The sequence below is a fragment of the Muscardinus avellanarius genome, assembly GCF_963383645.1.
Source record: "Muscardinus avellanarius genome assembly, chromosome: 16".
In the NCBI taxonomy this organism is placed as follows: domain Eukaryota; kingdom Metazoa; phylum Chordata; class Mammalia; order Rodentia; family Gliridae; genus Muscardinus; species Muscardinus avellanarius.
The window spans coordinates 62,018,455-62,162,633 of NC_137802.1; the positions used below are offsets into that span (position 1 = coordinate 62,018,455).

The following is a 144,179-nucleotide window of genomic DNA, read 5'->3' on the forward strand; positions in this document are numbered from 1 at the left end:
GACGCAGGATAGAAGCTGGGGCTTTGGCTCAAGGGTATACGGATTGGCCTCTTGGGTAAGAAGTTTGTTGTGCTCTGGAACAGGTGGTCGTGTTTCCCCGCTGGTTGAAATACGCTCACTCTCTCTTCATCCCCAGTCAAGTACCAACTCCTGGACTTCCAGGAACTGGATCCCAGAAGGAACTGTCAGCTCCTTCCAGATTTTTATCCGTCTCCATCCTGCGCCTTCTTATTTCATGGGCATACTATCTCAACATTATTTTGCATTTTATTGAGGGCTAAGTGTTCTGAGATTATTTTCTTACGTTTCTGGCTATCTCTACCAAATATTCCTCGGAGAAACTGAAGCATCTGTCCCACGACTCCAATAAACACACACAGCTACATTCTAGGGCTCGCGACTTTCTCGAGGCTCCTCCCGCTTTAATGCCACTGTATACGTTAGGAAAGCAAATATTTATCCAGCATTCGCCAGGTCCCAGGCAACAGTCTGAGCTTTTTATATTAAATTAGCTCACAGTCTTCATACCGCGGGGGGGTATCTTCATAGGAGGGAGTATCGCTCTGAGCCCAAGTTTATGGATGAAAGAACGGAGGCGGAGAGTGTCACTAGGATGCTCGAGGTCACTCAGCGGGACAGAGGAGAACCGGAGTCTGTCCTGAGACGGCGCTGGCCGGAGCATTGGTCTCCACGGTTATGCTTCTTCCTGGGTACAGGAATTCTTTCTGGGCACTATAGTCATTGGTTTGAAAGTATGTTCTCCATCTAAAGGAGGCAATCTTGAGGGCAGGGCCTGATTGTGCTCATGAAGGTATAACAAATGCCTGGTTGGTCTTTTGTGAAACTTAGATGGATGGGTGGATGGCTGGGTAGGTGGGTGGGTGGATGAATGGATGGATGAACGGATACTTTGAGAAAGAAAAATATCATTTTCCTCTACCCATTTTATTTCAAATGAATCAACCATTTCATTGCAAATTAACCGACAAAGACAGAACCAAATAGACATGGAATAATATGGTGTCTGCCCTTTTGTGACTGGTTTCTTTAACATAATGTCTTGTTAATGTTAATTAACATAACGTCTTCAAGGCTCAACAATGTTGTGGCATGTGTCAGACTTTTCTTTTTAAGGCTGAAGAGCATTTTATTGGGTCACTTATTTTATTCTTTAATTTTATTTATTTGTGTGGTACTGAGGATAGAACCCAGGGACATTCTAACCCCAATCTACACCCCCAGTCCTTTTTATTTTTCTGTTTTGAAACAGGGTCTCTCTAGGTTATGGAGAGCCTTGTTATGTTTCTGAGGCTGGTCTTGAACCTGTGAGCCTCCTGTCTCAGCTTCCATAGTACGGGTTTGTGCTGCTTTTAAAAAATGTCATCCCTTGCTGGGCGCGGTGGCGCACGCTTATAATCCCAGTACTTGGAAGACTAAGACAAGAGGATCACACAGGTTCGAAGCCAGCCTCAGCTACTTGGTGAGACTCTGTTTCTAAATAAAATATTTAAAAAATAGGTCTGGCCTAGAGGTGGAAAGCCCCTGGGTTCCATTCCCAGTACCACACACACAAAAAAAGTCATTCCTCTAACAATGGATGTTTGGCTTTTTTTCATTTGGGGGCTAAGTTGAGTACTGCTGTATGAAACTGCTGTTCTAGCCTCAGCCTTCAGTTCTTTGGGGAATATATACAGAAATGAAATTACTGGGTCATTTGATAATTTTGGCTTTTTTTTTTGATAATTCATTTTTCGAATCAACCACACCATTTTTACATCCCCAGAAGGGCTCCCATTTCTCCAAATCCTTACCAACACTATTCATTTTCTGTGTTGTTTCCATAACTGCCGCCGTAATTGGTGCCAAGTGGCATCTCTGTGGCTCTGACATGCATTTCCTCAGTGATCAGCGATGCTGAACACCTTTCCACATGCTTGTTGGAGATTTGTGAAAATGGCCATTCAAGTCCTTGGCCTATTTTTCCAGTCAGGTCATCTGTTTTTATTGCTGTTGATTTAGAGAAATCCTTATGTATTCTAGGTATTAACCCCTTATCATATATATGATAGCTTCTATGTTTTTTTTTTTTTTAATGTCTGGAAAGGGGGAATCAGGGAGCTACAGGGAGAGAAATATCAAATATGTTTTGGAAAATCTAAAATATTTACCAACTGGCCATCGATTGAAAAAAATATGCTGATATGGGAGGTATGCTGATATGGGAGATAGAGGAAGGGAGGAAAATAGAGATTATTGCTTTATTTTAATTTTAAGTATTAGAAACAATTAAAGCAAACTATTAATGTTAGCCCATTTTCAGTGATGTGACTATGGGTGTTTGTTATATCGCTCTTTATATTTTCCTATACTTTTAAATTCCAAAATTTAAAGAGAGAGAGAAAAAAAATAAAGATTATTAGACTTCAATGGAAGAATTTCTACCACCAAGTGGGGAAATCACATCTGTAAAAAGAGGGGGTGATGCTGTTGTCATGGGCACTGGGGTGAGGGTAAACTATGAACAGGAACTCACAAGGGGCTCTTTAATGAGAGCCCGTAAGCTATGGATGTCCAAAGCCCCAATGCCCTGAGAGCAAGTCCTTCAGGACAAAGACTACTTGGTCAACCTCTGGACTGAGGTGGGGGAACAGAAGTTAGCAGATGGATACGTTTCTTTTCTAAGTCTCTCTGTGGAGAGACCTGCTGTCATCTGCAGGAGACTGGCCCAGAGCTCGAGACCTTGGCTCACCGGCTGAACCCCAGGGCGCCCCGAGGGTCTCTTTCAACACTATGCTTCCCTTTCCCTAAACATTGTGTCGGGAGACAGAGATACTTCAGCAACACTGAGCTTCGCAGATGCCTCCTGGTGATGCCCCCTTCATGCACCACGATTCCCAACCTCACCACTGATTACTGGCATCTTGGGGTTGGAGCAGTGTCCCCATGGAGACCAAATCAGGTTTATGCCCACGGGCCCCGGGCATGTGCCACACAGACACTCCACACACCCATGACCATGTGTTCACATGGGACCCTGGGCGAGCGAGTTTAACGTACCACTCCCTACTTGGGCTCCGAATGCTCCTATTCTTCCCAGGAGAAAAGGAGTCTGCTCCTCCCTCAATCCTACCATACAGGAAGTCCTTCCCATCAACAGAGAAGGTGAGAACCTGTTTATTCTCCATCTTCCCCCCTATGCTGGCCTGGCGGCTCTGGATGCCCCAGCCCTCCAAGTCTCCCCCCTCCATAGAGGAGCTGATATCCCTGGGGCTGGGGACTTAAGGATGAACGGGGACTCAGCCTGATCCAGGCAGTCCTGGTTATCAGAGATTGACACAAAGAAATGATTCCCAAGAAGGGGCTATACAGGTAGGTGGAAAGCATCCTTTCTGCAAAGTCAGCCCTCACCCAAAGCCATCTGGAACAAATTCTCATCCTCTGGTCCCCACCTGTGCAGAGAGGCCAGCGGAGCCCTATGGGGGCCCAGAGTCACTGGGGACCACACAGGGAGCACCAAGGGCCAGCAAGAGGCTTCCCTTCTGTGGGTCCCCTCCTGGGGGGCCGAGGATAGGAGGACACAGTACGCAGAAGGGGCCAGTTTCTCTTGGTGCCACCCACTCCCTGACCCACCTGGCTTTCCAAGGGGTAAAGCTCCTCCCCCAGTCTCCGAGGCTTGCCCTTCTTTTCCAAAGCAGCTCTCTGAATCCTTAAGGAGAACTCAGCTCCTCTCCTTGGGATCTGTGCGCCTCGGACTCCCTCTTCTGGTGAAGCGTGAGGAGGAGACAGAGCCCAGCATGCGGGGCTGTGCCTAGGAGGCAGAGGCTTTCAGGGTCCCTTGTCCCTCATCCTCCACAGCCCACCTTCTGGGGACCCAGAGACTCCTACTCCTTGAGCTTGGCCAGCGCAGACTCCTACATGAGCTGGCTTTTTCTTTTTTTCTTTTTTGTGGCATTGGGAATGGAAGCCAGGAGCATTCTACCTCCGGGCTATACCCCCAGCCCTATTATTTATTTATTTATTTATTTATTTATTTATTTATTTATTGGTACTAGGGGTGGAACCCAGGGGCTTTCTACCTCCAGGCTACACTCCCAGACCTATTTTATATTTTATTTGGAAACAAGGTCTCACTAAGTTGCCAAGAGCCTCATTAAGTAGCTAAGGCTGTCTTCGAACCTGTGTAATCCTCCTGTCTCAGCCTCCCAAGCATGGGGATTACAAGCATGTGCCACCACGCCCGGCTTATTTTTTATTTTGAAATGGGGTCTCACTGAGTTGCAAAGAGCCTCACTAAGTAGCTGAGGCTGTCCACGAACCTTGATCCTTCTGTCTTGGCCTCCCAAATGCTGGGATTTCAAGAGTGCTCCACCACGCCGAGTTTAGCAAATAAGGAAAAAGGAGCAAGGGTGCTTCTCGGTCTGGGTGAATTCACAGTCTCACAGAGGCCACCATGCCTCCCCTCCCTGGAGGGTAAAGGACAACCACCTTGGGCCCCCAGAAACACTTGCTCTGCTTGTAGACTCTCAAGAGAAGGAAAATAAGCATGTACCTTGGACTCTGATGAGTGGAATGGAGGTTGAAATTGGATCCCTCTGCCTCCGTTTCTGTTCTAATCCCAAAGCTGAGCATAAAGAGTAGGTGCTAACTATCTGCACCTGCTGAAGTGAGGTGCTGGGTCACGTGGGCAGGCCCAGACCTGGCAGAGGGCCAGTCTCTTAAACCCACCCACCAAGCCAGGCGTGGTTGGCGCACTTATAATCCCAGTACTTAGGAAGCTGAGACAGGAGGATCACGGGTTTGCAACCAGCCTCAGCTACTTAGTAAGGCCCTCTGCAACTTAGTGAGACCCTGTTTCAAAATAAAGAATAAAATGTAGGGCTGGGGGGTATAGCTCAGAGGTAGATTGCCCCTGGGTTCAATCTTCAGTACAAAAAAAAAAAAAAAAAAACCCACCACCAGAGATGGGTGCTTTGCTTTCTCTTATGCTAAGCAAAGGGTTTCCTGGAGCCACGTGTGCATCACCTCACCCTATATGCTTCCAGATAACCCCAGGCAGGACCGACACATCCCATACCCTACATTCACCAGAGACTCACAGATCCAAGTCCCCCAGCTTACTTCAAAGCAAGAATAGAGCTCCGTGGGAGGGAATGGGCCTTACCCCTGGCTTAGCAAGTAAGAGAAAGCAAACAAGAAATAAGGCTTGGGGTCTGACATCCAGCAGGTACGTGTTCAGTCTGAATAAGTGAAAAGCCACCCAGCCATGGTAGAGATCATAGCTGCATTGGAGGGAAACTCTCAAACATTTGACCAAACAAATGCCTCCCCCTTCATGCCCCATCTCCTATGTTTTCCCTGCCTCCATCATACTCAGTCCTCCGAGACCAAGCAGTGGGAGAGAACAACTGTCCACCAATATCCAGTCTCCCCATCTTCTATTCTAGTATTTGGACCTCCAGAAGTGAAGCTTTTCATACGTTGGGATCACTAAAGACTACAAGTCCCAGCCTCCTTTGCAGCTAGGCAAGTCCATGTGACCAAGTGCTGACCAATGGGATGTGAGTGGAAATGCTTCAAGCTACTTCCTGGTTGTGAACTTAAGCAGCAGCTGCCTTCTTTCTACTTCTTCCTGGGCAGGGACGTGGGGCATCACCAGCTTCAATTCCTAATCCAGAGCAGTTCTTAATCTCCTTTGAACATTAAAATCACCTGGAAGAGGCTTTTGGACCAGGTGTGGCCCGGGAATCTGATCTTGTGTGCTTCCACAGTGGATTCTGATGCTGGATAAGATGGGGAATCCTCCTGTCACTAAGGGATGGATGGGTGGAGCAACAAGAATATATATATATAGTAAATATAAAAATAAATCCTATAAATATTATATATACATATATATGCATATATACAACCACCCTGGACTAATCTGTCTTTGGGCAACTGTATCACAGAGACAGAAGCTCGCCATATTTGAGTCACCCTCTTCCTCCTGGAGCCCCTCTATTACTGAATTTTAGCCTAGACTTTACCTCCAGCAATCCACGGACCCTGGAGCCTTCTACCATTGATGCTGAGTTCCTAGGAGAGCTTAGTTCTCTTTAGCACCTTGGTGCTTAGGTGTAGAGCCCCATAAACACTAGTATCCAAATCCAGAGTTGCATTACACTTATTTCTTGAAACATTGCTGGTAGTAGACTAAGGGTATGGATTGTCTGACCTTTATCTCACTTTAGAACAGCTTTGTAAATAAAAACAGCCAACTAGCCAGCCCACTCTCCTTCCAAGAAAGAGCCAAAGGATACCACTTACTTTGAGGAGGAAAGTTTTCTCAGCTCTTGATGAATGACTCCGGGGTGAGCCAGTCACATAGATGGGCAGGATCTGAACTGAGCATGCCCTGGCGGGAAGGAAGCACCTGCAGTCGCCCTGCGGGGATGGGCTAGTCTGGGTTTTGGCCACTCTCCTGCCCAACATTCACTTTTAGAAGTGTGCAGAGGTGATTCAGTAGCCCCAGGTGTGGTTTTTTGTTGTTGTTGTTTGTTTGTTTGTTTGGTTGGTTGGTTGTTTGGTTGTTTCTATGTAGGTACTAGGGATTTAACCCAGGGGCATCCTATCTCTGAGTTGCACCCCAACCCTTTCATTTTTTTTTTTTTATTTTGAAACAGGGTCTTGATAATTAGCCAAAGCTGACCGTGAACCTGAGATCCTCTAGTCTCAGCCTCCCAAGTACTGGGATTACAGATGCGTGCCACTGTACCAGGCTCCTGGCATTTATGGCTTAAATATGATAAACTGCCAGAGGTTAAAAGCAAGCCAGGGGCTCTTATCTACTAACTGAATTCTGATGCAGCTGGGGGTCAAAGGGGAAGGACACGAGCAATTTGGCAGATCAGTGGAATTTCTTCTTCTTCAGGGACTTACCATTGCGTGTGTGTGTGTGTGTGTGTGTGTGTGTGTGTGTGTGTGTTACTAGAGATTGAGCTAAATCCAGGGTCTTCCTACCTTCGAGCTATACTCTAGCCCTTTTCATTTTAAAACAGGGTCTTGCCAGCCGTGGTGGCGCACACTTTTAATCCCAGCATTTGGGAGGCTGAGACAGGAGGATGGTGGTTCATGGACAGCCTCAGCTACTTAGTGAGGCCCTTTGCAACTGAATGAGACCTTGTTTCAAAATAAAGAATAAAAAATAGGGCTAGGGGTGTAGCTTGGAGGTTCCTGGGTTCCATCCCCAGTACTGCAAAAAATTAAAATTAAAATTAAAAAATAAAAACGCAGGGTCTCACTAAGTAGCTGAGACTGGACCTCAAGTGTGTGATCCCCCTGTCTCAGCCTCCCATGTACTGGGATTATAGACGTGTGCCACCGTGCCCAGCTCGATTCAACTTTGAAGAATTGTTTTATTCGCTTTGTAGCTCTTAATCTGAACCAACTGTCCCATCCAGTTATGATCCCTGAAGCATTCCTCAGGGCAATACTTCAGGGATGGGAAGAAACCGAAGACCCAGGGAAATCTGGAAGCTCCAGTCTGGGTGTGACAGCAGCACCACTGATAGTTTGTGCTGCTAAGCTTTGGCTGTGGGGGTCTGTGTGCTGTGGGCTCTTCAGCAGCGTCCTGACCTTTAGCTACTAGATGCCAGGAGCAGCTCCCTCTCCCAACCCAGTCTTGACAACCCAAACTGTCTCCAGACAGTCTGCAGTGTTCCCTGGGGGCAGACCAACTGGTTTAGAACAGGGTGATGAATCCCTGGGACCAGGAGTCCTACTCACAGCAATATCACCAGGCTTAGCACAGCGCTGGACACACAGTAGGAACTCAACTAAGAAACCCTTGTTGGGTGGGCACTGGGACAAGAGGTAGGAGGGGGACATCCAGCCCACACCTCCACAGTACCTACAGACCTGGTGCAGCTGACAGGGAAAGACCCTTCCAGAGCCTGCTGCGGGGTGGACGGCCAGTGTCTGCTTGCTGCAGCTCGGGTCCACAGCAGGTCAGCTTCCTACAGGATCTCCCAGCCAGTGCCCTGCAGCACAGCAGGGGTACCAATGCATGAGCATTCCCAGGACCTGCAGGAGCCCTCTGAGGATGACTTCAACTCAAAGATGGCCCCACAGCAGCCTGGCCAGAGCTGTCTAGTTACTGCACTGCCCTCTGAGACTCTTCCCGACCCTGTCTCCTTCCCCAGAGGTCAGACGTGCACCATGCTCTCAGAGCCCCCAGCCTCTTCTCCAGCTCCTTCCCTGTGTCCCACACAAGCGTTCCCCCAGCAAACTCCATTTGACATCAGTCTTTTGGAGGATTTGTACCCTAGGAGTGTGACTGTCTCAGCCATCCCCCCCTTCTCGCAGGACGCCGCCCTCCGGGGCACCCCAACTCCTGGGGCTCCGTTGGTGAAAGCATCGCGTCCAAACCAACTCAGACAGGGAGGGAGGGAGCTCCTGGCAGAGACTCAATGTCCCTTTGTCCACAAAACTGAAGACATGAGTTTCACTCATAAGCAATGGCTCGTGAATAACTCATAAATGCAGGCGCACGCTCACATTTCAACCCAAGAACTTCTTCCAAGTTTCCCTTTTATTGGTTTTAAGGCAGCAAGGGAATTTTCTGGGCCCCATGCCTTTCCGGCCAAGCGAGGGAAGTCAGGGGAAGGGAAGGGGTGAGCCACTGGGGGCCAGCTGGAGTGCTCTTCCCCGCACTCTGCGCTGTCTGGTCTCTCCAGCCCTCAAATACCATAAACACTACTCGAGAACAATTTGGTAGAGAGCAAGCACGCCCCGTGGCCCCCGCAGCGGCATCTGCAGAGACCCCAGCCCAGCTCAGCCCGCCTTCCCCTCCGCCAGGCTCTCCCAGGGACAGATGACTTCCTTGTCCGTGGCCCGGTCACCAGACTCTCCGGTGTCATCCGAGTCCATCAGGCAGGGCCCACTCTCCGTAGGCACGTCCATTTTGATCTGGAAAAAGCTGCAAGCACAAAAGGAAAACGCGCGTTGAAAGGGCCAGAGGGCAGGGAACCCCTACGTGCTCCTGACAGCCCCGGAGGAGACAGCGCAGCGGGTGGGGGCGTTGACCACGAGTTGCCTGTGCAGCCCTTAGCTCAGGGGTCCCTTCTTGGGGATTCCTACTTTTCTGCTGTATTAAAGATAATACCGAACAGGCTTTATGGCCCTTGTCAAGAATCTTGGTTTTGTATGGTTTGATGCGTTCAGGATGTCCCTGTAGAACTTACAGTTACTTAATTCTCAACCACTTTAAAGGGCTTCTGAGGACATGGCGACCCCAGAGAAGAGCCTATTAAAAGCCCAGACCCACATGTGAGTCATAACCGTGGCAGCTGTGTGAGGACACTCCCTGAGAAGACTGAGCGCACACACTCACCCCGTCCGGATCCCCTCCCAGGGCAACAGGGGAACCCTCCCCTTCCGCTCCCCCAAGCGACACAGGCAGAGGAGTGGCAGCCTCTGCCCCCTGCAGGACCATGCACACTGCGGGCCAGAGGCCAGGCTTCTCAGGTATCCATGGCAACCTAAGACCTCTGGGCTGTCACTTCCTTCCCCAAGCCCAGGCAGGACCCAACACAGGAACACGTTGGCTGTTTCCGGGTGACCCTGATTGTCTCCCCTGAAACTCAGTAAGGATGCAAGCCACACAGCCGCCGGTGGGCACGCCGCGGCCCAAGCCCCTGCTTACTTGGTCACTTTCTTGGGCTTCAGCCGTGGCAGCTGCGGGCCCACGTCCCCCAGGGGCTGCACCTTCCCGTGGGCCACAGCCGGGCACTTGGGTGAGAGCCTGGCAAAGACGGGCGAGGCCCAGCAGCCTCGTCTCAGAAACCTGCTGAAGGTCAGGGCGGCGCGGGCCTTGGCCGGGGCGCGGGACTGGCGGTCAGCAGAGGCCTCGCTGCTGTCAACAACCAGGGGCTCGCGGTGTGCGCTGGACCAGCTGGCCTCCGCCTTGGGTTCCTGGCCCGAGGAGCTCTCTAGGGCCACTTGGATGGGCGAGGGGCAGATGGCGATGCTGGGCCTCCGGATGAAGCGGCTGGGCGAGGGGAAGGGCCTCCTGGGGGAGCGGCAGGATGGGGAGAAGGGGCCCGAAGGAGAGGGGGGCACACAGGTCCCGGTGTACACGGCCAGGTGGGGGCTGGGGGCCAGTTGCTGGCCGGGCTGTAGAGAGCAAAGGGAGAGGATTCAGTGCAGCCCATCACCAGGCCCCAGAGGTGCCCTCTGCTAACTGAGCCCCCTTCCAAGAGTGTAGGCTTGCCCCCAGGGACTTGGGAAGGTCCCAAAGCCAATAGTGACAGTGGCCATACAGCCATCTAGAGGCCTCCTGCTCAGGGTCAATGCACCCCTGAGCCTTGGCCATAGTCCCCAGGGTGAGCAGATGCACCCCAGACAGGTGTATCCACAAACCCACCTTCCTCCACACTTGGGATGCAGGGCTGTGGCCAGGCTGATTCTCCATCCCTTCTCAACACCAGCCCCTAATGAGCAGCACCCCTCAGCCACCATACCCCGAGTCACCCCTTCACCGTCCTTGGCTCTGATCTCAGAGGCGTGTGACACTAGGTGGCAGAGGTCGAGGAGGTGGCAGAGGTCGTCCCAGCTCAGGTCTCGCAGCCTGAGGTTACCCTGTCCCAGGCTCCCGCCACACCCGCCCTGACAACCTTTGGGGTATCCAGCCCCCAAAACTTTGCAGTCCCTGCTCCTTGGACAGGCAGGACTGGGGAGGCCCAGAAGAAAGGCTGAATGTAGAGGCTGGGTGCTGATGAGTACGGGCCGAGGAGGTGGCTCAGAGGACAAAGGGGGAGTCGCTCAGCCTCCCTGGACCACCGTGGCCCCGGCATCCTGCGTGTTTGAGCAGCGGTGGGGTGGACTTGTGACATGTTTGCAGAGAGCTTGGTCCAGGCTGATGAAGGAAATTAAAATTGGGACTTCCAGTGACACTCTTGGCTTTGACCCCTCTTCCCTCCGCAGTTTGCTGGGCTTCCCCAAAAGGCCCACTGGGGTCACGCGCCACATCAAAGCACATGGACAGAAGTCTTGGAGCAGGGCAGGCCCGGTCTGTGGGACAGTTGGACCAATGCCACCTCAAGAGAGAATTCTAAGGGACTGCAGCGAGGAACAGGTCCTCTTGGGAGCAGCCCCATGGACATCTTGTTCAGAGGTCTCCTCCTGTCCCCAGGCCGCACACTGAGGCTGCCGGCTTCTGCAGGGCCAGGCCCCCCTTTAGGGCTATCTGAGTGGACCGGGCCCTACCTGAAGAAGGAGGCCGGTGGCCTAAGAACAGCCATTGGAGGGAGAGTCAGGCCAGTGGGTCACAGAGGCTAAGGGGCTGGGCTGGGCGGGCTGGGTGTCTCCCATCCTCTTGCACGAGACCCATCAAGTTCCAACAAGCCCCTGTTCTGAGCAGTATTTGGGGCTGCTGCTCCACTGCCCAGGATCCCACAGACCAGCCAGGCACCGGAGCCCAGGCCAGGCCCCAGCCCAGCCCAGAGACCTGAATTGATATACTGATAAGAACGGTATCGTTGGGACACAGGGAGAGCTTCGCAAATGCGAGGGAGGGCCCAGGCTGAGCACGTCACTCACAACCATTTGCTCCTAAGAACCGTGAGGTCCCCGTTGTTACCCTGTGTTACAAAGATGAGGAACCCCAGGGACGGTGGAGCAGGCCTTGAAACCTGGCCGTTGACTCCAGAGTGCGCAGGAGTGTGGGTGTCTAATGGCTGGCAGTTATATCAGCAGGACCCAGGGAACAAGTTATCAGTGCAGACCCCGGCCCCACCCAGGCCCACGAAGGAGACCATGGGGAGGGACGGGAGCACCGTCTCCCCAGGCTCGTACACTCCAGGCTCTTCTGCCCAGCGTGTGCGGGAAGCTCTTCCCTGTTCCCAACAACCCTTCCCTGCTATATGGAGGCTCATCTATACTTGGGACTCAGTCTGCTAAGATTCATAATAGCAGTGGGAAAAATCTGGGCCCTGATTAAGGGTTTAGCAGACAACTGTTAGGATAAACAGTATGGCTGGCTGAAGTGTGTGTGTGTGTGTGTGTGTGTGTGTGTGTGTGTGTGCGTGTGTGTGTGTGTTACTGGGGAAGTAACCCTGGGTGTTCTACCTCTAAGCTATTCTTTCAGCCCTATTTTAATTTTGAAACAGGATCTAGCTAAGTTGCTGAAGATTATCTCAAACCTGCCATCCTCCTGTCTCAGCCTTCCCTGTGCTGGGATTACAGGTATGCGCCACTGCACCCAAGATGGCCGAATAACTGATTAAACATTGTCTTGCTGTGATAGCTACGCTAGGAATCTATAACCACTTTATTTAATAGAACAGAAAATTGAAGCCCAAAAGGGCTTGTTACCTTCCCCAGGCCCTCATGACTGGTTAGTGACCATCGCATATAGAATTCTAAGGTGGTCCCCAAGATTCCCACCCCAGCCCTTGAGTGTGGGTGTAAACTGTGGATGTCACAGGATAGCGACTCCAGAGGTCAGGCTGTAGGATAAGGCACAATCAACTTTTTCCAAGGGAGAGTATCCAGTGAACTTGACCTCATCACACAAGCCCTTTAAATCTCAGGGACAGAAATCAGAGACCAAAGCAGAACAGGGACTGAAAGGGGGAGAGATTCTGCAAGATGGACACCCACCGCAAGGAACGTGACAACTCACAGGGCCAAGAGCGGTCCCCACCAACAGCCAGCAGCCTGAATGTGCTGGGAAGGGTCTGCCAAGGGGCTCCAGACAAGAGCACACTCAGCCTGGCTGAATGCCTGTGAACCCTGAGCAGGGAACCCGGCTGCCATGTATGGTCTGAAAATACCTACATCGAACTTCTCACCCCCCCAAGGTATTAAGAGATGGGACCTTTGGAGGTGGTCAGGAATGGGATGCGTGTCCTTATAAGAGACCCCAGAGAGCTAACTCAGCTCCTTACCACATGAGGTAATGGTGAGAAGACACACCTATGAGTCAGAAAGCTGGCCCTTGGACTCAGCCCATCCATGCCTTGATTGCGACTTTCCAAGCCTTCAGAACTATGGGAGACTTCTGTTGGTTATAAACTACCTGGTTTGTGGCATTTTGTTACAGCGACCTCAATGGATGAAGACAATGGGCTCATCCAGACAGCTGTAAGTTAAAAACTGATTGTTCCAGATCACTTATTAGGCAGTAAGAGAAAACAAAAGCCAAGACACAGAAATCAGCTGAGCCCAGGCCTGTGTGGCCCAAAAGCCCTGTTCTTCCTGACCCATGCTGTTATCCTACTGCTTGTGGGGTTCAGATAGAATTGGGGGTTCTACAGAGTGTGGGAAAAATACCCAAACTAAGAAGCAGGCTTTGACAAAAGAGATAGAGACATTAAAGCAGTCCCCCCACCCTGGGTTTATGAACTTGAATCTTAGAATTTGTGATAGGGTGTATTCATTCGAGTCACCCCTCCATGCCAGTCTGGTATGGAGCTGTACCTATCTTCTGTATTTCTATCTTTTTAATAAACTTTTTTAAATCTTAAAAAAAAAGAATTAGTGATAAACGTCTGCCATCATCCCACTTTATAGATCAGAAAATGGAGGCTCATGGAGATGATATAAGTTGACCAAGAGCAGACAACTTAAGACAGGATTGACCTCCACACATAACCTCTCCCAATTTAGTGTCCTCTCCCACCTCCTCCTTTCCTCTCCCTCTTTTGCCCAGCCCATTCCTCTAGCACCTCCTGTTGGCCGGGATGACTGACAAGACAGGAAAGGAAGGTGGCCACTACCTTTTTCACTTACCTGGCCTAAGATGGTCCTTTCTTCTGGGCAAATGGCCATTAGCCCAGGGGGCCTGGGTCACTCTAGGCAGGCTGCCTTTTCTAGCTCCTCCCATCAAGGATTCATGAATTCCCACTTTGGCCCCTCCACAGAGACCAGGGCTTGCACTTGGAGACCCAGTCCCTCTAACCCACGCCCCATACAGCAAAGCAACGGCATGCAAGACACATGGCAATGAAATGTGATAGGGCGCAGACAAAGTGAAGGAGAGCTGGGTTTTGTTTTGTTGCTGCTTTTTTATTGTGCAAAGGAACCAGAGAGGGAGAAAAGGAGCATGGAATGGAACAGATACATTGACATGAGAACATAGTCACAGACTTCTTAATGGAAGGCAAAGCAGGCAGTGCAGAGAGGTGCAGGGCATGTTTCTGTCCTCAGAAACTGGCTGGCAATTTGAAGAGGGCCTTGTGGCCCCCTGGACTCCTTTCCTAGGAGCAGGATGGTGAGCAGAGGGCCACACTCAGGTTCAGCATGCAGGGTATTCAGTTCTGCCTCAGTATTTTCCCATCTTCCCCACCTCCCCAAAAGCAGACAAGTTTGTTCCTTGGGGAAAAAATCCACTTGGGTGTCTATGTCAATTCTACCTGGGTAATAAGTCACCTCACTTGATGCAGTCTACCAGTCTACCATAAGGCCTTCCCAGCTGGGACTAACTCTTATCTCAGTCATGAAATTCAGGAGCACAGGACTGACCAGTCACTATGCTGTTGCTGGCCCATTTTCTCCTAAAAGCTACAGACAGGGGACATAACATCAGTTCTCCCCACCTTGAATGCACCCTATTATTCCCCAGAGAGTTCAGAGGGCTACACTGTAAGATTCTGAGAGAGAAGTAAGGTGGTGGTTTGGGGCAATACTGTTTTAACTGTTCTTAAGAAAGGCCTTAAACAATAAAGAATAATGAACCACTATACTGGACAACACTGATGGGTGGAAGAAAGCATAAGCTTACTCTAAGGCTATAAAATGATAAATATGAGGTGGTCTGAAAGCAAAAGTGATGGTGATGACAGTGATGGTGGTAGTGATGGTAGAAGTGATGATGTGGGGATAGTGATGATGGTGCTGATGGTGGTGATGATGATGGTGATGGTGGTGATGATGATGATGATGGTAATGATGGAGGTGGTGATGGTGATAATGATGGTAATGATGTTGATGGTAATGATGATGAGGTGATAGTCAGTTGTGATGATGATGGTAATGATATTGTTGGTGATGGTGGCAGTGATGATAATTGTCATGGTGATGATGATGTTGATGGTAATGATTGATGATGCTGCTGATGACACTGATGGTGATGATGATGATAATGGTGACGATGATGATGATATTGATGGTGATAATGATGCAGTGATAGTAAGAGTGGTAATGATGATGGTAATGATGTTGATGGTGATGGTGGCAGTGATGATAACTGTCATGGTGATGATGATGTTGATGGTAATGACTGATGATGATGATGATGACATTGATGGTGATGATGCTGCTGCTGATGATGTTGATGGTGATGATGATGATAATGGTGGTGATGATGCGGTGATAGTAAGAGTGGTAATGATGATGGTAATGATGTTGATGGTGATGGTGGCAGTGATGATAACTGTCATGGTGATGATGTAGATGGTGATGATGATGGTAGTGGTGGGGATGGGAATGGTAATGATGATGGTGGTGATAATAAGAGTGATGGTGATGATAATGATGTTGATGGTGGTGATAACAACAGCAACACGCATTTATTAAGCACTTATGATATGCCAGGCATGCCTCTAAGAACTTTACTCTTTTTTTGTCCCTGATCCTTGTATTTCTACTTACCATTTCTAATGAAGCAGTCTTTTCTCTAAAATCCATCTGGAAAATGAAATTCTACAAAGAATTCTGGTATCTCATGGAATAACATAGCCTAGCATAAGCTGTATACTTTGGGTAAAGAGACTTATTATGTGGTTAAAACTATGTCACTAAGAAATTAAGATACATGGTATAATAGAAACTAACATAATGATTTAAACATATTGGTAAAATTTTCCAAGTAAATACTGTTGATGATGACACTTGAGATCCACATGGGCCCTATGGTATTATTTTTAGGTTGAACTCATAGTAACAAAGTTAGCAGGAGCAGCTGCCACCTGCTAGAGCTCTAAGACCTCAGAATTAGGTAGGGACCCATGGCCCCATTGCTATCACATGTAAGAATTTCCTGGTGGAGTCCAGGATCAGAGAGTAGAGCACTAGTGAGCTCTTAAGTAGGGAAGAAGGCAGAAATAAGAATAGAAAATAGCTGGGATTGAAATTAGCAAAGCCATACAAAGGTACAAAGTCCTGCATCCCTAGGAGCCACATAGAGCTTTCAGGATGGATGGTCCAGGATGATCACTGCTTCCATTCACATCACCATCTAACTGTGCTATGGCCCTTCTGGTCTCCCCCAGTTTCCACTATGCCCTCCCAAAGCATCATGAGGTTTCCTTAGAACTCCACTGACTATGTTCTTTACTTAACTAGTTTTCCTGTTAACTGTAAGTGTCCCTGGGAAGGTGCCCCCCTCTCCCTCTCTCTCATATCTCTCTGAGGATGCTGAGCATTAACAGATGCTGAACGTCTTTAATGAATGTTGAGTAGTTGGGATACATAGAGGAAAACCGGTGGAGCCTGATCCCTCTATTCACCGAAGATAGAACTCTAGATCCCAGTCTTGGCAGACTACAAAAAAGCAAAACAAATCAAGCAAGAAAGTGATACAATGAGGTAAAGGGGAGACAGAGGGAGATAGATTTCTCAGCATTCACTTTGAACCAAACAATAACTCAAAGAAAAATTACAACTTCAGATAAGCTGAAGGTCAAAGCACACAGCTAAGAAAGACCAAAACCAGGTCTGCCTGAGTCTGAAATCTACATTCCTACCATTTAAGCCTGGATCTAGAAATAAAGTGTTCTCATATCACCTAGCTTTGAGAACCAAAAATCCAAGAACCACAATGCAGAGATTTGTTCATTCAGTGATGTTTAGAGACCAATCCCAAGCAGGACACTGGTCTGATCAGGAGCTGATAGCGTCTGGTTTTCTTAAAGTAGCCAGTGCTTTATGGAAGCCTTCTCTCATTTCTGTGGACATTCCCTAGTATTTTCTACTGAAAAAGTTCTGGGAATTTCAAAGGTTTCTCAAATATGCTGCCCAGCTGACCAAATGACCAAAGAGCATCAAAAAATCAATCTCTCCCTCTCCCTCTCCCTCTCCCTCTCCCTCTCCCTCTCCCTCTCCCTCTCCCTCTCCCTCTCCCTCTCCCTCTCCCCCTCTCTCTCTCTCTCTCTCTCTCTCTCTCTCTCTCTCTCTCTCTCTCTCTCTCTTTCTGTCTTGTCTGTCTGCCTTCTACCTTTAAAAACACAGAAGGTCCTGGATAAAGAAACTGGACACTTCCTCCCTCTCCTAGCTTGACACCTTTGTATACACTTCTCTTTGGACCTATGTCACATCTCCATCAGCTGACAGGAAGTACCAAGAGCTTCCTGCAGCCACCTGGCCCTCTCTGGACCATTATCTCACCAAAGACCACAAATCCTATTAAATCTCAAAACCTGGCCTCACCCTAAATGAATACCTCAAGCTCCCCTATTTTCCACTTCACAAACTCTGAACTGCAGCAACAAGAAATGAACTGTTCTCCTTTGAGACCAACCTGGACTGTGGTCTAATCCCCTCCAGACTCATTTGGGCTTTTCCTTATCAATGATTCCTTTTCTTACCTCTTCATCCCACTACACCCTTGTCCTTTAAAATACGTCTCCCTTACTCTACATCTCCCAGTTACCACTGCATTCCTCACCTTCACCCCAAATTCCATGAAATAGTAATCTATGCTCGCCACCTACTCTCTTTTCCCCCAATATATTCTTCCATAAAATCTGGCTTCTGCCCTTACAATTCCACTAAAATTTGCCCCCTCAAATATTCCAGCTGCTAAATCCAGTGGGTTCTTCCACTTCAACATACTCAACTCCTTGACTGGCTAGAACAGGAAGGGTAATGCTGCAGTTAACTTCAATCCCTCAGTAACTTCTTATAATAAAAGTTCGTTTTTTGGGGGGTTCACATAAGGTCCAACCTGGAACAAGTGGTTGCCTGTATCTCATGGCTGTGCTACTTGGAAGATAATGTAGACTCCAAGTCCACAGTAGCATGTGAGGTGGATGTGGAACATCAGGCTCTTAACTTCAGCACAGCCCATTGGCCAGTACTGGTCATGTGACCCCCATCTAGCTGCAAGGGAAGCCAGGAAGTGTAAGGGCACATGGAGACTATTTTAATGAGCACTAACTTCACACAATAATTCTACTGTGTTATAATTGTTGATAATTCGCTCATATCTTCTCATCTTCTCTATGATACATCTAACACCTCTCTGATTGCATTCCTAACTTTCTTCTCTGGTACCATTAGAAGTGACTTCCACTAAAATTCCCTCATAACCTTCTTTTCTCTCCCTGCCCCCCCCCCATTTCCTTGCATTCTTGACCACTTTCACATCTTCAACAATCACTTCCTGGTGAATGAATTCATCTAAAACTACTCCCCTTCTGTAATTCAGAATTACTCAAACCAGCTTGATTTTTCTTCAGAGCACATATCTCCACTAAAATGTAAATTTGATGAAATTGAACCTGACTGTTCTGCATCCTTCATGCTTTAAATAGGAATGGTTTAGAAATCAGAAGTACATTGTCATCTTCCTGTGGGGACCTAGGGGTTAGGGGAGAATCTAGGTTAACAGGACTTGAATGCCTCATCTCATGATACAATAGAGTTCTAAAACTAACTCTCTCTCTCTCTCTCTCTCTCTCTCTCTCTCTCTCTCTCTCTCTCTCTCTCTCTCTCTCTCTCTCTCTCTCTCTCTCTTTGCTTGGTATTTGTCAAAAACCTCAGAGCAAATATTCATGTTAAAAACATTTAAAAATGTACTGTTCAATTGTGATAACTCAAGTCTGCTGACGTACATTGTGCCCAGCCTTACTAGTTAAAATTTGTTTTCTATTTATCATTACAGAAAGATAATATGATATGATATGCTTATAAGTTCCCTTAACTGCTTCCTGGAAGGTGGGAGACTATAATTATTAACCATAGGTCTCTGCTTTCCACCTGGAAAATTCTATTCCATCTTTGAGGTCTAATTTCTTTAACAGCTCCAGATAAGATCAATCACTTCCTCCCAGACATGCTCCTTCCTTCTGTCAGTGCCACCAGGAGAGTTCTGTGTCCTCCATCTGTGAGTTCCACAGTGTATCTGCCACTCTTCTAGGCTGGGTCCTGCAACCTCACAGTGTCTGCTAAAAAAGGGCTTGGCAAATGTTTCTCACATGAATGGTGCACACATTTTCATCTGAGACTCCAGAACTTTCCCCACACATCCCTAACCATCACCACAAAATCCAGCCTTCCTTCCATCATCTACATCATCTTGACGGTCACTTCTGTCTTGGGACAGAAGTCCAAGCCTTTGTGTCTTCTTCAACTCCTCTCATATCCACCTGTTGTTGACTGGATCTTATACTCTCTACCTCCTCATCTCTCTGATCCCATAACTTCACAGCTAATCCAGACCTTCATTTGAGGGAGACCTGAGCAACAGCTTCTCAACCCATCCTCTCTCCTCAACTCCATCCTCTCTCCTCAACTCCTCCTCTTCCAGTTTGCTGAAGCCCATCAGACATGAGGAGAACCAACCACATGACCATACTGTATCAGTCTGAGGGCACAGTAAACAAGATATGGTCTTTCCTCTTTAGAAATGCTACAGAAGCAGAGTGTGGTGACACATGCTTATAATCCTAGTACTTGGGTGGCTGAGAGTGGAGGATCACAAGTTTGAAGCCAGCCTCAGCAACTTAGCAAGACCATATCTCAAATATAGAAAATATAAAGGACTAGGAGTATAACTGAGAGGTAGAATGCGCCTGAATTCAATCTCTAGTACCAATAAGTAGATACATAAATAAGTAAATAAGTAAGTAAATAAGTAAATAAGAAAGTTCTATATGCCAGTAGGGGGAAAAATACATCTAAACTGAGCCAGGCGTGGTAGCATGCACTTGTATTCCCAGCATTTGGGAGGCTGAGACAGGAGGATCACAGTTCTCAGACAGCTTCAGCTACTTAGTGAGGATCTTTGCAACTCAGTGAGACCCTGTTTTAAAATAAAGAATGAAAGGTGCTGGGGCCTCCAAGGCCGGAATTGGAGCCTGCCGAGGGGTTGGGCTGGTGCCAGGGACAGTGGCCGGCATCGGAGCCTTCCATGAGGCAAGGCAGCTACTGAGGCCTCTGAAGCTGGGATCGGAGCCTGCCGAGGGGTTAGGCCGGTGCTGGGGCCAGCAAGGCCAGCATCGGAGCCTACCATGAGGCAAGGCCAGTGCTGGGGCTTCCGAGGCTGGGATCGGAGCCTGACGAAGGGTTAGGCCAGTGCTGAGGCCAGCGAGGTCGGGATCGGAGCCTGCCATGAGGCAAGGCCGGTGATGGGGCCTCCGAGGCCGGGATCGGAGCCTGCTGAGGGGTTAGGCTGGTGCCGGGGCCAGTGAGGCCGGGATCGGAGCCTGCTGTGAGGCAAGGCCAGAGCTGGGGCCTCCAAGGCCAGGATCGAAGCCTGCTGAGAGGTTAGGCCGGGGCCGGGGCCAGCAGCTGACATCGGAGCCTGCCGTGAGGCAAGGCCGCTACTGAGGCCTCCGAAGCTGGGATTGGAGCCTTCCTTGAGGCTAGGCCGGTGCTGGGGCCACCGAGGCTGGGATCGGAGTCAGCCGAGGGGTTAGGCCAGTGTCTGGACCAGCGAGACCAGAATCGGGGCCTCCCATGAGGCAAGGCCACTGCTTGAGCCAGCGAGGTCTGGATCAGTCCACCGGGTAGCGAGGCCACTACTGGGGCCATCAAGAGTGGGATCGGTACTTGCAACGCGGCATGCACAGAAAAATATCGCAGAAAATAAAAACCAGAAGCTTCCCCTAATCAGCAATAACTAGGAGGAAAGGGGCAACAAGAAGAGGTTGAGCTATAGAAAGGGCCCTGTAGTGAAGCAACTAAGGTGACCAATCAGAGGGTACGGAATAGGGGAGGATGGAGCCTCTTTAAAAAGCAGGAGGTACATAAACAAATGTATCAAAGTTAATCACCAAACAAGCATGGGATCGAGGGAGGGGGAGGGAATGGGATGGGGGCTGGATGAGGGCTAATTGGATGATGTGTGCTTGTATATCCTCTCAAGTCTTGTATTCCAATGTGATGTATGATTACAATGCACCAATAAAAATAAATTAAAAAAATAAAAATAAAGAATGAAAAATAGGACTGGGGGTATAGTTCAGAGGTAGAATGCCCCTGGGTTCCATTCCCAATACCACAAAAAAAAGAATGAAAAATATATCTAAACTGATTTTTTCAATATGGTATAGTCACAGGCAGAGAAGGGGCGTTTAAACCAGCCAGGGTTGAGATGGTGTCTGCCGTGCTGCCAGGACCCACTTCCTAAAGCCCAGCTTTGGTCTCAAAACCAAGAACCTCCTCAGCTCATAGGCAACAGAAAAGAATCCACGTTCCAGCAGGTGGCCTTCCATTGTACAATATCACCAGCTATTCCAGACCTGCTGTTCATAGACCCTGTGCTCTGAGCCACCAGTTATATCAACTTGGCCTGCTCAGGGGCACTGGCTGAGGCACAAGCCAGGGTCAAATCTAGCCAGGTACTTAGTGAATGTGTCTGTCTGGAGGGAGCCCCCTTTGCCTAATCCCATGTGCTACGTCTGGGTCAGCAATAGGTCTGCCAGAGTCTGCTCCCCAGTAAATATATAAGGACACCCCTCTCTTCTTCCAGATGCACTAGAGAAAGAGACTCCTCCACAAACCTCTCAATCTCCCATGTCAATTCTCTCCCAACTCTGGGCTCCTCTCATGGGCTGTGCACCGCCCAGTTTCCACTACGCTCTGCTTCTTACAGTCAGACACTACCTGGCCCATTTTTGTATCCACCTCAGCACCCTCCACTGATTCTCACACAAAATTGGTCTTTCAGATACACTTATGGCACAATATTCCAGGAATGAAGCCACACATCCCATACCTCCCGTCAGATGGACAGTGACTAGACTCTTACTTATCCATCCATTCAGTAAAGAATGATTGCCAACTTTGTCTTCATGACTGTGCCTCTCAAGATTGTAGGATGTGTGTGTCTGATGTACAGTAGGTCTCTGCCGATAGGTAGGCAGAATCTAGCACATCCGTGACACAGAGCACCTGGTAATCTATTGAAGAACCAGAGATACACAAAGCACAAACCATGGAGAGTAAGATGGTATAAAGTGAACCAGAGATGCCCAGGACAGAGTCAGTGTCCCAGAGAATTCATGATACATTTTATATCCACCACCCTGACCACCATTTTGCTAGGTGCGTGATGTCAGCACATATGGAGTCACTAGAAGGGACAAAAAAATATTCTCTGGTTTCATGATTCTCAAACCTTCCCACTAAAGTAGGCCAATGGCAGTAGATCGGGGTAACCGTGCTCCCCCAGGAGTCTGAGGGCAGAGCCTGAAACTGCCACAGCCAAGCACAAGATGTCTTTGATGTCTCCGGGTTTTGCTCTTTAAAAATTCATGGACATTCTGCATTCTATTTCATAATATATTCATGATTGTCTTCATGTAAAATTTTCAAAATTATCTAACTTTCCTCCTATCCCAAATCTTCAATTAAAACTGATGTACCCCCTAACTGCCCCATCCTGATAGTTCTTTGGAATTCAAAAAGTCTGTTTTAAGAATAAATCTTGTCTAGTCCCCACCCCCGCACCCCTTTTTTTTTTTTTCACAAGTAAGGAAGAGGCAGAGACGTTCACTACTTAAAACCTCCACTGAAGGAATTCTCTGGAGCCAGGAGAAGACACCAACATTCTTCAAGAGAGATATGGGCAAAGCATATCCTTTGGTTTTCTTCCAGAGTGTGAAGCTAGTCTGTGACCAGTGAGATCAGGAAATGTAAGCTCTCCTCTTTGCAACTGAAATCATCTTGCCAACATGGGGACAATCATCACCAACATCTTAATCATCTTTGGCCAACTGTTTCTATCATTGCCTCAAAGAGAGTCTGCACACAGCCCATTTTATGCATCACGACACTCTATCCACTTTCTCTATAACACACTCCACGGATTTTACCATATGTTTGTTGGTGTTACTGCTTACAGTGATGGCCTCGATTATTTACACTTCCCTGAGTCCATGTCTTTTGCCATGAGACTTTGATTTTTCTAAACAGGTAGATTCACGTCTCCCCACCCCTTAAATCTAGGCTGGCTTTGAGAGTTGGTCTGGCCAATACAGAGAGATGGAAGGAGCCCTGCAAAGCCTAATTTCTACTAGTTTCCTTATAGTTCTACCCTCATCAGGGGCTCATGAGTGGTCCAGCCTGTTAGCCAATGAGAGACAAGTGAAGCGGGATGAGAAGACTCATTCTACTCATCCCAGCCTAGACCACAGGAGACCAACTCCCACACATGTGAGAGGACCTCGCCAACACAGAGCTGCGGAGATGACCCACATGCATGAACAGTAAACACTGTCGCGTGCCACTCTCGTGGTGTGGTTGGTAGTTATACGGCAATAGCGACTGTGTTCGCCAATGCCTGGCACATGACAGATGCTCAATAAACGTGGTGAGTGAGTGAGTGAGTGAGTGAGTGAGTGAGTGAGTGAGTGAGGAGGACCCCTGCTTTGTGAAGCTGGTCTCTTGCTCATGTCCCTGTTCTCTCTTTGCATAGAGACATATAGGCTCTAACATCCAAGAATGACCTTAGTAACCTTACAAGGTCAGGGTGTAAACTGTCTTTTCTCTCCATCCCTGACCACAGAGTTGGCCTCGTATAGAGCTATAAAGGAGGGAAGAGCCAACAACTAGAAATATCCTTGATCCTAAGTCATCTTGAAAATATCACAATGTCCACCGTTCTTCTTCCTATGAATGCAGACATCAGTGCCTCTGTTCTTTAGCCGAAAAGGTGTACCTCAGAGGGCCATTTCATCCTGACCCCTCTGCCCTGGCTCCTTCATTCCTACAAGCTGTTTATCCATACCATATATATAAGAAAATGGGGAACAAAAGGAAAAAAAAAGAGAGCTCACTAACCCTGAAGCAACTGTGGCTAAGAACAAACCAGCAGGCAGGTATAACAGAAGGGAGAGGCACTGCAGGGGAACCCTGGAACTGGCCCCTTGGTGAGATCTCCCTCTGTTTACAATCAGAATCTGAGTTAGAGAGGCGGAATGAGAATTTTCGTAAAGCTATTTTAAACAAATGCATCTTCAAGAACTAAGCCCTGGGGTGAGAAGAAGCCTTCTCTCCCATTTTCCAGACCTAATGGTGGTACGCAAAGCCACTGGCTTTCCTTGTGGTTCTCGCCACGAGAACTCGCTGAGGTCAGACAGGTGGCATGAAGCAACTAGGTCAGGTGACTCCTCATCACAGCCGTGTCCCTTGGTGAGTGGAGCAGGGACACGGGCACTGGTGTTGGAATGTCCACCACAGGGGAAGTTAGAGGAGTCTGGGATTAGCCCATAGATCCTATCACCCCACTAATGGGAAACGGAATCTTCTAGACTTCGATCCTACCTTTCTTTGCTAGCGTCTCCCCAGTGCACCTCCCTCCCCACCCCGGAATCACAGATCTATTTAGGAGGCAGCTCCTTTCTGAGTTGGCTTCTCCGGTCCAGCTTGCTCATGACCTGGGTGATGTCCACCGTGTTGGCGGCTTCCCGAGCCTTGGCTTCTTCTTCCAGCTGCCGCAGGATGACAGGGCTCGGGCTGGAGCGCAGGTGACGCCGCATAAATGGGAGGCTGGAGCTGGAGGGGAAGACAGGATGGCGGTTGGTGGAGAGAGAACCACGGTGCTGGCCCGGGGATGCTGCCGTGCCTGCGGGGGCCTGGGCTAGAAGACCAGAATCCGTGCCTGTTCCCTTGTTCTCCCAGTGAGCACCAAGTAGTGTCCTCAGCTATTTCCTTCATTCCTACAAGCTGAGGTGACACTTTCCTTCCCCCTTGGAGGACAGGCCCACCTGCCTGTCGGATTTTAGGTGAGGCACGGGCCAGGTCAGCCTCTTTGGATGGTAAAGATGACAGGCATGCCTTCTTGGACAGCAATCTGTTATCTCAACATCCTGTAAGAGCTTTATGAAAGTAAAGCAGGCTCGAATAGTGGAAGCCTGAGGGTTCCAGCCTCAGGGCAGAGTTGGGCATTCATTGGTTCTCAAAATCTAAGGCTCTGGGAAGGAATAAAGGGCCAGACGGTCCAACAGGGCTGAGCCCCAGTGGGTGGAGAAAGTGAGAGGCACAGACAGACGGCAGGCTAGTGGTCCCCACGCATGCACAGTTATCTTGGAGTAAAGGAGAACCTTCTTCAGAAGCCAAACATGGATTCCTGGCACAGAACTGTCCCCGACATTCCCAAGAGCCAGGGCAAAGCTCCCGGTTTCCTGGTAATGCAGGGGAGGCTGAGCAGATGATACCACCACCTATGTGGGCCCCGGCTTGGGGAACAAGCATTCCAGCAGCAATGACCGACTGAAGGCTCAGGACATACCCCAAATTTCTGGACCGCATCTCTTGTATCTATCGTAAGGGGGTAGAGACTCCCCTACTTCCTGGAACATTGGGTATCGCACTAGCCCTGCAGTTCTAAAGGCTTGGAGTTTACAATTGCCTTGTCCTGAGAAGATTCACCTGCACAGTATTTTATACTTGCGATTTAGAGCCACCGCAACACCTGCCCGGGGACAGGCATGAAAGCAGGCACACGTGGCTTTCACTCTTGACAGTGGTGACAATATTCCCAGGCTACCATACCCCAGACCGAAGCCAGGCATGGCCCCAGCGGTCTTGCCACCCCAGGCCCATGAAGTTGTGGCTGTGCCAGGCAGGACGGAAGCCAGATGTGCACATCTGCTCCAACTGATCGAATATTTGGAGAGAGACATAGGAGAGTCCTCTCTCCTACCCACGCTGCTTTTTGGCAGAACTTCTGGAGCTGCTGCAGCTCCTTTTTTGTGGCTTAAAGGCGAAACTCTCAAGCCCTCCTGCAGTTCTGAACTCTCATCCTTACTCGGTAGACCTAGAACCAGTCACAAAGAACCCCTTTCTCTCCTGTCCATAACGGGACCCATTGTGCTCAAGAATGGAACGAATTTGGGGCTTTTTTATTTTTTACCCCCTTAAGCCCCTTTGATTAAAGACTCTGGTCCAACTGCACCCCTTTTGAATTGACTGAAGATGTTGGAAAAAAGCCCAGTGTGAGGGAATGGACAAACAGGAGCATTTACCAATCATGGGGGACGGGACACATGGCTGGCGGCGTTTTGGAAACCTCTGCCAGGGTCCCACGACTGTGTTCAAGCCATCATTTGGTTCCTCTTTTGAATCTCCAATCCGTATAGAGTACCCCTCCCCCAATAAAGAGTTCAGTCTGCCCCTTGGAACATTATGTCACCCAGTATCCCGACGGCTCTACGGGATGAAGCCGTCCACATTCCCAGGGCAGATGAATGAGCTAATGGACCTCTAAGAAGTCTTCCCTGGAGGCAGCAGGCACTCTGGGGATGTTTCCTGTCCATTTCCCCTAATAATCAAGCATTTTCTTTTGTGGTGTGATCTGCTATCCTCTCAAAAGTCTCGGAACGATGCAGACACAAGGGTACAGCTACGTGAATTTCTGTGTATCTACTTAGAGAATTCCCAGGCCTTACTTTGCAGATAGAGATATGCAGTGATATACAAAAAATAAAACCACCGGGATGTTTTTATTTGTGATCAGGGTAATTTGGGGGCTGATCATCAGAACACTTTTGCACCAGCATTCAGGGAAATAAAACTTTCCTGGAGATGATTACTATTGTATTCTACCTTGCTGGTGTGATTTCAGGGCATCATAAAGGAGACGAGGGACTGATTGGCTGAACAAGACATCCTGTACCCCAATATTTCCATCAAAGCAAGTATCCTGAGAGGAGCCGACTGGCTGAGTGAGAACCCACTGCTCTGCCAACCCAAGAGCAGGCAACCCGCCCTCACACGCACCCCACTTGCCTTCTCTTGGAGGTCTCCTGAGGTTCAATAGCTTTGGCCAGCATTTCCTTATAGATGGGAGATTTTAAATAACGAGCGTAAGAATCCTAGTAGGGTCAAGAGCAGAAGGGCAGGTATGTGAGGGAACAAGTCAAATGAACACGCTGGCCTCTTCTGAACCCTCCTTTGGTGGGAGAAGGGCAGAGCGAACAGAATCGGTCTCTCTGGGGACAAGTCGTTCAGGAAGGTTTGAAGACAGTTGCTCTCAAGCGTGGGCCCCAAACCAGTAGCATCAATTTTACCCTGGAACTCAAGAGAGATGCCCGATCTCAGACCCATCCCAGTCCTACCTCCTAGAAAATTCCTAGGTGGGAAAACCTGTATTTAGGACACAGTCTAACCCCCACAGTATTGAAAAGCCAGCGAGAGACAAGAGGATAGTGACCGGCTCCCTCCGACGCCTTCTTCCAGGGAAAGCAAGGAGCCACGGGCAGGGGCCCACTTCTAAGCCCGCTAGGGTCCCTTTCTGCTCTGAGTTTTTGGTATAAGGACAAATGAATAACAAGGAAAAGATTAAGACTTAGATGATTTCGTGGGGATGTTTCCTGGGCCCCGGGGCAGGTTCAGGGAAATGGCTTCACGAACACTTGCTGTGTCTAAGCCAGCTGAAAATTCTGGTCAGAAGAAAAAGAGGACAAAGCCCAGCACAACAGCCCAGGGCTTGAGAACAATCTAAAAGAGTTACTGAAGCAGTATGGTCCTCAAGGTTAAAGGACTTCAGGGACAGTTCTGAGAGGTAGGCGAGTCTGAGAACAGGGACACTGGGGCCATTGGGTCATGTCGAGCTTGTCTCCATAGATGCAGCTTCCAGGGACATGGAGTCCAGGAAGAACATCCATCACGACAGGCGCACGCCTGTAATCCCAACACGTGGGAGGCTGAGACAAGAGGAACCCAGTTCGTGGCCAGCCTCAGCTACTTAGTGAGGCCCTCTGCAACTCAGTGAGACCCTGTTTCAAAATAAAGAATAAAAAAATAGGGCTGGGAGTGGAGCTCAGAGGTTAGAATGCCCCTGGGTTCCATCCCCAGTACTGAAAAAGAAAAAAGAAAAAAATTTAAAGAAAAACAAACAAACTACCTGGCTGTAGGTGTAGCTCAGAGGTAGAATGCCCTAGGTTCAATTCCCAGTAAACACACACACACACACACACACACACACACACACACACACACACACGCCATTGTTGGTCATCCTAAATTACTCTTGATTCTGTTCCATTCTGCCTACTGGGCGGCCTCCCTTGGGTATCTCCTCAAAGGCTGTATGATAACTCCATTTTTAAGAATCAAAACGTTAAGGAGGACTATGATTAAAGAAACCATGCTGTGAATCTTCCAGAAAAGAAAACACAGAGAAACCCCACAGATAGAAAAAAAAAATGGTGCGAAATGGCTAATGTTGCTTGCTAAAAAAATTCTAAAACAATTACCTGTGTTGAAGATAAAAAGGGTCCCTTATAGCACAATACAAGACTAAATAGAAAATAAAAACATACATATGGCAAACTGACACAGATTTGCCTTTAGCAGCAGGCTACATCACACCACAAAGTTTATAAAGCTACTTTGCTATTCAAGGAATAATTGCCATCCTGGGGCAGAAAAAAAAAGCCTTGTCAAGGATTCTAGATTGTTCTGGGGAAGGCTGTCATGGGACCTTCCTGGACCCACCCCCAAGAAGGGGCAAAATAGACAACTTCTCTTAGGATGGCCCAGAGTCTTCAATTCTAATTTCTTTTCTTTTCTTTTTGTGTTCCTGGGCATTGAGCCAGGGGCATTCTAGCTCTGAACCAAACCCCCAGGCCTGTATAATTTTTATTTTGAAAAAGGGTCTTATTAAGTTTCAAAGGCCAGCCTCAAACCTGCAATCCTCCTGTCTCAGCCTCCCAGGTACTAGCATTACTGGCACAGACCACTATGACTGGCTTCCAATACTAATTTCTGAAGAAAGTGACTGATTTCCTTGCAGGGTCTCTTTATTATAGTTTTGATAATCTTCTAAAATTCCCACTATGCTCATATTTCATTAATAGCCCAGAAAGCTATCTGAATTCTCAGAGTTTTACTATAATCAGAGTTTTACCTAATATTTGCCCAGGGTGGTAAGAGTACACTCACCATTTTTTTTTTTTTTGCTTTTGTTTTGGGTACTGGGAACTGAACCCAGGGGTATTCTGCCTCCACACTATACCCGTAGCCCTATTTATTTGGCTTTTTTTTAGTACTAGGGATTGAACACTAGGGCATTTTACCTTCCAGCTACACCCCCATCCCTTCCTATTTTTTTTTTATTTTGAAACAGGATCTCACTAAATTGCTGAAGGTCTTGCTAAGTTGCTAAGGCTGGCCTCGAACCTGTGGTCCTCTTGTCTCAGCCTCCCAAGTACCAGGATGACAGGCACGCACCACCAGGCCCAGCCCCACCTACCTTCTTCATGAGCATATAAATGTGGGTCTGCGCTGCATCCAGCACATAGCGGTGGGGGTGTCTCAGCCCCTTCACCGTGATATCCATGGTTTTGCCGTCGATGTTTATCCACCGTCTCGCACCTGGGGCCAGGAACAGTCTGAGGAAGAAGGAACGTGGTCACCGGTGTAGCTAAAGCAAGTTTTCAGCTGTGTTGTGTGGGACAGGGTTGACGTGACAGGCTTCACCAGAAAGGTCTGTCCTCTTCCTAAAGGTCTGAACTTCAAAGGAGTCATCAAATAGCACTTCCTAGAAACAAGAAAGCGGCCAGGCGGGCACTGGCGATGACGAGATGTAGCCTCCACCTTCCCAGCCTCTCTGCGAGTGAGCCCAAAGCAAGAGGAGTTGGGCCCAGGTGGGGAGGCCTTAGCCACGGGCTGAAGAATCCACCTCCAATTTAACACACTCACCCACTCAGCCGGATTCCAGGGCCAGCCTGGAACCAGGCCGAGCCACCTCCAAATGGGTATTCTGAGGGTCTCTGCTCTCCCTTATCCCAGTCTAAGGGGGCTTGGCGACGAGTTTTCAGGGCCCGGTTGGGAGACAGCCCTTAATCCCAGAGGTGTGACCACCTGGGTATCCTGGCCAAAGGCCCGGGGTTGGCCACACTTTCTGAGTCCTGTAGCTCTGTCTGGGGTTTGGAGGGAAGGAACGTTCTCCCTGCTTCTGTTTCTTGGTTGTTGCATGTTACAAATACTCACATGGATATTTCCCCACTTCCTAGCATGTACATGACAATTTTGGAATTCAGACTAAGATTTATAGAAGTGGGAAGCCTGGAGGCCAGCATGGAGGGGCAGCAAGTCATGCCCTGATGGCAAACTCTGGGCATGAGCTGTCTCTGTGTTGTGAACGAGGCAGTCAGGCACCCACCGTGTAGGTCCCACGGACCTTCTTAGACCCACAGCCCTCCCACCCAGCCCCAGCCCCATTTCTCTCAGTGCACAGAAGCCCTGAGTTGCTGGTGGCATTTACACCTCTCTGAACATTGATGGCCATGGTCTAGACATGGAGCAGCCCCAGAAAGCACAGGTGCTAACAATGCAGCGAGGCTCCCAGGCAAAATAACTGATCGAGGAATCTAACCTCGTCAGTGGATAAATCCATTTGAGGGATCGATAACTTGAATGGGCTTGTGGGTGGTCATTAGAGGCAGGTGGGGCATGCTGGAGGAGTAAGTCACTGGAGTTATGGCCTTGGACTATATCTATCCCCAGACACACACACACACACACACACACACACACACACACACACACACACACACACTTTCTCTCTCTCTCTCTCTCTCTCTCTCCCTCTCTCTCCTCTCTTCTCTTTCTCTCTCCTCTTTCTCTCTTTCTTTCTCTCTCTCTTTCTTTCTTTCTCTCTCTCCCTCTCTCTCCTCTCCTCTCTCTTTTCTCTCTCTCCTCTTTCTTTTTTTCTCTCTTTCTTTCTCTCTTTCTCTCTCTCCCTCTACCTCTCCCTCTCTCCTCTCTCTCTTTCTTTCTCCCTCTCTCTCCTCTCTCTCCTCTCTCTTTTTCTTTCTCTCTCTTTCTCTCTCTCTTTTTCTTTCTCTCTTTCTTTCTTTCTTTCTCTCTCTCCTCTCTCTCCCTTCCCTCTCTCCCTCCCTCTCTCGCTCTCTCTCTCTCTCTCTCTCTCTCTCCATTTTCAGGCTTCCGTAAGCCAAGCAGCTCTCCTCTGCCGCCATCACATTCCTGCCTTGGTGCCAGCCAACCATGGACTGAACTATAAAACCCTGAGCCAAAATACACTTTTCTTGCACTAAGTTGTTCTCGGGTATTTTAGTCACGGTGATGAAAAAAGCTAACACAACTGAGATGGTCCAACCTGAGTCCAGGTGAAGAAGGACCACAGAGGTACAAAGGCTGATTCCCTGGAGGAGAGAGGCTAACTAGCCAGCAGCCCAAAGCTCAGCACTACAGTCAGGGGCTGCCGAGGGCTGGCTCCAGCCAACCGGTGCCTGGGCCTTGGGAACCACGGTGGATCATGTGAGTGGGAACTAAAAGTGCTGGACCTTCAGAGTCCAAGATTTGTGGCCAGTGGAGAAGGCCCAGAAGAGGTGTGGTCCTTATAGGACAAGGTTGCCACCAAGCTGAGGGGAAGAGTAGGCAGGGGCTGGGGTGGCTTGCTGGCCTCATCTCCCCTCCCTGGCCCTCTTCACTGGGCCACGAGGAGCAAGTCTGACACTTCTGACCCAGCCCCTCGGCTCTTGGGGAACTTGGAGGAGAGGCAGTCCTGGAGAGGGGCAGAATTATTGCCCAGTGAGCAAAGAAAATGAGGGCTAGAGACATAAAGCGAGAAATAAGAGACCTGGCCCATGTGTGAACCCCTGGCTGGCTCACTGTCCCAGACACAGGGGTACGCAGCTTCCTCTCAGTCTTCACATCTGTAAGACTCCCTATAGAACAGGTCCCCTCCTCCTCCTCCTCCTCCTCCTCCTCCTCCTCCTCCTCCTCCTCCTCTTCTTCTTCTTTTTCTCTTTCTCTTTCGTGTGTACACACACACACACACACACACACACACACACACACACACTCACTCACTGAGGAGACCTAATGAGGGTTAGTCAAAGAACTTCATGCTGGAAATCCAGGCAGCTTGCTTCATTCCCTTCCAGACACGTTCCCATAGGAAGAGGGGCATCCCCATCTCACCAGGCTGTCTTCAGAGGGACCCCAAACTTTCCAGAGCAGTTGGGAAGGTGTCTATGGCATGACAGGTGCAGCGACTCAGTTGACAAGGGCCCCCCAGCCTGCAGGGTGTGGGCCCTGGGTACCGGCCCCTGCCCTACCCAGGGAAGGCTGACCCACCAGCCCTGCTAATCCTCACTTGTAAATCTCCTCTGCTTTCTCCTTGACCTTGGACTGATCTCCATACTTCAGATCCTCGCAGGCTTCCCAGAATCCTAGGTTCTCTCCTGCATGGGAGGAGGGCACCAGGCAGACAAAAGCCAGGCAGGAAACAAGTGGAGAGAAGAAAATATAAAAGAAATTAATATATCACGGTCAATCTGGGCACTTGGTACTGGGGGGGGGAATGGGGAAGCGGCGAGGGGGTCACCAAGCGCTGTGTGCATGTATGCCAGTGTTAACATGATTCACATTACAATAGGAGACTATAATGCACCAATTAATGCAAAAGCAAAAAAAGAGATCAGTCGGATCCGTTCACTTCTGCAGGGGGAAGAGCATCCTTCCTGTACCATGGCGATGTTGGACTAAAGACCCCTTGATAGAAGAAGCTGTTCTCACTTCCAGGACCTGGCAGAGCAGCTGGAACCCAGAAACGGCCCCCATTGCCAGTATTCTTTGAAATTAACTGGACAGGCGGCCACCACATTTGGGCCAATGCATGGACACTGTGGGTGCTCTCCTTTCCGTCAATGATGTGCAGATTGGAGCTTCATACATAGCCCTGCAGAGGCTGCCATATTCTTTTTGTCTGTAGCAAACGCAGCCTGACGAGCTCACACACAATGAAACTCCTGAGCAGACATTCACACACCCCCAGGTTTCCTTCCTAAAGACCCCTGTGTACTTGGCTAGGGCCATGACTTTAGCACTCCCCTCTCCTTTGTGTGGCTGTGTGCAAGGACCCCATCTTCTGTGGCCCCTTCAGGGCATCTGCCAGCCTGAAGTCCTCACAGAGGCCTCCTCACTGGCTAACAAGGGTCGGTCAACCAGATGTCTTCCCCATGCTCCTCCCCCCCACACACCGTGGGGTCGACCAGTTGTCCAAAGCCACAGAAAGGTCGACCAGTTGTCTAAAGCATGGGTTCAAGCATGCCTGATGGATGGACCCTCAGGATATGCTTGTACACCAGGAGGACTCAACTGGAGTCACTGGAGCCAGGGGACTCTGCTCCTCTGGCCCAGAAGAAAAATCAGACCCCCTGAAATCCTTAATCTCCTTCCAACTCCAAGTTGTCCACAGCATCTGGAAGCATTGGGAATATGTTGGTACAGGGATGCTCAGGTGGCTAGGAAAATACAGACGATCATACCAACAGGAGGGCAAGAGCCTGTGTGAACATGAATGCGTGTGTGTAAATGGTGAAAAATGAAAAAAATAAATCCCCTCTCTTCTTTCACAGTATTTCTTCAAGCTCCTAAATATCTCATCGGAAAAGGCTGCATAACTCTAAACTAGTTGACATTTGTCCTGTAACCCTCCACCGGTCCTTCCTCACCTGCATGAACTTCAGGACGCTCTTTGGACCACCTGTGTGACATCGAGTGCAATGTGGACCATCTTGTCCACAGCAAAGACCATGAATCGCTTAGGGTTAAAATTAAATGTGAATTAAATCCTCGTGAGCCAACAAGTGAGAACAACTCAACATGTGCGTGGATGAAGGGATGGATAAACCAAGTGGGCTACACATACTGTGGGATATTATTCAGTCTTAAAAAGGAAGGAGATCCTGGCAAATGGATGGACCTAAGCAAAACAAGCCAGATACAAAGGGACAGATACTGAATGGTTCCGTTTATATACGAGGCACATAGAGAACTCAGATTCATGGGGACAGAAAGAATGGTGGTTTCCAGAAACTGGGGATGATGGGAAATTAGTGTTCGCTGGGTACACAGTTTCAGGATGATGAAGAAAGTTCTGGAGGCAGATGGTGATGATGGTTATACAACAATGTGAATGTACTCATTGCCACTCAAACTGTATACTTAAAATGGTTAAAATGGTAGCTTTTGTATTATATATGTTTTATACCAAAAAATTAAATGAGCACACAAAAATAAACATATACACCAGTGTTCACAGGAGCATTATTCATAGTAGTTCAAAAAAAGTCAGAACAATCCAAATGTCTATTGACTGATGGATGGATACACAAAATGCTGTATATCCATACAATGGGATATGTTGTAGTCATAAAAAGAAGGAAGTATGCCAGGCGTGGTGGCGCACGCTTCTAATCCCTGCGCTTGGGAGACGGAGACAGGAGGATCACGCAGGTTCAAAGCCAGTCATGCTGGCTTAAGAGATCCTGTTCCCAAATAAAAAAATATAAAATAGGTCTGGGAGTGCAGCCCGGAAGTAGAAGGGTTTCAAGGAACCCCAGTACCACCAAAGAAGAAGAAGAAGAAGAAGGAGAAGAAGAAGAAGGAGGAAGAGGAGGAGGAGGAGGAGGAGGAGGAGGAGGAGGAGGAGCTGTTACATGCTACAATGTGGATGAATCTTGAAAGCCACATGCTAAGCAAAAAAAGAACAAAAAGCCACATATTTTATGATTCTATTTATAAGAAATTTTCAAACCAAGAAGATCCATAGAGATTGAAAGTAAGTTTGTGTAAAGAGTAAAGGGAGGAAGAAATGCAAAATGACTTCTACTGAGTAAGGGGTTTCTTGGGGGGGTGGTTAAGTTGTTTGGAAACTAGACAGTGTTGATGATTGCACAACCTAGTGAATATAGTAAAAATCACTGGATGGTATACTTTAAAAGGATAAACTGCAGGCTATGTAGATCATATCTCAGTTTAAGCTCTTTAAAATTAAATGATCAAATTGATGATTCATCTGCACATACATGGCTCCACAGGAATCTCATGCTATTCAGTGTCAGTCATACGGGTTTAATAATGCAGGGAAATCTTTCCTGGATTCTCATCCTTACTAAGGAATGGGATATGTTCAGGTGTGGTCTGCCAATTTGCCACTAGATGGCACCATTTCCACTTATTCACCAGCCGGCCCAAAGAGCCCTCTCCTTTTTCATCCACTTTTTCTGGGCTCTATTATATTACAACAATTAGGCCTGATTAAGAGGGTTAGGAGGAAAGATTCGCAGTAACCTAGGTTATAATGTAATGCTCGGCACAAGGAATTCAGACAGACCTGAGACATGTTCTGTGGGATTTGTTTCTGGAGCAAACACAGAGACCAGCAGGTCTTGAGGTAAACATCTGAGTCTTAATACACGTAGCTTTCCAAGGTTGGGGACTCCATAAGTAGGTAAATAAATCCCACAAAAGTGCCAGGCGTGGTTGCGCACGCTTGTAATTCCAGCATTCGGGAGGCTGAGACCCAGAGGACTGCAGTTCGCGGAGAGCCTCAACTACTTAGTGAGGCCCTCTGCAACTTAATGAGACCCGGTTTCAAAATAAAGAATAAAAAATAGGGCTGGGGGTGTATTATCTCAGAGTTCGAATGCCCCTGGGTTCCATCCTCAGACCCCCCCCCCAAAAAAAAAAAGAAAAAAAATCCCACGAAAGCAAATATTTCAGCAAAGGTGGGGAAAGTCAATTGAACATGTAGCCTTGTGAAATTAGTTCTTATCTGGCCTCTCGATTTCCCCAGATGTTTCTGAATGCAATATATTTAAGAAGTCGCAAGGGCCCACCCTGACGAGGTGCCCAGAGATGGGATATAAGATGACCCACCCGTGGTATTAAGGAGTGCTGCCTGCCAGGCCCTGCAGAGAGCCGGCGAGGTGCTAACTTAGCCAGTGGCCCTCAGTCACCGGCACACGCTGTAACCACCTGGGACCTTTCCAAACTCCAGCGATTCCAACCCAAACCAATCAAGAAGCGATCTCTGGGGACAGGTTCCAGGCGAACACATTTTTAAATATCCCCATGTAAATTGAATATAGAGCACCACTGAGCTGAAGAAAAGCAGGCTGAGTGAAGACAGGACAAAGCTTGCTAGGCTTCCATCCCATTCCCGCCATTTTCCTCTGGGCGGCAAACAGATTTCCCGCTAGACTAGACAGCGGACCTCTTCAAGGCCCGGCCTGGACCCAGGTCTGACTTTTTTTTTTTTTTTTGTACTGGAGATTGAACCCAGGGGACTTCTACCTCCAAACTACATCCTACAGCCCTTTTATTTTATTTATTTATTTTTATTTTGAAACAGGTTGCTATGTTAGCAACTATTTTAAGTTGCTAAAGGTCTTCCTAATTTGCCGAAGCTGGCCGAGAACCTGCAATTCTCCTATCTCAGCCTTCCAAATAAATCCTTAGCTAGACATTAAAGAGTATTAACTAAAAGTCTATTTTTGTTATTTAAAAAAAAAAAAAAGAGCTAGGCGTGGTGGTATACACTGTAATTCCAGTACTTGGGAGGTTGAGACAGGAGAATCATAGATTCAAGGACAACCCCAGCAACTAGTGAGACTTATCAACTTAGTGAGATCCTGTTTCAAAATAAAAATAAAACAGGGCTGGGAGTGTAGCCCGGAGGTAGAATGTTCCTGGGTTCCATCTCTGGTGCCACACACACAAAAAAAAAATTTAAAAATTAAATAAAATTTAAAGACCCACCACTGAATTCTTTCTTGAGAAAGTACTGGAAGCTCTGTCGTCCCTTGGGGTCTCGGATCAATTCACTGAAGTTGAAGGCCCAACGTTCCACCCGCATCTTGGTTGGAATTTCCACCCTGCAAAGACAAGGATTTTCACATGCCAGGTGTAAAGCCAGGTGTGGTGGCGCACGCTTATAATCCTAGCATTTGGGAGGCCGAGGCAGGAGGATCCAGGCTCACAGCCAGCCTCAGCTACTACTCTGTGGGCCCTTTGCAACTCAGTGAGACCCTGTTTCAAAATAAAGACAAAAAATAGGGCTGGGTGTGTAGCTCAGAGGTAGAATGCTCCTGGATTCCATCCCCAGTACCGCAAAATACATACATGCATACATACATACATACATACATACACAAACAAATAAATAAATAAATAATAAAAATTAAAATACCGAGTGTGGAGGCACACGCTTATATTCCCAGCATTCAGGAGGCTGAGACAGGAGGATTGCGGTTCACGGACAGCCTCAGCTACTTAGGCCCTTTGCAACTCAGTAACACCCTGTTTCAAAAAAATAAAAAAATAAAAAATAGGGCTGGGGGTGCAGCTTGGAGGTAAAATGTCCCTGGGTCCCATCCCCAATACCTCAAAAATAAAAACATAAATAAAAAATAAAAATACAACACTCCGTGTGGGGCAGGGGCTGTGACTAGTGGTGGCCTGCATGGGGGAGAGGGGTTTCAGCCCCCTCTGACTCCCATGAGTCCTTCATCCCAGGATTCGACCCAATCCTCCTCCTCCTTCCCTCAGTCCCTGCAAAAACACACAGTCCCAGAAGCCACTTGCTAGGAAGATGCACACAGGTCTTCTAGGGCTCACATTCAGGAGGTGAACCTCCCCGGGGGTGAGGAGGTTCCTGCAGTGGGGAGCCCCACACTCAGGCCCTACTCCCATGGCCACCAGATTAAACAGGTTGAAGCCCCCCTCCTAGGCCTGGGGACAGCCTGGAGACCATCTAGTGTTGGTCAGGCTGCCGCCCCAGGCAGCTTTGGGTATGAACCCTCCAGGCACAGCCGCCAGCCAGGCACCCGTCACCCACTCAGCTGCCCTTTCCCCGCGAGCGGCACGGATGTCCACAGAGACATTAGCTACAGGAGCCAAAAGACAGACACGCCCCAAGCCTGTCAGTGGATGAACTGAACTAGGTGTCGTACCACCACACAGGGAATACTACTCAGCCGCCAAGAGAAATGAAGTCCAAGACATGCTACAATGTGCATAAACTTATGCTAAGAAAAAAAAAAAAACTAATGACAAGAGCCCACCCTTTGCAGGATTGTACTTTTGGCAAGTAGCCAGGATCAGGCACTCTCTCAACAGAGAGAGAAGGTAGGTTGATTCGCAGTGGCCTAGGGCTGGAGGGGTCTGGACGATGGGATTTGGGGGGTGTGATAGCTAAAGGGTACGAGACTTACTTTTTAAAATTTGTTGCAGTACTGGGGATTGAACCCAGGGCCAGTCTACCTCCAAGCTACATCCCCAGTCAGTTTTGTTTTTCTTTATTTTGAAGTAGGGTCTCACTAAGTTGCAGAGGGCCTCACTAAGTAGCTGAGGCTGGCCGAGAACCTGCGATCCTCCTGTCCCAGCCTCCCAAGTACTAGGATTTCAAGTGTGCACCACCACACCGGGTCAAGACTTACTTTTTTGATGATGAAAATATTTTAAAATCAATTGTAGTGATGATTGTACTTCACTATGAATGTAATAAAAATCATTGAATAACACGCATTTTTGTGTGGCCCTAGGGATCGAACCCAGGGGTGTTCTATCTCTAAAATACTCCCCCAGCCTTATTTTATTATTTATTTACTTACTTACTTACTTATTTTGTGGTACTGGAGATTGAACCCAGGGGCGTTCTACCTCCAACCTACACCCCCAGCCCTATTTTTTATTTTGAAATGGTCTCACTAAGTTGCAGAAGGCCTAAGTAGCGGAGGCTGGCCACAAACCTGCGATCCTCCTGTCTCAGCCTCCCAAGTCCTAGAATTACAAGCATGCACCAATGCACCACTGTGCCTGGCTATTTTATTCTTTCTTTTTTTTTTTTTTTTTTTTTTTTTTTTTTTTTTGTGGTACTGGGGTTCCTGGAAGCCCTTCTACCTCCAGGCTACACTCCCAGACCTATTTTTTTATATATTTTTATTTCGAAACAGGGTCTCTTAAGCCAGTGCGGTTGGCTTCGAGCCTGCGCGAGCCTCCTGTCTCTGCCTCCCAAGCACAGGGATTACAAGCGTGCGCCACCACGCCCGGCTATTTCATTCTGTTTTGAAACAGAGTCTTGCTAAGTTGCTGAGGCTGGCTTCCAAGCTGCAATCTTCCTCCTGTCTCAGCTTCCCAAATCCTGGGATTGCAGGCCTGCATCTCCACTATCTGAAGGACGAGACACCTTAAATGGGTAAATTGTATGACATGTGAATTACAACTCAAAATCTACTTTTTAAAATCCCCAAATATCAAATACGTACAATTTGGCATTTAAATCCCAGAACTGGGTGTCATCCGTTATCCAAGGATTACTAGGAAGGCAGCCTGACATGATGGCGTCGTTGGATGAAAACTGCTCGCTGTACTTGACGAGACTGAAACGCAAACAGAAAAGACAACTTCCTAGAAGCTCAACGGCAGGAGAGTACATCAAGGGCTGACCAAACAGCCGTCCTCTTTTTCTGTATCAAGTCATTTGCGTATTTATTCCTATCTTCTTAGGAAAATGTTCTGAGAGCTGCTGGGATTGGCAGGTATCTGACAAGCTGTCTCTATTCTACCTGGGAAAACGACTCAGTCCCCTTATCAGGTCTCTGCTTCTAGCTCATGAAAATATGGCCTCTCGCCGGGCGTGGTGGCACACCCTTGTAATCCCAACACTTGGGAGGCTGAGACCGGAGGATCGTGGTTTGAGGACAGCCTCAGCTACTTAGTGAGGCCCTTTGCAACTCCGTGAGACCCTGTTTCAAAATAAAGAATAAAAAATAGGGCTGGGGGTGTAGCTCGGAGGTCGAACGCCCCTGGGTTCCATCCCCAGTACCAATATATAGCATCTCTTCCCCATTGTATCAGGAGACTTTAAAATTCAAAGCTGACTCAGTATGCCCCCATCTTGGCTCCCATCTCAAAAGCTGCTGCAGACTTGCTGGAATTCTGCTGCCCCACTGGGTGCCACTGTTTATTAGGATAATGTCTAGGTTTGAGAATTTAGACCCATTATTTAAAATCTGTGGCCTAAGGCCAGGAGTGGTGGCGCATGCTTGTAATCCCCACGCTTGGAAGGCGGAGACAAGAGGATCGCACAGGTTTGAAGCCAGCTGTGCTGGCTTAAGAGACCATGTTTCCAAATAAAAATATAAAAAATAGGTCTGGGAGTGTAGCCCAGAGGTAGAAGGGTTTCCAGGAACCCCAGTACCACCAACAAGAAAACAAACAAAAAAAAAAAAACAGCCTCTTTGCTCCCATAATCCAAGTCTCACACAGTCAGAATAAATGATCACAGAAATAAGCCAAATTTATTTTCATGTGTGCTGGGGAAAAAAAAAAAACAATCTCAGAGTTAGCAAGGTGTTTCTAAAATGAATCTTATATTTCAAAAGGATGACTGCTTGCATGGGGGAGGTACTTTATCCCTTTTTTGTCTCCAAGAGAGACCCTATGAAGGACTATATTAAGAAGACAGGAAGATCAAGGAAGCAAACATAAATTTCCAATGTATCCAAACTAGATTCTGTGTGTGTGTGTGTGTGTGTGTATGTGTGTATGTGTGTGTATGTGTATGTGTGTATGTGTGTATGTGTGTGTATGTGTGTATGTGTGTGTATGTGTGTATGTGTGTTTATGTGTGTATGTGTATGTGTGTGTGTGTGTGTGTGTGTGTGTGTGTGTGGTACTGGGGGGTGGAACCCAGGGGCTTTCTACCTCCAGGCTATACTCCCAGACCTAGTTTATATTTTATGTGGAAACAGGGTCTCACTAAGTTGCTGAGAGCCTCACTAAGTAGCTGAGGCTGGCTTCGAACCCGTGCGATCCTCCTGTCTCAGCCTCCCAAGCGCTGGGATTGCAAGCGTGCGCCACCACGCCTGGCTCCAAACTAGATTTTAAAATCAACAATTAGCAATAGACACTTGGCAGCACGTTGGACCAGTGAACACATCCCACACATCCCTATAAACTTGAGTGGGTGGTGACCAGAATGCAGGTTGAGACCACCATAGGGCCATTCCATAGACGCAGCAACACACAAGTGGAACCCAACAAACACAGCGGGCTTTTTATAGATCCTCCCGACCCCTAATATTGCCCAGCCCAAGATGAGACCGGGAGACTTTTCTGAGTGAAGAACTATGAGCTAAACCCCCTCGAGAGACCGGGTTTGTAGCTCACGGTTCTTTAGCATCTCAGGTTCATCAAGTCTGTGGCTTGGCAAATTTGCCTTCAAACAGAAGTTCTCCTCTCACCCACCTATTGCAAGATCAAGTTTAGCATGACCAACAAGTCAGGAACATACCCTCCCAGGGACACTGAAGACTTCACCGTGGACCTCATCAAGGCTTGTTGGTAATACATGATCTGGAAGAAAAACAGTTGTGAGAAGATGTCCAGCCCCTACCCCTGAGTGTCCTCAACACTGACATTGCCTAGGGCTCCAGACCCAGAAGCCATTTATTCATACTAACAGCCCAAAGCCACCCCTCTGTTGGCCTGTTGGCTCAGGTCCACAGTAGATAGATGACCCCCAACTCTAAGGTAGTGACCTCCTTATCCCATCTTGTGTTGGTCTGGGAAAAGGCACCAGCTGGGGGAAAAATGTCCTAAGGGGCATTAACTCAAGACATGGGAAAAGATGCTTGGCTATTCCTACACAGGCCCCTGGCAGACAGAAGCAGAGAGGTCCTCATCACTGGGGACATCCTCATTCTTTCTGTTTCTCCAGCTTCAGCAGAAGCAAGCCAAACCTTTCCTCAACCTCCTCTTCCCCATTCAGATTGTCAGTTTACACATCCCAACTCAATGGTCAGTGCTTTCTGGGTCCCTGTTTTCAGACCCTGAATAAAAAATAGACCAAAATAGTTTACCACCCTGGGTAGATCATGAATGGTCCTGTAGTTTTAAGGCCAGAAGCCAGGAAGTGGATGCTGTGTAGCATTCCCTCCGTAGGTCCTCGCTGGCCATCCACTGGATGTGTACCTTTAAGGAGTGTTTCCTATCCTGAGCCTCCCCATCAGCCTCATTCAGGTCTTACAAAAGAGCCTGGGTCATTCTGTGCCATCCATTAATTGGGAAGCAATTGTTTGAACACTGCACACAGTTCTCATCTCATTACTGAGTGCACAGCATAAAGCCAAAGTACATATAATTTATTAGAGGACTTTAAGTCAAACTTCACTGGAACCAGGAGACTAATTACCTCTTTTCTGACAGCAGTGATTGTTTGTTTCTGTAAAACAAAGAAACAAAGCCATTAAGCCGATGTTGTTAAATCATTACAGTTCGAATACCCATTTGAAAAATAGAAACCCTTCACCAGGAGAGAACCATCCATCTTTTCTTACTTAAAATGTAGGGTTTTCCCACCGCCACAATTTCTACCCTGTTCTATGAAAACACTGGAGAATAATATCAGTGAAGAAGAGATGTGTAAGAGAAGGAATACAGTTTACCAACATAACTTTATGCTGATCTCCTAAAAACCAAGAGGAATTAAAGACTAAGAGTTGGGATGGCCCCAGCCTAGTGTCCTACAAAATCATCTGAAGAGTGGGAGATAAAGAAGGGGATCCTCTCCTCTCACTGAGATACAGAAGTAGAAAGAGAAATAATGTATACCTTGAGCATTTGTTTCTTTACTCACAGGAGGAATTCTCAATGAACGGTGAGATTCATTCTCCAACCTCCATAACAATGAAACTTGAGGCAAGAAAAACTACATTTCCCAGAATAAAACATGCAATTAAATGCCCAGCACCCATTGCCAGCTGAGTCTCAGAGTTGAGTTGCGGTGTGGAAATGTCATATCAGGCCCACTGCCTCCTTAAAGCTACCAAAGCAAAGCAAGTTCATGCTGGGGAAAATCTGCAAGTTGCCTCCTCTCTCTCTCTCTCTCTCTCTCTCTCTCTCTCGACTTTTTGTGTCGAGGCAGATTAAGAATGACTTCAAGAAAGGTTCCACATATAAGCTCTTAGGAACTCCTGGAAACCATTCAGCTCTGTCTGCAACTAAAATACGAAGATCTTCTACAATCTGAAATGAACTGGCCTCCTTGGTGCCACTTTTCCCCTCTTACGCACCTCTCTGAGGGTGGATACAGTGGTAATTCCATTCTCAGTTCTTCTAGATTTGGTTGTGTCCAAGGTCTGCCTGGTACTGACTCCTCTACTTCAAGCGAAGCCTCTTATTTCCTAGCTGCTGATATCCATGTTGCAGAACTCAACTATATCTTCACTTAGAACAGTCAGATCCAAGGAGAACATGACATCTCAGCCAGTTGGCAAAATAAGCACTGCTTCAGCAGTTCATGGATGAGGAATAAAGGAGGATTCGCTCTAGAATGTCATTTATTCTCTCCTTTCAATAGATTGTTTTCAAATAATTGTTTTTCACAGGAAATCTATTTCCTGGGTGATACAGTAGGGGGAGGTATCTCAGGCAAAATTCAAGTATGTCTCTTTGTTTTGGACTCACACATCCTTAACTTCTTCTTCTTAACACTGATGACAGTTTTAATTATATATCTATGATCTTTTTTAATGTATCATCATTAAGAAAAGGGAGGCCGTGTCTATCTTCTCTAGCATAATGTCCGTTGCAGGGTAGTTAACAAATATAAATAAATGATGGCTTCAGTGTGATCGGAGGCCTAAAAACGAAGACTTTGTCTAGGCTTAGTAGAATAACGTTCACTTAAAAATTTGAAGACACAGGCCGGGCGTGGTGGCGCACGCTTGTAATCCCCGCGCTTGGGAGGCAGAGACAGGAGGATCGCGCAGGTTCGAAGCCAGCCGCGCTGGCTTAGGAGACCCTGTTTCCAAAAATAAAATAGGTCTGGGAGTGTAGCCCAGAGATAGACGGGCTTCCAGGAACCCCAGTACCACCAAAAAAAAAACAAAAAACAAACAAAAAAAATTTTGAAGACACTTCCCAAATGATCTAAATATTTCAGCAACCATACTTGAATGCTCCCATTCTCTCTCAACATAAAGGCTTGTTTTAGAAAACATGCATTTCAGATGGAAAGCATCCTGAAAATCCAGGCGTGGTGGCGCACACTTGTAATCCCAGTACTTGGGAGGCTGAGACAGGAGGATCGCAGGTCTGTGGCCACCTCGGCTATTTAGTGAGGTCCTCCACAACATAGTGAGACCTTGCTTCAAAATAAGGCTGGTGGTATAGCTTGGAGGTAAGAATGCCCCTGGGTTCCATCCCCAGTGCCAAAAAATAATAATAAAAATTTAAAAATAAACAAATAAAAACAAATCAGGTCCTTCTGTTGGAGTCTTGCTGAAGTGGCTTACTCAGAATGACATCTAAGGATCTATGCCCTCTCAGCAAGGGGGCAGCTGGGCTTTTGCATAATAGCAACAGCCTTGCAAATACTGCAAAGCAATTTATATCTTTTTGAGCTTTTATAAAGCTTATGGGAAGGAGATTTCATTATACTGATTTTCTGCTGAGAAAAAGCAAGGCTTTAAGAGGTTATGGGCAACTTTCTCAGCATCTCCTGGTCAGTTATTGATGAAGCCATTATTCAAACCCAGCTCTGCCCTTTGCAAAGCTGAGGAGTGACCTGTAAGAAGCAGAAAATCATTGAGCCTATTAAGTCTCTCCCACCTAGCCTGTTCTCTCCACCGATTTCTCCCTGCCCTGGAGCTGAGAATGCTACCGAATGGAATGACTGTCCAGCCATTTAATTTAAAATTAAAAGGAAAAGAGCCAGAAGAGCCCCAGCCAGGAGGTGAAGTGCAAACAAAGGAAATACTCTCTAATTAACACTAATGATGGTAAAGATCAATATTGTACTAGGCCCACGCTCTGTAGCCAGCATCTTAAACACCCTCCTGTGAAGCGATCATACATTCCTCTTCTCCTCTCCTGCTCTCCCCACCAGCTGTTCAGTTTGCTTCTGGGGCCATCATCTCAGCTGTAAATGTTTTATATTTCTTTTCACTTTATTTGCTTTTATTATCTTTTGTGGAATCTGCCTCTGGACTGTGGTTTGCTGTTTACTTTCTAGTTCCCAGAAGTAACCAGCCATCTTCTGAGAATCAGTCTCCAATACAGACCGAGTGTCACTTATCCCAAATGCCTGGGACCAGGAGCGTTTCCGATTTCAGGTATTTTTCAGGTATTTCTGATGTTGGAATATGTGCAGGTCCATAATGAGATACCATGGGGATACGACCCGAATTGAAGCACAAAATCCATTTGTGTCTCATAGATACCTTGTGCGCATAGCCTGCGGGTAATTTTATGAGGTTTCTAAAATAATGTGCAGAAATAAAGTGTCATGGCATAAACTTTTCCACCTGTGACATCATGTTGGTGCTCGAAAAGTTTCAGATTTAGGAGCATTTCAGATGTCAGATATTTTTTTTAACTGGGGATTGTTTCACCTGGAATGGGATACAGCTGAATCTGAAGCCTCTTCACCTCTACCTACGATTGTTCATGTAAGTTTTAGCTTTTGTTCCTAGCTTTAAAAATAGCTGTCCATGACTGAGAGACAGAAGGATTGCAGGTTGGAATCCAGCCTCAGCAATTTAGCAAGACCCTCAGAAACTTAGGGAGACTCATTTAAAAGAAAAAAGGCAAGCCGGGCGTGGTGGCGCACGCTTGTAATCCCCGCGCTTGGGAGGCGGAGACAGGAGGATCACGCAGGTTCGAAGCCAGCCGTGCTGGCGTAAGAGACCCTGTTTCAAAAATATAAAATAGGTCTGGGAGTGTAGCCCGGAGGTAGAAGGGCTTCCAGGAACCCCAGTACCACCAAAAAAAAAAAAGAAAAAAGGCAGCCAGGTGTGGTGGTGCATGATTATAATCCCCGTAATCCCCGCGCTTGGGAGGCAGAGACAGGAGGATCGCGCAGGTTCAAAGCCAGCCGCGCGCACTGGCTTAGGAGACCCTGTTTCCAAATAAAAAATGTAAAAATAGGTCTGGGAGTGTATCCCAGAGGTAGAAGGGCTTCCAGGAACCCCAGTACCACCAAAAAAAAAAAAAGGCTGGGAGTGTAGCTCAGAGGTAAAATGAACCCTGAGTTTAATCCCTAGTACCCCGCCCCCGCAAAAAAAAAAAAACAATTTTCTTTCTAAAAATAATATTTATCCATGGGGTCTGTTCCTCTAAGCTAGCATACAAATATCTCGATTCTCTAGGTGGGGGTCGGGCATGTACCCACACAGTGCAGGGAAGGAGTCCTGGACTCTTCTAAAATATGGAGAAATAATTTGGTAAGTGGAATGGAGAATGGTCCAGGAAAGTGTATGGGCTTTGGGGTGAAAGGTTAAACTCCTGGTTCTACTATTTATTGGCTGTATGCTCTTGGATATGTTAGTTAGCATCTCAGAGCCTCTGAATGCTCATTGGTAAAAGGAAGATAGAAAAAAGTAATGGGATCATATACACAGGTGACTGGCATATTTCAGAGACTATATGTGTGTGTGTGTGTGTGTGTGTGTGTGTGTGTGTGTGTATACATATATATATATATACATATACATATATATATATATGGTTATATACATACATATATATGGTTAGGACACTACTGCCCATATGTGACACATGCATGTTGAGATGCCAGCCCTCCTTACAAGGTAAAATAGGATGCCCAGGCAATGACTGGGACATAGTTATACTACAAGGGAATTATCACTGTTTATCTGAAATAAAAATTGAATGAGGAACCCTTTTCTTGTGGTACTGGGGATGGAACCCAGGAGCTCTCTACCTCCGGACTAAACTTTCAAACCTATTTTATATTTTATTTGGAAACAGGGTCTCACTAAGTAGCTAAGGCTGGCTTTGAACCTGAGCGATTCTCCTGTCTCAGCCTCCCCAGTACTGGGATGATAAGCACATGCCACCACCCCCGGCTAGGAACCCTTTGTTTGGGGCTGCTAAATCGTATAAGCTTTCTACCAGTATTATAATTACTTAGCCAAAGGTCATAAGAAACATCCTTTTTTTCAAGTGAAGCTATTTAAACACACACACACACACACACACACACACACACACACACACACACACAGAGTTTGATACAATTCAAAGAAAACCACTGTCCTGATAAAATAGGAAGAAACAACCATGGGTTGTTTTTTGTTTTTTGTTTTTTGTTTTCATTCACCTAGAATTCGCACACCAACCCTTTCATTTTTCAGAAGCTGGCCCTCCTGGGGGAAGCGACTGTGCCTTCCTCATGGAATCCACACTTTGCCACTCCAAAAATATCCTTCCTGAGGGACCTTTGAGGGCTCTACATTCCTGGAATTCTAACAACTTACTATTCTTCACTTGCAAAGTTACCCAAATAGGGACACCCTTAGACGTGTTTACAGGGCTCTGGGGCTGCAGCCTGGGATGGAGGCTGTGGACAATGGTCACAGGGTGAGAGGACAGGCCAGACGCATGCCTGAGAGGCCCCAAGGCCACTGCCAGGCAGGACCTTAGGTCACCCAGGGCAGGGAAGAGGCGGCCAGGCAGGGATCTGCAAAAAAACAGAGGTGGGCCCGGAGGCAAGACAGAGTCCACTAGTACACACCTGTAATCCAAGTACCTGGGAGGCTGATACAGGTCACAGGTTAGAGCACAGCCTCAGCAACCTAGTGAGACCCTGCTTCAAAATATTAATAAGAAGCCGGGTGTAGTGGCGCACACTTGTCATTCCATTACATGGGAGGCTGAGACATGAGGATCGCAGGTTTGAGGCCAACCTCTGCTATTTAGTGAGGCCCTCTGCAACTTAGTGAGACCTTGTTTCAAAATAAAGAATAAAAAACTGGGCTGGGGGTGTGGCTCAGAGGTAGAATGCCGGAGTTCACTTTCCAATAAATAAATAAGCTGGGCGTGGTAGTGTACGCCTATAATCCCAGTACTTGGGAGGCTGAGATGGGAGGATTGCAGGTTCAAAATCAGCCTCAGCAGCAACTCTGTGAGGCTTATTTCAACTTAGTGAGACCCTGTTTCCAAATAAAAAATAAAATGGGATTGGAGGTATAGCTTGGAGGTAGAACATCCTGGATTCAATCCCTCGAACCACAATAAATGAATGAATAAACAAATAAAATAGGGCTGGAGGTGTAGCTCAGAGCAGAATGCTCATGTATTCAATACTCAGTACCATAAAATATATATATATGAACCAGGTGGGCTGGTGCATGCTTGTATTCCCAGCATTTGGGAGGCTGGGATAGGAGTATTGCAGTTCATGGACAGCCTCAGCTATTTAGTGAGGCCCTTTGCAACTCAGTGAGACCCTGTTTCAAAATAAAGCATAAAAAAATAGGGCAGGGCGTGTAGCTCAGAGGTTGAATACCCCTGGGTTCCATCCCCAGACCCCCCCACACACACACACAAACTATAGTGTGTGTGTGTGTGTGTGTGTGTGTGTGTGTGTGTGTGTGTGTATTTTTTCCGGGGGAGGCCTGGGGATGGAACCCAGGGGTATTCTACCTCCGAAATACACCCCCAGCCCTCTTTTTTATTCTTCATTTTGAAAGAAGATCTCACTGAATTGCAATGGGCCTCACTAAGTAGTAGCTTAGGCTGTCCTCAAACTGCAATCCATCTGTTTCAGCCTCCCAAATGCTGGGATTACAAGTGTGCACCACCATGCCCAGATAGGATATATATACACACATATATATATACACACATATATATATGTATGTATGTATGTATGTATGTATGTATGTATTTTTTTTAATAAAGATTGGGAGAATGGGTAGCACCAGCTCAAACTGGAGAGGAACAGAAATCACATACAGGGAAATCCAGAAAGCGAAATCATGAATGCAAAGCAGACAGGAAAAGGGAGGAGAGGCGGCCGTGCGCAGAAATGAAGATCTGAGGTTGATACCATCTGAAGCGAATACCCATCCTGCCAGGCACTTGCTGATCAGGAAGAGGCAACTGCTCATAAATCACAGGGCCCCGTCTCCAGGAAAACAGAATAAAGACTGTTATGACAGCAGCAGCACATTAAGTCACACAAGGCCCTTCTGGGTGTGGGGCCTGGGGCCCTGGTACCCTGACTTGCCTTTGGAGTGGCCCCACGTGCCTGCACTGTTAGCTGGACAGATTTAAATTGGAATCCTGGCTGGAGCCGTCTTGGGCGAAGGGCTAAATCTCTCTGTTTCAGTTTTGGCGTCTGAGAAATGAAACTGATGCTATCGCTCTTAACAGACTTAATGAAATCCAGCACAGTGTCAGAAAGCTGAGTAACGGGCCCGGATCCCATCAGGCAGGAGGCCTGTGGGCTGTGGTGCCCGGCAGCCGGCAGCCAAGGCTTCCATCCCCGCTTCCCCATTTCCAAATTGTCTCTCAGGAGTTCTCCGTTCCCCCTCAGCCTGCTTCCCCAGCTCGGAAATGGGATGCCGGTGCTATTCTGAATCTCCTAAGACAGATGTGGGTCCTCCTGAGCCAGCAGGAAGCACAGACCACTTGGCAAACATCAGCCATTAGGGCAGCCCCTTCCCTGGCCAGCCGTGGTCCCACGAGGGGCCACAGAAGAGAACAGCCTGCCCCTCCTGGTATGAGCACACAGGGGCTTTGCTTACTGAGGGCTCCGGGCTCAGTGCTCCCTGGTATTTAATAATGGAGCCACAGCTCTGGAAAAGCTACACTGTGTTTGGCAGGTGATTATTAGGCTAGGCAGACCTCCCTCCCTCCATCTCCAATCAGTGCAGATGGATGAGAAGGTAAAAAGACAGAAGAAGAAATCGAGTTGGCACAGCCCCCGTGCCCCAAGATGGAATTGAGGGCTAGGGGACCCCATAAGTCATACCCCTCCCAATATGGCGACCATTACAGTAATACTAACAGCTACTGTGTGTGGAGCGTCTCCCGCATTGGACACTCTGCTGACACCTCATGGAAATGATCCTGTTCAATCCTCCGAGGGAGGAACCATGGCTGTTCCCATTTTATAGATGAGAAAGCTGAGACTCGGGTGGCCACAGGGAGCGGCCTGAGTTGCCCCAGCCTCCAGGGCACAGTGCTTCTCTTCAGCACAAGATAACAAAGTAACCCTTCCCTGAGCACTTCCTGGGTGGAGGGGGCAGGAGGCAGGGCCAGCTGGGGGACCTCAATGCCCACCACCAAGCAGGCGCCTGGCCTTCACATAGGCCCCTCCCTACAGGGCCCGGTTCTCTCTGAAAGAGGGAATTGTGCATCTTGGCACTCTATACCCCCCGTCCCAGTACTGAGAGAGGACACATTTCCCAGGCGTGGCCCCGTCCCCTGGCCAGGTCCTCCCAGGGCTGGGCAGCCTTGCTAACCTGCAGCCATCACCCCGAAGGAATGGACCACCTGAAGGAATGGGCCACTTGGGGCCTTGAACACCCCAACTGCCTAATGGCCCCCTTCTCCTTTGCCTCTGTTTCAGGAAAAAGGGATGGTTCTTAAATCTTGAAGAGCCCATTCTCTTCAAACCAGTGCAGGCACTGTGAGTGAGTCCTGCACTCAACCAAGACAGACACAGAATCTCTGGCTCCCAAGGCCTCCGGGAGACCAGGGGTTCTCAGCCACCCTCCCCTCGGAGACCAGGGGTTCTTGGCCACCCTCCCCTTGGAGACCTGGGGTTCTCAGCCACCCTCCCCTCGGAGACCAGGGGTTCTCAGCCACCCTCCCCTCGGAGACCTGGGGTTCTCAGCCACCCTCCCCTCGGAGACCTGGGGTTCTCAGCCACCCTCCCCTCGGAGACCAGGGGTTCTCAGCCACCCTCCCCTCGGAGACCTGGGGTTCTCAGCCACCCTCCCCTCGGAGACCAGGGGTTCTCAGCCACCCTCCCCTCGGAGACCTGGGGTTCTTGGCCACCCTCCCCTCAGAGACCAGAAATTCTTGGCCACCCTCCCCTTGGAGACCTGGGGTTCTTGGCCACCCTCCCCTCGGAGACCTGGGGTTCTCGGCCACCCTCCCCTCGGAGACCTGGGGTTCTCGGCCACCCTCCCCTCGGAGACCTGGGGTTCTCGGCCACCCTCCCCTCGGAGACCTGGGGTTCTCGGCCACCCTCCCCTCGGAGACCTGGGGTTCTCGGCCACCCTCCCCTCGGAGACCTGGGGTTCTCGGCCACCCTCCCCTCGGAGACCTGGGGTTCTCGGCCACCCTCCCCTCGGAGACCTGGGGTTCTCGGCCACCCTCCCCTCGGAGACCAGGGGTTCTCGGCCACCCTCCCCTCGGAGACCTGGGGTTCTCGGCCACCCTCCCCTCGGAGACCTGGGGTTCTCGGCCACCCTCCCCTCGGAGACCAGGGGTTCTCAGCCACCCTCCCCTCGGAGACCTGGGGTTCTTGGCCACCCTCCCCTCAGAGACCAGAAATTCTTGGCCACCCTCCCCTTGGAGACCTGGGGTTCTTGGCCACCCTCCCCTCGGAGACCTGGGGTTCTCGGCCACCCTCCCCTCGGAGACCTGGGGTTCTCGGCCACCCTCCCCTCGGAGACCTGGGGTTCTCGGCCACCCTCCCCTCGGAGACCAGGGGTTCTCGGCCACCCTCCCCTTGGAGACCAGGGGTTCTTGGCCACCTTCCCCTTGAAGACCAGGGGTTCTCAGCCACCCTCCCCTTTCTGGGAATGTGGGGACCCTGGGAGGGCAAGAAATGTGGCCCAAGGCTAGAGCGAAGCACCAGCCCCGCTCCTGCACCACGGCCCCAACAGACATGCTGGAGAACTGGCGCTTCTTCTTACTACTCCAGAGCCGCCCTGCCCACGATCACAGGCAGGAGAAAGAGAGCTGGTGGGAGGGAGAGAGAAAGAGAGAGCTGTGTGAGTGCAGCGGAGAGGGAGCCCTGCAGAACCCGCCCTGGTGAACAAGGCCCAGCCTCACACCCACCCCAAGCTCAGGTCCAGGCTCGACACACCCCCAGAAGCCACGGGAAAGGGGTTCTGAGAGCTAAAGGCTCGCCGGCTGCCTCCCTCCCTCCTGCGTGGCCAGGGAGCCCGAGGAAGCTTCCCCAGTGGGAGAGGACAGCCAGTCTTGCCGCTCAGATGGCGCCCCAACCACAGCACCCCCTGATGGAGCGGCTCAGTCCCCCACCTCCCCACTGCTGAGCCTCAGTCACCGACATGTGCCCCTCTGTCCCACACCCCACCCATGTCACGGCTAGTGACGTACTCTCTGCCTCTGCCCTCCCCCTCCTCCACAGGAAAGAGGTTTCCAGAGCAGCCCATTCTCCAGGAGAAGAGGACCCACCCGGAGGCTGCCTTCAGCTTCGGTGTTTTACTCGATGATTGCGTTTCCATGGCAACCGAGCCTACCCAGCCTCAGCACTGATCTGTTATCTGACTAGGGGGACGGCTGGCTGCCCTGGGAACCTGCCAGCTAAAGGATGGATGACAGCGCCACACATGTGCCAGAGGAAAGTTGCTCTGGCTCCTGGGCAAGGGGCCTGACCGTCCCCCGGAGGGGATGCTCTCTGGGGGCTCCAGGTCCCTCTCTACGTTTCCCTGAGCTGCCCCCTCTCTCCTTTCTCCTGCTCTGTTCTCTTTCCTCTTCCACTTCCTCCTCTCCTGGCACATCCCTCCAGGCTCCCACCCATACCTCAGGGCTCTGCCAAGCCTGCCAGATGAAACCCAACCCTGCAGAGGTGGCTGCCTCTGGCTGTCCAAAGACAACTTTGGACGGACAGAAAATGACAAGTTCAAATGGATTTCAGGCCGGTTTCCTGACCTCAGTGCCTCCCAGCCCCAGCAAGTTTGACTTTCTCCCAGGGTGCACTGAGCTATGTATGGAGCTGGTTTTGATTGTTAGGACTGCAGATATTTGGGGGAAGGAAGAAGAATGAGGATACTGGTACTTGGCGGGTAGGGGCCAGAGATGCTGTTAAACATCTTACAAGGTCCAGGACCTCCTCCTCTCTCTCAAAAAAAAATTATCTGGTCCAAAATGTCAATGGTGACATGGGTTCAACAGTGTATGAACTATATTTCTTTCAATAAAATCATAAGAAATTAGCCACCTATTATGAAAGGTGGCCTCTTTGTAGAAAGGGTCTCTTTAAGACGTGTCTGAGAATCTCTGACAGATTCCCCACTGTGGTGTGGAAGAAAGTGTGACATTTTGGTCCCTTTTGTGTGGATTATGGTGTAAGTCCAAAGTTGATTCAAAGGGTTGAGCCAGCCTGGGGGTCCAGAGGTTTCTCAGGGTTAAGGAACTGTCTGCGTTTGAGTGTACACTGTCTCTGCATCTTTGGACAGGATGGTTCATAAATCTCATGACTTTCAAAGGAGGAAGTGACTCAGAAAAAAGATGGAAAACCAACCATCTAGATGCCATCTGCTCTGATCAGAACTCTAGCCTCTGCTCTCTCTCTACGACCATCCTTTACCCAGGACCCTGGCCATGGTCTCCTCTCTCCCTGGACCCTCATACCACAGGGACATGGCCCTCTTCTCTCAAAGAGAAGATAGCATTGTTCCAACAGACAGGAGCGGACATGTGGCTGCCTTCTCAGCCCCCAATCCTGGCCTAGGCCCTGCCCGGGATGCAGCAGCGACGTACCTGGTTTACCTTGACTTCATTTGGGTTGGTCACTCGGTCCAGGCCGTAGTCCAGCACATTGTTCATTCCTGGCTGGATGGAGTAAAACAATATAAGGATCACTACAGGAAGGCTCCAGTCTCGGAATAACTGTGGGGCTGGGCTGAGCTGCCAACTGTGAGATCCAGGTGAGGAGGGCTTGTGGTCCAGCCCACGGGAAGATATGAGGGTGTTGTGAACCCTCTAGGTGAGCTGGGAAAATTGATGTGGGCTGTCCCACATCTCAGCATCCCCAGCACCCAACACAGTGGGATGGAAGGAAGGACTGGTGGGTGGATAGATGGAGAGATGGATAGACAGATGGCATCTCTGACTCCATAGTGAGATGGATGGGTTGATGAATGGATGGATGATGGATGGATAACAATCATGCTGGGCCATGAATTAATCGCTATTAATAATGGAGCTCATGACTCCTCCACAGTGCTCTTTCCCCACACCCTGCAGCTTCTGTCTCAGGCTGCATAAGAACAAGAAATAACACGGCAGGGCTTTTGGAAAGTCCAGGCTTCAGTCAGACACCTCTGGGTCCAGGCTGGGTTCTGCTGTTTCCCAGGTGCACCAAAAAGTTTGGAACCCACATCTGTCCACACTCACAGGCCCACCTGGGGAACAGAGATGATGCCTCCTCCCTGGCAGGTTCTTGTGAGGATTTAAGAAGATGGGGCATGATGCTGTCCAGAAAGGGTGGCTATCAATGACCAAAGGACTGTACATGTGAATGTGGCCCAAACTGCTTCTGGAATCTTTGTCAGGTCCCTTTTACATCAGTTAGCAAACTCTCCAGCCAATCTTGCTGGGTCTCTCTCTCCTCCTTGAGGCCAGCAATTGAGGTCCTTCACTTCCTTCGGCACAGATGTGGGGTCAGACACCTACCAAGGGCTCAGCACATGTTAACCAGGCTGATCACACAGAAGCAGAGAGCTGGGAAGCACCCAGGCTTTCTCTCTGTCCAATTCAGCCTCATCAGAAGGACTGAAAAGCCAGGTGTGGTGCACACTTGTCATCCCAGTACTTGGGAGACTGAGACAGGAGGATTGTAGGTTTGCGACCGGCCTCAGCTACTTAGTTAGGCCCTCTGCAACTTAGTGAGACCCTGTTTCAAAATAAAGAAAAAAAAATGGGGGTGGGGTTGTAGCTCAGAGGTAGAATGCCCCGGGGTTCAATCCTCAGTAACACACACACACACACACACACACACACACACACCCAAAAAAATTGAAAACACTTTTATCTCAGGGGCCAGGCTGCCAGATTCAAAACTAGGATATCCAGTTAATTTCAAACAAACAGCAATATGATTTAAGTCCCCCCATTTTTACATTTATTTTATCCTTATACTACAAATATCCAACAGTTTAATAGGAAATACATTTTGATGTAAAATATATTTTACAGTGGCTATCTGAAATTCAAATCTAATCAGACACCCTGTATTTAATTCACTAAATCTCAGTGGGCCACCATAGAGGTAAACATTGGGCCTATAGTCCAAGCAAAGAAAAGAAAAATAAAGATAGTGACAGAAAGCAGATGGGGAGGAGGCCAGGGTAGGGAGATGCCAGCTCTGCCCTCACTGTGACCAGGGGGACTCTGTCAACAAATACTCATGAGGCATTTCCCTGTGCTGGATGCTGTGCTCGGCCCTGGAGAGCTGGTAAATGTGGCATGACACCCCTGCTCTTGGGGTACCCAAGAAACCATGTCGAGGCACGTCTAGTCTTGGAGGGGAGGCAGCCACTCAGCAACTAGTCACACAAAAGAGAAATTACAAGTGTGTGGAGGGACGATACAGAGGTGCTCACCAGCTCTTAACGGGAGCTGAGCTGGTGGGGAGCGGAGGCCTGGGGAGTGGGGTCATCAGAATGGAGTCTTGGCCTAAAAGCAAGTTCTAGGGCTCGCCTTCCCTCAGTCTGACAAGGAGAGGCCCCCTCACTGGTGTAACCAAAGTGGCCCAGATAGGACAGTGTAGGACTGTCAGAATACAGCCACCTCTCGGATTCATTGCTTTGCCAGCCTGTTGAGTCCTGGCCTCCCCTCAGGACCCTTCACCAGTTCTAGGAAACAGCCAGACACTTCCTCTGGCTGCCCGGCAGCCCTCGCCCCCTCCCGGTGGGTATTTCTGTGGGCAGCAGCACCCTGAGCCTTGTTGGTTCCACCCACTACCCTGCCTTTAAGATTCCCCCAGAGGGCTGCCTTTCTGCCTCTGCTGGCTAGGGACACTCCGAGGCTCATTTTCTCATTCGTTCGTTCATTCATTCATTCATTCATTCATTCATTCATTCTTCAAGTAACACAGTCTTTGGTTCATTGCAATGGTCGCCAGCATCTGGCACACAGGAGAGCCCCTAAGTGAAAATAAGCCAGAGCCGCCCAGCCATGACTATCAACGCGTGGGAAGTAAGCATGCCCCGCAGTGTGCCGCCAGCATACACAGAGGCAGACAGATGCCTCTGCCCTGGTGCGGCACAGGAAGCCCTGTGGAGCCCTGTGAACCGCCCCTCCCCCATCAATCAGAGGAACTGTGAACGCTGGGGTATGACGCCCCAGTTACATCCCTCAGGCATAAACAAGAGGGAGAGAATTTGTTAAGTGCCCGGTGATGATTCCAGCTAGAGAAGGACCCTGAGTGCATCCAACAACCGCTCTTAGCCAAGAGGTGGCATCCCCAGGAATCAGCATTCCAGAGCCGCGCCAGCAAGGGGGTGGGTGATGTGCACCGCGTGGGGACCCTCTGTTCTCTTGCCACTCCTGTCCTGTGTCTGGTTCTTGTCAGTTTCACTGGTCATCATTCTCTTTCTTAAAACATTAGACCCTTTTGATGCATGGGCCAGAAAAGAGAAATAAAACACTCATCTGTTTTATAAACAGAGGATGAGGCAAGAGGCGATTTTAGGTGGAAGGGTTAGAGAGAGAGTCTGCTCTGAGTGCATCTTGGCTTGAAGGCTGCTTCCGTGGAGAAGTTTTCCCGAACCCCGATCAGATGCAGAGCCCCAGCCTCCTACAGGCGGCCATGACGTTCTGTAGACTACAGCTCATTTGTGTCAGTTTTAGCCTTTGTCTCTCCCCCACACGGCAATAAGCAACTTGAGGTCACAAGCCATGTCTGTCCTGGTTCATGATCCAAATATCCCCGTGGCCTGGTAAGCATCTGGCACAGAACGGACATCCACAAAGGATGTCCAATGTTGTTGTTTTTAATTAGAACCAAATCATATGCTGTATTCCATCCTGGTTTTTTTTTTTTTAATCATAACATCATATGTCAGATTGTTTTTCTAGGTCAATGAATGGCCTTTGAAGCTATCGTTTTAACAGCTTTGCATTGTTGTATTATGTTAATGTATTCTGCCATTCTCTGTTGGGGGGGCATTTAGCCCCAGACTGTCAGGGAATCAGAAGGAGACATCTTCTCTGGCATGAGTCTGGATCTGTGGTTGAAACAAGAGCCATTTAGATTGATACTCAGACCCTTGGCCACTTGATTTAGGGCGCAAACCTCCCACAAAACCAGTCGTGATTGATGGGCGTATGGGTGTACGGGTGATGCCAGGTATGGGTGGCACTGCAAAGCTGCAGAGAAGGCCCCAGATGATGCTGAAGGAGCCACCCATCCTCCTGTGTTCATTCACACTAACTGTGCGCCGTGCTCAGATCCCTACTTGGCTCCATTTGCAACCAAAACAAAAGAGAAACATCATTTCCCTTCAAGGCAGGGTACAGAATCATGGGTGGTGTCTGAGTCCAGATGAGAATTGGAGCCAGACCCCTCAGCTACCAGCACCTACCCGACCTCGTCCTCTGCCAGTGCTGTTGCTCCTGGTGCCATCTGACAGATGTGCCTTCCCCCGTCCCTCACGTCAATCACTGTTCATCAAGCCTCCTCCATGCTAGGTCTCATCTCTGGGAGAGAGCTGCCCCCTCTCCAACCACCTTGAGCTGAGAGAGCAGGACCTGTGGGGGTATTTCTTGCAAGGTGGCAGCCTGTGGGATTTGCAGCCCCGCAGGAGGCAGACTGAACTCTGAGCCATCCCAATGACACAGCTGTCAAGTGTGGGTGAGCAGTCCACGCAGAGGGGCACACATGAGCACAGTAGGCGCTGGGTGACTTTGAGCCATTACTTTATGCCCAGCATCTAGCTCCTTACCTAACACAGAGTCAGGCCCTGGCGAGGGTTTCGTGGATTCACGAATGCACAGGTAAACGAGTAAACAGACCCACTTAGTAACTATGGCTGTGTCATACTCTACATCAAAAGTGATGTTGATGACAGTGGTGGTGGTGGTGATGTGATGGTGATAGTGATGGTGATGGTAATAATTTTGATGATGGCTGTGATGATGGTGATGGTGATGATGGTGATGGTGATGATGGTGATGGTGATGATGTTTATATGATGGTGGTAATGGTGATGGTAATGATGTTGATGGCTGGCTTTTTCCCCACTAATCAATGGTTTGTTTTGTTGAGAGACTGTCTTGACAGTGTACAGTCTCCAGGGCTGCCTGGGCTTGAGAGACAGCTTGCTCTAGTCTCCTTGCTCCTTGGGCTGAGCACTGTTCAACCCACACAAGATGGTGGAGAGTGTTTTGGAAGAGTCAGGCAGAGCAGGCATCTAATGCGCTCCTGCCCCATCCTTGACCACTGGCCCAGCTCCCGCTAAGTGGAGTAGTGCTGAGGGCCATTAGCAGTGAAGAACAGGTGTGTATCCTAGGAGATTTAGAAGTGCTGCAAGTACATCAGAGCCTCGCTCTGAATTTGGGTCCCCTGTGCTATCAAAGAGAAGCCGGGCATATTTGAATCCAGGCATTATGTTTGTTAGAGCAGCAGTGACTCTAGCAATGTTCTAGTGATCAAGGAGGTTACAAAAATACTGAAATGCACTAAGACATCATGTGACATCATCATGAGAAGCAAAAGGGCACAGGGACCAAGAAGGAGGGTTCCCGGTCAGCTACGTGTGGGCTCAGGTCATCCAGCATTTACGAGCTACCTCAAGGTGGGCAATTTAGCAATAACCCTGAGCCTTAGCTTGTCTGTCAGTAAGATAGGAATGATGGTACTACCTTCCAGCCGGGGCTGCAAATACTGAGCAAGACAGCCAGTGCAGAACATTTAGCACAGCGCCTGGCACACTGCGAGTTTTCTACTCAGATCTGCTGTGATGATGACAATGGCCATGATAATGGTGCTGGTGGTAGAAGTGATGGTGATGGTGATAGTGGCAATGAAGGTGGTGGTGATGGTACAGGTGATGATTATGGTGGTGATGTTGATGACGGTGGTGGTGGTGATGGTGATGGTGAGAGTGATGGTGATGGTAATAATTTTGATGATGGCGGTGATGTTGATGATAGTTCTGGTGATAGTGATGATGTTTATGATGGTGGTGGTAATGGTGATGGTAATGATGTTGATGGTGATGGTGATGGTGATGATGGTGGTGGTGATGGTGATTGTGTTGTTGGTGATGACGGTAATAGTGATGGTGATGGTAATAATTTTGATGATGGCTATGTTGATGTTTATGATGGTGGTGGTAATGGTGATGGTAATGATGTTGATGTTGATGTTGATGTTGATGGTGGTGGTGGTGATGGTGATGGTAATAATTTTGATGATGGCTATGGTGATGGTGATGTTGATGATGTTTATGATGGTGGTGGTAATGGTGATGGTAATGATGCTGATGGTGATGTTGATGTTGATGGTGGTGGTGGTGATGATGTTTATGATGGTGGTGGTAATGGTGATGGTAATGATGGTGATGGTGATGTTGATGATAGTGATGTTGATAATGTTTATGATGGTGGTGGTAATGGTGATGGTAATGATGTTGATGTTGATGGTGATGGTGATGTTGATGATGGTGGTGGTGATGGTGGTGGTGATGGTGATTGTGTTGTTGGTGATGATGGTAATAGTGATGGTGATGGTAATAATTTTGATGATGGCTATGGTGATGGTGATGTTGATATTTATGATGGTGGTGGTAATGGTGATGGTAATGATGTTGATGGTGATGTTGATGTTGATGGTGGTGGTGGTGATGGTGATGGTAATAATTTTGATGATGGCTATGGTGATGGTGATGTTGATGTTTATGATGGTGGTGGTAATGGTGATGGTAATGATGTTGATGGTGATGTTGATGATGGTAATGTTGATAATGTTTATGATGGTGGTGGTAATGGTGATGGTAATGATGGTGATGGTGATGTTGATGATGGTAATGTTGATAATGTTTATGATGGTGGTGGTAATGGTGATGGTAATGATGGTGATGTTGATAATGTTTATGATGGTGGTGGTAATGGTGATGGTAATGATGGTGATGGTGATGGTGATGTTGATGATGGTGGTGGTGATGGTGATTGTAATGATGGTGATGATGGTGATCGTGATGGTGATGGTAATAATTTTTTTTTTTTTGGTGGTACTGGGGTTCCTGGAAGCCCTTCTACCTCCGGGCTACACTCCCAGACCTATTTTTACATTTTTATTTGGAAACAGGGTCTCCTAAGCCAGCGTGCGCGGCTGGCTTCGAACCTGCGCGATCCTCCTGTCTCTGCCTCCCAAGCGCGGGGATTACAGGCGTGCGCCACCACGCCCGGCTGATGGTAATAATTTTGATGATGGCTATGGTGATGGTAATGTTGATGATGGTGATGTTGATGATGTTTATGATGGTGGTGGTAATGGTGAGGGTAATGATGGTGATGGTGATATTGATATTGATGATGGTGGTGATGACAGTGATTATGTTGTTGGTGATGATGGTAATAGTGATGGTGATGGTAATAATTTTTTTTTGTTGGTACTGGGGTTCCTAGAAGCCCTTCTACCTCTGGCTACACTCCCAGACCTATTTTATATATTTTTTATTTATTTGAAACAGGGTCTCTTAAGCCAGCGAGGCTGGCTCTGAACCAGCGTGATCCTCCTGTCTCCGCCTCCCAAGCATGGGGATTACAAGCGTGTGCCACCATGCCCGGCTGTGGTAATAATTTTGATGATGGTTATGGTGATGGTGATGTTGATGATGGTGGTGGTAATGATGTTGATGGTGATGGTGGTGGTGATGGTGATAATGGTGATAGAGGAAGTGATGGTAATGATGGTGGTGGTGGTGACTGTGATGATGGTGGTGATACAGGATGAGGCCACCATTTCTAAGTGATGAACTGGGACAAGTTTCACCAGTTATCAGTTTGTCTCTCTGGGTCACTGAAGTCCCAAAGCCAGAGAAGCAATGTGCTCCCTGCAACAAGAAGCTTAGCACACATTTATTCCTTCTCTCCTCCTCCCCTCTCAGTTGCTGGGGCCTGGATCTAGGGGAGGACAAAAGGGAGCCAGAGATGCACAAGATGGCTTCGGCTATGCAGACCTTCCATTCTCAGAGCATTTTATCCTCATGCTTTGGAGCCTGTGTACTAGATTTTTCTTCTTATATCCATTTCCCAAAATATGGCATCCTGAATCTCCCTTTTCCCCCAAAAAATTCCCAGCCCTCATAAAAGACAAACTCATCCAAGTCCCTTGCTACCTCACACCAACAGACTGGCTGTGAGCAGGCCCCACTCATATATGGTGCATTCCTCTTCCAGGTGGGTGGTATGCAAAGGCTCCGTCAACACTGAGCAGCTCCTCCCGATGGTCCAATTCTAACCCCAAAGGGAGAAGAGTTGCCAACAAGCACTGTGAGTACAGGGAGCAAGAAGGAGGGCCTCAGAGGAGATGGGGTCCCATACTCACAGGACACCGGTGCACCAGCCAATATGCCTTCTCCTGGCAATCCAGCGCATATCTGTCTGCTTTGTTCCTTTCCTTTCCAGTCCTGAAACACCAAAAGCCATGTTGAAGGCAGGTAAAACTTTCCATCTTTTGGTCCATGAGGGGCCCTACTCTTGATGACCTAGACTACTTACCCAACCTGCCCACAGCATTCAAGAGTGCTGTACTCATAGTAAACACAGCAAACACCGATATCGTGTCTATGCACCAGGCACCACTCACACCACTTTTACTTGCATTAACTGCTTTCATCTTTGTTAATCCACTCTGTGACCTTTTCTGACTTCACAGTTGAGAAAACTGAAGCAGGGCCACGCTGTCTGTATTCAGCAGAAGTGGGTCTTGAACCAGGGAGTCTGGCTCCAGGTCCAGCTCTTCCTGATGGCCCTAGGCTGCAGAGAGAAGATGGTGCCACCATGCCTAGCCCTAGAATTAAATCAGCTTCCCCAGTCTCACCACTGATGTGAGCAGGGATGGCATTTGTCCTCTGGCTTTTTACTGATTGCTTGTCTTGATAAACAACATAATCAGCATCTGGACATGTAGATAACAACTGACACTAAAAATTTTTTTGTGTGGTACTGGGGTGGAACCCAGGGGCTTTTCTACCTCCGGGCTATACTCCCAGACCTATTTTATACTTTATTTGGAAACAGGGTCTCACTAAGTAGCTGAGGGTGGCTTCAAACCTGTGCGATCCTCCTGTCTCGGCCTCCCAAGCCTGGGGATTACAAGCGTGCGCCACCGCACCTGGCTCACACCAGAAATCAGGATGGGGTAAAGCTGGTCTTAGGGAGTCCTATTTTCTCCCTACTGGTCAGTTCTCTGCCACTCTGTTGGAGTTTGGATATAGAATGTCCCCCAGAAGAGCTCCTGTATTGACAAAAGTGTTCAGGGGTGATATAATTGAATCATAAGGGTTCTAATTTCATCAGTGGATAAATCCATTGATGGATTAATGGATTTACTGGGTGGTAACGTAGGCAGGTGGGGAATAATAGCTGGAGGAGGAAAGTCACTGGGGGCGTGGCATTGGGTACTATATCTATGATCCTCGTCTTCTCTCTCTCTCTCTCTCTCTCTCTCTCTCTCTCTCTCTCTCTCCCCTCTCCACTCCATCTCTTTCTCCCTCTCTCCCTCTCCCTCTCCCTCTCCCTCTCCCTCTCCCTCTCCCTCTCCATCTCTCTCACCCTCTCTCCTTTCCACCAATTTGACCTGACCTCCCAGCCTAACCTGAATTGAAACCCCCATAATAGGGAGCAATAACTCTCCCTTCCTCTAAGTTGTACTCATCAGGTATTTGGGGTTCAGCAGTGAGAATGCTCACTGAAACACATTTCAAAGAGCCAGGGGATTTTTCTTTTTAGCTCAACTTATGATTGTGAAAGGCTATTTATTTCCCCCTTGTTTCTCAGTCCCCTCCTTTTTCATTAGAAATAGGAAATGATGCTCAGCTTTCCTCCTCCAGGAACAAGAGAACTCTAATTATCACACCACGGGCCCTATGCAGTCCCCATTTCCGTGGTGAGGTGCGCTCACATTTATGAATTCTTGTTTTCCCCAGTGACGTGAGATGACGCACATGCCATCTCCACGACAGAGTCGGCGGATTTATTTCCTTGTTAATGTACTGTGAGTAATATGATAACATCCAGAGATCCAGATGGGTAAACAGTGCCATTCCAGTGGTGTGTTTTACCGACCTCTTCTGGAAATTAAATAAAAATACTGTTTCTCCTGCTTTCCCTAGACAACTTGACTGAATTTTTACCAGGTTAACTAGCCCATGTCCTCAGGAGGGTGGGCAGGAACAGCCTGAGGCACTGTGGGGTATCCATACTGCCAGACAGCAGGATGAACAGCCTCTTGTTTACCCTAATGATCCCTTCTGGCTTTACTTGTCTGTGTGACAAATATTAATGGAGGAGAGTAGAGATTAGGTAGATAGATGATAGATGACAGATGATAGATAGATAGATAGATAATATAGATAATAGATATAGGTATGTGCCACAATGCCCAGTTAGACATTTTAAAAATCATGATAGATAGATAGATAGATAGATGATAGATATATAGATAGATATGTACATACATACATACATACATACATACATACATACATACATACATACTGTTGGGGTATATGGGAGCATGACAGCAGGGAATAGGCTTTATTTAGAAATAAAGCCTACAAGGAGGCATCTGACAAGGGAGGGAGCCCACAAGAGTCAGAAAGCCCGCCTCCTTACAGGCAAGGGGTTTTTTATGGGGCAAGGAAGGGGGCACAGGAGTACCCGTGTGAGCCACTGGTTGGTGCGCTAGTGGCCAGGTCATTGCAGAGCAGGACAGTGGTCAGGAGCCGTTTCTCTTTCTTTATTCTTTTGTTCTCCGTCCTCTCCCAGCATGACCTCATGGCTAGATCTTATAGTGCCCACAGATAGAATCCCAGAGAGCCAGTAAACTAGGAATTATTTTAGTTGGCCATGTTGTGATTTTTTTTTTAGCAACAGCCTTTGCTTAATAATCATTCACTCACGCATGCATGCATTTGTTGACCTTCAACTGTGTTTCAAGCACTGGAAGAATACCAGCGAACCAAAGAGACATAGTCTCAGCTTTTGAGTTTGGGGCCTCATCATTATGCAAGCAGTAAAGAAATAAACACAGAATTGCACATCGCATTATGTGCTATAAAAAAACATTAAGGGTAATATAATGTAGACTCAGAGATGGTCTCTATGAGGATTTTTAAATATGTCTAGCTGGGGATTGTGGCACATGCCAATAAGCCCCAGTATTTGGGAAGCTGACACAGGAGGATCATAGATTCAAGGCCAGCCTCAGCAACTTAGTGAGAACCTGTTTCAAAATTGAAAAGAGCCTCTGGGGGTGTAGCTTGAAGATAGCGTGTCCCTGGGTTTGATCCTCAATACATACATATATACACATACATACACATACACACGTGTGTGTGCGTGTACAATTCTTTGACACTCTTTTCCATTTTCAGAGAGGGTCCATATACCCTTCTCTCAAAACCAGGTAGTTTTTGTGATGGTTCAGACCAACACAGTATGTCAGGCACGGCAGTGCATAATTTCTCAGGCTGGACTATCAAAGATGGAATGGCTCCATGTTACACGCTGGCATATGTGCTCCAGAAACCACCACCTAAGCCAGGTGTGGTGGCACACGCTTGTAATCCCCGCGCTTGGGAGGCAGAGACAAGAGGATTGCACAGGTTCAAAGCCAGCCGCGCTGGCTTAAGAAACCCTGTTTCCAAATTTTAAAAAAGTATAAAATAGGTCTGGGAATGTAGCCCAGAGGTAGAAAGGTTTCCAGGAACCCCGGTACCACCAAAAGAAAAAAGAAAGAAAAGAAACCACTACCTGTAAGCAATCTAACTGCCCAATGCCGCCATGTTGTGAGGAAGCGCAAGCTAACCATATGAAAAGCCAGAGGCTACCAGAAAAGAGCAGAGGATGCTACTAGCCCTCAGCTGTGGCAAGACCCCAGCTCAAGCCATCTGACTGCAACCATCTGAGAGACTCTGAGTTGGAACCACCCAGCCATGTCCTTCCTGAATTCCTGCCCCATGGAAATTATGATAGACAAGATAATTATTGCTATTTTAAGCCACTGGGTTCAGGATGATCTAAGTGCAATAACAGCTACTCAGAAAAAGCTAGTGTTCTTTCTGAGAACTGAGAATAAAGGTCAGATGACCTGATCCTGTTTGTGTTTCAACAATTAGAGCAGGGCTGGGGGGCTAGCGTAGTGGTATCATACTTGAAGCCCTAGGTTGCATCTCTAGCGTTACCAAGGGAAAAAAATGGGAGCAAAACTGGAGTAGAAAAAGCAGTTGGAAGAATATTACCATGGCCCAACTGACAGTGAGGTTGGGTCCACCAGGATAGAGGCAGTGAAGGTAGACAGGGGTCATATTTAGCACAAGAAACTCTGCCAGAGTTGGCAACAGGATCAGATTCCTAGACATCCTGAGAAAAGGGTAAGTTGGGGGATGGTCTGCGGCACTAAAAGGTAATATTGGAGGAGGACATCTGGAGAGAGTGAGGGAAAGACACATTCTAACATGGACTAGCTATATTTAAAATACGAAAAACAATTGAGATCTTGAATTGGTAAGTAGATGCAGTTTGGGACTCAGAAGAAAGGGAAGAAGAAGGAGAAGGAGAAGGAGGAGGAGAAGGAGGAGGAAGAGGAAGAGAATGAGGAGGAGGAGGAGGAGGAGGAGGAGGGTAGCAGCTCAACATAACTCAATGACTATCTCATAGGCCAATCCACATGGCCCATGGGGTTCTGTGGTAAGACTCTAAATCTAAAATCAGAAGCAGCTTTTGTGTTAAGCGATAGAATGAGGAAGGAAAAGCCAGCATCTTGGAAAGAAAGAGCCTTTTAAAAATGGCTCATCCAGTGACACCTAGAAATAAATGGAGGAAGAAAACAGTCCTTGAGTCTCTGTGCACAGATTCATCCAGAGTCTGGAGGATGGGTGCGGGGGGGGGAGCACTGAGAATAGCTCTGAGCTGTAAGAGCACCTCCAGCATCCTGATGGGCATTATGCCAGGTCTGTGGTCCTTTGGGTGGCTGGGATTATCCTGCTTAGAGCAGAGAGGAGAAGGACAAGGAGGAACTGGAAGGACAGGCACATCTCCATCTCTGCATCCCTGGAGCCCAGTCCCAGGGACCCATAAGAAATGCAAAACTTGTGCACTAGATAGAATCAAATCATTCTAGCTCAAACTCCACCACTACCTTGCCACGTGACCTTAGCTAAGTAGTTGTAACTTCTTTAAGCCTATCTCCCCACTTGGAGAAGTGAAGGGTAACAGTAATTACTAAGCATTTCCCCCACATCAAATAAGATGAGGCAACACCCAAAAATTACCAAATGAAGCCTTGTCAACAAATACTAGTGATGGCTTAGAAACCTATCCTCATGTTACTTTGCCTCAAATATGCTCAGGTAGAAACACATTAGTGTCGGGAGAGCAGCAGTAAGTCTCTCATTCATGCCCCTTGGGGGTAACAAAGCCATTCTACAATGATGATGGACCAGCACACCCATATGACGATGCTCATCACTGCTCCAACTCCTAGGCTGCTTCCTAAAATCGGGAAATCGGGTCTACAGCATGCGGCCCAGCCATGCATTAGCAAATCTAGACCTTCCAGGACCTGGACTCTCAGAGTGAATGAATCTGAGCCAACCCAAATGACGCATGTTGGTAATCACCAGCTCAGGTCACCAGACATTCCTTAGCTCTGCCACTTCTCAGGACCATGGCAGGACTGTACATCTCCTCGCTGCCCTTTGAAGTCCAGCAACACCACGTGACCTGCTTTGCCTAGCTAATTTTGAGCGCAAGCGACAGGCATCACTTTGATCTGTGCATGTTCTCCTTTCCCTGCCGCAGCAATGGGCAAAGCCCAGGGGGTGCTGCCCTTTCCAAGTGGGTCCCAGACTGAGGGAGAGTGTAGGAGGGCCCCCGCTGAGCCACAACAGACATGAACATGAACAAGAAATGAACCTCATAGCTTCCAGCCCCTGAGAGTCGGGGCTATATGTTATGATGGCCTAACTTCATCCTGACTAATACACTCTCCCTACCACGCACTGTCCCCAACATTTACTCCTGGGTCTCACTGATAAGGTAGAGCCCTCTGGGGGACTTTCAGCTCCATTTCTAATGCAGACCTGTTACCAGCCCTGCCACATAACAATGCTCACCGCTATTCCGTTCCTAGATGGCTGCATGAAAAACAGGTCTCTACCGTGCAGCCTAACTATGCACCAGCAAGTCTAGAGCTCTAAGGATCCAGGGGGTGGATCTAACCTGTCACTCTGATTCTAGCGTGACTCCTGTTTAAAATCTTTCTCGCACGCCCCGTGATCCTCAGCACAAAGCCCTCTCATGATCTGCTCTCGCTAACAACTCCAGAAAGCATCTTGCTAAGTCTGCCCTTTCCACGCTTCACACTCGGCTCCAGCCACAGAAACTGTGTTCAGTGGGCACATCCTACCTCCAGCCTCCAGTTCTGTCTGCATAGAGCATCCTTCCACCCCATCCATGGCTCCTCTCCATCCACCATCACCGTCCCACACCTGGATACGTCCTATGCAGCTGTTGGGTTCTATATCATTTCTGCAGCTCCCTCTGCAAACCCTGCAAAGTCTTCATCTCACAGTAGCATTGTGGCCTGTTCACTTCTCTTCCTGGCCCACTGGAGTGGGTCCTTTTATTTCTATGCTTGGCCCAAGCATATATTCTCTATATTGACACCTAAACGCCCAATAATGCGTGGCCCAAGCAATATTCTCTATATTGGCACCCAAATGCCCAATAATCGTTTGTTACCAGGCATGGTGATGCATGCCTATAATCCCAGTACTTGGGAGACTGAAACAGGAGGATCATAAGTTCAAGGCCAGCCTCTACAACTTTTCAAGCCCCTCAGCAATTAAGCAAGACCCTGTTTCAAAATGAAAAATAAAAGAAGCTTGAAGCGTAGCTCGGAGGTAGAATGGCTCTGGGCTCAGTCCTCAGTACCAATGAATAAATAAGTAAAAATCAATGGAGATTTGTTTTAGTAGAAGGAATCAAAGAGAGGAGGGAGGGAGGGAGGAAGGACAAGCTTAGGACAGATGTGACCTCTCCCACTCACCTGTACTGCTCTTTGGCCTGCATGATGACAAAGTCCCACTTGTAGTTGATTTTTTTATTCAAGAAATTATAATTTTCCTAGAAAAGGAAAACAAAATGAGAACAGTGAGCCCCACACATATGCCACATGCAGACAGCCAAGAAGCCCTGAGCCAAGGAGGGCTGCCCAGCCAGCTCTATGACAGCGCGCTTGGGAGGCTGAGACAGGAGGATCACAGGTTTGAGGACAGTCTCAGCAAGTAGTAAGACTCTCATCAACCTAGCGAGACCCTGTTTCCAAATAAAAAATAAAATAGGCTAGGGATGTAGCTCGGAGGTAGAATGCCACTGGGTTCAGTCCCCAGTGCCACACACATAAATAAAAGATAAATGAATCAATAAACTGTAGACTAAGTCATGTGGGGAGGGAGGAAAGGGGCGTAGGGAGAAATGTGGAGGGAAATATGCAAAAGAGCTGTGTGTTTGTATGTTTTTAACACATGGAATCTTGCTATGATGTATAACTGCAATGGACCAATAAAATATAAAACAAAATAAAAATATATATATTGCCAGGCGTGGTGGTGCACGCTTGTAATCCCCGCGCTTGGGAGGCGGAGACAGGAGGATCACACAGGTTTGAAGCCAGCCGCTCTGGCTTAAGAGACCCTGTTTCAAAAAAAAAAAATGGTCTGGGAGTGTAGCCTGGAGGTAGAAGGGTTTCCAGGAACCCCAGTACCACAAAAATAATAATAATAATAATAATATTAATAAATCAAATCTGATTAGGAAGAGAGAACTGGTGATAGAGAAGACCATGGAGACTCAATGTTTACAGTGGGGCATCAAGAATCTTACAGAGACAAGCCCTAACATAGATGTGATGTGAGCCTTTCTAAAAGCATGTTTCTAAAGAATTATCACACAGTGAGACTGTTGCCCTGTGCCCGAAACGTTAGGCTTTCAAAGGCTAAGCTGCTTCCTTTGTGATATTCAGTTCACCCACCCATCCTAAAGCAAAAGCCCATACCATTGTTTTGCATCAGAAACTCAGGTTCAGCCAGGCATGGTGGTGCATGCTTGTAATCTTAGTGCTTGGGAGGCTGAGACAGGAGGATGGAGAGTTCAAGGCCAGCCTCAGAAACTCAGTGGGGCCTTCTGCAATTTAGTGAGACCCTGTTTCAAAATAAAGAATAAAAATAGAGTTGGGGGTGTAGCTCGGAAGTAAAATGTCCCTGGGTTCCATCCCCAGTACGGGGAAAAAAAAAAAAACCACTCAGGTTCAAATGACTTAATCAAGGATCATCCATTATTATACATAACTAAGTTTAAGGGACAAGTCAAAAGAGTGAGGAAATCACTGTGTGCCCGGGGACACTCAGGCAAGGGCAGAAATTGAAATGGGAGACACTGAAGCTAGACATGGGAAAGCTTTACTTCAGTGAGTTGCTTCTAAATAAACAAGGGGATAGATGGACAGATGGATGGATGGACGGATGGATGGATGGATGAATGGACAGACAGATGAACACAGTAATGTGGAGTGGAGGGAAATGACAGCTCATGACTACATTTCCCTCATTTTTAACAGAGTCTACTTGAAAACATCTCTGTACCTTCTCATATTCTTCTAAGATCCCTTTCTTCTTGATATTGCGCTTGGCCAGATAGATGGCTGGAAAGGAAAGTGATGGCGTCTTGCATCATGACATATTTTCAAATCCCCTGGGCAGCATCTCTGTGCACAAGGCCACCGCACTCGGAGACCTGGAGAAGAGGCTCCGCAGACCCGATCCCTGCCCCCCGGGGAGCACTCCCCACAAATGTGAGCTGGCAGAAAGGTCACCATGACAGCCAGACAAATGTCACAAGGCAGGCAGTGAATACACAGCATGTTAGACACAACCAAACCCAGCGGTGGGGGAGAAGCATTTACCATAATCCGTATCTTCAGCCGGCCACTGCTGGGTGGGCCAGAAATATGGCGTCTATAAAAGACCACAGAGAAACCAGGCTTAACTGATGGGTTGTTCATGGAACTAGATAAAAACACCTCAGCCCATTCCACCCTGACTCAGCCCACTCCACTATCCCTGACGGTGAGGACCCAAGGCCAACCAATTTTCTTTTCAAAGAAGATCAACCCCAAGGTTAACACCCAAGGTTAAATGCCAAACTCACCTGAAATCGGTAGAGGCTGCCGTCAGGCTTGAGAATGAGATTCTTGGGGTCTTGGAGGGGGTAGATGTAGCCGTACTTGACGATGAAGTTGCCCAAGTTCTGTGCCTCTGGGGAGAAGCAGTTCAGACGTGGCTGTTAGGGGCAGGAGCTGAAGGCAGAGGAGCATTGGTGGCTCCCACACAGGGCCTCATGGCCCTGTCTCTAAGCAGCAGGTGCTGCCCCCCAGCCCTGCCTCTAAGCAGCAGGATGGTGGATCCTGAACCCAACCATCGACAGGCATCCTCTAGCCAGCACTTCAAAAGGAGGATTCTTGGGTCCTGTTCCCAGGAAAGCAATATACTTGAATGTTCAGGGGTACCACAGGTGGCCTGAATTGGTGTTGATGGTTGGGGAGTCCTGGAGAAGCATCTGTAGCTCTTTGGCAGTAGAAGAGGCCACAAGAGTGGTTAGAAAATGCCTCTGCTCGACCAAACAGACACTTCCTCAATCGAAGGGAAGAGGGGAAGGGGTCCCTGTGTATCATCAAGCACAGTCCTGACCCTCCTCACTGTAATTCACACCCAGGTTCAGTTTGTTTGCAAATCTTGATTCCAGATTTGCATCAGTTAAAGGAAAACTTTCCGAGTTCTTTCTCAGAAGCACCAGGAGAAGCAGGTAGCTTTCCATTCCTGGGAGGGAATCCAGTCCTCTAGGACCATGCTGCCCAGGGGCCCAACTTGCATCCCATCCCACACATAAGGCCGGGAAGACTTCCTCCCAGCCCTCTCTCTCTCTGCAAGCCCCACCCCCTCCATCACAGACCACGACTTGCTGTGCCAACAGCCTTTTTTCTTGTGTGAAGTCAGTCCCCAGATTCCTTGTGCTCTAATCCAGCCCTCGAGTGGCTGGCTGCCCAGCATCTAACTTAAATACACTTACTGGACACACTACCAGTCTCAAAAGCCACCCTTGGCTTCCTCTCACTTACCTCCAGATAAAACTTGATATCTGCACATATGCTCACCTCGTCTATCCCCTCCAAACCCAGCTCCACGCCCAGCTGGCGCCACCACGCCCCAGCTCACCTCATTAGATCTCCCACTCATTCCATTCCAATACCACTGCCCCTGCTCGGCTCCCCTTCCAGGAAGACCCAATGCACTGCGCTTCACTGACACATAAGCGTCGCTTCTTAAAAGGCCAGACTTACGCAGCATCCCCTCGGGGAAGTCTTTCTTGACTGGATGGTCCCCAGCTTGCCTTGTTATTTATATGCAAAGTTCTATGTGAAATAACTCCTTCATCCTCCAATTGTCACACTCTTGCTTCTGACTCTGTTTTATGCACGAAGATGGAATCTCTCCAGTAAACATGTAAATTTCTTAGAGACATAGACAAAGCCTGCGCTGAGTCCCCCCCCCCCGTCCCCCACCCCGTGGTGCAGTACACTCGGCAGCCTGCAACCCTCACCCAGGTTGGAGATCCACAACCGCTGGATGATCCACTGTAGCACATCACCTCCTGCAAAGCAGATGATTAGCTGGTCACTGTCACAGCCTCCAGACCCATCCCAGGATGGCCATGCCCCCTCAGGGTCAGCAGGCTGGCACACCTGCTCAGCTGTGATCTCCACCCACCTGCATGCCCGGTCCACACTCTGCAGTCTGTAATTCAGGGCCATTGTGATCTGATTGCAGCAGACTCCCAGCTTAACCTCCTCCACCCACGCTCCTTCTTTACCCCTCTGGGCCTTAATCTTTTACCTTACAATAGTCTGTGCGTGGCCCACCACATGTCCACTAGAGAGCGATTCTAGACTAATTCTCAACACTGGAAAAACCACACAAACCCAAGGCTAGCTGTTGGGACTCTGGATAGATCCTAGACTGTGGAAATAGAATATAGAAACAAGAGCCCAGCGCGATGGCGCACACCTGTAATTCCAGTACTTGGGAGACTGAGACAGGAGGATCACAGGTTCAAGGACAGCCTCCGCAACTCAGGGAAACCCTGTTTCAAAACAGAAAATTAAAAGGGCTGGGGATATAGCTCACAGTAGAACACCCCTGGGTTCAATCCCCAACACCACACACACACACACACACACACACACACACACACACACACACACGGCCAAGGATAGGGACTGAGGGCAGGGCTGCTTCTCCTACAGCCCAATTCCCCAGGCAGGATGCTGAGAAGTCCGAGAGCTCTACATTCAGACCTGACCTTCAGGTTGTTGTGAAGGTACTTGTATCAGAGTGAGAAGAGGGTTCCTATTGTAGTAACACAGTGGAGGTTGACTTATATCTCTGGACCATGCATGGAGGGCCCCATTTGTACTCTTGCCTTGGGCTCTGAAAATCTTAGGGGCTGGAAATCGTAGGCCCTGCCGCAGGGCTTCACGGGAACTCTGTGCTTCCTCCTCAGTCTGGACCCTCTGGACTCACAGGCAGAGGATGCTCCTTGGAGAAGGGCATCTCAGAGCAAAGACAAGGCACCCTGGGACCAAGCTCAGATGTCATCTTGCAAATTCCAAGGGCCACATTTTCCAGCCACATCCTTCTGCTCTCCAAAGGCCACACAAGATCCCCGTCTACATGGGAACTGGCCCTCAAAACAGCAAAAAGAGGGCCAGGGCTTGAGACCCCATTGTCTGTGTCCTTGCAACTGAACAGTCATAAAGGATACTTTCCTCTTTGGAGGCAGGGAAGAGACATTTCTTCTGGTACCATCCAGAGAGGGCCCTAGTGGTCCACGGGCACAATCCCTGGGTCTAAGTACCTGCTCACAGGCCAGGCATGGTGGTGCACACATACCTATAATCCTAGTACTTGTGAGGCTGAGAAAGGAGGATCGCAGGTTTGAGGCCAGCCTCAGCAAACTTAGCAAAATCTTTGGTAACTTAGCAAGACCTTGTTTCAAAATTAAAAATTTCAAAAAGAGGAGCCAGAGCCAGAGTGGTGGCGCACGCTTGTAATCTCAGCATAGGGGAGGCTGAGACAGGAGGATCGCAGTTCGTGGGCAGCCTCAGCTACTACTTAATGAGGCCCATTGCAACTCAGTGAGACCCTGTTTCAAAATAAAGAATAAAAAATTAGGGCTAGGGGTGTAGCTCAGAGGGAGAATGCCCCTGGGTTCCATTTCTAGTACAAAAAAAAAAAAAAAAAAAAAGAGCCAGGTGTGATGGTCACGCTTGTAAGTAATTCCCAGTACTTGGGAGGCTGAGACAGGAGTATTGCTGGTTCAAAGACAGCCTCCATAAGTAGTGAGATTTACATCACCCTAGCAAGACCCTATTTCTAAGTAAAAATAAAAATAGGGTTAAGTGCGTAACTCGGAGGTAGAACGCTCCTTGGCTCAAATCCCAGTGCCACAAATAATAAAATAAAATAGGGCTAGGGGTGTAGCTTAGAGGTAGAACACCCCTGGGTTCAATCCCCAGTTCAAAGGAAGGAAAAAAGGAAGGGAGGGGCGGTGGCCAAATACCTGCGCACAGCTATGGCTGGGTGTGAACAACCTGTACTTTACTTCTTCCCTTTGTATCCATAGCCCGAGTCACAATACCTAGTCTCTATCAGTACCCGCAGGCCCACCACTATTGCATGTAGTAATTTTTCCTTTTTCTGTGGCCTCTGGCTTTGATTTGCTCCTGGCTGGCTGTTCACAAGCAAAATTCTTCACTTGAAACTCTACTTAAAAAAAAAAAAATCCCGGGCCTGGGTGAGTTAACATCCTATCCCAAGTCCCTCTTTAAGGGCGCCGTGGTGGTCTGTAGCCTGAGTGGCGAGCCCGGGCAGACGGGGAACTGATTAGCCCTCTCCAGCCCAGAGCCAAGGGCTGGCTCATCCACTTGACTGCTTCCCAAAATAGACCAGATGAGATTATGGCGCCACAGTATCTGCAGCTCGCAGTCTGTGCTGACACATGGTAGGCTCTCCGTGCACCACCTTTCCTCCAGAAAGCCCCATCACCTGCCATCTGAGAAGATGGAAGGAATGGCGCAGGGCCAGGGCTCCTCCCCGTGTCCTGTTTCTACAACAGTTGGAATCACCTAGGCAGGAGGAATAAAGAAGGACACGGCAGGGTGGGCTGTTTCACCAAATCCCAAAACAAAAAAAAGACAAGTGTGCCGCGTAGCCAAGGACGGAAACAGCTAATATGTACTGATGGGAGAAGATGAACTCTGGAGCCCCAGAACTAGGCTCAAATCTGAGTTCACTCGTGAATGAACTTAGTGACCTGGGACAAGTTACCGAGCCTCTCTGTGGCTCCGGAGTCTTCAGCTTCAGAAGGGAGGTGGTCATATCCGCCCCTCACTTTAACTTGGATGTTAACAGATGTGTCATAAAGCACACACAACAGATGTGTGCTAACGGGAAGGCGCTAGCCATTGTTACCCATCAAGTGTCCACCACAGCTAGCCCCTGCTCAGCACGATCTTATTTCATCCCTGCAGTCTTTCTCTCAGACAAGGACTGCTCTTTCTGCTTTAAAATGAGATGACTACCCGGGCGTGGTGGCGCGCACTTGTAATCCCAGCATTTGGGAGGCTGAGACCGGAGGATCACGGTTTGCGGCCAGCCTCAGCTACTTAGTGGGGATCTTTGCAACTCAGTGAGACCCTTTTTCAAAATAAAGAATAAAAAATAGGGCTGGGGGTGTAGCTTGGAGGTAGAATGCCCCTGGGTTCCATCCCCAGTTCCACAAAAATAAATAAATTAAATTATGAGATTAAATGACTAGCCAGACTTGGCGGTGCATGCTTATAATCCCAGCATTTGAGAGGCTGAGATGGGAAAATTCCAGTTTGTGGACAACCTTGGCTATTTAGTGAAGCTCTCTTAGTGAGACCCTGTTTCAAAATAAAGAATAAAATAATCGGCTGGAGTGTAGCTCAGAGGTAGAATGCCCCTGGGTTCCATCCCCAGTATCACAAAAAATAAAAAATAACAATAAAATGAGATGACGGAGACCAGGGCTACCCAGCTAGGAAAATAACACTTGAAAGATTCAAACTCAGGACACCTGACTCCCTTTCAAGTGCTCTTTGCACAAGGCCGCACCAGGACTGATGACCACGTTTGATACACTTTTTTCAATCATCCTTTAGATGGGTCTGTAGCTACGCTAAGCATCGTGGTTACCCACAGGAGCAAGACAAGATCCCTCCCCTTGAAAGGCCCCCCAGTTCAGAATCAATGAACTCAAGCCAGAAATTATTCATGAGAACCAGAGGCAGGTAGCAGCTAGGGTTGGGGATGCCCCCGAAAATAACTGCCACAGCTGCCTCTCTAATGAGGAGGGAGGGCGGGGACACCCCTCAGCGCCTGCCCATTGCTCCCTGTTGATTGGGTGCCCACTCTGGTTCTATTTATCTCCCCTGAGTGTCACTGTTCCATTTCAATCAATTCCCCTTTTGTTCCAAAAAGCCAGATTTCGTGTGTGTGTGTGTGTGTGTGTGTGTGTGTGTGTGTGTGTGTGTTACTAGGGATTAAACCCAAGAGTATTCTACCTCCATGCTATACCCCCAAGACTTACTTTATTTTTATTTTGAAACAGGGTCTCACTAGGTTGATGAGAGTCTCACTGCTTGGTAAAGCTAGCCTTGAACCTACGATCCTCCTGTCCCAGCCTCCCAAGACCTGCGATTACAAGCATGCACCCAAGGAAACCTGAGCCACATGCTGCTGGTGCGGGCTGTGAAAGACTAGGGCACCAGGAGTGTAAAGACAGGGGCAGGTCCTGGGTGGAGTCAAATAAGAGGAAGGGGACAGTGCGCCCCGCGGTGACTAGTCCTGAGCTTGTACTTAGAGAGGTTCCTGCAGGAATGCCTGGCGGTCTGAGATCATAAAGCACAGGTAATAGGGTAACCACACTCAACTCCTGCCCATATCCTCAAGTAATCCTCTACAGACCACACACCAAGAGGAGATGGTGGCTCCATCCCCGGGACTAGTTCAGAAGGGTCTGAATATGAATTAGCAGGTAGGGAAGAGACAAAACAAACGTCATTCCCCCACCACCGCTCCGTACAGCGTTGTCTTCCTGCCAACTGGTTCCACTAAAACAAAACAAGCAATCAAAAAATGAACGGCAGCCGGGCATGGTGGTGCACACTTGTAATCCTAGCATTTGGGAGGCTGAGACAGGAGGATCCGGGTTCACGGACAGCCTCAGCTACTTGGTGAGGCCCTCTGCAACTCCCCAGTACTGCAAAAAAAAAAAAAAAAAAAAAAATGGACAGCAAAGTTTTCTCAGGTGGCCTTCTGAGAGGAATGGTTTTAAGTGACCCATCAGGTCCTCTAAAGGACCTCTAAAGAAGTCTAAAGAAGACTTCTTTCCTGATCCCTTTCAAAAAAAAAAAAAAAACCTATAGTCTAGTATTCAGCAGTTATTTGTAAAGAGCTTTATAGTAAATATTGCAGCTCTATGGATCACAATACAGCCTCTGCACAACTATATATTTTTACTCTACCACCGTGGTGTAAAAGCAGCTGTAGGCATTGGTAGGTGGACGGACATGAATGTGTTCCGATAATACTTTATTTATAGCTGTGGGTTAAATTTGGTGTGTGTGCCCGAGTTTGCCAAGCCCACGAAGGATCCGTTCCAAGCCAAGACTGAGCCACAAGCGCCATCACCTGTCATGGCGTGAGGGACGCTGGTGACCAGGACTCTCTGGTTCTGCATTCTGACCCCCGTCTCCGGGTTCTGCATGTCCTTCACGAGCGCTTCGATCTGCAAGACAAAACAGGAACCATTTTGGAAGCTTTTTCACAGCACTGAGGAGAACTGCAAAGATGCAAAGGGCGACCCAGGGGCTTCTAATCGGCTGCGGGAGGCAGGAGGACTGAGCAGCTAGGACGTGAGCGGAACACATGCATCAGAGCTGCAGACCGCCCTGGCTGGGCTCAGGGACAGTCGCTCCAACTCGGAGATTCAGAACCTTAACGCAGAAGGGTTTTGCTGGGAAGAGATGAGAAAACACCATGTGCAAAGGTGCGGAGGATGATGGTGTGTGAGTAGGAGGGACAGGGGACAGGGGAGATGAGGCTGCCCCCAAGGGCGGAGGCCGCATCACAGGGCTTCCCCATCACTCCCAGGATGGGAGGTTCATTCTAATGGCTGGTGCTGGAGAGCATTTTGAAAACGCACCCGTGACAGAGAGAAGAGCACTGAGGGGCGAAGAGGTTCGCCAAAGTACACAGAAGTGTAGTGATCCATTCCAAGTTACCGCAACAGACATGCTGGGGCTTCTACCGGGGCCACCTCGGTCCTTGATCTATTCTCAGCCAAATGGCCAGATGAGACTTCCATGTCTTTTAGAATCCTTCCTGGACCTGCTCACTGTCAGGGCCTCTGTGCTTGGGAGCGAAAGGCAAGCTTGGGCTACTGGTCTACCTGGTGGGGACCTCTTTCCTCTCTGACTTGTCCCCTACCACTCCCCGCCGGCTCCTCCAAGTCAGCCACGCTGGCCAGCTTGCTGCTCTGGATGATGTCAAGCATGCTCCCAGCCGGCCGCAGGAGCTGTGTCCTGGCTGCTCCGTCTTTCTGTCTTCCCAAGACATCCACTTGGCTGACTCCCTCGCCAACTTCCTCTTTGACTCTTCCCACTCGGGGCCTCTCATCAAAGCTGCAAACCCTGAAATCCGCTGCAGGATCTCAAGCCCCGCTTGCTTCTTCTTTAGTACGCTCTAACTAATTTCCAAAGTACCTGACCCCTTTTTTGAATTGTTTATTGTGTATCTCCCCTCATTCCTGGGAATGAGGACCCGTCTTTGGAATTTTCTTACTGCGGTCCTCCCAGTGCCTGGAGGATCGGCTGGCTCACAGGTGGTACCCAACAAGCAGCTGATGCCTGAGTTCATCAACAAATGAAGGCAGCAGCCGGGAAGAAGGTAGGGAGGTGTGGTCTTCACGGCCCTGCTGGGGTGAGAGGTAGCTGCGCTTGCACGTGACCCGGTCATTTGGTCAAAGTGACAGAGGATGATGCCAAGACCTTCGACTTATTTGACCAGAGTTGACAGGTACCAAAAAGAGAAAATGGAAATGAAGGGCTGGAGTGCAGCTCAGTTGTCAAGCATGCGCAAGTCCCTGGGTTCAATCCCCAGCACTGCAGAGAGAGAGAGAGAGAGAGAGAGAGAGAGAGAGAGAGAGAGAGAGAGGAAAGAAGCAGAAGCAGAAGAAGAAGAAGAAGAAGAAGAAGAAGGAGGAGGAGGAGGAGGAGGAGGAGGAAGACGAGGAGGAGGAAGACGAGGAGGAGGAGGAGAAACAACAAGAACTTTTATTGGGTATTGGGGTGGAGAGCTGGGGATTTGGTCCCAGGGGTATTTTACCTCTGAGCTATGCTCTCAGCCCTATTTTTTTTTTTTTGAAACAGGGTCTCATGAAGTTGCTGAGGGCTTTGCTAAGTGGCTGAGGCTGGCCTCCAACCTACAATCCTCCCATTTCAGCCTCCCAAGTACTGGGATTACACGCATGTACCTCTACACCTAGCCAAAAAAGAAAGAAAGAAAGAAAAATCCAAGAGAAGAAACGTCTTCTGGACACACACGCTCTGCTTTGGCACATAAGCTGCAACAGGCCACTGAGATGCCCACAATGCCTGGCAGGTGACTGAAATGGATGCCCCAAGTCAGAGACATTAATCACAGAGTCACAAACACCCAAGAGCACGGTGAAGCCAAAGAGAATCAATGACCATCCGGGGCAGACTGACCTGCAGGACAGCCACAAGCACTGCTCCGATTATCTTTAGAAGAATTTTTAAATTTTTACTATTAGAAAAATATATTCCACTTGAAAAAAATTAAATGGAAGTAAAACCAACTTCAAGATGCTTTAAAATAAACTGGACATTTTACACTTAATTCAAAAGGGATGACCCGGGTGTTTCTCTTATTTGTGACTGATGCTAACAAAGTCTCAGATACTGAGGTCCCAAAATTCACATTCCCCAGAGAAGGCCCCACTAATGGGGAAAATGTCGGTAGCCCCTGGCCCCAGAAGTACTTGTCAGTGGTCCATAGTAGGGCACAGTCATGACTGATTCTGGGAATCCAAAAAAGAAGTAGCTGTGGTCCCCGGGCCTAAGAGCCCCAGCCTAGTCCAGTTGTCTCCCATCCATGGGGGATGCACGCCAAGGCCCCCAGTGGATGGCTGAAACTGCAGAGAGTACCAAACCCAGCTCCATGAGGGATGCAGCAAGGTATAAGACGTATCCCCAGTCCTCAGAGAGTTGCAGAGAGCAGAAAAATTAAAAGAGCAGGGCCTGATGGCATTCACCTGGGGTTCCAGCACTCAGGAGGCTGATCTGGGAGAATGGCTTAAGCTAAAAAGCTCAAGACCAACCTGCGCAACATATAATGAGAGCTTGTCTTGAAAATAAAAAGTTAACTAAGCCGGGCGTGGTGGCGCACGCTTGTAATCCCCGCGCTTGGGAGGCAGAGACAGGAGGATCGTGCAGGTTCGAAGCCAGCCGCGCGCGCTGGCTTAGGAGACCCTGTTTCCAAATTTTAAAAATATAAAAATAGGTCTGGGAGTGTAGCCCGAAGGTAGAAGGGCTTCCAGGAACCCCAGTACCACACACACACACACACACACACACACACACACACACCAAAAAAAAAAAGTTAACTAGTGCAGAAGTGAGGGATCCAGGTGCAGAGAGAGCTCGGTTCAAATCTCCGTCCCGATTTAAAAGCTAGAGGCCCTGGATAAGTTGCTAAGTTTCACTAAGACTCATTTCTCTGTAAAACAGAGATGGTAAGAGTACGGACATCATTGTAGGGGTGTTGTGAAGATCAAATGAGATTAAGAACTCAAAACACTTGGGACCAAACTCGGCCCAAAGTAAGGAGTTATAAGACAGCAATTCCAGACTGAATTATACACCAAGAAATAAGGAAGGTATAGAAGCCAGAAGAGGAAGATGGCTGAGACGATCCCTGAATGTGTGCACAGAGTTGCGAGCAGAATTTCCCTAGGCTGAGTATTAGGCTGCACTCCAAGGGAGGGATGGTGGGAAAAGGCCTCGGGCTCCTCTCTGCAGCAGAGCCAGGAGCTCGACATCAGAACCCTCGCACAATTGTTGCTGGAGATGCAAAGCAATGCCACCACTGAAGAACAACTCGGATATTCCTTGGAAATAATAATCAAAACAGACCCACCATGGGACTCAACGATCCCGCCTCTCAGCGAATCTCCCAGAGGACGGAAGGCAGGGGCTGGAGGAAATATCCGCACTCCCAGGATCACTGCAATGTTTACCCGCAGTAGCCTGGATGTGGAAACAAACTGGAGGTCCGTCAACAAATGTGCTGTGGTCCATACGCCCAGAAAGAAAATTCTGCAACGTGCAACAACACGCATGAGCTGTGAGGTCATTTCAGTAAGTGAAACAAGCCAGACCCCAAAGATGGATGGAGAATGGTGGTTGCCAGGGGCTGGGGAGAGAGGGAATGAGGAGTTGCCAATCGATGGATAGAAAACTTCCAAGAAGCTGAATAAGCTGCTGTACAATATTGTACTTGATGCTGTACTATACACACCAAAAAAAAAAAAATGTTAAAAGGGTGTATCTCGCCAGGCGGGGTGGCGCACGCTTGTACTCCCCGCGCTTGGGAGGCGGAGACAGGAGGATTGCACAGGTTTGAAGCCAGCCGCGCTGGCTTAAGAGACCCTGTTTCAAAAAATATATATAAAAAAATAGGTCTGGGAGTGTAGCCCAGAGGTAGAAGGGCTTCCAGGAACCCCAGTACCACCAAAAAAAAAAGGGGGGGGGTGTGGCTCAGGTTAAGTGGCCTTACCACAATAAAATATCATTAAAATTTAAAAAGAGAGACCCAACTATATTGAAGTTAAGGGTCATTCAAAGAAGCCCTCTTGATGCCAGAAAGGTCCCACCTTCCCAGAAATAGGGACAGTGAATATCCTAATTCAACACCGGACGGGCGGGGGGGTCTTCTATTTCAATTGTTGTGGCAAAACTAGCATTTGCAGCTGAACCATCATCTCAAGATACAGGCTGAGGGATCAGGTGCATGGTCAAGGCCGCCCTGGGCCTCAAGCTCGGGGCTCAGCCAGAGGCTCCCCCCACCCCCGTGTAATAATGACAGTATGCTTCCTCTGCGTGGACACTCTCCTGGCTTACAGAATTGTTTGGGTCAACTGTGTGCCGAGGCAAGTGCAGGAGGCTGCTGCTGCTGCTGCTGCTGGTGATGGTCAGGAGACCCAGGACCCTTATAAATCTGAGGTGACCCTTTCCAGACTTCTCAGCTAACGCGAGTCTTGGGTTTATATGGTACTCTACAAGTGCCTGATTTTCCTGCATGGAGGTTCCTCAAAAAATATTAGAATGGAAGCACCATACTTCCCAGATACACCGCTCTTCCGTATTTATCCCAAAGAGCTAAAGTCAGCCTACTCTAGTGATGCACGCATACCCGTGTTTATAGCAGCACGATTCGCAACTGCCAAACTAAGGAACAAGTCCAGGTGTTCCTCAGCAGATGAGCGTAAAGAGAAAATGCGGGCCGTGTACACAGTGAGGTTTTATGCAGCTAAAAAGAAGAATGAAAGTATGTCGTTTACAGGCAAATAGATGGATCTGAAGGGCATTATGTTAAGCGAAATAAGCCAAACTCAGAAAGTCAACGTTTGTATATTTTTTCTAGAGAGAAAACAGAACAGAGGGTGGTCTTATGAAAATAGAAGGGAGACCAATAAAGTAGAGGGAGAAAAGGACCAGATGGAGGGAAGAGGAGAGGAAAAGAGGAGGTATGGGGAATGAAACTGACCACACTATATACACACATCAACAAATACATAACAATAAATCCTACTATTACCTATAAAACACAATGCACCAATAATAAAATCCCAAATGTCCAGGGTCAAAGCTCAAGGCTCCCTTTTCCCATATTAGCTGCCAAATAAAAGGCTGCGTTCATTAAAAAAAATGTTATTAGGTGAAATAACACCATCTCATGGAAACAGGGGGCTCGCTCATATACTGGAGAATAGAATCCCACCTTCAAAGAAACCCAAGAGAAACCCAAGAGTTTCCCTGCTAGAAAGTCAGCAGATTTGATTCCTTGTCTTTGCATTAAAAAATTAATTATAAGGAGTTTGAAAATAACCTTCAGAGGAGGAATAATGAGAGTTATTTTAAAAACACAATGAGAAGAGTCGGATTCTTTCTAGCAGGAGTGTCACCCCTCACAGAAAGGAGCGTGTGGGAGGGGGACCTCACATGTCCGTGGAACATTTTGAGGGGGTTCGGCAGGCACACTGAGATCTGGATCCAATTTCCTCAGGCTTTTCTTCATATAAATCCCTCTAAGGGGTCTTCCCAGTCACCTAACCAGAAAATCCCAGGGTTCTACCTCATGGTGCTGTCTCTGAAAGACTCTGTTATAGGCTGACCCGGGTTCCACAAAATTCTTATCAAATCCTTAGCCCTAGGACCTTAGTATGTGACTCTTTGGGGACACGGGATCTTTTGGTTGTTGTGTGTGTCCTTCTACCTCTGAGCTACATCCCCAGACCTATTTTATTCTTTTTGTCGTTGTTGTTTATATTTTGAAACAGGGTCTCATACTAAGTTGCAGAGGGCCTCACTAAATTGCTGAGGTTGGCCATGAACCTGCAATCCTCCTCTTTCAGCCTCCAAGGTATTGGGATTACAGGCGTGGGCCACTAAGCCCGGCGATATAAACTCTTTAAAGAAGAAAGTCAAGTGAAATGAGGTCCCATGGGTGGGCCCTGATCCAACATGACCGGACACAATCACAAAGATGCTGTGAAGACAAAGAGAAGATGGCCATCTACAAACCCTGGAGAGAGGCCTCAGAAGAAACCAGGCCTTCCATACCTCGATCTCAGACTTCCAGACTCCAGCACTGTGAGAAAGTAAGTTTCTGTTGTTTAAGCCACCTAGCCTGAGGTGTTTTGTTATGGTAGCCCAAGCTGACTCATACAGGCTGTTTATTCCATCCTTGATTGGGGGGAAAAAAATCCCTTCCCTCTCACAGAGAGGACTCAGTTATTGCTCCTGTTCTCCAGAGAGTGAGAAACCCTTGAATTTCTGCTCCAAACTGCGGCAAACATTCACATATGCTTCTTTGTGTCCTTAGAAGAACAACCCCTGGACCTGAGAGACAGGCACGGCCATCCTACTCTCCAACACCAGTGCCCGGCTCCTGGCCAGATCAGCTTCCTGGCTCCTCCCGATACAAGGAATCAGGACTTCCGGGAAGATGGCGACCGAGAAGCAGCACATTATCAGTCCTCTGACACCTGATCTCCATTGCTGTAAAAACAACCCTCTTATAAAATAAAGAAAACATGATAAGTAAAAGGTGGCAGTAAAAAAAAAAAATTTAAAAAGCTAGAAGACCAATCAGAGAGCAGAAAAGAACCCCACCCACCTCCAATACAAGCAATCAGCCCCATCTCGTTCCAGGCAACACAACCATGCCACCTAACCAGGTCACCGCTGGACCCTGCGCTGGGGAAGGGGGAAGGGATGTCAGCCCCAGGTTTCCTGTCTCAGATGCCTGGGTGTGGAGGCGTGACTGCAGGTGTACTGGGACCCTGCATATTGAAGAGATCGGAACGATGGCTCTGACAGCCTCCCACCACACCCACGCCACTCCTGGAATTAAAGAGCTGTCACTCACGGCAGAAGATGTCAGGGGCTGGAATTTTCCTTTAAGCTGGAAAAGTTTCCCAAGGGGACGATAAAAATCGTGGCTTTTCTATAATGAGACGGGGTAGTGCTTCTTACAGGAGGATGTTCTCTTGCTCATAAGCCCGACTACACGGAACCCAGCCCACCGGTAGCCAGTCACCCAGCATCTTGAAGAAGCTCACCTGCTCTGGGCCCTAGCCGGCACATGGGGGTCTCATCCCATCCAGCTGCCATCAGAGAGGACTCCAGCCAGGAACCGATTTCTATTGATTCTGCTTTTATATTCAATGCATCTCCTATGAGCCCACTACATCCTGCCTCAGTGGAAGGCCTTCTAACCCCTCCTGGACCATCAGGTTCTATCTGTCCATTGACACCTGTCTCCAGCCTTCCAGCCTCCCCCCCAGCCCTCAACCCCAGCCCCCATCGGGCAAGATCATTCTTTGTTGCGGGGGTCTGTCCTATATATGGTTGAATATTAGCATTCCTGGTGTCTACCCCTGGGATGCCAGCCAAATCCAGTTCTAATGACCCCCAAGCATATCTAGGCATTGTCAAATGTCTCCAGAGCTGTCATGTTAGCTGTGAATTCGAACTATGTAAGAAGATTTTACTTATGGGTACTGGGGATAGAACCCAGGGGCATTCTACCCTCAAGCTACACCCCCATCCCTATTTTGTATCCTTCCTTCCTTCCTTCCTTCTTCTTTCTTTCTTCCTTCCTTCCTTTCTTTCTTTATTTTTGGTGGTACTGGGGTGAAACCCAAGGGCTTTCTACCTCTGGGCTATACTCTCAGACATATTTTATATTTTTTATTTGGAAATAGGGTCTCACTAAGTAGCCGAGGCTGGCTTCAAACCTGTGAGATCCTCCTGTCTCAGTCTCCCAAGCGCGGGGATTACAAGTGTGCACCGCCATGCCTGGCTTATTTATTTATTTATTTACCTATTTATTTTCGTGGCACTGGAGATGGAACCCAGGGCCATTTTACCTCTGAGCTACACTCCCAGCCCTATTTAATTTTTATTTTGAATCGGGGTCTCGCTAGGTTGATGAGCAAGTCTCACTAGTTGCTAGGGCTGTCCTCGAACCTGCGCTCCTCCTCCTCACAGGGTGTGCCACCACGCCCAGTGCCCAGAGAAGGTTTCCTTAAAGACCTGTGCTTGAGTCCCACCCCCAGCCAATCACATAAGAAACTCCAAGGACAAGCACTTGAGCTCACTGCTTTTGAAGGTGAATCCAGACTCAAGATGTACTCATACCTTCTCAACAGAACCACCCTTGAACGCCAGCTCACCCTTTTCATCCCTAGTTTACATCAGACAACTTCTTGTTAGCCACCAGAAGTGTCAAACCATCAGCACATCCTTAGAAGCACTGTGGGTCTGGGCCCTTCTTCCCTATAAGCCTCCCCACCTATCAACCCCAAAGCCAGCTCCCGCTCTCTCTGGGCTGGCAATCATGGCCCCTGCAGAGTTTCCCGAACTACCAGGATATCTTCCTAAAATGTCACTCATCTTCCCACGCCCTGAGGGGAGAGAGGACTCCCTTGTCATTCCCCTACTCAGTCTCAAGCCCCCTTGTGAAGCCCGCCCTGACGCCCCCTCCCCAGGTAGAGCTGACCTCTGCCCCTTGGTCCATTCTCCAGGGACATGGGCACCCACGAGGCACGTTTCTCTCTGTGCTATACACCTCCCTTTCTCTGCAGACTCCAAGCCCCTGGGTGTCCCCAGCACCTGGCACCTCCGTGCTCCATGGTACGTATGGAAGGAAATAATAAAAAAGGAAGAGATGCCACCTCCCATCCAGGTGTCCTCAATATTTCTTCTTCCACAAGTCCCTTTCCAGGGCAAAAGGGAAACACTTAGAAGCCACAGGAGGACTCCATGTGAGCTCTCTCGGCTCAGGGCAAAGAAGACGCCATGCGCTCCTCCTGCTCACACCCATGGTCTTCCTGTGTGTCTGCTGTCCCTTGCCTGTTTCAAATTCTGCAACAGCTCCCTGGGGGATAAAAGCCAACTGCTATTGAAAGGTTCCAAGAGCCTGTTATGACCCCCTCTATCTCTGCATGCCTTCCCCCCTTCCTCCCTGCTCTTAAAACTCCATCCATTACAGAACAACGTGTTCTCAGCCCCAGCAGCATCCTCACACCTCGGTGCCTTGGCACATGCTGTCCCTTCTACCTGGGATATCTCTTTCTTTCTCTCTGCCCCGAACCCCCGATTCTCCCTTCAGCTCTCAGCTTGGCGTTCCCCAGGCACACAGGGCCAGGCTTCCCACGGCCTCCACGCCCTATGTCATAGGAAAGCTCAGAGCATCAGATCGTTTTGAGGACAGATAATGGCACTCCCGGTTCCACCAATTAGTGGCTGTATGACTGGCAAGTGGCTGAACCTCTCCCAGCTTCAAGTTTCTTTATAGAATAGTGACCACATGCACAGTCTGGTGGAACAGATGAATTTGTGAATGGAAGTCTCCCGCGGAGACTCAGCGCACATCACACTGTACTCCCAGGCGCACGACCCTCTGCTGGGGCCCTTGTCTGGAAGGCTGGGCTTCCGGTCCAGCTGGGTAATTGCCAAGGACCCCCTGGCTCAGGCTCTGCAGGCCTTTTTCTGGCTCCCGCTCTAAGGAGCTCTGAGACATGCCCAAGGACATCAGGATTCATGGCAGACATGATTGTTATATGCATGAGGCACAGAATAAAAACCACTGGAAGTGAGGCACCTGCGGAGGCAGAGACCACAGTGGCTCAGCTCAGGGGGTCACAGAATCCACCCTCACAGAGGAGCTGCCAGGGCGCTGGATGCAGGAAGAGAGAGTGGGGGTGGCCGAGGGGACACGGGGCTTTCCTAGTAGAGGCGCGGAAGGGCACGAGGCTCCTAGCGAGTAAAGAAGGCACTGAACCAAGATCCCCTGAGCATCCCTGGCTGCTCTCTTCAGTTTTCTGGACAGCAGGAGGAGGAACAGCCAGGGGCTGGGCTGGAGCTAGGTCAGAGCAGGATCTTGAGTGGGCAGGCTGCGAAGGATGAAGGATGGGCTGGATCCTCTGAGTATAGAAAGCCAATGGGGGCTATCTGGGCATGGTGGCGCATGCTTGTAATCACAGCATTCGGGAGGCTGAGACCTGGAGGATCCCAGTTCTAGGACAGCCTCAGCTACTTAGTGAGGCCCTCTGCAACTCAGTGAGACCCGGTTTCAAAATAAAGAATAAAAAAAAAAGGGCAGGGGGTGTAGCTCGGAGGTCAAATGCCCCTGGGTTCCATCCCCAGACCCGCAAAAAAAAAAAAAAAGAAAAGAAAAGAAAGCCAATGGGGGGTGGAGGGTCAGGTAGAGGAGGCCACCTTTGTTTTGGTAAACAAAACCAGTATATGGTGTGTGTGTGTGTGTGTGTGTGTGTGTGTGTGTGTGTGTGTGTGTGTAGGATGTGATGGTGGAGGGGTGCTTGCAATGCAGAGGAGGAGCTGGGGTGGTGGGAGCAGAGGGAAGGAGGAGAGGCCAGAGTGGAGAGGAGGGAGGCTGGGATGGAAGAGGAGGAGCTGGGGGGATGGGAGGAGGTTGACAAGCAAGACTCCAGTCAAGAGCCCACGGCAAGGAGATGAAAGTCCACCAGGTATCAGTCATGATGGAAAAGAACGTCCAAGACCTAATAAGCAAGCTGAGTAGCTCCAGAAAATTATCCTCTGAAACTCCAATCCAGGGCTGTCCTGGGAGAAAATCTACAAGATAATGTTTAGCTTTTTATTTTTTATTTATTTCTTTATTTTTGGTACAGGGGATGGAACCCAGGGTCATTCTGCCTCCGAGCTGCACCCCCAGCCCTATTTTTTATTCTTTATGTTGAAGCAGGCTCTCACTGAGTTACAAAGGGCCTCACTAAGTAGCTGAGGCTGTCCGCGAACCCGGATCTTCCTGTCTCAGCCTCCCAAATGCTGGGATTACAGGCGTGCGCCACCAGCTTTTTAAACATAGGACTTGTGTGGACTCTTCCTGGGTGTGATGATATTCTGTTTTACAGATGATCCCACACCTCTCCAACCTGCAACCAACACAGGTTTCTCTAGCAGGTGGACTAAGTAGGACCAATTTTCCTGGTGGGCTCAGGACTATCCAGGTTTTAATATTTTAAAAAATCGGGACAGTCGGCCACTGACTACACCAATGTGCTTCGCCCCAGGGACTCGAGGAGGGCCCAGCCTGTCACAAAGCATTCGGCTAATTCCACTCAACAGGATAAGCCAAAGACGAGGCACCACATTGTAAAAGGTGGCCGTGGCCGAAGGAATGACAGCCGAGTGACCTGGGTCCTAATCCCCTCTTGATCTCGTCTCAGGCTCCCTTTCTAGCTCAAGAGCCCAGAACGCGATGAACCCTTTCATCCCCAAACAATCGCCCAGCAAGCGCACCCTGCCTCCCACGTGTCCACCCGGGATGGACACCGTGTGCCTGGCCACTCGGTCTGGGACAGCATTTGCAACACAAGATGAGGTTTTGAGTCTGCAGCCGGTACAGGCAGAGAGGAGCACACAGAAACACATTCACAGACAAGGGATCTCTAGAAACTGTAAACGGGGTGTCTCTCCATCCTACAGAGCACCTCGTTTTCATGGTCTATGTGTACACACAAACACACTTATTTTAAAACACGGCAGTTTCAAACCGGGGAGGGGGGCGAGGGAGGGAGGCAAAATAATGTTAGTTTAGCATCTGGGCGCCTCATAACAATATCAGCAGGCTGTCTCAATCCTCGTACAGCCTCGGCTGAACTGCTTGCTGGCTGGCACCCTCTTCCCCGAGTAACAGGTTGTTTTCAGTCTCCAGCAGGCCATCAGAGCTGGCTTCCGACTCTCAGCTACAGTTTACTCGAGACCCTAATTATTATAGTCTCGAAAAGCGGCACACAAAGCAAATAAGTCATTTAATACAATCCAGCAGCGCGAACCGCTCCAAGGGGGATGCCCCGCTACTCCTGCCCAGCGCTTCCTCGGATGCTCCCCGGAGTTGGTCCACCCACCTGCCAGGGACCAGGTGAGGACCCCCCCAGGTTACCTTTCGGAGAAATGCCATCCTCGGCCTGTACTGCTGGCCTTGGTGTCGGATCGTCATCCTGGACCCTGGATGAATCCACCAGCGGGGCACAAATGGCAGGGAGGAGGGGCAGCGCCAAGTTGGGCCGCCGGCCCGGCCCGCCCCAGCCTGGGCGTCGACCTGCAGGCGCGGGCGGGAGCGCGCAGGGCCCGGGCTGCGCGGCGGCCCCGACTCTCCCTCGCACCCGCCGACTCGCCAAGCAGCTGGAAGCCGCGCCAGCCAATCAGCGAGCGGCGCCGCGGGCTCATTAGCATGCGCTGCGCGGACGCCCACCTGCCACCAGGGGGCGGCGTCGGGCCCTACCTGGCCGGCGCGGAGGCTCAGGTGAGACCCAGGTCGGGGGCACTGGCCGGGTGTCTGGGGCCCGGGGCCAACCTTTTAACCCTGGCGACGTTAACTACAGTAGTGAGACAGAAGGATTTTCTCTAGTAGAGCGCAATGGAAACCCAAGCTTTCCCAGGGCAGCTTTGCCGCTAACCAGCTGAGCAACCTTGGGCATGTTCCTTAAAAGTTTCAAGAATAGATTTCTTTACCTGAAAAGTCGAATGTCCCTGGTTTCAAACTCCAGTGTCACAGGTTATATATTGTAACCTGACATGGTGGCGCACACTTTTAATCCCAGTCCTTGGGAGGCTGAGACAGGAGGATCACAGGTTCCAGCCAGCCTCAACTACTTAGTGAGGCCTCCCACAACTTAATGAGACTTTATTTCAAAATAAAGAATAAAAAAATAGGGCTGGAGGTGTAGCTCAAGGGTAGAATGTCCCTGGTTTCAATCAGTACCACAAATATAAATATATATAGTATATATACTATATAAAATATTATATATATATATATATATATATATATATATATATATATATATTCAGGGAAAGAGGTGTTGAAGCAAAATGCAAGAGAGCGGCAGAAACAGGTGAGCCCAGGAGACAGATGGCGAGGTCCCGGGGGTGAAGCCGGGCCACTCCTTTCCAAGTCCAGGCTATCTTCATGAATCCTCCCACAGATATAAGCCTTTGCTTCTTACAACTAAAAGTCCCTAATGTGATGTCAAAGGTTTAACTCACATCCTGGGGGGAAAAAATGTATGCCATTCACATGTTTAAAAGACAAACATAGCCGGGCGTGGTGGTGCACGCTTGTAATCCCCGTGCTTGGGAAGCTGAGACAGGAGGATCGCACAGGTTGGAAGCCAGCCTCAGCTACTTAGTGAGGCTCTCAGCAACTTAGTGAGACCCTGTTTCCAAATAAAAATATCCAATAGGTCTGGGAGTATAGCCCAGCCAGAGGTAGAAAGTCCCTGAGTTCCACCCCCAATACCACCAAAAATAAAAATTAAAAAATAATAAAACAATAAAAGACAAACATATCGTGTGTCAAGCCTTATATTAGACTGAGACAGGAGGATCGCGGTTCACGGCCAGCCTCAGCTACTTAGTGAGGCCCTTTGCAACTCAGTGAGACCCTGTTTCCAAATAAGGAATAAAAAATAGGGCTGGGGGTGTAGCTCGGAGGTAGAATGCCCCTGGGTTCCATGCCCAGTACAAAAAAAAAAAGAAGAAGAATCTGGAATTCAAAGAAGAATAGGGTCCAGTTCCTGGGATAAGGATCTTGCAGTTTAATTGGGGGGAGGATATAAAAATGATATAAAACAAAATCTAGATATGATGGCAATGCAGACAACATAGTAGAGGGTTTGTGGAAGGGTGCCTTGTCCAGTGGACACAGGATCAAGAACCTTCCTGGAGGAGGGGCTTTTTTTATTATTTTTTTTAATTTATTTTTATTGGTGCATTATAATCATACATCACATTATAATACAAGACTTGGGAGGATATACAAGCACACATCATCCACTTAGCCCTCATCCAGCCCCCATCCCATTCCCTCCCCCTCCCTCGATCCCATGCTTGTTTGGTGATTAACTTTGATACATATGTTTATGTACCTCCTGCTTTTTAAAGAGGCTCCATCCTCCCCTATTCCATACCCTCTGATTGGTCACCTTAATTGCTTCACTATAGGGCCCTTTCTATAGCTCGACCTCTTCCTGTTGCCCCTTTCCTCCTAGTTATTGCTGATTAGGGGAAGCATCTGGTTTTAATTTTCTGCAATATTTCTCTTTGCATGCCACAATGCAAATACCGATCCCACTCTTGACAGCCCCAGTTGTGGCCTGGCTACTCGGTGGACTGATCCAGACCTCGCTGGCTCAAGCAGCGGCCTTGCCTCATGGGAGGCCCCGGTTCTGGCCTCACTGGCCCTGACACCGGCCTAACCAGGAGGGGCTTTTTAAAGGAAGACGGAGTTAACCAAGTGACAGGAGCAATCAAAGACACACCCCCCCCCCCCCAGAATAGAACAAGACAAAGGGTGGAGGCAAGAGTCAGCATGACTGGGGGGCGGCGAGGTTTTGTCGTACACCAGAGTACCATGTGTGTAGTATGGAGGGGCCGCGGAGTGTGGTTTGAATAGGAAAGGGCATAAGGGAACTCGCTGAGGTGATGGAAATGTTCTACATCAGCCAGGCATGGTGGCGCACGCTTGTAACCCCAGACTTGGGAGGCTGAGACGGGAGGATTGCAAGTTACAGGACAGCCTCGGCAAGTGGCTAGAGTCTCATCAACCTAGAGAGACCCTGTTTCTAAATAAAAATAAAAATAAAACAGGGCTGGGGGAGTAGCTCAGAAGTAAAACGCCCCTGGATTCCATCCCCAGTGCCACACACATAAAAAGAAATATTCTACATCTTCTGGTGCACTGTACTTGTACATCTTAATGGGGCACGCGATGGCAGAGGCATGCGTGCACACGGCACTCATTCCGCCCTTCCCCGTCCCTCCCTCCCCCTCCCTCCTTGTCATGTTTGCCTTAGTGATTGACTTTGATACGTTTGTGAACGTACATCATGTACATGAGGGAATTTCCCTCTTCCCCCCTTCCATCACCCCCAAGTTAGCCTCTTCATTTGCTCATCTATGGAATATTCTGCGTTTCAGTGGGAGTGGTGTTTATGCAGGTAGTCATTTTTTCAAAACTCATCCAACTAGTCTCTTAAAATTAGAAGATGTCATTGTATCTGAACTGTACCTCAAAAAGCAATGGACCCCAAAGGCAAATGCTGCCTCGCAACCCAGCGGAGGGGCATATAGTACTAACATTCAATCCTTCTGTGACGGAGTCAGACAAATGGACGTTCCGTCACCACGGTCATCGCCGCTCCTGTCTTCAGTGTCCTCCTCGTCATCAGCAACAAAGATGTGTGACTCAGGGCTTCAAGTGGAGTCACCCTGCCCTGAATATCACATGTGGTCAGTGTGGTCTGACCTTGTTCCTGAAGAATAAAATCGCATGCTGGCACAAGGATGTGTCATACACGCACCAGCAGCCATGCCCTTTAAAACCCAGGTCTCAGAGCATCTCAAGAAAATGTCCCCACACTCTGGTCAACTCGTTGATTTAGTCCAGTCCACTGAGCCAGATGCTGAGGCTATAGCGCCTTAAAAGACATGAACCCTAGCCAGGCATGGTGGTGCCCTCCTGTAATCCCAGTACTTGGGAAGCCAAGACAGAAGGATCACAGGTTCAAGGCCAGCTTCAGCCAATTAGTGACATACTGTTTCAAAATAAAAAGTAAAACAGGGTCAGGAATGGTGGTGCATAGTTGTAATCCCAGTATTTGGGAGGTAGGCAGGAAGATGTCAGGATCGTGGCCAGCCTCAGCTACTTAGTGGGGCCCTCCACAACTTAGTGAGACCCTGCTTCAAAATAAAGAATAAAAAATAGGACTGGGGGTGTAGCTCAAAAGTAGAATGCTCCGGGTTCAATCACTGGTTCCACACACACACACACACAAAAGAAAGTGAATAGGGCTGGGGGTGTAGCTTAGAGGTAGAGCCTTAGGGTTCATTCTCTAGTACAAAAAAAAAAAAAAAGACACTTTCTAACCAGTCCTGGTGGTACCTGCCTGTAATCTTAGTACTTGACAGGTTTCGGGCCAGCCTCAGCAACTTAGTGAGAGTCCCTATTTCAAAATAATAAAAAAAAATTAAAAGGGCTGATGTGTAGCTTGGATGTAGAGTGATCCTCTCAAATAAACATGACCCCTGACCTTAAATAGTTAATTCCAAAGTAATGCAATTATCAGACCAATTCCAGGCTGAGACATCATGAAAGGTTCCTTTGTTTTTCTTTAATTTTTTCATTGTTGTTGTTCTTATACTAGAGATTGAACCTGGGGACATTCTACCTCCAAGCTACATTCCCCCAGCGCCCCCCTTTTTTTTTTTTTTTTTTTTGCGGTTTTGGGACTAGAACCCAGGGGCATTCTACCCTCGAGCCACACCCCCATCCCTATTTTTTATTCTTTATTTTGAAACAGCATCTCACTGAGTTGCAAATGGCCTCACTAAATAGCTAAGGCTGTTCACAAACCTGGATCCTCCTGTCTCAGCCTCCCAAGTACTGGGATTACAAGTGTGTGCCACTACACCCAGCCTTATTTATTTATTTATTTATTTATTTATTTATTTATTTATTTTCAGTACTGGGGGTTGAATTCAGGGGAATTCTACCTCCAAGCTACACCCCTATTTGTTATTATTATCTGTTATTAGCCCTATTTGTTCTTTTTTTTTTTTTTTTTTTTTTGGTGGTGGTACTGGGGGTGGAACCCAGAAGCTTTCTACCTCCGGACTACACTCCCAGACCTTTTTTTAATATATATATTTTATTTGGAAACAGGGTCTCACTAAGTTGCTGAGAGCCTCACTAAGTACCTGAGGCTGGCTTCGAACCCGTGCGATCCTCCTGTCTCAGCCTTCCAAGCGCGGGGATTACAAGCGTGCGCCACCACGCCTGGCTTGTTATTTTTATTTTGAAACAGGTTCTCACTAAGTTGTAGAGGGCCTAAGTAGATGAGTCTAGCTGTGAACCTGCGATCCTCTAGTCTCAGCCTCCCACGTTCTGGGATTCCAAGCATGCGCCACCACACCCTGCTTATTTTATTTTATTATTTTTTTAAACAGAGTTTCACTGAGTTTGCTGAGTTTCACTCTCTTGCCGAAGATGGCCACGAAACTGTGATTCTCCTGTCTCAGCCTCCCAGGTACTGGGATCACAGGCGTGCACCATCATGCCCAGCTCCATGCAAAGGTGTCTTGAAGGTGGGGCAGGCTTAACGGAGCCACGATGGACTACAGCACCTGTGCGAAGCCACTACCAGTACCTAAGTCCAAGGCAGTGCAAGGGCCCAGGCCCTGGCAGAGGCCGTCCTTGGAGGGGCACAGGCACCATCAGAAAGGAAGCTGGGTTATAAGTAGCCATCACTCTCTCCTTCTCCCCCAGGCCCCTGTTGGTGCCCCCCACTGTCCAGTCCTGCCCTGAGTCCAGAAATTAATGGAGTGGGCACGAGCACTGCTGTCTTTTAAGGTCAACCTCGAGAACACAGAGACAGGCAACAAAGCACAAAGGCTTGAGGGGATGAAGGGACGCAGGCAAATTGAAAAGCGGCAGCAAAAAGGTTAGATGTCTATGCTGAGCTGGGCGTGTAATTCCAGTACTTGGGAGGGTGAGACAGGAGGATTGCAGGTTCAAAGTCAGCCTCCGCAATTTAGCAAGACCCTCAGCAATTATTTAGTGAGACTATGTTTCCAAATAAAGAATAAAAAAAGAATAAAATAGCCGGGCGTGGTGGCGCACGCTTGTAATCCCCGCACTTGGGAGGCGGAGACAGGAGGATCGCGCTGGTTCGAAGAAAGCCACGCTGGCTTAGGAGACCCTGTTTCCAAATAAAAATATAAAATAGGTCTGGGAGTGTAGCCCAGAGGTAGAAGGGCTTCCAGGAACCCCAGTACCACAAAAAAAGTATAAAATAAAATAAGGCTTTCGAGGGTGAGGGAGAATGTAGCGCGCTCTCTCTCTCTCTCTCTCTCTCTCTCTCTCTCTCTCTCTCTCTCTCTCTCTCTCTCTTTCTCTCTCTCTCTCTCTCTCTCTCTTTCTCTCTCTCTCTTTCTCTCTCTCTCTCTCTCTCTCTCTCTCTCTCTCACACACACACACACACACACACACACACACACACACACAGTCTATGGTGGTATGGGTGCCCAGAGATAGCTCAGAGTTCGTCCTGTGTCCCCAAGCACTCTGGACAGCTCTGTGACAGTATCACTCACATCTTCACGGACCATCTCCCCGACTTGGACATGGCGTTAGATCTTCCTGACTCCCACCCCAGTGCAGACGCTGGCTCATCTGCACTCATGCAACTCTGTCTTGTTCAAAGTTATTACAAGTGTGTGTTACATTTGCAATCCAAAAAATAAATCATATAGAGGGAGAGAACAAACTCTTAGATACTGAATGTTTCTTCCCAGCTCCTGTTAGAAAGACATATACTCTGGTAGGGAAGAAACCAGAGGGCCCTAGGTCCCATAAAGTGTGTCTGGGGGCCGCCGAGCACCTCATGGGTCAGCTCCGCTTCAATGAAACAAAAGGAAGAGCTGAACAACCCACCCTTCTCTCCCTGCTTCTACATTTAAAAAAAAAAAAAAAAAAAAAGCTATTTTCGAACCTCAAAAACCAGCCATCTGATGATCCTAAGTATTTAATCAGGGAGGGAGGGAGGAGAAATTGGAAAGTTCTGGAAGGTGCCCTGACTCTTTCAGAAACTATTTCAACCCAGTGGTGACCACCATCTACCACCACAAAGTACAATCCTATAATAAGAAAAGACTGCCCCTCTTTTATCTTCCTCATCAGAAATGAAATTCATTGGCTGCATCCAGACAACATTGGGGTGTAGACCATTGGTACATATCTTATATCCCCTCCTAACCAATGAGTTTCAGGGTCAGGGCCAGCGGTGGCTTATAAGCAACTGTTTTTGGTTTGTGCATCCATTATGTTAGTCTGATTAGTGGCATTGCCCTTTTTTTTTTTTTTTTAAGATCTCTCCTGTTTTAATTTTCTGTTCCAAAAAATGGCATGTATTGACAGAGCCTGGCATGCAGATGGTAACGGCATTTCACATCCTTGGTGTCTCTTGCGGGCCCCTTCGCCTCTGTCTCTGCAGCCCTCCTGCTGATTCCCCGCCGCGTGTTCTATGATTCTGTTGACAGCTTTCATTTTGGTCTCCCTTCGCGTCCAGCCCTGCAAGCGGGGCTGTGGTTCTGCGTGGCAGTGGGGTGGGCCGCTCGGCCATGGGCCCCGCTCCAGCCCCCACCAGATGCTGCCTCTTCCTGTAGGGTGAGGCAGGCCGAGGATGTCTTGCCTAGGGCTCCTTGGATGCCGCATTTTGCTTTGGCTGCAGACACTCATACCAACTTGAAAAGCTGTCTGTGCTCTGTATTTAAAAAATCACCAAAAAAAAACTACAAAAAGCCTCACACTCTCAGAACCATCTTTGAACCCCTCCCCACTATTATCTTTCAAAATATATTCAGAAAGGTCTATGGATGAGATTGCAAAATGTCGTCATGCTATTCTGTGGTGCTAATGTTCTCGTATGTATGTATGTATGTATGTATGTATGTATGTATACATACTGGGGATTGAGTCCAGGGGGGTTCTACCACCGAGCTACACCCCCAGCCTGATTTTATTTTTTTAAATTTTGGAACAGGGTCTCACTAGGTTCATGAGAGTCTCACAACTTCCCGAGGCTGTCCTCAAACTTTAATCCTCCTGTCTCAGCCTCCCAAGTACTGGAACCACAAGCATGGGTCCCCACACCCAGCCTTCCTTGTGTAATTATGAATTGTATTGTATTCACTCTTCATAGAATTTGGGGGAGGGGAGTACTAGGGATTGAACCCAGGGCCATTGTACCTTCAAGCTACACCCTCAGCCCTTTTCATTTTTATTTTGAAACAGGATCTCCCTAAGCTGCCGAGGCTGGCCTCGAACCAGGGATTCCCCTGTCTCAGCCTCCCACGCATTGGGATTATAGATGTGCACCACCATGCCCTGCTTCCATAGAAAATCTTAAGATTAGAATTGATCTAATTGATTATCAGAATAAATATTCCTCAAGCAAAACAACAACAAAAAAAAACCACTGTGATGTCAAGAGGGTAAGCCTAGTTTTAATTGGAATATAATTGGTATACAACAAAACACACGTATCTTAAGCATTTGAGAAGTCTGATATTTGCATATGCCCAAGTATTGGCACCAAAAGGAGATAGAGAATATTTCCCCACCCAGGAGGCTCCTGCACCCCTTTAAGTCCAAAGGCAGCCCGTCTTAATTCCTCTTACCACCCAGCCATGGTAGTGCATGCCTAGAAGCCCAGTACTTGGGAGGCTGAGACAGGAGGATCCGTGTTACAGCCAACCTCAGCTACTTAGTGAGGCCCTCCGCAACTTAGTGAGACGCTGCTTCAAAATAAAAAATAAAGCTGGGCGTGGTGGCGCACACCCCCAAGCCCAGCACCCGGAAGGCCAAGCCAGGAGGATTGTGGTTTACGAACAGCCTCAGCTACTACTTAGTGAGGCCCTTTGCAACTCAGTGAGACCCTGTTTCCTTTTTTTTCTTTTTCTTTTTTCTTTTAAATAAATTTTTATTGGTGCATTGTAGTCATACATCTTAATGGGATAAAAAAAACTTGTAGAGATATACATGCACACATCACCCAATCAGCCCCTACCCAATCTCTAACCCTTCCCTCCCCCTCCCTCCTTCCCATGCTTGGTTTCCTTATTAAATTGTATATGTTTGGTTTTTTTCTTCCATATATGGTCAAGTTATTTTTGACAAGGATTCCAAGAACATTTGGTAAAGGAAATAATAATCTTTTCATTAAATATTGTTGAAAAATAATAACTACATGAAAAAGAATAAAATTGGGCCCTTACCTAACACCATATACAAATATTAACTCAAAATAGATAAAAGATCTAAATGTAAATCTTAAAACTATAAACTTTTAGAAGAAAACCAGGGTCATAAAACTTCACAACATTGAAATTGGCAGTGATTTCTTGGATATGATTCCAAAGGCATAGGCAACAAAAGAATAAACAAACTTCAAAAAAATAGAAAAATACTGTACATCCAAAGACAATGTAAAGAGAATTAAAAGTTACTGATAGAATGGGATAAAATATTTCCAAACGCTATATCTGAAGGTATATTAATATTCCAAATATAAATCCTAAATATTAGCAACAATAAAAGCAAACAATTCAATTTAGAAATAGGAAAAAGACTAAAATAGATAATGAATCTTCCAATGATTTTTATATAACCAATAAATACATGAATATCACTCACCATTATCATAGTATAACTAATCATTAAGGAAATACAAATAAAAACTATAGTGAAGTTCTACTTCACCTTTGTTAGGATGGCTGCTTAACATGAATTACCTTGCTCCAACCCTTTACCTTGAGTTTGTTACTCTCTTTACTTGTAAAGTGTATTTCTTGTAAGCAGCAGATGAATGGGTTTTGATTTTTAATCCATTTTGCCACTTTATGTCTTTTAATTGGGGAATTGAGACCATTTACATACAGTGTGATTATTGAGAGATAACTTGCAATTCCTAACATGTTAAGATTTTATTTCTGTTTGAAATACTGTTTATTCTTCTTTGCTTAGTTGTCTGCTGGATGGAAAATCTTGTTTCTCTGGTTCTGGTGTGTATTACCTATTTCTTCTTTGTAGTTCATCTCTTTGAGTATTTTCTCTAGCACTGGTTTTGGTTTTGGGGGAAGTTTGTTTGTTTGTTTGTTTGTTTGTTTGTTTGTTTTTTGGTGGTGTTACTGGGGTTCCTGGAAGCTCTTCTACCTCCAGGCTACACTCCCAGACCTATTTTATATTTTTTTATTTGGAAACAGGGTCTCCTAAACCAGCACGTGCGGCTGGCTTCGAACCTGCGCAATCCTCCTGTCTCCACCTCCTAAGCGCAGGGATTACAAGCGTGCACCACCATGCCCAGCTCTAGAGCTGGTTTTGAAGACATAAATTCCTTCAGTTTCTGTTTGTCATGGAAGCTTCTTATTTCCCCATCTAATTTGATAGATAGTTTTGCTGGGTAGGAAATTTTTGGCTGGAAGTTGTTTTCTTTCAGAGTTTGGAATATGTTACTCCAAGCCCTTCTGGCATTCATGACTTGGTTTGGGAAGTCTGGAGTGATTCTAATTGGTTTGCCTCTGAATGTCACTTGGCCCTTTGCTTTTGTTGCCTTTAAGATTCTCTGCTTGGCTTCTACACTGGTCATTTTGACAATTATGTGGCATGGGGAACTTTTCTCTGATTATGTCTAAAGGGAGTTCTATAAGTTTCCTGGACCTGTATATCAACCTCTTGGTCTATGTTTGGAAAATTTTCTGCTATTATTTCTTTGAAGAGATTATTGATCCCTTTGGTTTCACCTTCTTTTCTCTCCTCTATTCCAATTATTCTTAGGTTAGCGCTCTTAAAATGGGCCCATATTTCTTCAGTGTCAGATTCCTGCTGTCTGATTTTTTTTCTAAGTTAGAAATTATGCATTCGTTTTTGGAGTGATCATCTTCTAGGAGCGAGATTCTATTCTCCATGTGGTCTAATTGATTGTTTATAGTTTGAACTGAGGCCTTTACCTCAATGATTGCTACCTTTATATCTTTTAGACTCTCTCTAAATTCTTTTCAAAAGTCCTGTATTATTTCTACAGTTATATTCCTGATTTGATCCTCTGGAGATCTCTGAATTTCTGTGTTATCAGGTTCTGATATTATGGGGGTTTTGGCATTCATTGCTCTATTGTTATTCCTCTTTCCCATGATTTCAGAAGTTTGTGCCTTCTCTGGGTTGTGCCTTCTCTGGGTTCTTCCCTGGGTCACAACAACTTCACTTAAGGTCCTCTGGATCTGGAGTTTGTGGTAATCTCAGCCGCCACTACTCCTTTACTGGGTTGTATTGGAAAGTCTCAGACCCAAGTAGTTAGTCAAGGCTGCGTGAGACCATGGGGGTGCCGGGATGGGCGTTTTCCCATGGGGAGCTGTGACTAGGGTGTGGTATCTTTGCCACCACTATTCCTTCACTGGGTTGGACTGCAAAATCTCAGACCCAAGGAGATTATCAAAGCTGCCCAAGTCCCTGCAGGTGCAGTGCTGGGATTTCTCCTGTAGGGGCTGCAATTTCACTTACAGTTATTATGCGCAATGATCTGGAGCTGTCACAGGCGTGGTGAACTCGCCGCCACTGCTGGCAATATGGCGCTACTGCCATGCCCTCGGCCGTGAGGCTGGCATATTTCTTTTCTGGTTTGGAGCTCTGTTCTGAGTCCCTGGAAGGTGTGATGAGCTTGGCCACTGGGAGTTTTAGACATTCTTTGTGCTGAAAGAACTGCTGAATTACACCCGAATGATCTGCAGCTGCTCACTTCAGCTCTTTGTTTACCTTTCCTCTTTGGAGCCTGGTGCTGTGAGGCATGATGGTGCTGGTGTGGCTATGTAATGCAGGCTGCTTTCTTTTCTGCTCTCTGGTTGTTCTTCTAGTCTTCTTTTTCTCTGTCCCTTGTGTTTACATTTTTTATTTCTGTGCTGATAGTGTTTTCTGTCTATGGAAAGCGCTGATTTTGTGGCGATAGAGATCGAGTGTTAGCAGGACTCATAAACGCTGCTTTTCTCGGTCACCATCTTCCCGGAAGTCCCTGCATTGCCCATTTCTGTGGTGTAAATACTCCTCACAATGCGCTGTCACTGCCCTCGCAGCCACCATCCTGGAGTGTGGAATGAATGCTCACAATGCACTCTTGAGGTGGGTGCAAGTCGACTTCAGAACAACACAGTTTCTCTGGCTTTCTCAGGGCCTCTCTTCCCAGCCCTGCTCCACCCACTCCTTGTCCATGTACCTCCCAATGCTGGCCTGTCCCTTCTCCGTGTCCTCAAGAACGTTCATCATAGACATAATCCTCTCTGTCCTCATAGGCCATTCTATCAGATCTTCCTCTGAAGTGCAGCTCAGGGGGCCACACCCATACAGAGGAGCTTGCTTTGCTCCCGGTCGTCACCCCTATTTCCACGCTAGTGTTGGGAGCTCCCCAGCCTTGCCGGGGCTACTTCAAGGCCACTAATTTTCTGCTTTCATGATAAATACTTCCTCCTCTGAGGTGCACACACCCAGCTCTAGCAGCACCTCTCAGTCTTCTTCTTCTTCTTCTTCTTCTTCTTCTTCTTCTTCTTCCTCCTCCTCCTCCTCCTCCTCCTCTACCACCACCACCACCTTCTTCTTCTTCTTCTTCTTCTTCTTCTTCTTCTTCTTCTTCTTCTTCTTCTTCTTCTTTTCTCTCTCTTTCTCTCTCTCTCTCTCTCTCTCTCTCTCTCTCTCTCTCCTCTCTCTCTCTCTCTCTGACAGATTTGCCCCAAACCCCCCACCCCCGGTTGTGAATCAATCCAATCACAGTGGTGGTGGCAGTGCATGCCTATAAGCACCTCTCAGTCCTCTTTTGGCTCTTTTCCTTTTTTCTTTCTAGATCCCCCCCACCCTAGAACTTGGACACCTCACCCACAACCTCCTCTTTTTTCTCATCCTGAGTGACTTCAGGGTTCAAGTGGATGACCCAGAAAGTTCCTGGGTCTCAACAAGTCCTGGATCTCCTCCTCCCATGGATCTTTGCATTGGCTTCACTTTAGCTGTCTACTCTCAGGACATTACCCAAGCTGGGCCATCTTTGAGGGTTGGACTTCCATATCTTGCCCCTCTAAGCCCAGATCCAGTCCTGTTCAGGGTCCACTTCCCTGTTCTTCATCATCCTAAAACCTCCAAGCGCACAACCCTACTTGCTCCAAGAACCCCATTCCTCATGGCCCTGCCTCCTTCCTCTCTCATCTTGAATCTGCCACATGGACTAACTTCTCAAAAGCCCCTCAATTTCTCCTCCTCCTCCTCCTCCTCCTCCTCCTCCTCCTCCTCCTCCTCCTTCTCCTCCTTCTTTCTCTCTCTCCTCTCTCTCTCTCTCTCTCTCTCTCTCACACACACACACACACACAAACAAACACACACACAAACACACACACACACACAACTAGGAGTCTTAATTTGGCTACCTACTAGCATATTCCTGGACAAAGTCTCAACTTCTTGGTGATTTATTTGATTGCTCTGGAGAATCGGGTGATAATTAATCTAGAAATTTTTGATAAATTGAAGATTCTAGTGGTGGGAGACATTAGTTAAATCAAGAGATTCTTCTATTAGGTTAAGTCTATAATGTTGGGGCCCACTCGGCAGGACCGAGGTGGCACCCAGGCTTGTTGCCAGCGTGGACTCAAGATGGCGCCTGGGCTTGCAGCCAAGTCACGAGGCTCACGAGGCTGGCGGTGCCCTGAGCCTGCGCAGTGAGCCCTATCAGGTGCCTTACGGATAATTAGTGACGCAACGCCTCGTGCTACCACCTGCCCGCCCAGGAGAAGGTTAAAAAGCGCGCATGCCCTAGCGGGGAAGAAGGAGAAGGAGCTAAGAGGGTTGGTGGACAGGAAGAGCAGTTCCTTGGCGGACTGCTCCGGGCTCCGAGCTGGGACGGACATGTTCACAAAGCCACCACTGTGACCGGTGTGTGCTGCAGCAGAGACGTAGAGTGCCAGAAGGAGGGTTGGTGGAGTGATGAGGGAGAGGATAGAAGACTGATGTTGTTTTTACCTGAGAGGGCGTTGAGAGAGCATTAAAGAGGAACTGTACAAGAACCTGGGGTAATAAAACTGCTTGAGGAAGATCGTGTAAGAGTCGTCACTGCGCGCGACACTATAACACCAAAGAGTTAGTCTCCAAAACCTGTATTAGGACATCATTACATAAAGACCAGTTAGGACTCAGTGCAAAAACTTTCCAGCAGCTAGAATTGTCCCATAAGCTAAACAGGTTGTCCCAAGGACCAGGGAACTGGGTGACTTTGGAGTACCCATAGCTCTGATGGCCATGGTCCAATGTTGTAAATTAGATGTACACTGTACTCATGGGTAAACTAATGCTCCTGTGGACCTCCTCCATTTCTGAGAATTTTTGAGGAGTCTTATATGGCAGAGAAATGGAAGCTGATAGTACTCATCCAGTATCACCATTACAAGCCAAGCAATCGCCCTTTAGAAGGGTTCCAAGCTAGCCTTAGCCGCCTCCTCCATGCACCAAATGCAGCCTTTCCCTTCTAAAGAGCCTTACTGTGTCTTAAGAGCCCTTCTCACTTTGCACTGCAGATGCGAATTTTTGTAGCTGGATAATGAAGTGGTAACTGATATCCTGATGGTAGCAAGAGTCTCTCTGGACAAAGTGGTTATTTCTCCAATCAATCCACAAAAGAAGAGAGGAGTTGTGAGGCAGAAGGAGAAAGCAGAAATTCAGGAAGTGGGCTTTAGGTGCAAGTCCTCTCAGTCCTGGAGATCGTCTGACCACATATGGGGACCAGTCCAGGTCTAGAAGAAAATGGAGTGTATAATGTCCATGGATTGAGCCAGGTTTAGCAAGAAAACATTAGTAGTTTCACGCAGTTCTCTCTATTTACCTTTTTTTTAATCATCAAGATTCATCGCACTTTCATTCATTGTTCCAATTTTCTCTGTTGTCCACAAACATTTATTGAGTGCCGTCTTTGGAACAGAAAATGTGTTCCTCATCCAAGGTACAAAGGTAAATAAGAAGCCCAGCATGATGGTGGCACATGCTGGCAATCCCAGTATTTGGGAGGCTGAGACAGGAGGATCACAGGTTCACGCCCAGCCTCGACAACTTAGGCCCTTCGCAACTTAGTGAAACCAACCCTGTTTCAAAATAAATAAATAAGACACAGTCCTGCTCTCAGGTTTTTACAATAGCAAAGAAAGATAGAAAATATAATTTCTGGGATGATGCAGTAGATGATGTTGGAGTATGTGGAAGGCAGAAAGAAAAGAAAGGTAATGTGGTAAGAAACTGCTAGACATAAGAAATACAGGCAGAGGCACAAAGGTGAGAGGCTATAATGGCACACAGACATTATACCTTCTTCACTTAGTCCCCACTACAGCCCTATTAAGTAAGTTTGGCCGGTGACTCCATGTGTGTGGGGAGCAGTATTGGGGATTGAACCCAGGGGCATTCCACGTCCAGGCTACACCCCCAGCTCTATTTTATTTTTTATTTTGAGACAAAGTCTCACTAAGTTCCTGAGGCTAGCCTTGAACCTACCATTGTTCTATCTCAGTCTCCCAAGTACTGGGATTACAGCTGTGCACACCATGCCTGGCTTAGGTGTCTCCTATTGAGTGTGCCCATTCAACAAATGAGTATACTGACACTCAGAAAGGCTAAAGAACAAGCAAAAGTTCATTTGATGTTAGACAGTCGAGCTAAGACTGGGATCCTTGCAGCCAGGTTTCTGACTTTATGTTTTACTATGTTTGGCCATGCTGGAATATTCTGATTGGCCAGGCGGGGTTATATGCCCAACTCCAGAAGCACATGCTGTGCTAATCGGTTTTCCACCAAAAAAAAAAAAAAAAAAAAAAATCCCAATGTTAAAATCAAGAAATGGAAAACCAGATGTTGGACAAGCACACTTAACAGTTATCCCCTGTTGAATCGCTTCAAAAACGCAACTTTTTCTTTCTTTTGCATCATTTAATTAGAATAGATTTTCCACAGGTGGTGTCCCATGAGTCAAAAAGTGAACACATTAAGCAGCTTTTCATATAAAATACCCAATGGTTCTTCAGCATGATTGCACACATTTACATTCCGTTTGCCCAGAATGAACTAATTTTACCACACTCTTATTTGTGTGGGATGCTATGCATTGCTTAGAACTGTAATGTTTGCTAAGTTCAGCAGTTATTTATAAATATTTGCATAGTTTTACTTTTTCTTCTTAGACCAGAAAATACAAATCGGAGAGCTTGTAAAAGCTGGCTAACCTGGACCTCTGAGTCAACAGATGAGTCAGCAGCAGCGGCTGGGGTAAGTGAAGGCCAGGTGTGCCGGCCCACAGTGACATTAAGGTACACAGAAGCTAGGACCTGTGCAGTGGTCCAACCCCAGCCTGGCTTCAAGTTCCAAAGGTGCTCCACTTTTTTTTTTTAAGGTCATTTCATCTGTATTGTTGCATGAAAGTTAGACTTTGTCTTAAAAAAAAAAATGCATGTGCGTATAGATTATGAGGACATTGACTAGGGGGACAGGTAGAAAATTGTTGAGGTGTTTGGAGGTGTCCCGTTTTTAATTTGTGATGACAACGATATCCGATCTTCTGCTGCAGGTGCTCAGGAGCATGAAAGGCAGGAGAAAGAGCCAGAAGGCTGACCCACGCTCTAGGGCGCTTGGTCTGGCGTGCCTTTTCTTCCAGCCAAAGGGCGGCCTGAGACCCCAGACCATAGAGACGTGGAAACCTCCACACTCCTAGAGAGGAAACGCAGGCTCCAGGACGCGGGCTTCCGCCGCGGCGCACTTCCGGTTCCGCCCCGCCCGCGCCCGCGCTTTCTGTTTCATTGGCGTTTTTTCTTGCAGTGTCGGGACACCTTACTTGACTCGCTGCGGGGCATACGAAGCCGCTCCCGGACCCTGGAGACGGCCCTGGTCCTCTACGACCGTCGCAGAATTAGGGGGGCGGAAAGTAGGCTCCACCTGGAAGCCCGTGACGGCAGGGTACACCAGATCGCCCCCCAGTACCCTAAGCTGTGGACTTTCTTCCTTTTTATAACCCCTAAAGGCCAACTGGCTTGTAGAAAATTATGGTGGCGATTCATTAACTTAAAAGTGTGGTTTAGGGCCCGCTTTCCATGTGTAGGAGACACCCCCCCAAAAAAAAAAAAAAAAAAAAACGTTTTGCCCATTTAAAAGAAAACGTGTGCGTGTGTATATCCTATACCTGGAGAGTGGACCCTAAACCACACTTTTTGTGTGTGTGAAAAAAAATATATATATATGTATATGTATGTCTATACATATATATTAAAAACAGGTCTGTGTGTATATATATACACACACATATACATATACACTAAGTAGCTGAGCCTGGCTTCAAACCTGAGATCCTCCTGTCTCAGCCTCCCAAGTACTGGGATGACAAGCGTGTGCCACCACGCCCGGCTAACCACACTTTTAAGTTGGAGTCCCACCATCATTAATCCCAGCATTTGGGAGGCTGAGACAGGAGGATCGCGGTTCATGGACAGCCTCAGCTACTTCGTGAGGCTCTTGCAACTCAGTAAGACCCTGTTTCAAAATAAAGAATTAAAAAACAGGGCTGGGCTGGAGGTGTAGCTTGGAGGTAGACTGCCCCTGGGGAGGGAAGGAAGGAAGGAAGGAAGGAAGGAAGGAAGGAAGGAAGGAAGGAAGGAAGGAGAAAGAGAGAGAGAGATGTAGCACTCACGCTTTCCAAGAATGCCCCTGGGTTTCATCCCCAGGAAGAAAGAAAAGAAAAGAAAGAAAGGAGAAGAGAGAGATGTAGCACTCACACTTTCCGAGAATGCCCCTGGGTTTCATCCCCAGGAAGAAAGAAAGAAAGAAAGAAAGAAAGAAAGAAAGAAAGAAAGAAAAGGAAGGAAGAAAAGAGAGAGATGTAGCACTCACGCTTTCCGAGTACTTCTGGGCTTCTGTCTTTACCAGGACAGTCACTAACCAAGGGTACTAACTGCCTAGCCTTCTTGAACTTGAATATCCTCACTTTAAAAACTAGGTTGATGCCTGCCATTCTATCCTTTGTAGAATGGAATTGATATGCTTTCTGACACTGTTGTATGAGACTTGAGGACATGTTTCATCTAAAGCTTTACAATAGTGTGTTCCTGAGGGGAAAATCTAAGTTGGACAGATAAGCTTAGGATTTAAACTACAGTCCTATAATACAATAACAATATCAACAAGACCTGCAGTAGTAGAGCTCACTTAAATTGGTTTAGTCTGGTGTTTCTCAAGCATTTTGACCACAAACCTTTGAGCAACACCCTATTACTATCTCCATGTGTTTTCCAAAAACACATTTTGGGAAATTCTGATGTAAAGAAATCAGTTGCCTGGGCAGGGACCTACTCAAAAAGCACTTTCACTTCCCAAAAGGCATTTCAGATCTACTTTGGGGAGGTCATCTGACTGGGTTGCAGGAAGGATAATTTCGTTTTTATGAGCATTCCAGAAAATGTATCCGAAACCATGTAATGTGTGGAAAAGGAAATAAAGTCCGTCGTCCTCGTCCTTCTTGCACGTGTCATGGACAGAAAAAACTCAATATTGAGCAAACTTCAATATGTAATTATATACTAAACAGAAGTAATTATTTGAAAAAATGTGAACTTGGCCAAATGGAAATAACTAGATTTGTAAAAGAATTAGCATAGAATTGTAGTGAAAATCCTAGAAGAAAACACAATTCTCTCCAAGGATAAAAGAAATGAAGTCAGAGTCTTAAACAGTCTAATACAGCAGTCGCTGAGGAAGTCAGATTCAAGAAGCCAAAATGCGCTGTCCTACCTGGCAGAGCTACATTCACCTATGGGCTTGGATGGGGCTAGGGGACCCACTTGCTCACCACATGGGCCTCTTAGAATTTCTGTGTCCTCACAATATGGCAGCTGACTGGAACAAGTGGATAAAAAAGATTGAGGAAGACATGACCCAGCCTCAGAAGTCCCACATCATTCTTTTTCCCCAGTAGCCGCGTGATTGCAGGGGACACTTTTCAGTGTGACACGGCATTAATACGGGAACAGCAGGGGTTATTGGGAGCCACCTTGGGGGCTGGCTACCATAACTCCCTGTTCCCATAGTAACTTATTAAGGTAGTTTGTCTTTTTTGTTGCCAGGCTTACTAAACAGTAAAAAGTGACGTCTGACTGATCAGCCGCATCTTGGGAGAATGATTATGTCTGGTAGGAAGCCATAGAAGCTATACCCATATATGTAGCACATGTGGAGAAGCAAACCTTTTCGTGTGTGTGTGTGTGTGTGTGTGTGTGTGTGTGTGTTACTGAGGATTAAACCCAGAGGCATTCTACCTTCAAGCTGCACCCCCAACCCAATTTTATTTCTTATTTGGAAACAGGGTCTCACTAGGTTGATGAGACTCTCCCTACTTCTGAGGCTGTCCTTAGATCTGCAATCCTGTCTCAGCCTCCCAAGTACAGGGATTACAGGCGTGTGCCTGACAGAATGAGAGTTTTAAGTGAGGCTGATTTCCACATCTGCCTGATATCATCTCCTTATATTTGAGCTGTCCCTTGGTGAAAAAGATAACTTTTCTGTTGCAAGGAGTCTCACAGAAAACAAATGCCCAATCTGCCCCACAGGACAAATAGACCTCTACCTCCTGCTCTTTTTCTTTCTCCTGTTTTGTTTTGTTGTAATATTGAGGATTGAGCCTAGGTGCATTCCAGCTCTGAGATATACCCTCAACTCTTTTTAATTTTTTATTTGTTTTTGGTGGTACTGGGAGTGGAATCCAGAGGCTTTCTACCTCCGGGCCATACTCCCAGACCTATTTTATATTTTATTTGGAAACAGGGTCTCTCTAAGTTGCTGAGAGCCTCACTCAGTAGCTGAGGCTGGCTTCGAACCAGTGCGATCCTCCTGTCTCAGCCTCCCAAGCGCTGGGATTACAAACATACGCCACCATGCCTGGATAATTTTTTTGTTTTAATTTTTTGTTTTGAAACAGGTATCACTAAGTTGCTGAGAGTCCCGCTAAGTTGCTGAGGCTGTCCTTGAACCTGCAATCCTGCCTCGGCCTCCCAAGTACTGGGATTACAGGCATGCACCACCACGCCTGGCATTCTATTATCCTTCTCAAATAACAGGTGACAACTGTGGCTTCTGACGGTGAAGCCTAACAAGTGTAAACCTCAACGAGACACCTGAGAAAACCCTCTGCTGGGCAAGAGGATGAGCGACATGCCAACCCAGGAATGACAGGGGTGAACAGACGCACACGCCCTTTGTAACAGTGTGAGAGATATGGAAGCAAGAGCATCGAAATGTGTGGAGTGTTAGTGCAAAGGACTCCTCGTGCCGGCATAGGATAGGACAGATGGCAGGTGTCTTGGCTTGGTGCGTTGCTCAGAGGACATATCATCCCTGATGCTTTGTTACAGTAAAAGGGTACCAAGCACCCTCCAGAGAAACAGAACCAATGGGAGATAGAAAGATATAAGAGGAGATTTAGGAGCCGGGCGTGGTGGCGCATGCTTGTCATCCCAGCATTCAGGAGGCTGAGACAGGAGGATGGCGATTCGCGGACAGCCTCAGCTACTTAGTGAGACCCTGTTTCAAAATAAATAAATAAATAAAAAATAGGGCTGGGGGTGTAGCTCAGAGGCAGAATGTCCCTGGGTTCCTTCTCCAGTCCCACAAAAATAAAGCAAAATAAAATAAAGTGAGATTTATTTGGGGAATTGGCTCACATGATTATAGAGGCCAAGAATTCCTACAGTAAGCCACCTGCAAGCTGGAGAACCAGGCAAGCCATGGGGGCAATTCAGTCTCAGTCTGAAGGGCCAGGGAAGGAAGCTTATCAGTTATTACATTCTAGAGTCTGAAGGACCAAGAGCCAGCAGCTCTAACATCCAAGGTCAGGGCACAATTGATGCCCCGGCTCAAGAGGGAATTCTCCAGTTCACCTGCCCTCAACTGATTGGATAATGCTCACCTACATGGGTGAGGGCAGAACTTCTTTACTCAGTCTACTGATTCAGATGCTATCTTTCTGGAACACTCTCACAGACACCCCTAGAAACAATGTTCTGCCAGCTATCTGGGCAGCCTATTTCCCAGTCAAGTTGGCACATAAAATTAACCCATGCAGTACCATTTTCATTATACTACTTTTATGGACTCTTGTCAAGACACCAAAACTACTATTGTGTAGAATAACTCACTATGTAAGTGAGACCCAAGCAAGTCTGGTCCGGTTCTCCTGTTGGGCAGGCCTCGTGAACGGACACTCATGACTGACCACTTGTGAGCAGTCATCACATTGGTGGTGCAAGGTGGACCGTGATGAACACCTTTCTGGGTAAGAAAAAGGGGACTGGAATATTGATTAGGTTCATGATGGCCAAAGCTCTTGTGGGAGAACAGTACTCTAGTGACTTGAATTGCTGAGGAGAGGGGAATCCAGGGACACTGGGCGAGGACCGGCTCTGCTGCCCATCACAGCGCGACCTTGGTCTCTGTCTCATCAGTGAAATGGGGGCCCTGGCTGGACAGACTCCACGGTCCTCCCCAGCTCCTGCTGAGTCACAGAGTGTCAGCAACCAGACATGCAAGAAGTCATGCTAAGCCTGGAGCAGTGGGCAGGAGTTAGGCCGCATCCCACCCTCTCTGCCTCGCTGGCTGGGCGGCCATAGGCACACACTTCTCTGAACCTCCATCTCCTCACTTAAGATTGGGCAGCAATAGCATTTTCTTCACAGAATTGTTGTGAAGATGAGTGGGATCCCACACAGACATCTCCAACAGAGGACCCGGCAACAGTAGGTGCCTAATGAATGCTGATTGCCCAAATTTTAATGTTCAGTCTTGCCCCTCCAACACTTCAAGCTCTAGATGCCAGACTCATCATCACAGCCACTAGGAGCCTTTCTAGTTCTAACCTCCGGGGGAGGCGGAAGCACAGCTGGCAGATGGAGCAGCCAGGGGGAGGCCGTGCACAGGCCGCTTCTCAGAGCAGCCATGACACCGGGCTGCAGAGCATCTCGGGAAGAACGCGCAGAAAGAGATGCTAACCTGTGTCCAGAAGAAAGACACGGAGCCAGGAGGCTGACTGGGAGCCCGCAGCTCGCCTGAGTAGAGATAAACTGAGTTGAGGGGCAAGAAATTGGTAAGAAGAAAAGCCAAGGCACAGATGGGCTGGTTGGGAGGTCGGCTGAGGAAAGCCACGTAGCATGAAGACTCACGCTTTTCTTCAGGAAGCCACCTGCTTGGACGGGAAGTCAAGTTCTCATGGGATGCAAAATTCTTCTTTAACCAGAATTTAATGCTCTTTGGTTTTGCAGTGCTGTGGATCAAACCCAGGGCCTCCTACATACTAGGCAAGTGCTGTGTATGCTGAGCCATACACCCAGCCACAGAGTTTAGTGAGTTTGTTTGTTTGGTTTGTTGGTTTTTTTCGTGGTACTGGGGATGGAACCCTTCTACCTCCAGGCTACACTCCCAGACCTATTTTATATTTTTATTTGGAAACAGGGTCTCTTAAGCCAGCGAGGATGGCTTCGAACCTACACAATCCTCCTGTCTCTGCCTCCCAAGTACAAGTACGGGGATTACAAGCATGTGCCACCACGCCCAACCAAAGTTTAGTGTTTTTACATATATGTACTACATTCTGTTTGTGAAAATGTATTGAACAAGCCGGGCGTGGTGGCGCACGCTTGTAATCCCCGCACTTGGGAGGCGGAGACAGGAGGATCGCGCTGGTTTGAAGCCAGCCTCACTGGCTTAAGAGACCCTGTTACCAAATAAAAATATAAAATAGGTCTGGGAGTGTAGCCTGGAGGTAGAAGGGTTTCCAGGAACCCCAGTACCCCCACATAAATAAATAAATAAATAATAGAAAATGTATTGAACATTTTCTTTTCTGAGCAAATCTAATATTTCTATTAAAATGTATAAACGTAGTGACTTCAATTGCTGAGGAGAGGGGAATCCAGAGACATTGGGGAGGACTGGCTGTGCCACCTATCAGAGCCCGACCTTGGTCTCTGTCTCCTCATCAGTGAAATGGGGGGCCTGGCTGGACAGACTCCACGGTCCTCCCCAGCTCCTGCTGAGTCACCGAGTGTCAGCAACCAGACAAGAATTAATAATGACGTATTAGTCCCAATGCATCACACATGAATCTCCCGTCTTCATCTAGTATTCTCAACTGATGCTCTTTAATCCCTTTACCCTCACCTCTTAAGAGATGCTAGTGTTCCCCAATGTATGATGGAGAATTATTTTAGTAGAGAAGGGAAAATAAGAAAAAAGCAAAGCATAATTTTGGCCAAGTATAATAATATTTTGGCCAAGTACTACTTTTCTGCTTAATAATTTAATAAAACAACAAGCAGTGGTTTTAAAATAATCCCCCAGTCAAGACCAGGAGAATTCACTATCAGTAGAGCTGCAGAATGAAAATAAAGGATCCTAGGCAGCAATAAGGAAATGCAGGAAGGAATAAGGAGTAGCCAAAAGGGTAAAGGTATGGGTAATTATTAACAAATATCAACCTAATCAGAATGCCTTCCAGAGTTTAAATGTATGTGTAAAACTAAAAATGTATGGCAACCACCCAGGAAAAAATAAGCAAAGAGATAAGTGAAGCTAAAGTTTTCTAAGGTTTAAGCAATACCGAGATACTGGTAACCGGCATACATATTATACCGAGATACTGGTAACAGGCATTCATATTAGACAGCAAGAAGTCAGGATCGCATGTCACTTAACCTCTAGGATGATGGCTAAGGGAAAACAATGTACATGAAAGAATGTATACCTAGAAAGCTTGAGGTGTAGGACAGAATGGTAGGAAATATTTATAAATCCAGAAGACAAAAAATAAAAAATAAAACATAAATGGATCAAATAGTAAAAATAGAAAACAAATAGTAGAAATAAACCAAGCTATATCAGTCATTGCTTTACATTTAAATGAGCTAAATTGTCCAAGTAAAAAAACAAAGATTGTCGGTCTGGATAAAGGGACAAATACCAGCTTCAAATACCAGCTTCTAAGAGAGACACTTGAAATATATGGGAATAGATGATTTAGAGGATAAAGAGAAAGCTGGGCATGGTGGCGCACACTCGTAATCCCAGTGCTTGGGAGGCCAAGACAGAAGGATAGTAGATGCACAGCCAGCCTCAGTTATTTAGTGAGGCCCTCTGCAACTTAGTGAGACCCTGTTTCAAAATGAAGACTAAAATAAGGTTGGGGGTATAGTTCAGAGGTAGAATGACCCCAAGTTCCATCCCTAGTACCACATACGCACAAGAAAATAGAAATAAAAAGATACATATCATAATGGGACAATCCAACAAGGAGGTATCAAATCACAAATCTGTTTGTGTTCAATCTTTAATTATTATATAATTTAAAATATATATAAAGCAAAAATAAACTCTAAGAAAAAGAGACAAATTTACAATCATGATGAAAGATGGTAATTTACCTTTTTCAATCCTTTAGGAAAGAAGATAAAAGACCAGTAAGGATATAGAAGACCTAATAATACGATTAACAAATTTGATCTGGTGGTTACAGATAAAATTATATATCAACAATGATATAATTCACTTTTTAAGTACACATGAAACATATAACAAAATTGATCATATAATAGCCAATAAAGAAAGCCTCAGCTGGGCTTAGTAGCACACATCTATAATCCCAACACTTGGGAGGTTGAGACAATAGTATTGCAGTTCAAGGACAGTCTCAACAACTTAGCAAGGCCCTCTGTAACTTAGTGAGACTCTTTCAAAATAAAAAAGGGGGGGCCGGGCGTGGTAGCACAAATCCCAGCATTCGGGAGGCTGAGACTGGAGGTTCACGTTTCACGGACAGCCTCAGCTACTTAGTGAGGCCCTCCGCAACTCAGTGAGACCCTGTTTCAAAATAAAGAATAAAAAATTGGGCAGGAGGTGTAGCTCAGAGGTCAAATGCCTCTGGGTTCCATCCCCAGACCTGCAAAAAAAATTTTTTTAATTTAAAAATAAAAATAAAAAAATAGGGCGAGGCAGGGAAAATGTAGTTCAGAGGTAGAATGCCTCTAGGTTCAATTCCCAGGAAAACACACACACACACACACACACACACACACACACACACACACACTAATAATAAACCCTTAACAAATTTCAAAACATTGAAATAATTCAACGAATGTTCTCCAACCAAAATAAAATCAAGCTAGAAGTCAATAATTTTTCCTTCCTGAAAATTAAAGAATGTATTCCTAAATAATGCTAAAGTTAAAGAAGAAACTACACAGAGATTAGAAAATACTTTTAATTGAATGTGATTTTAGAAAGATACAACATGAAAGATAGCATGAAAACCATGGGATGGCTAATGTTATGCAGGGAAATTGATAACTTTAAAGGTATATGTATTTAAAATAGAAAGGTTGAAAAACAATGATTTGTTCTATATTAATTGCAGAAGGATAAAACATTTCTAAGAAAAATAGAAAGAATAAAGATTAATGAATCAAAAAACAAATATATAATAGAGGAAACTATCAAAATAGAAGTGGATTCTTTGAAAATATCATTTAAATTGATAAATCCCTAACAATGCCAATCAACAAAAACAAAAATGCACATTTCTAATATTAGAAAGGGATCTTGTATAAACATCAAAAAGGTAATATTACTATTGTTACATAAAAAATTTGACAATTTGTCCCAGTATCTCAAAACAAAAATTTTGACGACTTAGATAAAATGAACTAATTCTTAGAAAAATGAAAATTTTCTTTCTTTCTTTTTTTTTTTTTTTGGTGGTGGTACTGGGGTTCCTGGAAGCCCATCTACCTCTGGGCTACACTCCCAGACCTATTTTATAGGGTTTTTTTTTTTTTAATTTGGAAACAGGGTCTCTTAAGCCAGCACGGCTGGGTTCGAACCTGCGTGATCCTCCTGTCTCCACCTCCCAAGCGCGGGGATTACAAGCATGTGCCACCATGCCCGGCTGAAAAATGAAAATTTTCTAAGGCCCACTGGGAGCTGGGCATTGTGGCGCATGCTTGTAATCCCAATACTTGGGGGGCTGAGACAGGAGGATCATGGTTCATGGCCAGCCTCAGCTACTTAGTGAGGCCCTCTGCAACTTAGTAAGACCCTGTTTCAAAATAAAAAGAATAAAAATTAGGACTTGGGGTGTAGCTCAGAGGTAGAATGTCCCTGGGTTCCGTCCTCAGTACTGCAATATATATATATACAAAAAAATATGTTCTGTATATATATATATATAAAGCCCACTGGGGGGGGGAGAATCAGAATACCCAATATGCAGTAAATTGAATGTATTATTTAAGAACTTCTCACAAAGAAAACTTCAAGCCTAGATGGCTTTATCAGTTAGTTTTTTCAAATATTGAAAGAATTACAGTAATTGTACACAAACTCTTCCAGAGAATAGAAAAACACAGTATCCTCCCTAATTCTTTTAACGTAAAGATAACCTTGACAGAGAAAGAAAACGGACCAGAATATTACAAGAAGAAACTATAGGACAGTTTCAATCACTGGTATAATAAAAACTATAATGGTATAAAGTGGTATAATAAAAAGTAAATATTTAATCTTTACCCTTGGTTCCAAGAACTCCTAAAACTCCTTCCTGGACACCCCTGTGGCAGGAGTGTCTTTTGTATGCTACTGAGATGATGAGTGTCTGGAGGATTCTAAGTAGCTTCCGGGGCCAAGGGATAGGGGAGCGGCCCCCTGGAATCACGGAAGCAGGATTAGAGGGTTGAAACTTTTAGCCCCACTCCCTGACCTCTAGAGGGATGCAGGCTGAGTTCCTTGGCACTGGCCAGTGTCACTGATGACACTTCCATAAAAGTGGTAGGCTCAGCGGGCTTCTCGATTTCTGGGTGCTGGGAGGGTACACCCAGAGAGGGTAGTGAAGCTCTGTGCCCCTTCCCTATACCTTGCCCTCTGCCCTTTATTACTTGGGCAATTGCTGTGTTGTACCTTTTATGGTAAGCCAGTAATATTTTTAAAAGCACTTTTCTGAGACCGGTGAGTTGTTCTAGCAACTTATCACACCTGAAGGGGGTCATGGGAATTCCTGATTTCTAGCCAGTTCCAGTTGCTCAGAAGTATGGGCGGCCCAGAACTCATGACAGCCTTCTGAAGTGGTGGCAGTTTTTTTTTGTTGTTTTTGCTTTTTTGTGGTACTGGGGATTGAACCCAGGGGCATTCTACCTCCAAGCTACACCCCCTATTTTTTATTCTCTATTTTGAAACAGGGTCTCACTGAGTTGCCAAGGGCCTCACTAAGTAGCTGAGGCTGTCTGTGAACCGCGATCCTCCTGTCTCCGCCTCCCAAATGCTGGGATTACAAGCGTGCGCCACCACGCCCGGCTCCCTTAAATCTTCTATAACTGATGCTAAGTACAGGTAGTTGGTGTCAACACTGGATTTAATTATAGGATACCTAGTTGATGTTGCAGAGTTAAAAAATTACTTGAGGGGAGTACTCAAAATTCTAAATAAAATATTAACAAATAAAATTAAGCATCCATCTAAGGTTGATTCCAAGAATGTAGGGGTGATTTAATATTCTAAAAATCATCTTGATAGATAAAACAGTGACTCCACAGAAAGTGCTTTTTTTTTTTTTTTTTTTTTTTTTGGTGGTACTGAGGTTCCTGGAAGCGTTTCTACCTCCGGGCTACACTCCCAGACCTATTTTATATTTTTTTATTTGGAAACAGGGTCTCTTAAGCCAGCACGGCTGGCTCTGAACCAGCGCAATCCTCCTGTCTCCACCTCCCAAGCGCAGGGATTACAAGCGTGTGCCACCACGCCCGGCGTCAGAATTAATTTGTAGGAGAAAATTTCACCTATTGCAGACCTCACCTGGACCACAAGCTATACCACCTGTTTTGGTGCACATGCCTCTGATTACCCGGACACCTGGCTTTGCATTCTGACCATCTCTCCTTCTTTCTGCATGTCATTTACTGGTGCTTTATCTGCAAGACAAAACAGAATCTGGCAAAGGGGCACTTTTTAACAATTACTGTCTGCGGTGCTCTGGTAGATACTGAGGAAGAAGCATGCACCAGGGTCCTGGAAGTTTAAGGGCACTGAAAGTCCCAGGGCTGATAAACGGCAAAACTGAGATGTGATCCCAGTCGGTCTGGCTCTGAGAGTCACACGCTCAAACATTTTGTGTCACTAACCTGGCATGGACGTAATCATAAGTTACAAAATATGCTGCAGAAACACAAAGGAAAGGAATGATTTCCAACTAGGGATGGGTGGGTTCTGGAAGGCTTTTGAGGAAGAGGTGGCACTTGAGCTGGGACGTAAAAGATGAAGATTTTAGGTGGTAGAAAATGAGTGCATTAGTCAGGATAGATTAGGTTATGCTGCAGTAACAAAGGTTTAACAGCATACAGGTTTATGTCTCATGCACTTCAGCTGAGCAATGTCCGGGCCCCTCCCTCGATGCAGTGACTCAGCCATCAAGCTGCTGCCCTCTGCAGTTCCGTTACCACATGGGCAAGATCACCATGCAGGGAAAGAGCGAGCCCCTTGGAGAACTCACACCTGCCCTTCAAGACTTCAAGCTGGAACACACACACCACTTCTGCTGGCGGCCCGTTGGCTCTAAGAGAACACATGGAGTACTTGGTGAGAATGCATTGTCTGACACAGAGGAAAGGGACATTCCAGAAAGAGAAGCATGCACAAAGCCTGGAAGGACAGAGGTGCAGGGTGTGGGGCTGGGATCTGCACTGGATCTGTACTGGAGTGACCATCACCCAGCATGTGGGAGGCACTGAAGTCAATCCCAAAGAAGGAGGGAGGGAGGGAGGGGCGGGTACCTGGGATGATGTGAAGAGCCGTCCACCCAGTGCAGGACAGGCCTCCAGGGTCACTCTATAGGCAACGGGACGCTCTCAGGGCAGGGGACCATCATAGTTTCCCTTCTTGCAGGATTATAGAGAGCAGCAAAAAGGAGGATGTGCGTGGCTGGCACACCGGTGAGCAGCGGTCCAAGCAGGAGCAGGGAGGGCGGTGGGCAGGGCAGTCCCCCTCGTCCACTTCTCTAGAAGCACTGGAGATGAGGACTCTTGCTCCTGGAGCCGGGATGTGATTTGGGGAGGGCGAGAGGACACGATGCCAAGATCCCCTACCTCCCCGCCAAGCACATAGAGGTACCAGCATCCAAAAGAAGACATGTAAAAGCAGCCGCCTGCTCTGGAAGCAATAAGCTTCGGTTATGCCCTGGTGCTGGAACACAGACACAGAAATGCCTAGAAAATCTCACTGGAAATACAGCTCTGGTGAGCGCAGAAGTGTCTCCCAGGACGCAGCCTTAGCAAAGAGAAGGAGGAGCAAGCTGCTGGTAAGTGAGTGTGTGTGGGGAACTGCAGGGAGGACAAAGCCTTTCCTCCTCCAAGAATTCAGTCTTTCCGCCCTGCTCAGAGCCACTGCCCACTGCCCGCCATGCAGCTGCACCTAGAGCCCTGAAAGGCTTCCAGCTCTCTGGCCCCTATTGCCCAATCCCAGAGCCATCCAAACAGGCTCTTCCCTCTAATTTCATGTTGTACTGTTGCAGTCCTTTTTTTTTTTTTTTTTACTTTGCAATTCACCATAATTTTATGTAACTTTGCATGACCCCTCCATTTACCAATTCTATTTTATTTTATTTAGTACTTGGGGTTGAACCCAGGGCACTCTACATCTGAACTATATCCCCAGCCATTTTTTTTTTTTACTTTGAAACAGGGGTCTTGCTAAGTTGCTGAGGCTGGCCTTGAACCCGTGATCCTCCTGTCTCAGTCTCCCCAGCACTGCACTGGGATTACGGGCTTGCGCCACCATGCCCGCTTCACCAATTCCTCTTAATATGCAGGCGTGCACCTGGGCTTCAGATGCGCCCACTGAACCACTTTTCCCTAGCCTCCAGAGAGTTGTGAAATAGAAAATGTCAGCTCCGTGAGCCTGGGCAGTCCATTTGACTTACATAAGCCTCCGTTTCTTCATCCACTAGTGCGGGGGGGGGGGGGTTATACCTGCCCCATTTTTTTTAATAGGATGATTGTGAAGACGTGAGATTAAATGGAAAGCAGGAATGTGACGCTGTTATAGAACTGAGGCACTCCGGGAGGGATGACGCTGGGGTGAGGGTGGTCACGATGCAGGTCACTCTTGTCACAACATACTCTTCAAGGCATAGTGGAGCCAAAAAGCTCCATTAAAAAAAAAAAAAAAATTGAGGCCGGGCGTGGTGGCGCACGCTTGTAGTCCCCGCACTTGGGAGGCAGAGACAGGAGGATCGCGCAGGTTCGAAGCCAGCTGCGCGTGCTGGCTTAGGAGACCCTGTTTCCAAATAAAAATAGGTCTGGGAGTGTAGCCTGGAGGTAGAAGGGCTTCCAGGAACCCCAGTACCACCAAAATAAAAAAATAAAAAATTCAGGCCGGGCGTGGTGGCGCACACTTGTAATCCCAGCGCTTGGGAGGCTGAGACAGGAGGATCCCGTAGGTTCAAAGCCAGCCTCAGTTACTGAGCGGGGCTTTCAGCAACTTAGTGAGACCCTGTTTCCAACTAAAACATAAAATAGGTCTGGGAGTGTAGCCCGGAGGTAGAAAATCCTTGGGTTCCATCCCCACTACCACACACACACACACACACACACACACACACACACTCAAAAAAAAAAAAATCAGCTAGACAACCTTAGCAAAAGAGACATAACCAAATACTCCCTGTGGATCCAGTGCTATAACCGCTCTTCCTGGGGCCAGGATGGCAAAGTCGACAGACAGAGAGAGATGACCTATACCTGACACGGGAGAAAGAAAGCCAAGCACATCAAACTGCACCGGAGCTCAAAAGGGGTGGCTATCAGCCAGGCGTGGGGGCTCATGTCTGTGATCCAGTACTTGGGAGGCTGAGACAGAGGGTCACAGGTTCCAGGACAGCCTCAGCAACTCAGAGAGACTCTCGGCAACTCAGCGAGACCCTGTTTCAAAATTAAAAAATAAAAAATAAAACAGGGTTGGGAGTTTAGCTCAGGGGTAGAATACCTCTGGGCTGGATTCCCAGTACCGGAGCAGGGGGTTGGGGGGCGCTGTCACAAGATAGACAAGGCATGCTCCCTGGAGGAAGTGGAGTGTGAAGGGAGCCAGTGATATACAGGAGGAAGAGGCGTGGTCTGACCTGGCTGCCTTAGAAGGAAAGAATCGTGCAAGGGAGAACCGAATTGGAAAAATTCCACCTGAGACCTGCCACCCAGCTAGCCTGCTCCTGGGCCCGGGAGATCCCACCTTCCCAGGAGGGAAGCAACACGGGCGATGCCCTAAGTCAACCCTAATGGGCAACTTCCTATGCCAATCTTTGTTGCTCAGCCAGCACCTGTGGCTGATCACATTGTCAAGAAACAGTGAGGCTCTGCGGCCAGCCTCAGCACTCTGCCTCCCTCCGGCACAGCGCCAGAGGCTCGCTCGCATGGAAGACCCAGCTGGGGCTCCTCCCGCAGAACTGACAGCTTGCTTTTTGCACACGGACACTTTCTTGGCTCACACAATTGTTTGGAAAAGAAACTATTCACTGAGGCTCCGTTCCGAGCTGGAGCCCTAGACTTTCCACGATGTCAGGGTCTGCCAGTGTCTCAGGCCACTCGGTCAGCTGCAGAGAGGAAAGCTAAGAGACAGCCCCAGGAGGGAAATGGAGAGGGCGCTGGGAGGTCGCTGCTGCTCCTGAGATGGCCAGGGACCACGGCGCCGCCAGCTGCAGAGTCGCCCCTTCCAGGAGCGGCCATTGTCCCCCTCTCTCCCCCACGCACAAACACACACCACACACCACAAACACACACACACACACACACACACGGCTTGTGGTGTTAGTTTCTGATGATAGGGATTACAGCTACTTCAACCTTTCATTCATAACAGGTTATAAATAACTTTCTTTTCTTTTGCGGGTCTGGGGATGAAACCCAGGGGCATTCGACCTCCAAGCTACACCCCCTGCCCTATTTTTTATTCTTTATTTTGAAACCGGGTCTCACTGAGTTGCAGAGGGCCTCACTAAGTAGCTGAGGCTGGCCGCGAACCGCGATTCTCTGGTCTCAGCCTCCCGAATGCTGGGATTACAAGCGTGCGCCACCACGCCCGGTTTATAAATAACTTTCATTCAGAATACCATACTTCACCGAGCGTGGTGGCGCACGCTTGTAATCCCCACGCTTGGGAGGCGGAGACAAAAAGGACTGCGCAGGTTCGAAGCCAGCCTCGCTGGCTTAAGAGACCCTGTTTCCAAAAATAAAAAAACATAAAATAGGTATGGGGGTGTAGCCCGAAGGTAGAAGGGTTTCCAGGAACCCCAGTACTAAAAAAAAAAAAAAAAAAAAAAACATACTTCACTGGGTGGAGCATTGTTTTAGGGAGGCAAAAGACACTCACCAGAGGACGGAGGGGCATTATCTGCTTTGCCAATCAGAAATTTAAGTGTGTGTGTGTGTGTGTGTGTGTGTGTTGCTGGGGATTGAACCCCAGGGGCATTCTACCTCTGAGCTATATCCACAGCCCCGTTTTTAAAATTATTATTCTTTATTTTGAAACAGGGTCTAAGTTGCAGAGGGCCTCACTAAGTAGCTAAGGCTGGCTTCGAACCTGGATTCTCCTGTCGCAGCCTCCCTCTCTAGTACTAGGATAACACGTGTGTGCCACCACACTCCGCAAATTTAAACTTTTTAAAGAAAAATGTCAGTTACTTCATCCCTTTCCCTGTGCGTGTGTGTGTGTGTGTGTGTGTGTGTGTGTGTGTGTGTATGTGTGTGTGTAGAGAGAGGGGGGGGAGGGGAAAGAAGGAAATATGAGAATGAATGAATTTGAAACCAGCAGTGGCACATACTTGTAATCTCAGTACTCGGGAAGCGAAGACAGGAGGATTGTGGGTTCATAATCAGCCTCAGAAACTTAGTGAGATCCTGTTGTGTTTTTGTTTTTGTTTGTGGGTCTGGGGATAGAACCCAGGGGCATTCTACCTCGAGCTACACCCCCTGCCCTATTTTTTATTCTTTATTTTGAAACCGGGTCTCACTGAATTGCAGAGGGCCTCACTAAGTAGCTGAGGCTGTCCAAGAACTGCCATCCTCTGGTCTCAGTCTCAGACTCCCGAATGCTGGGATTACAAGCGTGTGCCACCACGCCCGGCGAGATCTTGTTTAAAAAAAAAAAAAATAGGACTGGGGGTAGAGCTCAGAAGTAGCTCTACCCCCTGGGTTCAATCCCTAGTAACACACACACACACACACACACACACACACACACACACAAATTGAAACCAACTTTCAGCGAGGATTAACAAGACCTGGGGCTTGCTTTTTTGTTTTGGTGCTGGGGGTTGAACTCAGGGTTGCTGTACCTCTGAGCTAGATCCCCAGTCCTTTTTTTTTTTTAATTTTGAAACAGGGCCCCACTAGTTTGCTGAGGGCCTCACTAAGTTGCTGAGACTGGTCTCAAACCTGCGATCTTTCTGTTTCAGACTCCCAAGTTCTGCGATTACAGGCATGTGCCATCACACCTACCCAAGAGCTGTTTTTAAAAGCACAATAAAGAGCGACGGATTTCTTTCTAGCAGGGAAGTCTCACTTGCACAAAGGAAGCATTTGCTGGGGTGAGGGGAACATGTGTTTCCTGGACATGTTTAGGGGTCTCTCACCAGGGGACAGAATGATTTTCCTCTGACTTTTCCCATGTAAGTTTAGGGGCTCTCTCCAAAAATTAAAGTGAGCCAGGCATGGTAGCACACACCTGTAATCTTGAGAGGCTGAGACAGGAGGATCACAGGTTCAAGACCAGCCTCAGCAATTTAGGGAGACTCAGCCACCCAGGGAAAACCAGATTGAAAACAAAACAAAAAAATTCAAAAGTTCTAGGGGAATAGCTTGGAGGTAGAATGCCTCAGGGCTCAATTCCCAGTAAAACACACTCACACACTCACTCTCTCTCTCTCTCTCTCTCTCTCTCTCTCTCTCTCTCTCTCTCTCTCTCTCTCACACACACACACACACACACACACTTAAATCAAAAGCACACAAAAGAAAATGATGGGCTCCCTGGGCCTGGAATGGGCTTGGAGAGGTGGTCTTGGCCTTCTTGTTTCAGACAGAAACCTTGCCCACCACCAACAAGAGAAAACCCACCTTGACTTTACAGCCCCACAGAAAGGACGCTGCTACTGGTGGCCTTTCTCCAGACCCCCTTATCATGGCGGCCTGTGTGCACCCCTTCCAAGCTGTCTCCTTTCATGAGAGGTGAAACTCCCTGGTCCTTTTTCACGGTCCCCACCCTTACCCTACCTTACCTCTGCTGACAAGACCACAGCTTCCTGGCTCTTCCAGAATCCTGAGTCTCGCTACTATTCCTGGAGGTTCCCCATGGGCCCCGCTGGACCCCGCCCCGGCCTAGCGCTCCCCTCCTGGATTCCAGCTGCCTGAGAATGTCAACCCCATCAGTCACTTAACGGATCAGAAAACGATGGCTTCAGTACCCATCCCCCTGTGCTCACCTCTTTCTTAGTCAGTGACAATCACTCTCCATAAAGCCTCAAGGACGGGGATTTTCTTGTAAAGCAGAGTGAGCTCCCAGGGGCACAATCTTAATCCACTATTGGGCTGAGCAAAGATGTAAACAGTGATTCCAAACCATGCTCTCTTCTAACAGATGACTCATTCCAACTCTCCCAACTGCAGCGCTGCCACTCACAGCCCCAAACGCCCAAGTCCGATGTGATATGACCTGGTTAGCAGGGCCCAGCCTCAGAGACTCTCCCTGTTTCTGTTGTGTTATTTGTTGTTGTTGGTGGTGGTGGTGTATGTGTGTGTGTGTGTGTGTGTGTGTGTGTGTGTGTGTGTGTTACTGGGGATTGAACCCAGGAGCATTCTATCTCCAAGCTATACCCCTAGCCCTGTTTTATTCTTTATTTTGAAACAGGGTCTCACTAAGTTGCGGGGTCCTCACTAAGTAGCTGAGGCTGACTGTGAAACTGCACTCCTCCTTTCTCAGCCTCCCAAGCAGTGGGATTACAAGTGTGCACCACCACGCCACCGAGCTCTTTATTTCCTCCTCCTCCTCCTCCTCCTTCTTTTCTTTTCCAGTACTGAGGATTGAATCCAGGGCCATTCTACCTCTGAGCTATATACCCCCAGCCCTATTTTATTCTTTATTTTGAAACAGGGTTGTAGAGGGCTTTACTAAGTAGCCTTAGCTACTTAGTTGTGGAGGGCTTTACTAAGTAGCTGAGGCTGACCGCAAACCCACGATCTTCCTGTCTCAGCCTCCCAAGTACTGAGATTACAAGCATGTGCCACCACGTCCAGCTTTCTATCCCATTCTTTTTTTTTTGGTATTGGGGATGGAACACAGGGGCATTCTACCTCTGAGCTACTCCCCCAGCCCTATTTTTATTTTCTACTTTGAAACAGGGTCTCATTGAGTTGCAAAGGGTCTAAGTGAGGCTGTCCGTGAACCGCGATCCTCCGGTCTCAGTCCGGTCTCAGTCTCCCAAATGCTGGAATGACAAGTGTGCTCCACCACGCCCGGCTCTGTGTTCCAGAACCTCCCCTGCAGGATGAATTGGCTGCCAGACACTGTCACATGGCTTCAACTAACAACAGACAGGTGCTGATGATCCACAGCTGAATCCACGCCCCCTTTTTGGTCTCTTACTTTTTGACACCCCATCTGTCTGATGGATGCCCTCACACCCTTCGAGAGCCAGCTAAAGACCCCAAGTCTTTCAGATCTTTTCGTGTCAATCCAGCCGGGATAAAGTAAATATCTGTGCCTAGGCACTTCCTTTAGCCTCCAGGTGTGCGCCAGGGCCCGTCACAGGCCACGGAACTGGTGTGTGTGGCCATCTCCCGTTATTAGACTGTAAGTCACCTCCGGCTTTGTCATCCAGCATCTAACAGTACCTGACACATAGTAAGGGCTCAATGCACGTTCACCAACAATGCACGTTCACCAAATGGAGAAATGGAGAAGTGACACCGGCTATTTCAAAATTCATCCACACCTCATTAAGATCCCTGCTCTTGCAGCCCTTAGCTAAGCCCACTCGTGTCCGTAAATAGGAAAACATTTTTGGGAGCTGGGGAACTTTTTTCTACCTCAGCCCTAGGTGTCCAGGGTTGCCAAAACCTAGCTGATGAAAGGTAGGGACTGCAACAGGAGCCCCGTGGGTAGTGGGGGCTCTGCTTGCTGCCCACCATGTGTCCTTGGCTAAACCCTCCCCAGACAAAGGCCCTGGACAGCAAGATCCTTCTCTTCTTTCTACCACATCTTAAGTCCAGGCATCATAAGGGGTGTAGTTTGGCTGGTGGGAATATCTCCCTGGGGCTACATGGTACCTAAGACGTTGCAGATCACAGAAGGAAGGGGCCTCCTGACCGGCACCCCTGCGTCCCGGCCCCATGAGAAGCCACCATTTCCTAAGTGGGGGGCACAGGAGGGCCCTGAGTGCACGCTCTCAGCTCAGTGAAGAGAAGACACCAGTTACTCCTGTCTCTCACCAGAGCAGTCTATTCAACCTGAATCCGACCACATTACTCACCACTGTAAACCCTGGAGCGGCTTCCTTTGGGGAAACTCGCGCCCCTTCTGTAAGGCACAGAGGCCCCTAGGCTCAGTCCCTTCCCGCCTGCCCGACTCACACTCCCCTTCAACAACCAGCTCAGCAAAGCAAATGCCTTGCCTTCGAACCTGCCAGAACCCCTGTTGGTGCCTGGGCCCATGCTGAGCCTGCCAGGGACTCCTCCCTCTGCCCAGCGGAAGCCTGGACATCCTTCAGACGCAGGCCTTCCTCCTCTGGGTTTCTTCTCAGCTCCTCACAGACACCAGGAAGCTCCTTCTCACTGCCATCTTAATGTGTTTCTACCATGGTGGCCCGCCCAGCTTTGCCTGGCCAACAGTTCTTCCAGCGTGAGCCCCTGCAGGCAAGATGGAGATAATGATCATTCAGCCCAAGTGGGAAGATAGACCCCAAGAAGCAGTAGCAGGTAGTTGGGAAGCGGGGGCAGGGATGAAGAGAGGGCAAGACAGGGAGCGTTTATGCGCAGTGAGCCTGGGTGGGCCACCAGCTGTATCCTCCTGGAGCCTCTAGAACAAGCGTATAACGTCCTTGAAGAGTCCATCCGAGAGGGGAGAGGGCCTCATATTTATTCAGAGCTCCGCTTTATGGTCAGTTGTAGGCTGGTCCTGGGGCATCACCCCCCTGGCACTCTGGCCACACATGTGCCAGTCATGTTTCTGGGACCACAGAGACCCTCCTGGGCGGCAGGGAGCCAGGTGCTTGCAGCCAAGCCCACAGCATCTAGGCTGCCTACATCCCATACCACCACTGGTTAGAGAGAGCTTGGCTCTTCTAGAAAACAGAGGCGTTTGACTAGGGCTACCCTGAGGTTTCTTGGGGTGAGTTCAGTTTTTAGCCCACGACCCCCAAGGCTGGGGACACGGAAGCTGACATTGCACGGGTCACTCAGCCTTTGCGGTGCTTGGGGGAGTTAAGCCCATATGCTCATCCCTGTGTCCCTGGTACCTGGACAGTGCCCAGGGCACACACGAGCCTCTTGTGCTCTTTGGCTGGCTGGGAGTAAATGGTGTAGAATGAAGTTGGCACCCCAAAATTCCTGACATTTAGACTCAAACCAAAGGAAGGGACCCGAGCAGCGGGACAGTCTCTGTCCACCACCTTCTGGGCTCTGTTATCTTGTGTGGTGTGTGTGTGTGTGTGTGTGTGTGTGTGTGTGTGTGTGTGTGTGTAGATTTTACTTTCAAATGTCACACTTCAGGTCCAGAAATGGCAACCTATAGGAGTTATGAAATTAAATGTGGGTGTAGGGGTACCTGACGTGACTCAGAGCTGCTGCCTCCGTCTGCCCCGCTCCTGGTGGCAGGCTTTGCCCCATACATTCTGCCCACGCAGTGCGGATCCTTCGGGACCAAGAGGCAGCTTGGAACCTATAGATACGTTATATTGTTATGTTTGTTATGTTATATATGTGTATTTATGACACGATACATACTTACATCTATGATACATACTTACATATATATCATATATGGAATCAAATTCCAAATTAGTCAGTACAAAATACTACCTAGTCAGTACAGTCCAGCGCCCTACTCCTGCCCAGCGCTTCCTCGGATGCTCCCCGGAGTTGGTCCACCCACCTGTCAGGGACCAGGTGAGGACCCCCAGGTTACCTTCCGGAGAAATGCCATCCTCGGCCTGTACTGCTGGCCTTGGTGTCGGATCGTCATCCTGGACCCTGGATGAATCCACCAGCGGGGCACAAATGGCAGGGAGGAGGGGCAGCGCCAAGTTGGGCCGCCGGCCCGGCCCGCCCCAGCCTGGGCGTCGACCTGCAGGCGCGGGCGGGAGCGCGCAGGGCCCGGGCTGCGCGGCGGCCCCGACTCTCCCTCGCACCCGCCGACTCGCCAAGCAGCTGGAAGCCGCGCCAGCCAATCAGCGAGCGGCGCCGCGGGCTCATTAGCATGCGCTGCGCGGACGCCCACCTGCCACCAGGGGGCGGCGTCGGGCCCTACCTGGCCGGCGCGGAGGCTCAGGTGAGACCCGCAAGTCGGGGGCGCTGGCCGGGTGTCTGGGGCCAGGAGCCAGCAGCCTCGGGTTGCTTTGGATCCTTGTGCTGAGCCAGCCCCCACGTCCCTGAGTGGCTGTTAGCAAGCTACGTAAGCTTTCTCAGTGTCAGCACATCTAACCCCAGTAAAGCAAGTGGTAGGTGGGAAATGACACCTGTCCATCAGGGGCTGAGGACTGAGTAAAAAACCCAGTCGAAGCCGGGCGTGGTGGCACATGCATGTCATCCCAGCATTTGAGAGGCTGAGACCGGAGGATCGCGGTTCGCGGCCAGCCTTAGCTACTTAGTGAGGTCTTCCACAACTTAGTAAGACTGTTTCAAAATAAAGAATAGAAGCCGGGCGTGGTGGCGCACGCTTGTAATCCCAGCATTCCAGAGGCTGAGAATGGAGGATTGCGGTTCGCGGACAGCCTCAGCTAATTAGTGAGGCCCTCTGCAAACTCAGTGATACCTGGTTTCAAAATAAAGAATAAAAAATAGGACAGGGAGTGTAGCTCGGAGGTCGAATGCCCTTGGGTTCCATCGCCAGACCCACAAAAACAAAAACAAAAACAAAAAACAGTCGAGCACAGGCAGTGGAGGGGGGCTGGTAGCCAAGATGGACACACACACACACACACACACACACACACACACACACACGCTCACTCACTCCACCCAACCCTTCTCCACTTCCCTCTGGAGACTAAGCTCGGGCCTCTCCCTCACTAAGCACCCATTTTCTACAGCTGAGTGACAGCCCTGCTTCTCCTGGGATTTTTTTTTAATACCACGCCTAGGGCTTCCATTACTTACATTACTTGGGGTCAAATTTCAACGCTGCCATTCACTATCTATGGGACTTTGTGTAAGTTACTTAACCCCTCCGTGCTCTCGTTTCTATAAAATGGAGATGGTACGATGCCTCGTTGGGTACACCTCAAGGGGTTGCTGAGGGGAAATAAAGGAGTGAAGCGTCAACAAGTTCTCAGTTGTTGTTACTATCATTACTATTTTAATCATTAAAGACAGTATGATAGAAAGAGCACAAGATTTGGAACGCTGCCAGGTGTGATGGCGCACGCTTGTAATCCCTGCGCTTGGGAGGCTGAGACAGGAGGATCGCACAGGTTCGAAGCCAGCCTCAGCTACTTAATGAGGCTCTCAACGACTTAGTGAGACCCTGTTTCCAAATAAAATATAAAATAGGTCTGAGAGTGTAGCCCAGAGGTAGAAAGCCCCTGGATTTCAAAGAACCACAAAAAAAAAAAAAAAAAAAAGATTTGGCATGCAACTAAACCTCTCCCAAGCTGAGATCTCCCAGGGTCTAATGCCCAGGATTATGACTGTCAGGATCGAGGACCTGCCAGTTTTTCATTTCCAGAGCTGGGTGGCCTAAGTGTGGCAGGCAAAGCTGGTGCCAGAGGGCGCAGGAGGACATTTGTCCTAGGAGTTGCACCTGTTGGGTGCTCTTTGGGTCATCTGAGCCCCATCCTACCGGAAGGGCCAAGCTCCCTGGGCCTCTTCACTCTCCGCTGCGGTGCTGGAATAACCGTTCAGAAGCAGAAGCAGGCTCTGGAGCCTGGTGGACTCAGAGGGAAATGACTGGGTTCAGCCAGGAGAGGGAGTGTCCCTGTCCCCCTCCGCCACCGCCAAGCTGTGTGACAGCTGAGAAACTGCTTGCTGCTGCGTCCAGATTTTCACCTTTATGTGAATCTGAATTCACACGACAAATTCATTGGGTAAGTTAAACAATGTAATTTCAAAACCATTTTAGATCTGTGATTACATCTCCTTTTTCCTGTTTTGTTCATTTGCCCCTCCCTTTTATCTTGATTTGTTTAGATAGTGATTTTTTTTATTATATTGAGGTTGTTGTTGTTGTTGTTGTTGTTGTTGTTGTTGTTGTTTTTGAAGTACCAGGGATTGAACCCAGGGCCATTCTACCTCTGAGCTACACCCCCAGCCCTATTTTTTATTCTTTAATTTGAAACAGTGTCTCACTAAGTAGCTGAGTCTGTCCATGAACCTGTGATCCTCCTATCTCAGCCTCCCAAATACTGGGATTACAAGTATGTGCCACCACGCCCAGCTTATAGTGAGATCTTCTGTGAATTTTATTTTTACTTTAGGACCAGGTTTGCTTTTAAAAAAAAATTAAGACATTAAGAACATCTATCTTGTCATTGGATATTTATGCTAAATTAGTTAACAAGCCAGGCATGGTGGTACACACCTATAACCCCAGTCCTTGGGAAGCTGAGACAGAAGGGTCACAGGTTCAAGGTCAGCCACAGCAACTTAGTGAGATCCTGTTTCAAAACAAAAAATAAAATAAAATCGTGCTGAGGGTGTAGCTTGAAGAGAGAATGCCTCGGGTTCAATCCCCAGTACCAGTAATCCTAGCTACTTGAGAGGCTAAGACAGGAGGATCATGAGCTTGAAGCCAGCCTGGGCAACTTAGCAAGATCCCATCTTAAGAATGAATCTTTTTTTAGTTAACAACTTTGAGAAGGCTTTATAAACTAAAGCACTGCAGGTATATAGAGTGTGCCACGCTGCAAGTATTATCCTGAAGTAGTTACCAGTGCCCTCTCCGACTCTCAAAAGTGGCTGTGTTTGGATGGTAAATCATACGATCACCCAAATCACACGCTAATGTGCTACTCCAACAATGATCAAATGGAGCTTCCTTGTTTCCTAAATGGAGATGCAGCCTGGGGAGGGAGAACGTGACCATGACGAGGACTCGGGACACCTGGATTCTGGTCCCAAGTCTACAACTGCTGATTAGAGGATTTCAGGCAAGACTTGTCACTGCTGGGAGCCTCAGTCACTTCTCAGAGATGTCTGATGTATCTCCAAGTTTGCTCTGTGACCAGGGCCTCTCAAACATGAATGCCCATATTTGTCTCTCAGAGCTCTTTTTGAAATGCAGGACAGGCTCGCCACATCTGGGGTGGGGCTGGGATTCTGCTTTTGTAACAGACTGCCAGGTGATACCCATGCTGACCTCACTCTGAGTAGCAAGGGTCCAAAAGTCACATACACTAAGAAGTCCCTGTGTCTAGTACACTTCAAAGGGTGTGTTTACTGCAGGACTCCTCGGAGCCTTTAACATACTTCCAAAGAGGAAGACTTGAGCAACTCAGAGAGGTTTTTCAGAAAGAGTAAGATGCAGTGAAGGGAGCAGGCAGCCAGTTTCCCCCATGCGGACGCTCCGTCCCCTACCAACGACTGGATGATATGTCTTGCTGTGTTTAAACTCATCGCAAGTGGCCTGCTTTCCCCCAAGCTCCCTCCACTTCGCCATCCCCACCCCTTGGCTCATATTTTGGACCATGTGACTTGACTTATAGGCTGCGTATCAACCTGTAACATGGCCAGGTGTCAAAGGATGGCCTGGACCAGCCAGATTAACACTCTTGGAAATAGCCAATATCTTGAGTTAGGAGGATCTGAAAAGGCCAGCGTGGAAGGAATCAGACCCCTGATGAGACAAAGCCATAAGTTCTAAGTTCTAAGGAGACAGCTCTGCAGGCACACGCAGCAGAAGCCTGGGGCAGAGGCGAGATCAGAGCAGAGGTGCTGAGCCATGCAGAGACAGCGAGGGCACTTAGAGACGGAGGCGGAGGCTGCACAGTGGCGCACTTGTGACCCCAGCAACTCAGGAGGCTGAGGAAGGAGCATCACAAGATTGGGGCCAACCCAGGGAACTTAGCAAGACACTGTCTCAAAGTAAAAAATCAAAAGGACTGGGGTGTCGCCCAGTGGTAGAGTGTCCTTGAGCTCAATCCCCAGTATTGAGGAAGGAAGGAAGGAAGGAAGGAAGGAAGGAAGGAAGGAAGGAAGGAAGGCAGGCCATCCCTGGGGGCTACTGTTGAGCCACAAAGAGCAAGTGATATCATCTTTAGTTTCTCATGGTGGCCATGAACCACAGATTAGGGTGATACTAGCGGAACTAGCTAGTTATATTTCAGCCACTTATAGACCAGAGGGGGAAGAGTGAACATTACCACAATGGCCAGAGTGATTTTTATAAAACTACATACTTAAGCCAGGTGTGGTGGCACACACTTGTAATCCCAGTGCTTGGGAGTGTGAGACAGGAGGATTGCAGGTTCCAGGATAGCCTCAGCAAGTAGTGTGATTCTCATCAACCTAGCAAGACCCTGCTTCAAAATAAAATAAAATAGGGCTGGGGGTGTAGCCCAGAGGTAGAATACCCCTAGGCTCAATCTCTAGTGCCACAAAAAATAAAATAAAATAGATACTTGGATATTTCCTTCTTCTAGCTAAAGGGCTGCAGTTGTCTACCATAACTATTAGAAAAAGCCCATTTGTAATGAACCCTATAAGGGCTCTCAACCTAGGGGCCTCCTGTCCCTCAGGCCCACCCTATTCCCGCCCTTCTCTCTCTCTCTCTCTCTCTCTCTCTCTCTCTCTCTCTCTCTCTCTCTCTCTCTCTCTCCTCCCTCCCTCCCTCCCTCCCTCCCTCCCTCCCTCCCTCCCCCCCTCCAGTGGTTGCCTTCATTTACATTTCTGGAACAATCCAAGCCTCTTAAAGCCTCTGTGTATTGATACACATGAGGCCCAAACTATTCTCCATTTACATTTCACCTGGCTGACTTCTCATCCTCTGGGGTCAACTCCTCAGAGGGCACCTTTCCCTGACCCTTCCCCTACCAAGTTAGGTCCTTTAGTTACAATTTTTTCCCACTTGCGAAAGGCAAAGTTTAGGTTTGTATATCTAGGTTCTCACAGCAGCATTATCTCAATAGCCCAGAGGCAGAGGCAGCCCAGGTGTAATAGTCCACACAATGGAATATTATTCAGTCTCAAGAAGGAGGAAAATTCGGATACAGAATTCTGCTACAGTCGAGATGGTGGTTGTGTGATTATCGCTGTTACTGACTTCCTCCTTGGCTTCCAGCCCCTGGAGAACAGACATTCGATTTTCTCGCCACATGCGCTTCCCAGCACTGGCTCTGCGCCAGGGGCAGAGAAGTTTCTCGATCATACATGAGAGGAGGAGGAGCTTGGAAAGCTGCAGAGAGCACAAGCTAGGGACGCTATGATCCCGTGAGCCTCGGTGTCTGCTCTGAAAGCCCTGCGTGCCTCCCGTTGCTGGCTGTCCTGGAAGGAGACTTGTAACTAAAAGCCCTGTACTTAAGGTGGCCTGGTCCTTCCTCTTCCTGCAGTGCCGGGTCCTGGACTTCCCGCTCTCCAGAACTCTCTCGAGGCCTTGTAGACCATAGTAAGGATCCCAGCAGACACTCGTAGAGTTTTGAACCCGGTCTGTCTTCAGTGTTTTAGAGACCTCTCATCGGATCCTCGTGGCCACCTGTGGAGGGACAAGGTGACATGGGTCCCCACCGTTCAGGTGAGAAGCCAGAGACAGCTCGGTGGCACAGAGCTACGAAAGAGCAGGAGTCACATTCGCACCCAGGCAGTTCAGCTCCAAAGCCCGTCACAGGGACCACGGTGCCACCTTGCCAATCCTCACTGGAAGCGTGGCACCCTGGAGTGCGGCCACAGGACCAGAGAGGCGCGGAGGGGCTGCGTGTCAGGGGAAGGCTCACCTCCCTTCCTGCCCACCGTTTTCTTGCTTGAGTCACACAGCACTGGCTGCCCCTTTCCTGGCCGGGCCCTGGAGGAAGTGGGATGACTCAGTGAACTTAAGAACGACCGCCGTTTCCTTGGGCACGGAGCTCCCATGCATGTTCTTCATTACCCCGGTCTAAGAAGCCCTGCCCAGGGCCGGGTGGCCACCCCGCACTGGCCAGGTGGGAGGCTGTCCTCCTTCCAGCGTCAGCAGGCCCATTGGGCTCCTGGACCCAGTGTTCAGTTCATCCAATCCAGGCAGAGATAAGGGTGATATAGACTGACCCATGAGAGAGCCCACGGTAGGTCAAAACTTTGGGGCATAGTAACTGGGTGGCCCAGGCGGAGGAACACGTTTCAGTGGGAGGCCCCTCTGAGCTGAGACCCCCAGCCCCCTGGCTGGACTCCCAGCCGTGGCCACTCAAGACAGATCTCTCCCCCGTACACGATGCCCACGTGGAGACACAGTGGCAGCTAGGCAAGGTGGCACGCATCTGTAATTATAGTCCTAGGGAGGCTGAGACAGGACGATCATAGATTCAGGGCCAGCCTCAGTAGCTTAGCAAGATCCTGTTTCAAGATAAAAAATAAGCCAGGCATGGCGGTGCATGCTTCTAATCCCAGCATTTGGGAGGCAGAGACCGGAGGATTGTGGTTCGCGGACAGCCTCAGCTACTTTGCAAGGCCATTTACAACTCAGTGAGACTGTTTCAAAAATAAGAAGACTTAAAAAAAAATAGGGCTGGGGTGTAGCTCGGAGGTTACATGCTCCTGGGTTCCATCCCCAGGACCATAAATAAATAAATAAATAAATAAATAAATAAATAAATAAGGCTGGGGATGTAGCTCAGAGGTAGACTGCCCTGGGTTTAATCCCAGGACGAACACACACACACACACACACACACACACACACACACACACACACCACGGCCTCTTAGGATCTCAATGGTAAAGCACTTGGCTAATATGTTCAAGGCCCTGGTTTCCATGCCCAGCACTGGAAAAAAAATAAAGACACAGCACCCAAGTTCCAAGTAAAGAGGGCGCACTGCCGGGATGAGAGGGGCGAGTCACCCTCAGGCCGCACCTTACACCCGGCTCCTCCAGGCCTCCCTGCTTTGTCTCTGGGGCCAGTGCAGACAGTGCTGGAGCGCATCACCCCATCTCTACTGGATGCCACTGGGCGCCAACCCTTACAGCCTTCACTCTTTTAATTGTCCCAACAGCGTTGAAGGAAGCTACAATTATGGCTGGTCTCAGCCGCTCTGAATCACTCGCTCAGTTCCTGTGGCCTCGAACTATCGGTGGCAGAGCTGGAGTCCGGAGCGCACAATCCTAAGACTCTTGGGCGTGGGCACCCTGGACAGCAGTGTGGCCTTCAGGGGCACTGGGCACCGGACTCCCGCAGCCTTGGCCGGCTGCGGATCGGGAGCTGGAGCAAGGGTATCTATCCAGCCACAACTTTCCAAAGCAAGGGACTTCCCATGGCTCCCAGCCCCGAGACCTTCTGCCTCCATTTTCCTGGGAATGGAGACTACAGGAAGATGACTGTCCCAGCGCAGGCAGAGGAAATGAGAACGGGGGCACCTGCGATGATTCTGTTCAGCGTCCACAAGTTCCACTTTCTTTATTTAGACAGGGAGTTTCAAACTCCATCGCCCCTTCAGTTCTTCGGGTCATCCTATGGATGACTCACGTCAAATCCCCCAGAACTGCAAAATCTCATCAGGACAGTCCCACAGCCTGTCCTCTGACTGGGGTCACACCGGACACCCCTTCAGCACCTTCACACATTAGTTACTCAAGTCCCAGACCAAACCCCAAGCCCCTCGCCATGCCCAGCAGGCAACCTGGTATTGGCTGGGGCCAAGTGGTGGCCTTGACTTCGACCTCCCCAACCACACATTCCAAACACACCTTCTCCTGCCAGCGTCCTTTCTCCTCTCCTGCACCCTTCCCAGCTGTGCCACACTCCATTTCCTCCTCTAATCTTCCCCTCTTCTTTTTTTTTAACTTTTTATTTTGAAACAAGGTCTCATTAAGTTGCAGAGGTTGGCTGGAACCTGCAATCCTCCTGTCTCAGCCTCCTAAGTACTGGATTATGGGTGTACACCACCATACCCTGCTGTTCTCCATGACTTCAAATTCTCTTTTCTCTTCCTCTTCTTTCTCCTTCTGCTTCTCCTCCTCCTCCTCCTCCTCCTCCTCCTCCTCCTCCTCCTCCTCCTCCTTCTTCTTCTTCTTCTTCTTCTTCTTCTCTCTCTCTCTCTATCTATCTATCTATCTATCTCTATATCTCTATCTCTTTCTCTTGGCTTTATAGTCATTTCTATCTTTAAAAAGAAACGTGAGCCAGGCGTGGTGGCACATGCTTGTAATCCCAGCATTTAGAAGGCTGAGACAGGAAGACTGCACAGGTTTGAGGACAGCCTCAGCTACTTACTGAGGCCCTTTTCAACTGAGTGAGACCTTGTTTCAACATAAAGAATAAAAAATAGGTCTGGGGGTGTCACTCGGAGGTAGAATGCCCCTGGGTTCCATCCCCAGTACCACAGACACACAAAAAGAAAGAAATGTGACCCTCCCCTCCTGGCCTTCCCTCAGCCACTGCCCTGCTCTTTCCAGCCCTCCTCTTGCAGGCTTTCTGGAAAAGCGGTCCTCTCCGGCTCTCTCCCGCACCACCTCTTCCTATGTACGCCCTAAGGTGCCACAGTCTGGATTCGGTCCCCACCATGCCATTCCACTTACACTGTTCACTTCACAAATCATCTGCCAATGTCAACTCCAGGCCATACTCTGCTTCCCTGGCTTGTTCTGTGTATTTTTTTTTCTTTCTTTTTTTAGGGGTGGGGGGAGTTACTGAAGATTGATCCCGGGAATCTTCTACCTCTAAGCTACACCCCCAATCCTTTTAATTTTTTAATTTTGAAACAGGATCTTACTACATTGCTGAGGCTAGCCTCAAACCCACAGTCCTCCTGTCTCAGCCTCTCAGGTACTGAGATCACAGGTGTGTGCCACTACACTGGGCTTATCTGTGACATTTCACATCAGCCACCTTCTTGAGGCCCCTCCCTTGCTTTGGTCATAACTCTATGCTAGTTCTTTTTTTTTTTTTGCGTTATTAGGGATGGAATCCAGGGGTATTATGCCTCGAAGCTACACCCCCAGCACTATTTTTTAGTCTTTATTTTGAAACAGGGTCTCACTGAGTTGCAGAGGACCTCATTAAGTAGGTGAGGCTGTCTGCAAACCGGAATCCTCCTGTCTCAGCCTCCCAAATCCTGGAATTACAATCCTGCACCACCTCACCCAGTTTTGCTATTTAATCTTAACTCATTTAAATGTGGATAGCTCCATGCAGTTCGTGGCTACTATATTGGACGGCACAGGTCTGGCCATGCACCCCCAGCCTCCTGTGAACATCTGGACTAGGCTGACAGGCCTTCTCCACACGTCCTCAGCTGAGCTAACAGGACCACGCCACCACCGCCCCAGCCCTCGAGCCAGTGACAACCTTCTCTCTTCCTCTGATTTCTTCTTCTGAGTTGGCAGTGCCAACAGATATGCCCTTCCCCAAAGTCTAAACGTTCAGACCCTTCCTCTCCCTCATCCTCCACAATGACATGGGGACCAAGCACGGTCTGTCCCCTTTTAAGTTACTTTCAGCCCTGCGCTTGCCTCTTCAATCCCCCTGGAAGGTTAGCTCAGAATGGAAGGTCTCTTACCAGGCCATTACCAATTCCCGCCCCCGCCCTCCTGCCGGCCCCAGCTGACGCTCTGGGCTGGACCCTTGTCCCAGGCTTCCCAGCATCCTCTCTCCAGCCCCACCTTCTCCCACATCCCGCCCTGGGGAGCTGCATTCCGCAGTCTGTTACCTGGGCCTTCTTGGCTCTGACTTCCCATGGAATCAACGGTGCGGGGTTCAATGGCTGCGCTCCAGGGCTGGGGCTGTTGGTGAGCTGGTGGCTGCCTCCCTCCATGGAAGCCCAGCCCTGTCGGGGGGCTGCTCCCAGCTACCGTGGCTGCCTGGTCTCAGCCTCTCCTCCTGCCATTCCCAACCCAGATGCTTGTTCCTAGCACTGGGGGCCACGCCACCTGCATCGGACACATCGGATACATAGTCCATGGACTAAAGTCTCCTCCGTTACCCAGTGGGATGCGCCATCTGTTTCTTTTGGGGACTCGGTTGCTCCCCCGGCCTTGACGTGTCTTTCTACCACCCACAGGAGACAAGTGAAGTCTGCTCCTTTCTGGGCAACACTGGGAAGTTACTCTTGATCTATTTCCAGGCTGGTCTCCACGCCTCCTTCCCCTCTGCCTTCAGGACCTACAACCCCAGGTTGCTGGTGATGCCAGGAATGGGTCCTCTTGTTCCCCACCTCCATACCCACGCCTGCCAGACTCATACTTAACCTTAAGCCTTCCTCAAGTGCCACCTCCTCCGGGAAGCCTCTCGGTTTCCACTGTACTTAGTGCACATTTCCATTACTTCTAGCACCACATCGTATTTGGGTTATTTGTTTAGGTCCATCTGGTCTTTCCTGCCTCTCAAGGTAAGGACTGGAGAGAAAGAGAGTGCGTTACTGGAGCTTGAACCCAGGAGCATTCCACCACTGAGCTGCACTCCCCTTCCTATTTTATTTTGAAACAGGATCTTGCTGAGTTGCTGAGGCTGTCCTTGAACCTGTAATACTCCCGTGAGTCTTAGCCTCCCAAGTACTAGGATTACAGGTGTAAGCCGCTGCGCCAGCCTATAGTATTCACGGACCTAGACAATCTAGTGTCACAGATCATCAGTGACTCCTTCCTACCAATGCTGGGGGGTGTTATTGTTCCTATTTGGGGGGTTTTGTTTGTTTGTTGTTTTGTGGTGCTGGGAGTTGAACCAGAGGCGTTCTACCTCTGAGCTACACTCCAAACCCTATTTTATGTTTATTTGGAAACAGGGTCTTGCTAGCTGGCTGAGGGCCTGACTATGCTGGTGAGGCTGGCCTTGAACCTGCACTCCTCCTGTTTCAGCCTCCCAAGTGCTGGAATTATAGGTGTGCATCATCATACCTGTTTTTAAGAGGATGCTCAGAAGGTTCGGGTGACAGTGCTGTGCCAAGTGCAGGGAACAACTACAGGCTTTGGACCTGGCATCAAACTACGTCCTTCTAGCTGCTACCTTGGACCACGGTTTCATGTTGCTATAGGTCTTGCCAAGAATGGTCTTACAAGGCTGGTGTAATGGGTTAAATTGTCTCCCCCTCCCCCACCAAAAAAGACAGACATACTGGAGTCCTGATACCCAGTGCCTCAGAATGTGGCTTTATTTGGAAATAGGATCTTAACAGAGGTAACCAAGTTAGCAATGAGGTCAGGTGGGCCCTAATCCAGGGTCATTCGTGACCTTGTAAACAGGGGAAATTTGGATACAGAGGCACAGAAGGAAGATGATGTGAAGACACAGGAGAACATGGTCATGTGCGCAGAAGGATGCCAAGGATTCTGGCAAACACCAGAAGTTTCGAGAAGCAAAGGAGGATTCTCCCCGGGGCTGCCAGAGAGAAGCCGATCCTGCCAACACCTTGGCTTTGGACTTCAGGCTCCAGGACTGTGCGGCAGTAGACTGCTGCTTGGTGTTTTGGTTTTTTTTGCTTATTTTTGTGGCTCGGGGACTTAAACTTAGGGTGCTCTGCCACAGTGCTACATCCCTGACCCTTTTTTATTTATTTATTTTCTTTTTTATGTTGAGACTAGGTCTTACTAAGTTGCCCAGGCTGGCCTCAAACTCACGATCCTCCTGCCTCTGCCTCCCTAGCCACTGGGATGACAGGCACACACCACTGCTTCTGGCTAGAATTTTATGGTGGTTGCTGTTTTAAAGCCACTCGGCTTGGGTACTTGTCGTGGTGCCCTCTGGAATCTAATGTGGCCGGAGAGGCCGTGCTGAGGATCGCTTAATAAATGCTTCCATACTAGGAGTCTGGGTGTCTTGGAATACTGAATGTAGAGTCTCCTTGGGGCTCCACTGGGAATACTTAGCAGATCCTAACTGTTACTAATGTAAAATTGGGCTTCCTGCTGGACCTAGTGATCCCAGGAGTCTGTGGTAGGTGGCAATAGGTGACAGTTTGTAAACCAGAGGCACCCCAAGGACCCACCTTAGAAGTTCAAATGCCTACCGCTAGCACAGACTAACGCTCCAGCGCTGGGCATCGAGCCAGGGACCAGGAGTCCAGGGGGCACTTGGGGCTTCGAGGCGCCCAGGAGCCTGGCAGAGCCTCTGTGCACACTCACACGGCCCCTGGGACATCTGCAGTCGCGTGCCCCGGGCAGAGCCACGAAATGAAGTTTCAGATGCTCTGGTGGGTCCCGCTGTCTACTTCGCAGGGGTGACTCACTGCTCCATGGAAAGAAACAGGCAGAGACTCGACTCCCTTCTCCTTCCTTCTGTCTTTCCAGGAAGCCCTTGGAATAATAGGATTTTTAAAGCAGCATTTTCACCAGGAATGGTACCAACGCATGCTTATAATCCCAGTAGTTGGGAGGCTGAGAAAGGGGGATCGCAGTTCACAGCCAGCCTTAGCTACTTAGTGAGGCCCTCTGCAACTTAGTGAGACACTGTTTCAAAATAAAGAATAAGCCGGGTGTGGTGGCGCATGCTTGTAATCCCAGCACTTGAGAGGCTGAGACAGGAGGACCGCACAGGTTCGAATCCAGGCTTAGAAGCTTAGTGAGGCTCTCAGCAACTCAGTGAGACCCTGTTTCCAAATAAAATATCTAAAAAACAGGTCTGGGAATATAGCCCAGAGGTAGAAGGCCCCTGGGTCCCATCCCCAGTTCCAAGAAAGAAAGAAAGAATAAATACAATAAAATATAGAACTGGGAGTGTAATTTAGAGGTAGAATGCCCCTGAGTTCCATCCCTAGTACCACAAAATAAAAAAAGAAAGATAGAAAGAAAGAAAGAAAGAAAGCAAGTAAGCACTTTCCATCCACCCTACATCCTGATTCCAGATGCAGGAGGCTGAATAGGCACCAGGTAACACCGAAGAGACTGTGACCATGATGTTCTCATCTGAAAACCCAGTTCAGGCCTGCCGTGGCCCTCCTCCTGCCCTGCCCAGGCAGCCAGGAACCTAGTCTTATGAGTCCAGATGGTCTGGGATTCTGCCCCTAGTAGGAGCTCAACACAGGTTGGGTGAGATGGATGTTTAAAGAAGTTGAGCTGTCAGTTCAATATTGGAGCAGAACAGCACAAAGGAACCTTCTTGGCTGGAGGCCTGTGGGCCACCCATCCTGGCAGGCCCCCTGCAGCACCCCTGAAGGTGACTGCCTTAAACAAACACTCCGCAATTCTGTAGACTCCACACCCCCTCTCTTTTCTCCCAAGCTTTCAGAACTCTGACTCCCAGAAAAAGAGCAGGCGCTGAAGCGAGCTGATATGTATGCGGAACTTGGGTGGTGGCACTTTCTATGGTTTGAATATTTGTCCCCCAGAATTCTCATCCCCAAGGAATATGTCAGTGGTACTTGGAGGCAGGACCTGGTGATGTGACTGGATGGGAGGGCTTTTGCACAGTTGTTTAAGTCTTACCACACGATGTTTTGCACCAGCAAGAAGGCCCTTTGAGGATGCATCCCCTTGACCTTGGACTTCTCCGCCTCCGGCACTATAAGAAATATATTTTTTGTTTATAAATTATCCAGCCTTAAGTATTCTGTTACAGCCACACAAAATGGTATAAGGCAATACTTTTAAGTGAAAACAGATGCCAAAAGTTTGAGTTTCTGATTAATAACCAGAAGGTACTTTCATGTCTTCAGTGGGAGCCACATATCCTGAAATAGGCAGGATGGGATGGTTGCAGGGTCACGAAACCTGAGTGGCCACAGGTCAAGCTCTGTGGCATGGCGCAACCTCAGCCTCAGGTGGGACACCAGCCTGTTTGGATTAAACACTCAGAGTGAGACTCCTCCTGCATCTAGCTTAAAGCATACATTTCTTCACACAGTGCCACTGTCCTGGTATCTCTGGGTGGCAGCAGTTGAACTTGTCCCAGAAAAAAAAAAAAAAAAAAAAAAAACAATTACCGTAATTACATGTGAAAAGCGCAACTATGGCATTGAAGGTGCTGAGCGGTGGTCCTGAATTAAGGGGTACAGCATGCTAATGGCGTTTACTGAGTCCTTAGTAGGTGCATATCGTATTGGAAAACGAAGACAAAAGACACAGTTACTAGAGTCGGGGAACCAGCCCGATTTAGAATCCCATCTCGACCACTCATCCCTGTGTTGATTATTATTCTGGATCTGGGTCTTGGCTCTCCAGCACATCAGCCTCACTAAGTAGTAGCTGAGGCTGTCCTCGAACCATGATCCTCCTGTCTCAGCCTCTCAAATACTGAGATTACAAGCCTGTGCCACCACGCCTGGCTGGGAAGATACAGTCTTAAAATCTAGAAACGTACAAGCATGTGTGGTGGTGCACGCTTGTCATCCCAATACTTAGGAGGCTGAGAAAGGAGGATCCCAGGTTTGTGGCCAGCCTCAGCTACTTAGTGAGGGCCTCTGCAACTTAGTGAGAGCCTGTTTCAAAATAAAGAATAAAAAATAGGGCTGGGGTGGAGCTTGGAGGTAGAATGCCCCTGGGTTCCATCCTCAGAACCGCAGAAATCAATCAATCAATCAATCAACAATCAATCTTTGTCTGTCTCTGACTGGCGGGTGCTAAAATTCTTTTCTGCCACGGAAGCCAAGGCCCTCGCCAATCCTGAGTTCCTGAGGTCAGGAATGGACCTTCCATCCCCTGACAAGTCTTAGCTAGACCTTGAGAGATCGCTTCCGCCATCCCCCCTTCGTTCCTTCCTTCCATAGGACTTGGCAGGACTTTCACAATCTGAAAAGCAAGAGGGAAACCCAGAGACTACGAGGAGCAGGACGCTAGGTACAGGACGGTGGAGAGCACACTGACATCAGGAAGGAAAAAAGTTTATAAATAAAGTGAACAAGGCAGTCAGGTCTGCTCCGGGAGGGCCTGGAAAACCGAGGGGACGTGTTTAAACTAGTCGGAGTAAAAAGTAAACGTTAAGGGCACAGAGTTTGGCTCAAAACATGCTCAAAATTCCTGCAGGTTTGTTTGATCTGGGGGATTCGAGGCTGGGGAAGGGATTTGAGGAGCGTGAAAAAAATTCTCCCCTATGAGACATTTGCTTCCTTAAGAGCGTGTCCCGGTGGGGTCAAGGCAATACCAGGAAATGAATTTTAATAGCTTCCTTATATCAGGGTAGGAAGCGCGGGTTGATAAGCAGTGGGAATGGAGTCTCCCAGTTGCAGGAGCCTCCCCAAAGGAAATATTGGAGTGGGAGATAGTCTGTGTTTACACAGCTTCCCAGCGCTGTCTGCAGTTTACACAAGCTGTATCCTCCGGCCAGGCTGAAGATAGAGCTGCCTGACCCAGAAAAGCCCGAGTCTGGGCCCGGTGCCCAGGCAGTGGGGGAGGAAGCGCCTGCCCAGACCCACCCAGCCCAGGGGTCAGCCACTGGGGCACGCTGCGGGCGGGAGCAGGGATGCCCTGCACTCTGCAGACCCCACACTGTGGCCAAGCAGAGCCATGAGGATGGTTCAGATACGCCCTGCAGGTCCTGTGCAGACAACTACCTGGTCCATTCTTCTAGTTTATTCTAATTAGCAGCCGTAAGTGGGTACCACGTGACACCTGAAGTTGTGACTGGTCCGCTCCTCAAAACCAGGAACCTAGCATTTTGCAGATCAGCCTGGCTTCCCTTTGCCTCCCCATAGGAAGCTCCGTGGCTTGCAGATCCCTGCTGCTTAAGAGGCGTGTGAGTCAGGCATTTACGGGTTTGAATCAGCATCGGACCTTGGCTGTGACGTTGGCAAGTGCATTTTTACAGCTGGGAGCCTCACTTTCCCCATCTGCGAAATAGGGAGAGGGCGAACAGGCAAGAAGCCCTCAGGCAGTGCCTGGTGTGTAAAAAGAGCTCAATAGGCAACAGCCGCCATCTCCAGCTCATTGCTCCCTTAGTTTCCAGGCCTCTGGGTCCCCACCCCACGCTTGTCCATCAGCCCAGAACCCCTCCATCTTCTCACCCTCTCCTTTCCAAACTCACATCCACCTCCGGGGCTGGTTCTAACTCTCAGGGCCTGGGCAGCTGTCCTTGCCCCCTGGGGCACTTAGCCTAAGGGGGCTGGTGGGCCAGTCTGCCACACCCTCCGTAATTCTCCCGAGGTGCTTCGGAATCCCAGCACAGGGCAGGCACTTCCCATGCATCCTGACACTGCAGCATTGGGCTTGTCTGTGGGAGCAGAAAGCACAGCCCACTGGGCAGCCCCTGGCCCTAGATGCATGCCTCTGATCTGGACCATGCGCACAGGGCGGTGGGGTCACAAGGATTCTGAGCAGGGAGCCTGGGAGGAGCCAAGGGGGAGGGAGCAGGGCCCTCCTCCTAGTCACAGCAAAAGCTGAATTCACCTGAGAAGTAAGTTTTCTGCAGGGATGAAGTTAACAGCAACAAAGGAATAAACAAAAACCCAGCCAGAGAGCAAAGGGCTTTCTCCTTAGCCCTGTCCCCTAACTTCTGAGAATAAAGGTCCCTTGACTGGGCCCCAACCTGGCCCCAGCACCTCCAAGAGCTCCCCAGAACAAAGGAGTGTCTCTCACAATCTCAGACTGGGGCAAAGTCCAGGGTCGCCCTGTGATTCAGAGGGTAGGGCTGGGGTTATAAATTATACCTTTGATTTTTTTTTTTTTTTTTTTTTTTTGGTCCTGGAGATTAAACCCAGAGCCATTCTACCTCCACATTATATCCTCAGCCTGATTTTATTTCTTATTTAGGAACAGGATCTCACTACGTTGTAGAGGGTCTTCCTAAATTGCTAAGGCTGAGCCAGGTGTGGTGGCGCACGCTTGTAATCCCCGGGCTTGAGAGACCCTGTTTCCAGGAATCCCAGTACCACCAAAAAATAAAAAAAAATAAAAATAAAAAAGTTGTTGAGGCTGGTTTTGAACCTATGATCCTCCTGTCTCAGCCTCCCAAGTACTGGGATTACAAGCGTGTGCCACCATGCCTGACTTACCTTTGAATTTTTTTTTTAATCCATTAAAAAATACAGACACCAAGCCTGGGTTCAGCAGTCTGTCTTAGGGAGTCACTGCCTAACCACAACTACCCTGATTCCTTGTCTCCCAGGCACAAAGCCCCAGACGCCATCCCCGCCTCTGCCCTCACCCCTCTCTGAAGAGCTTGGCTAGTGGCTAAGTTCTGCAGAGTCTGGCTTTGGAAAGTCTCTGAAAGGCCCTATTGGCTCGCACATCCCCATGGCCACCTCCACCCTGCTCTGCTGGCCGGTCTCCTCCCTCGTCCTCTCTTGAGCACCGATGCCAGACAGTCCACCTA

General features: G+C 48.3%; 1 protein-coding gene across 2 annotated transcripts; it reads right to left on the bottom strand.

The window, feature by feature from the left end:
• Window positions 1-8,811: 8,811 nt before the first annotated feature.
• RGS9 (regulator of G protein signaling 9) lies at window positions 8,812-88,925 on the bottom strand (the record flags this gene model as incomplete). 2 transcript variants are annotated; one of them, XM_080713559.1, is made up of 19 exons in its annotated part: window positions 8,812-8,956; window positions 9,683-10,152; window positions 24,582-24,699; window positions 26,926-27,020; window positions 29,402-29,540; window positions 32,273-32,360; window positions 36,724-36,839; window positions 39,231-39,344; window positions 41,261-41,322; window positions 42,161-42,190; window positions 53,470-53,532; window positions 61,256-61,337; window positions 67,985-68,061; window positions 69,579-69,637; window positions 69,899-69,950; window positions 70,144-70,250; window positions 71,593-71,643; window positions 76,767-76,863; window positions 88,869-88,925. In XM_080713559.1, the coding sequence occupies 19 exons, from the start codon at window positions 88,923-88,925 to the stop codon at window positions 8,812-8,814; spliced, it is 2,022 nt and encodes a 673-aa protein (XP_080569685.1). The 2 variants fall into 2 exon arrangements, with proteins under 2 accessions (XP_080569685.1, XP_080569684.1); XM_080713558.1 differs by having other exon boundaries at window positions 53,461-53,532.
• Between the last annotated feature and the right edge of the window lie 55,254 nt (window positions 88,926-144,179).